The 144,179-nt window shown below is 36.8% G+C and overlaps 1 protein-coding gene and 1 long non-coding RNA gene across 7 annotated transcripts; one reads left to right on the top strand and one right to left on the bottom strand.

The window, feature by feature from the left end:
• Nucleotides 1-34,490: 34,490 nt before the first annotated feature.
• Nucleotides 34,491-54,165, top strand: LOC143661585 (uncharacterized). The gene is made up of 3 exons (XR_013164708.1): nucleotides 34,491-34,643; nucleotides 42,304-42,424; nucleotides 54,023-54,165. It is a non-coding gene; the product is annotated as an uncharacterized LOC143661585 (long non-coding RNA).
• Nucleotides 54,166-84,872: 30,707 nt separating this feature from the next.
• Nucleotides 84,873-99,147, bottom strand: ETAA1 (ETAA1 activator of ATR kinase). 6 transcript variants are annotated; one of them, XM_077134411.1, is made up of 7 exons: nucleotides 98,792-99,147; nucleotides 97,400-97,528; nucleotides 97,060-97,136; nucleotides 93,417-93,529; nucleotides 91,108-93,146; nucleotides 87,873-87,947; nucleotides 84,873-86,406 (listed from the first exon to the last, which is right to left on the bottom strand). In XM_077134411.1, exons 1-7 carry the CDS (start codon nucleotides 99,012-99,014, stop codon nucleotides 86,288-86,290), a joined length of 2,775 nt encoding a protein of 924 aa, XP_076990526.1. In that variant the 5' UTR covers nucleotides 99,015-99,147; the 3' UTR covers nucleotides 84,873-86,287. The 6 variants fall into 6 exon arrangements, with proteins under 6 accessions (XP_076990526.1, XP_076990528.1, XP_076990529.1 ...); XM_077134413.1 differs by having other exon boundaries at nucleotides 98,854-99,147; XM_077134414.1 differs by lacking the exon at nucleotides 98,792-99,147 and adding an exon at nucleotides 98,360-98,502.
• Nucleotides 99,148-144,179: the final 45,032 nt, after the last annotated feature.

Raw genomic sequence — 144,179 nt, 5'->3', positions numbered from 1 at the left:
TGATTTTCTTATGTTGAACCATCCTTGCATACCTGGGATGAATCCTACTTGGTCATGATGTATAATTCTTTTAATGTGCTGTTGGATACGATTTGCTAGAATTTTATTGAGGATTTTTGCATCTGTATTCATTAGAGAGATTGGTCTGTAGTTTTCTTTTTTTGTAATATCTTTGCCTGGTTTTGGTATGAGGGTGATGTTGGCTTCATAGAATGAATTGGGTAGTTTTCCCTCCACTTCGATTTTTTTGAAGAGTTTGAAGAGAATTGGTACTAATTCTTTCTGGAACGTTTGGTAGAATTCACATGTGAAGCCATCTGGTCCTGGACTTTTCTTTTTAGGAAGCTTTTGAATGACTAATTCAATTTCTTTACTTGTGATTGGTTTGTTGAGGTCATCTATGTCTTCTTGAGTCAAAGTTGGTTGTTCATGTCTTTCCAGGAACCCGTCCATTTCCTCTAAATTGTTGTATTTATTAGCGTAAAGTTGTTCATAGTATCCTGTTATTACCTCCTTTATTTCTGTGAGGTCAGTAGTTATGTCTCCTCTTCCATTTCTGATCTTATTTATTTGCATCCTCTCTCTTCTTCTTTTTGTCAATCTTGCTAAGGGCCCATCAATCTTATTGATTTTCTCATAGAACCAACTTCTGGCCTTATTGATATTCTCTATTGTTTTCATGTTTTCAATTTCATTTATTTCTGCTCTAATCTTTGTTATTTCTTTCCTTTTGCTTGCTTTGGGGTTAGCTTGCTGTTCTTTCTCCAGTTCTTCCAAATGGATATTTAATTCCTGAATTTTTGCCTTTTCTTCTTTTCTGATATAGGCATTTAGAGCAATAAATTTCCCTCTTAGCACTGCCTTTGCTGCGTCCCATAAGTTTTGATATGTTGTGTTTTCATTTTCATTCGCCTCGAGGTATTTGCTAATTTCCCTTGCAATTTCTTCTTTGACCCAGTCGTTGTTTAGGAGTGTGTTGTTGAGCCTCCACGTATTTGTGAATTTTCTGGCACTCTGCCTATTATTGATTTCCAACATCATTCCTTTATGGTCCGAGAAAGTGTTGTGTAAGATTTCAATCTTTTTAAATTTGTTAAGACTTGCTTTGTGACCCAGCATATGGTCTATCTTTGAGAATGATCCATGAGCACTTGAGAAAAAGGTGTATCCTGCTGTTGTGGGATGTAATGTCCTATAAATGTCTATTAAGTCTAGTTCATTTATAGTTATATTCAGATTCTCTATTTCTTTGTTGATCCTCTGTCTAGATGTTCTGTCCCTTGATGAGAGTGGTGAGTTGAAGTCTCCAACTATTATGGTATATGAGTCTATTTCCCTTTTCAATGTTTGCAGTATATTCCTCACGTATTTTGGGGCATTCTGATTCGGTGCGTAAATATTTATGATTGTTATGTCTTCTTGTTTAACTGTTCCTTTTATTAGTATATAGTGTCCTTCTTTGTCTCTTTTAACTGTTTTACATTTGAAGTCTAATTTGTTGGATATTAGTATAGCCACTCCTGCTCTTTTCTGGTTGTTATTTGCATGAAATATCTTTTCCCAACCTTTCACTTTCAACCTATGTTTATCTTTGGGTCTAAGATGTGTTTCCTGTAGACAGCATATAGAAGGATCCTGTTTTTTAATCCATTCTGCCAATCTATGTCTTTTGATTGGGGAATTCAGTCCATTGACATTTAGTGTTATTACTGTTTGGATAATATTTTCCTCTAACATTTTGCCTTTTGTATTATATATATCATATCTGATTTTCCTTCTTTCTACACTCTTTTCCATATCTCTTTCTTCTGTCTTTTTGTATCTGACTCTAGTGCTCCCTTTAGTATTTCTTGCAGAGCTGGTCTCTTGGTCACAAATTCTTTCAGTGACTTTTTGTCTGAGAATGTTTTAATTTCTCCCTCATTTTTGAAGGATAATTTTGCTGGATATAGGAGTCTTGGTTGGCAGTTTTTCTCTTTTAGTATTTTAAATATATCATCCCACTGTCTTCTAGCTTCCATGGTTTCTGCTGGGAAATCTACACAAAATCTTATTGGGTTTCCCTTGTATGTAATGGATTGTTTTTCTCTTGCTGCTTTCAAGATCTTCTCTTTCTCTTTGACCTCTGACATTCTAACTAGTAAGTGTCTTGGAGAACGCCTATTTGGGTCTAATCTCTTTGGGGTGCGCTGCACTTCTTGGATCTGTAATTTTAGGTCTTTCATAAGAGTTGGGAAATTTTCAGTGATAATTTCTTCCATTAGTTTTTCTCCTCCTTTTCCCTTCTCTTCTCCTTCTGGGACACCCACAACACGTATATTTGTGCGGTTCATATTGTCCTTGAGTTCCCTGATACCCTGTTCAAATTTTTCCATTCTTTTCCCTATAGTTTCTGTTTCTTTTTGGAATTCAGATGTTCCATCCTCCAAATCACTAATTCTATCTTCTGTCTCTTTAAATCTATCATTGTAGCTATCCATTATTTTTTCTATGTTTGCTACTTTATCCTTCACTTCCATAAGTTCTGCGATTTGTTTTTTCAGTTTTTCTATTTCTTCTTTATGTCCAGCCCATGTCCTCTTCATGTCCTCCCTCAATTTATCGATTTCATTTTTGAAGAGGTTTTCCATTTCTGTTCGTATATTCAGCATTAGTTGTCTCAGCTCTTGTGACTCATTTGAGCTATTGGTTTGTTCCTTTGACTGAGCCATATTCTCAATCTTTTGAGCGTGGACAGTTATCTTCTGCTGCTGGCGTCTGGGCATTTATTCAGATTTCTCTTGGTGTTGGACCCAGCAAGGTTGTAATATTTTTCTGTGAAATATCTGGGTTCTGTTTTTCTTATCCTGCCCAGTAGGTGGCGCTCGTGGCACCCGTTTGTCTGCGGGTCCCACCAGTAAAAGGTGCTGTGGGACCTTAAACTTTGGAAAACTCTCGCCGTCCTGGGGGTTCGCTAGCCGAAACGGCTTGAGCCGGCCCGGGGTCCGAACGCAGGGAGGGTTGCTGGTCGCCTCAGCCAGGGAAAGAGCCCGTCCGAATTTCCTAGTCGGCCCTGGGCAACAAGCGTGGCGGGAGGGCGCCAGCGGCAGCGGCCCGCCCGAGAGAGTGCACGTTCCCCGGGAGTCACGGGGTCACCGTTCTCCGCGGCCTGGGGGTTTCCGATCCAATTCTCTCAGTTGGTCCGGGGGCTGCGCGTGGTGTGGGCGCCAGCCGTCTTTGTTTCAGGGGACCGCCTCTCCAATTCTCCCAGCCGGCCCGGGAAGGGGGAAGGGAGTAACTCCGGCCGCTTGCCACCCCGCCCGGTAAGGCCCGCGCGCCTCGGCGATCTCACCCGAGCTGCTTCTCTCAGCCAGCCAGCCGTTCCAGGATGGGGTACGCTGTCTTTTTTATCTCTGTTGTGGCTTTGGGCGCTTTCTGTATCGTTTCTACTCCCCTAGTAGGTGTCCTGGAGAAGAAACTAAGATCCGCGCGTCTTACTAAGCCGCCATCTTCCAGGAAGTCTCAACTAACATTTCTTAAGCATTCTCTGGAACAGCTCTAGAAAGTTCTAGAATGGTGAGATCAGATAAGGATATGGGAGGAGAAAGTTTCTTAAGAAGACACCAAGACTTGACTTCCTGATCCCTCTAGAGGCCCCAGCCATAGACGAACTGGGTCAGGTAAAGGTACTTCTCTTTCGGAGTCATCCTTTCTTACTGAAATATAGTGAGATGAGCCCAAATCCTTAGCTGTAGGCAGAAGGAAGTGGAAAGATAGACCACTGCATAAAGCTGAGAACTGAGGGTATATCACGTGTCACTTATATACAGCAAGTATTTGGGCAAGTCATATTTTGGAGCACCGTCCCTACAGCGGGGCACTCACACCTCTCACTGAAGCAAAGAGAGTCTGGACAGTATCACCTGGAGCTCCTTTCCATCTCTAGGGCCTGAGCTTTGATGGCCACTATGGTATGGCTGCATGCTGGAGGTGTCTGTGGACAGGGTTGGTGCCTGAGTTATATAACTCACCTTGCAAACAGCCCTGTGGAGTCTGTGCCAAGTGGCTCCACCTTTAAGTTGGGGTTTAATCTCACAAACAATTTCCTTTTTATTCAATGAATCCCTAATGCACATGTGTCTCTACACAGGAATTTTTAAAGCCTTTCCCATGGGCAAGTTCTAGTCTGCCTGCCTAGCCCGGAATTAAATCAATAATTAGGCATATATAATAATCTGTATATTAATCCTTGAATCATAACATGAAAATATCCTTAAGAGCCCTTTTATTTTCCTCCACATACACCTGCTTTCACACATATCATTGCCTTTATTGGGGACGCGCTCTCTTTAGCCTCAGCTTAAAAGCCCACCCCATCTGACAAAGGCAGCACTTAAATGCAATGACCCCATAAAGCCTTCCTGGATTTACCTGGTCACAACTGGCCTCTTCCTAGGCATCGCACCTCTTGTGAGCTGCTCATCACCTTATCCTTTATGCTACTCCCTTCAGACATTTCTGGTCCTCTGCTAATATCACACACCCTTGCTTACCCATCTTTACTGGCCCTCATTCTTGTTAATGCTCTCTCTCTCTATCTCTTACCTTTTTTCTTTTTTTTTTACCTCCTCCCAAATAAATTGGAATCTAGCACCCCCCTAGTTTTGGAAACTGAAGTGAATTTTTAGGGAAACAGTTCATGTATTATTCTTAAATTGTACCCATATGCATTTCACTAAAAGCCCCTTCTGTTTTCCGCTTGTGAAAAACCACCCACTGTGCCAAAACGTGCTTGCCCAGACCGCTCTGAATCATTGAGCACCAAACTACAACCGCTTCTTGCCCCCAAACCAGGAAATCCCAGCCTCTCTCCTTGTGTACAGGTCATTTGGCAAGACTCAAAGTTGGAGTTCAACTTCCACTAAGTGGGTATTTTGAAGATGAATAATAAAGGGGATTACTGAGATAATTGATGCAGTTCCGTGGCACTGTCTAGAGAGGCCCTGAAGGAAAGCCCGAGGACGGCCACTACCTAAGATGGTAATTAACTTACAAAGAGTGAGTGATGGAAGGATCCGCCTGCGGCCTTCCTCTCCTGTGCTTAAAGGAAAGGAAGCTTGACAAGTGCTTTTGGAGGCTGGGGCAGGCATCTTTCTCTGTCCCTAGAACCTTCACATGAGACCAAGCTATACGGAGAGCGCTGGTTCTGTTCATTTACCCACTTCACGAACCGGGCAGGCAGCAGTGGAACTGGTGCCTGGTTAGTAATTTTTGTCAAAAAAGTTATCATTGTTTTAAATGAACTCTACAGAAAAGCAACTGAAGGAACATTATTTGATTCAAATTCAGGTCATTTTTAATTTGCCTAAAGCAACAGAATAGGCCTGGCGTGGAATCGCGAGGCAGAAATTGCAGGGCCCAATAGAGACACGGTTCGGTATCCACCATCATTTATTGAATACCTACTATGTGCCAGGACTGCAACATATATAATCTAATATATAATCATTCCTTGATGAAATGGGGGTTATAGCACCTGTCCCCTGAGAGTTGTTGTAAAGATGAACTGAGTTATTTCACACAATATTTGGCACTGATCTGCCCTCAGTGTAATCACTTTGCACATGTTTCAACTTCACAAAAAGTCAGGACAGTAAGAGGCTTCCAATACAGGATGTCATTTGTCTCCTCCCTCTGAAACTTTCCAAGGGCTCATGCACAGAAAATCATGGTAACACTACTGAATACATAACATGTTAAAATTTACATAATGCATTCCCATATATTATCCTCTTTAATATTCAAATCTGACTTTTGAAGTAAGAATCCGTTTCTCTGCTTTAGAGATGAATATTTGAGATTGAGAGCCCTCAAGGGACTTGTACAAGGTCACACAATTAAGATGGGTCTCAAGCCATCAATGCTGGCTGGTGGAAATGGCATCGATGGAAAAGGTAGTTTCCTTCAGGTCAGGATTTTAATGCCACTGTCAGTCTCCTGCTTCTAATTCAATATATCTCTCCTCTCACCTCACATGTTCCCTGCAATCCTCTCACTATGGTTACACATTTGTGTTTCTAAAAGGTTCTTTGAAACAAAACAGATATTTTCCCTGGGGTGGATGACAGAATAAGCTCGTGCATTTTGAAATGTTCCATATGGGTGACTATGAGCTTCCCATGGCTGCTGTGACAAAATACCACAAACTCGATGGTTTAAAACAGTAGAAATTTATTCTCTCTCAGTTCTGGAGGTCAAAGTCTGAAATCTGTTATTGCTGAGCTGATAGCAAGGTGTTGGCAGGGTCACGCTCCCTTTGGTGACTATAGGAGAGAATCCTTTCCTTGCCACTTCTAGTCTCTGGTGGCTGCTGGCATTCCTGGGCTTGTGGCTACATCACTCCAATCTCTGCCTCTATGGTCCCCTTGCCTTCTCCTCTTCTGTTGGTGAAAATTTCTCTTATAAGGACACTTGTGGTTATAGTTAGAGACTACCCAGATAATCCAGGATTATCTTCCCATCTCCAGATCCTCAACTCAATCACATCTGCAAAATCTTTGCTGTATAAGGTAAGTGAAAGTTCCAGGGAGTAGGACATCTATAGTACTTTGAAAAGCCATTATTCTGTCTTCCACAGTCTGTTCTCTGGCCCCAAAGATTCACACACATCCCACATGCAAAATACATTTACTGATCCTGGCATCCCCCAAAGTCTCAACCCATGACAGCGACAACTCATGCCCCCAAATCACTATCTAGATCAGATTATGTGTGAGACTTGGAGTGTGATCCATCTGGGGGCAAAACTCCTCTCCATCTGTAGACCTGGGAAGCTAGGAAACACGTTATCTGCTTTCCAAAAAACAATGATGGGACAGGCATAGGATGACAGCGATATCCCCATTCCAAAAGTGAGAAAGTGGAAGGAATAAAGGGGAAAAACCAAGCGAAGCATATCCCATTATCTTTCATGTTCTGAGAATCGTCCCCTAGAAGCTGCAGTTCTGCGCTTGGCCTCTGTGGCCCTAGCTCGGGCCTCAGGAACCGACCCTCTGCCCTCAGAGTGACTCTTGAAGTGGTTTTATCAGCCTGTTTCCTGCCAGTAGAATTTTGGGACACTGACAATCTTCCTTCCTTTCATCCAGTCTCTGTTCTTTCAGCCCAAGCTGAAAGTGTTTTTTTCTGATATAACATTCTCAAAAATCTTGTGGGTCTCCTGTGCACGTCACAAGATTCCCACCATTAGCCAAGAAGGCCTCTACAGATCTCTCCTGGATAATCCATCTCTATTCTTGGCCTTTGATGAGATGGTCGAGAAGATCCATGGGTCACACATCTAATCTCTTCAGCAAAACATTGGTCCACCACTCCCTTGGCCTTTTCTCCAGGGCTTGCTTTCTTAATACTGAATATCCTAATTTTAGCATCTTTTGCAATCTGGATAGGCTGAGAATTTCACATATTATCAGGTCCTGGTTCCTTTTTGCTTAACATTCTTTACTTAATTTACCTCCTTTTTCTCACACTTTACTATAAGCAGCCAGTAGAAACCAGGCTGCACCTCCTATACTTTGCTTCAAAATCTCCCCAGGTAAATGGTCAAGCTCATCACTTACAAGTCCTTCTTTCCATGCAACTGTCTGGCACAGTTCAGCTGGACTTCCTGCCACAATATAACTAATATCACCTGCCCCCCAGTTTCCACTCTCAGGTTCCTCATTTCCCTCTGGGGCCTCACCAGAGGCTGCTTTAATGTCCATGTTTCAGCCATCATTCTGTTCATGGTGACAGAAGCTTTTCCACTGGGCTCTGCGCTTCCTTCTGAGCCATCCCCGCATGTGCAATGCTGTCTACCAACAGTCTGTTTGAGGCAATCTGGGTTATTTCTGTCAAGCACTTCAAAACTCTTCCACTCTCTACCCTTCACCCCATTTCAGAGCCGCCTCCATATTTTTAAGTTATTTGTTACAGCAGCACCGACTCCCCACTACCAAAATTTGTATTAGTTTACTGTGGCAGCTGTAACAAATTACGACCAACTTTATTGCCTAAACATCAGAAATTTATTTTCTTGCAGTTCTGGAGGTCAGAATTCTGAAACCAATGTGTCCGCAGGGCTGTGTCCCTTCAGGAAGCTCTAAGAATCTGTGCCTTGCCTTTTCTAGCTTCTGGTGACCACTGGACCACTTGGATTTGGGATTGCATTGCTCCAGTCTTTGCCTCCATCTTCTCATCGCTTCCGTTCTTCTGTGTCTGTGTGTGTCTCTCTCAAATCTCCCTCGGCATCCTTCTTCTAAGAACACAGGGAATTGTATTTAGGGCTTATCCAGACTATCTTAAGATCCTTAATTTAATCATGTCTTTTGACAGATAAGGTAGCATTTACTCTCTTGCCATGCAAAGTAATACTCCTGGGTTCCAGAGATGAGAAAGTGAATCCCTCTCAGAGGGCCACCATCAGTCCAGTACATTCATAGGAGTGATGAGGGACACTTCCACACCACTACCCAAAGCCCAAGTTTTAGTCAGAGTAGAACCCACTTTCTTAGTCTTAGACTCAGTCTTAGACCCATTCTGAGACTGGACCTCCTTATTTCAAATGGCCCTGCTTAGTGTCCGGCACCTAAGGAAGAACAGTAAATATTATATAAGTGGTCCTTATTTCTTGAATGCCTCTTTTTACTCCACTCTCTTACCTCTACTTTCAAAACTCCTTTTTTGCCCATTGTTCAAGGCCCAACTGTGATTCTTAATCACAAGGCCATTGTTTATTTCCCTTGCTAAAAACAATCTCTTCTCTTTTGAATTCTGATGGCATTTTATATAATTGTTTTATGATATATATCACTTTTTACCTTGCATCATAGTAACTTATATGTACTGTGTCTCCCTTTCTAAATTCTGAGTTCTCTGAGGTTACATCCATCTCTTCTTACTGAGACCACCACAACAGCCTACTAACTGACCCCCTCCTTCATTCCAGTTCACCTCAATCAACTCTCCACGTAGCAATCAGAATGAGCTCTTTACAATAAAAATCAGGTCATAATAATATTTCCCTGCTTAAAATATTTTGATGGCTTCTTGGTATACTTAGAATAAAATCAAAACTCATCATCATTGGCCGTAAAGCCCTATAAGAGTAGCAACCTAAACCTTCCATCAACCAACCCCATCTTCAACTACTTTCTCCCCAGAATCCTGCCTCTGTGGAATTAAAAGATGCCCCATCCTGGCAGACCCTCTGGAACACAGCAGACCTCCAGGGGAAACCAATAAAAACCCCTCCTTTCTCTAGGCTCATGCAGCCTGTGCCAGCACAAACGCCTTCCTTGGCATGTAGAGCCCAGACTGGATCCAGTCCCAGCTGGCCCTCTCCATTAAGTGCTTCTCTGTAGGACACAAGCTACATTTCCAAGTGTGAATAGACTCCTTCCCATGACTTGAAAGATGAAGTATTTGCAGGTAGAAAAGCTAGGCAATATAATAAAGTGTGAGTATGTACACACTTTATAAATAAAGTATGTAAAGATATTCATCGTAACATTATTTGCAATGCTGAAAACTGATAATGACTTAAACAGCTCTCAGTAGAGAAATGATTGAATTAAGCTAAGTTCAAACTACAAAAAACTAAGCAAGTATTAAAAAGAATTAAGGAGAAGTTGCCTAGGGCTAGGGTATTGTGGAAAAGTATAGGTTTTGGGGGGGTGATGATAAAAATGTTCTAAAATCAATTATTGTGATGGTTGCTCACCTCTGTGAATGTACTAAAAACCATTGAATTGTGTTCTTTAAACAGGTGAATATGTATAGTATGTGAATTATAGCTCAATAAAGCTGCTTTTAAAAAAGAGTATAATAGAGCTATATGTACCAACAAAGAACGATGACCATGCTATTCTTTTAGAACAAAAACAAATGCTAAAGCAACTTAAACATATATTTCCATTTTTAGAAAGCAGATTATAAAACACTGCATGTAAATGCACATGTATTAATGCATATGCACGTGTGTGTGTGTGTGTGTACACAGAGAGGAAGAGTGGGTAAAAAGGCTGTGCTAGACAGTAAATTCTGGGTAATTGGATTTGTGGAGGAATTGAAATGTGATTTCACTTTTTATTCCTAATCAATTAGGGATGATATTGGCTGCAAGTACTTAAAAACCTGACAAACTAAAAGCAAAGATGGGTTAATTTTTCTCACATAACAAGAAGGCTAGAGGTAGACTGCTGTGTGCCTTGATTTCAAGGCTCAGTGATGGCAGGATGGACCTCTTCGGGATGTCCTTGGCTTTCCCTAATTCCTGGATCCTGCTATGTCACAAGGCATCAAAGTAAACAGCTTTCACAGATTCCCCTAGACTCAGACACATTTTCATTGTTGCTTTATCACCAGCATTACATCACATGGCCTCTCCTAATTGCAAGGGAAGCTGGGAAAGTATTTTCCTTTTCAGACTCAATAGTAAAAAATATTGAGGGGAAAGAAGTTTGGGGACAGATGTTAGGTCAACCAACCAGCAGAAGTTACTCCAAATGTGCTATCATTCAGGGGTATCTCTCTCTCTCATTCCCTCTCTTGTTTCCTGTTCATGTGTATGTGTATACATGTAACTTTATACAAATAGATCAGTCATATCCTACATGTTGTTTTCTAACCCTTTTTACACTTGAAAAAATCATGGAGATCTGTTAATGTTAATTGATATGGAGAACATCATTCTTTTAACTGCAGCTGTTTTTTTTTTAAACCAATTCCCAATTAGATATTCATGTTGTTTCTAATTCTTCACTATTTTAAACAATACTGCATTGAGCATCTATATCTATTCTGTTTCTATCTATCATCTATCTATTTTGACATTATAGTAAAATAGTATCTTTCTTCATTAGATGCAGTGGCATTGCTAGTTAAACTTCAAAAAATAATCAATGATGTAAGAAGTTTTTACAATTATTGTAAATAAAATCAAGATTGTTTCTGTTTCTTTCCTCTTTCTCAAAAACAGCAACAATAACAAAAAAAACATTCAAAAAGGAATATCTTAAAAGGATTCCTTCAGGGCGGGCCATGGTGTCTCAGCAGGCAGAGTTTTCGCCTGCTATGCCAGAGGCCTGGGTTCAATTCCCAGTGCCTGCCCATGCGAAAAAAAAAAAAAAAAAAAGAAGGAAAAAAGAAAAGGATTACTTCAGAGCAAGAAAAAGGTTGAGACAGTAAATTTTCAAAAGAGATACTGAAAGAAAGAAGCTCTCCTTCCTGATATCCATTTCCTGATTTTAAAAAAGCAATTGTCAGAACTGCTATGTTATTTATACAGAAAAGGAAAGATTACATTAAGGTCTCATGCAGAATGACAAAAGCCAGAGGATTCAGAATGAACACTATCCCTCTATCCCTAACTCAAGCACTTTAAAGAAAAAAAAATGATTTTAACAGAAGAACTCTGCTCCAATCAATCAAATTATGCCTTTAAAAGATATAGTGGTGCCTCAGTAGGACAGTTAAAACCATATCTAGTATTACCTCCTTCCATTGTAGGGACTCAAAACAGTTTTATGGATAGACTAAAAGAGGATAATGGGAGCGACCTCACTGAATTAATGACTGGAAGAAGACGATTCTGGCAAATCTGACACAAAGAACAATCCCGCATCTGCAAAAGCAGATAAAAGGAAGACATAAAACAACCTTGCAAATAACCTTCCCAGACATGCCTGCCTGTTCCTGCCCACAAATGTCCTGGCAGTGGGGGAGAAGTTGGAAGGGAATAGACTGACGGTAAGTAATCTGTGTATGTGTTTATACTAACTGCCACTCAGAGCAGCACAAGCCATTTCTTCTCGTTCTGGATGAGTTGTTCATACTTGAATTCGCTCTTATTCTGCACTCTGTCATCCACCAACTCATCTTCATCAGTTGCCTTTTAAAGCTACATCATTTATAAGGGGACTACCCAATTTGCCATAATTTCTCTCTTCTCCAAAATCTTCAGAGTTGTTTCCCCCATTCACCCCTACCAAACCGAGAGCTGAAAAGCACAACGTCCTGCCTGGGACCCTGTCAAGGCAGCAGCTTTAAAGTGGAAGTAGTGAAAGAGCCCTCTTATCCGACGTGATAAGACCACTTGATAATCAGTTAATCGAAAATTCGTTCAAGTGGGGAATGATTTAAAGTGATGCTATACTCAAACATTTATTTTAATGTACATTTACTTCCCATCTGTCTATGCAGGGGCGAGGCTGCTGCCTTCACTCTGGCTTGCCTTTTGAATTCCACAGCACCTTTCTTGTGTAAACCATATCCATAATGCAGTTCTACAATTTCCAGTTTGGGGTTTCTCTGAGAAAGCTTAATGATACTTGCAAAGCAATTTGCCTGCCAACAAGCTGTCCACATTTTTTACAGCTTTCTCTAATCTTTTACAGTTGTCTCACCCACCCCTGTTTCAGCAGACTATTTTTTAAAAGCTTTCACCCATATCGAGTCTTTCCAAAGGACTTAGTTTATTTTTTCATAGAAATGACCCTTTCTACGTCCATATTTTATCTGATATGCAATACTTTATTAAATGACAATTTTATTGAAAAGTACAATGACATAGACACGTTTGGAAACAAACCACAAATGCTGCTGGTTCTCCGTGAGTGTTCCATTTAACTGGTGAGGAGCCCTCTAGCATTCAACCCACAGCAGGACTTCAGGCAATGGGTTTTATGGAGCCTACAGAGAGAAATCGCTAATCTGGTAAATCTAATCTGGTAAAGCAGTTAAATGGAGGCTGGTTAAGAAAGCTTCTGCTGTAGATCAGTCAAGCATAACTGTTGGAATCTGAATCATTTCTGATAACTAGGACTTAGTTGATTGCCATAAACTCACAATGTGGCAGGGATGATATTCAAAAGTCAATCATCAACCCAGATAGCCTGGCCACTGTCCAATTAGAGCACATGCTGGCCATAAACAACATACAAGGATATAGTGTCTGTTCTGAATGAATATTGGCTCTGAACATGAATAAGTCGAAATCGTGGACCTTATTCATCTGCAAATAAGGGAGGCTGGTCAAGCAAAGCTCTACAATGCTAAAATTCTTTATTGGGCTATTTACAGCTCTAATGAATTTCCTCCCACGGGAAATTCAATTGTTGGCTTTTCCTTTGGAAAGGTACTGTCTCAGCAGTGTCATTGAGACCCAGACGCTCATGGACAATAACAAAATGACAGTAGAAAGGGAGACATGCATGGTGAATTATGCATTAAATATAAACATATAATCTATATCATGCATTTTATCTACACTATGTTATAAAACAGACTTTCTTGCACACACTCACATACACGTGCTCACGTCCCATCCTGCCTGATTCTCCCGGGGTCTACGCTCTGCACACGTTTTGTTTTGTTTTTTAACCTGGGGATGATGCTTATTTTTATGCCTTGCTTAGTTTACACAGATCGGAGCATGTTTTCCACATGCAGTTTCTTGTTTGCCAACAAGCCCAGCTGTTGGGGGGACTGAAGATCACCCAATTATAGAAACCATCTTGAACGACTTTTCATGCCTCCCTCTCCTACCCTGGGGGATCTTTTCTCACAACTGCAGTTCTAAGGGCCTCCTTTATTTACAGGAAACATTTACCCCATTATTACGGTTTGTTGTAATTTCTAACTCATGTTAAAGCAGTTTACCATAGTCCAGGTAGGGGAACACTTAGGCCAAAGCCCTGATGAGATGAGAACAGACTTGTTTCGAACTCCCTCTAAAGGGAGAGAGGACCCAACAGATTCAAACACTTGCTTGGAAGGGAAAAAAACAAAATACCTCCAGAGTACTTTACAGTGTTAGCCCAGGCCCCCGTATGCTGAGTTGCAGCCCAAGATAAATTTTATTGCAATGTTATAAACTCCTGAAAAGAGGAACTTGGAAGAGAAGTGCTGATACAAGCTGCCAGAGTCGTGCCACTTAATCCTTGTGGACTCTGTCCTGACATCAGGACAGTCTAGGGCAAAAAACAAAAAAAGTTTTGCCCATTGGAGTGATTCTTTGATTTTCTTTTAAAATATTTTTAATAAAAAGAACTGGGGGGGGGGGGGGCGGTGGGTGTCTCATCAAAGAGAAATCGGCACTCTTGCCAATAATACGTGACCAGTGCTGAGGCTCCAGGCTTAGAGCTCCAAGAGTTACTCAGCCAAAGTTAAATTCATCTTGCAAATAAAATCAACCCTTTTTTGGGGGGTGGGGGAGATGATTATTCATGTAAATGACAGCTTTATGTACTATAATTACAGTCGTTAATGAAAGCTCAATTACTTTACCACTCATTACCAGCATCAAAGAAGACCTCTCAAGAATCGGTTGTCAGCATATAGAGTCAATACAGAAATTAGACCAAAAAGGAACTGGAAAATTTTGCTTAAATAATGCCCTAGAGGTTAAAGAAACAATGAGTTGAGGTTGCAGAGTGAGAAAATTAAAAAGACACACTAGAGGTCACTGTTGCTACTTGAGCTGAAGATGTTCCCATACATATAATTCTTTTTTTCTTTTCCTTTTTTTTTTTGATACCTTGTGTGCAGATTGGAAAAATCCTAAAGAGATTAGTTACCTTCATTAAATAAATTTTTAAAAATCCTCTTTGGTATTTTTTTTCCTCTGGTTGGTATATGGACAGTTGGATATCCAAAGATGGAATATAAAAATAAATCTAATTTGGGACATTCTTTTCATGATCAGGGACATACACACCAAACACTTCAGAAATCTTGAACCTACTTTGTGAATTTTGAAAAACACCTTTTATCTATACATTCTCTTGGATCCTAAAGTATAAGTAACTGAAGAATCCTGATAGGTATGCCTCTTCTTGTTAGGAGGAAATGTTTCTATCTCTTAGCACCATGCATAAATGTGAGACTGTAAAATGTGAACAATATATTTAGCCCCATCTTTGAGGCTCTATGAAGAAAGGGTCTCTTAGGTATGGAAAATCTGTGAAAAATCTTGGAACAGGCTAGGAGAATTTTTTGTAAAATGTTCCAACTCTACATATATAAAACAGAACTTATTTTAGGAAAACAGCCAATATCCCAGGAGGGCTATTGTAAACATAATGTATCTAACAGGAAGAACTTCCTTATCTGCAGTGTCTGAAAGCACCTCCCACCAAGTCTTCAGAGGCTAACGGGGCATGACAGGTGTATGGTGTTCATGGAGTGAGAGGCACTGGTCCATTCGAGAGCCCAAGACCTGCTCCTGCGAGGACAACAGACAAGCTAAAGGTTGATTGGTCTATCCCAACAAGAATAGCATAGCCAAGGAAAAGAATCTATAACATGTATTAATGCCATTCGAGATTCTTCTCAAAGTATTGGCCTTAGACATGTCAACTTATAAGAGAAGCATGAACACAGAGGCTTCCGTTTCAACTATAGGCCTTGAAACTTTTTCAGAACGATACCTGCTTCGCCCCTGGTGTTTCCTCTTATTTGCCCATTGACCTACAGAAAGGGAAGAAAGGAGGGAGAAAGGAGGCAACCATGTTTTTGTTTTTGTTTTTTTGCTTTGTTTTCCATTGTTTTTTGTGTGGTTGGTTGGATTTCTTTTTTTGCTTTGTTCATGCAGATCAGAGTCCTATGAGTAATTAAAGTTCAAAGAGTGGGAAATAGCTTCCCAGTAACTGAGTACGTTCTGCAAGTTTCATGGACATGGGTAAAATAGATTTTGAATGTAATTTCAGTATTTTCATGCAGAATTCCATACTTTTAATAACATTCTCCAAATCTCCTGTGTTAAATTGTTGGAGGCTCCCTGCCTCACTGTGGCTCTGAAGTCAGCATCTTGGGCACACAGGAGGCGCCCCGTGGAGACTGGCTGCCCCCACCCCAGACACAGGGCGCCTCTCCACTCCATAGCCAGGGGAGCTCCAGCTACTTCTTGCTCTTTCTGAGCTGAGTTTTTCTCATCTCTCAAAAGAAGGTAATAATTTCTGCCTATCTAGGCAGGATTACACAAAACAATGCATACAAAGTGCTTGGACTCAGTTCCTGGTCCAGAGTAAGCATTCAGGAAATGTTCATTACATTCATTGTTCTACTCATAGCAGTTTATTGAACTCCTTTGTATCTATTAAGGAGGGACAAAAGCATTTATATCCACAAGCAGGTTTGAAGCAGCAACAACATAAAATAACAGTTGAATTCAACAGCTTGCTGTTTGGGGTAAGAAAAAAAAGCAGGTTTTAATTAACAGTTGTGTTTCTGTTTTCCAAACAGTTTTGTGCATACAAATTCAAACTTGGACTTTAGGGAAAACAGAACACTTTACTGTGATAACACAGAACCATCACCATAATTTTTTTTTGGTTAAGAAAATTGCAAACATTTTGTTAACCAAAAAAAAAAAAAGACATTAAATGTGTTTGGGTTTTGTGCAGTATCACTATTTTTTTTTAATGTCCTATATTCCACGGATGAGTGGAAGAACAGTTTGTTGAAGTCAGACACCCATAATAGCAGCTCCACAGTTCTTAGAAGGTTGAAAACCAATGCCCTTACTGGCTCTGGTTGCAATTATAATATGCAATACATTTGGTTTTAAATGGAAGCTTTCAAATGAAATTTGGAAGCCCGCGTCATTTCCGTTTCTCTGCTTATTACAAAAAGAAGATTTGAGGGCAGAGAATAAAGAAAATAGCCAGGGACTTTTATGTGACTTTGGGCAAATCTCTTTAGTGGTTGCTCTTGTACACACACACACACACACACACACACACACACACACACACACACGTGGTCTTAGTTTTTCCATTCTTTTGTGAAGCTGTGTCAAGCGAAAAGTGGAAATTTGGCATTTCCTTGGTTGTTTTGTATAATGGATATAATGACCAAATCGAATGAATACATGTTACCAAATTTTCTGATTAAGCAAAAATGGCTTCAGTGTAGTTTTACTTTAGCAGCAATGTTCAGGGGGAGGGAAATGAAGAATTCCTTCCTTATCCTTAGGTATTCTGTGAGAATTTGTAAAGATCTTTGAGTACTTCAGCCAACAAATGACCCAGAAATAGAAAACGTCATAGTTTTGTCTTCTCAATCTTATTATAATAGAAGCACTGAAATTGCCTTTTAGGCTAGAGTAAAACACGTTTAAAGCCCTTTTTCTCAGCCACACTCTGGAACATTGCTTCTGAGTTGTGTTTGCTTTACTAACATTCTGGGTCAGCAAAATAAGGGTTGGGCAGAAATAGAGCAAGATATCTACCACTCACAGAAAAAAAATTCTGGGATCTTTCCCCAAATGCTCCAAAATGGATTAAAAGGAAAAAAAACTTCCCTAGCCCATGATTGTTCTCTGCCTGCCGGTAGGTGACTGTTGGATATAGGGCGTCAGTGCAGGTGGGGGTGGGGGCGGCCAGGGTGTGTCCCTTCGCCAGGACCTGGAGAAGTCATGCTGGCTGCAGCTGAGGATGTAGCAAAAAGTCCCACCTGGTGTGGCAGCTGCTCTGTGAATGGCTCAGGTACCTTCTAGTATTCCTTTATTGACACCTGTGTTGCCACATTAGGGACTCAACACCACAGTTTGGCTTTAAACATAAACAGGATGTCTCAACTCTGCTCAAGAAAGAGATGCAAAAGGATGGGGAGATGGGGAGCAGGAGGGGCTTTTCCAGAGAGAGCCCCTTAACGTGGGCTCTGGACTGAGGAATGGTGAGCAGGTCCAGAGTGAAGTGAGAGCAAATTGAAGAACTGCCTCTCGTTGTCACTCTTTGCCTAGCTCGATAACTTATCATGTGCCTTTGGCTGGAGAATTTAGTGTTAAGAGACTTCCCACCAGAAGAAGATGCTTGTCAGTTAATATGGAGGCCTGGATTCCTGAGTTGGCACTGCCCCTTTCTGTTTCATGATTTCAAACAAGTCACTTCTCTCCAAACTGCAGCTCTTCTTCCATGCAACAAGAAAAATGGACTCCTGTATCCTGTTGTATCTTGGGTTGCTGTGGGAGGTATGAGGAATTGAGCTCCTGGACACATCAAGCACAATCTAGGGCACATCCTCTCAGCTAACACCCTACAGCAGAAGCTTCTCCAGTACATCTAAAGTTCAGGACACTAGTCATAAGAATCATTTGGGAGCCTATTTTTAAAGTTGCAGTTCCCTGGGCCTTACCTGGCACCCACTGAACCAGAATCTCTGGGCACAGAAACTAGGAAACTGTACATTGCCACTGGCTGACTCCACTATTTATTCCTAAATAGTAAGTTATCTATTTTAACTGCCTTGTCCTTGGATGACTAGAAACACAGAACTTCTGTGACTTCTTCTTCTTGGGTCATTATTGGGTGAGAAACGTTGCCAGTTCATCACCAGTTCTTTGTCTTAAAAGAGGCTAAGCTCTTAATTTGGTACTGACCCTCTCTCAGTGGCTTATGGCCTAAGCAGAACTGAAGCCCACTCTTATTAAAGGAAATCAGGAGATGGCAATTTACCACCACACAGGTCTGATTTTGAGAAAGCAAGGTGAAGAGTGCGTGTTTGTGTGGAGGGGTGGGGATCATGAAATGTTTAAGCAACTGAGTGAGAAACAGGGACAGCATCCCATAACTTAGCCGCATCTGCCATAGTATGCATCCAGTCCTTTCAGATAATCACACGTTTCATTAGAAGCACAGCCCTCAAGTGAAGCAGTATTATAAGGTAGGTTGTTGTCTTGTCGCTTTTGTTTCAACTATTCTTTAAGTTCTGAATAACTGCTTTGAAAGGATTATTCCTAAATAGTAAGTTATCTATTTTAACTACCTTCTCCTTGGGATGACTAGAAACACAGAACTTTCTCCTTTCTGCAACTATTAAAAATCTCTACTTAAGAGATAGACTCTATAACTATGTGTGACAAAGAGGGAAGGAAGGCACATCAAATTTTAAATCTGAATTGCTCATTTTACACTACGTACTTTTTATACCATGTGTAAAAAGCAGGATAATTAAAAAAAAAAGAATAGAAATTTAAAATAAACATATATCCCTGTTCAGGAACAAGCATATGGCACCAAAGGTCTTTGCATAAGTGCCCGCTATGTGAGGGTAAGGGGATATTTATAGTTCTGCAGATGACTTAATACTTACTGCTTTAGGAATTCATCCATCCTTGCAACTGGCTGGAGAGGCGTTTGAAAACAATAAAGCATATTTGTGTCCAAACTGGGACTGAAGTCCAGGCCCCGCGTAACAGGCCTGAGACGCGATGGCCCAGAGAGATTAACTGATGTCAAATGTAAACCACTTTTCAAAAGCATGTTATCTGGTCCACACCAGACTATCCATTTTGATAATCTCATTCCATTTTTCATTTTATTGTTGAAAGGAGAAATAGATTAATGAGAGTCCAAATCCCCCTAGAAAGAAAACCTTCCTTATAAGGCACGTCTACAGAGAGATTTGGAAAAATTACTTACTATGCCTTTGTTTTGCCAAGTAAAGTAACATTTAGACAATTTATATTTGAAAAATTCTTAACCCAGGTCAGTATGATCTACCAGATTAAATCTGGAGGGAACAAAAGAAAATGATGACAAAGAAGATGATGATAATAATAATGACACTTTTAGGTAAGTTATAAACTTCCCAGACCCTGTTTTGATTGTCTGTAAGATGAGGGTACTGGCAACCCCTAAGGTTTGTCCTGGATCCAACAAGGAAAAATTGGCCCCAAGTGTCATTTTCAAATGGTGTGTCACATGAAAGAAACGTTTGTCTAGAGAGAATTTAAATGTTTCGCCTCCTAACTATACAGGACATGTTCTCTCAAGAACATAAGAGAAAACTTACACAGGTTCTTAGAATCATGGAATGGTCCATGTTAGAATGGGAGTCTTAGATGTCATCTTGTCACATTGGTCATGACCCATCATTTTATATAGACGAGGAAACTGGAGTCTAAAAAAGGTGCTCTTCAAGATTTCCAAAAAAGTTCCTTATTTCTAGGCCCCCACATCAGTGAAGAGGGCAAATGATAGCCTCAGGTAGAAATACTAAGATTTGAAAACTCTTAAGCAACCCAAAGTTGGGACAGGAGCCCAGCTTTCTAGACTCTAGGCCAAAGGGCTGCATGGTAAAGGATAGCTGGCTCTATTTTGAAAAACTCCGTATTTGCCAACCAATCGGAGAACAATTTTGCTTGGCTGCTCAATAGGGGGCATTAGTAAAATATTGCTCTGGAACTAATGTTCCTCCCCCAATGAAGATACAGTAAACTGCGGTTCCCACCAAACTATCCAAAGTTCTTACCTTCTCCTCAAATTCCTGATGATTCTCAGAGGCCGCCACTGCAGTTGAGAATCCAAGCTTTCAGCAAGGAAAGCCTCTATTTGGTTGTAGAGAATTGCAACCTGGATCCCTCCCGTCACCCTCCCCCATGCTACCATAGTGCAGGGTTCCTGCCTGTGGAAGTGAAAACCACTGATAGAGACAGATCACCCACATCACAGGAGTTCAGAAGAAAAAAACTTTATTGCCTTCCGGGAGAAACTAGATCAGATCTAGCTTCATCATTCACCATAAATAATTTGGGCTGAGGCTCCATGGTTGAAGCGCTATTCCAAAACTACTGCCCACTTGATGAATTATGTCCTATGCATCCTATTAGCTGTGTTGTGGTTTTTTTTTTTTTTTTCTTTCTTTTTGGCATTTGGATGCTGGCATTTAAACCATCAGCTGTGTGTCCCTTCCATTCCCACAGGTTCTTCATTTGTTGCAATCTGTCAAAGAACTAGCACCATCAGGCATAGAGAACATGTCTGCAGCCTTTCATCCTTCAGAACCGGTCTTGGGGTGCATCCAGGCACACGAGAAGCTGTCTTAGCCAGGCACATACCAAGCAAGCCAGGGAAGCCCCTTCTGGGCCTGAAAGGGCGGGTGGTGAGGCTAAGAGCTGGCCTCAAAGCAAGGGCAGAGCCTCAAATAGCTTTGCCAGGGAGGGGCCCAGTGCTGTCCCAGAGTGAGGGTTTTGCCCTGCTGTTGAGTGAGTCAAGATGTTTTGCACCTAAGGCTCTCGCCACTAAGTTGCCTCCCAGCAAATGCAAAACCACGCTGTGACACAGACTCTCCGGCAGAAGGAAATTAATTAAGACCCTGCGCTGACATTCCCTTCTGAGCTCATGCCACCCTCTAGATAGGGCCACACATCACTCTGTGAGAGAGCAGACACAGCTGTGGGAACTGTCTAGACCAGCTGTGATTAAGAAGGATTCTGCTGCCTTAATGCTGAGCATGTTTTCTTATGTCAGTATTGTCTCCTAATTTTTACATGACTGAATTGTCAAAGGTTTTTTGTTTTGTTTTGTTTTGTTTTTTCCTTGCCTCTGAGTCAACATAAATCTCTCTTTTTCTGGTTCCCATTACATTCCATTGTGTGGATATAGACAGTCATTTTTTTTTTTTAAGTTGTATGTTTTCCATCTAATGCCACAGAGCAGCTATACTGTGTATGCATATGTTTAGGCAACTTTGACAAACATCCTAAAAATTAAAATGCCTTGTCAGTCACAGGCATGCAGTTCTGAAGATGTGGATGGAACTGGGCATGTGGATTCTGGATTCAGAGGGAAAGGTCCCTGGAGTTACGCTGTATACTCCACGGCCACTTTTCAAAGTGAAACCTCTCCGCCATTAAAATGACATTTTTATTTTGTAAAGACACTAAAAGCAATTAGAGGCCAGTGTTGATTGATCATTTGCCAATTTTCAATTTTTGACTCAAAGCTGCTTTGGACTTAGTATGTGTGAGCTCCCCAAACATCCACAGTCCCTTTATTTGCATTTTACATGCATTCAAAATCACGACTTTCTCCCTTTAAGAAAAGAAAAATAATTGAAGAAACATTTGCTCTCAAGTTGAAAAAACATCACACCCCAGGAGAATCTGATATGGCTGAAGGAAGGTCCCCTTGATATAATGGTTCTTAATGAAAACTGTGAGGAATTCTACTGTCTAAAAGCCTCAAGGGGTGGAAGCATGGAAGGAATGGGGTTCCCACTCAAAAATTAACAACTCAGGCCTTCAAGATATTCCCATCCTGAGAGGCGAAGCCCATTCTTTATTCTCTAGATCTCAAAGTTTGCTCCTTAATTATTTTGGATATTATTTCCTTATTAATTGTTTTGAATAGTCTCCCTTTCCCAAAACAGAAGGAAAACCCAATTTAACACACAGAAAATCCCACAATGCTGCAAAAGCATAGGGCTATAGCAATATACCAGCATTAGAGACTGAGCTTCTTGAGAATGAAAAGCTCAAAGCTCATCCTTCCTAGTCATCCTCATTATCTGTAAGCTTTGCAAGTGTGAACATCAATTAAGGGGCCTAGGTTTTAGCACTTAAAGTTTGAATCGTGGAACTTGCAGGAATGGTAAGAAATTAAATATTATCAGGTTGCATTGTCAGAGGGATCACATGAAGAGTTGTTTCAATAAGGAAGGTTTCTTCATAAGTGCTTCATTTGGCCAAGCTAGAACTTTTAATTCCCATATGACTTTATCAAATTGAGTTGTTTAGATAAATCCTCAAATAACTATCAGCCATTAAGAAATGCATTCTCAATACACATGTGTTCCCTATACCTCATACCTAAAGTCCAGGAAAGTGATTGGAGATGTGGAGGGAAATGAGATGGCCCTGCTTTCAAAGAGTCTAGGAAAGGAAGGAAATGAGATGGCCTTGCTTTCAAAGAGTCTAGGAAAGGAAGCAGAAACAAAGAAATACCGTACCGTGCAATACATATACAAGCTGCTTTTAGATCTATACAAAAATAGCCTGGACAAGGAAACAACATTTTTTCTCCTAGAGAAGTCAAGGGAAATTTAAACCTAAGCAGGACCATAAAGTATGAATAATAATATGTCAAGATTACAAGAAGAAGATGGTTTGTTCACAAAGAAAAATATTTAGGAGAGCATGGAAGAGTGACACCAGGAAGAAGGTATGGGGGCTATGCAAAGCTTCCAGCAGTTCTGTGTTACCAGAACACAGGCAAGGGAGGGGTGGGAGATAAGGTTGGCCAAGCTACCAGGGGCTAAAGCATAAAAAGCCTTTTATGAAACACTGAGGAACTTGGCTTTCATTCGGTGGGTGATCAGGACCAATGAAACAGGTGTAGGCTTTGAGAAAGACCATTGCAGTGGCATTTTGGAGTATGTGTTGTGGATTTGACAGGTAAAAGACTGGGATCAGGAAGACATTTGGTGGGGCCATTATATTGTCCAGACAAGAGATACTGTAGGCCTTAACCAGAGAAATGGAGATAAAGAGGAAAAAATCAGACATGAGAATTATTAAAAGGGAGGACATGATGAAAGAGAGAACTTGGGGAGTCCAAGAGAGAATACAGCCAAGGTTGACTTTGATCCTTAGTAAAGGACCTCAATGCAGAGTTTAAGGAAGGGTGGGCCACGCAAAAGCAGGGATTGTAGGTAGTCTTGAATTTGTTTCTAATTACTTATTACCCAACACTCAGATTCCACTGACATGCTTTACTTTATACCAGAAATATTTACATAGGGAAATGGCACAGCCCATTATGCACCTGTGCATTTGGCAGGATCCTGGAGAAAATGGGTAACTCCCCTGGGGACCCCATGTGGGCAGCCCAGGAATTATAATCAGCACAGTTCAGCCTGAACTAGCCCTGGCCAACACAACCAGGTGAAAAAGAGAAAATTCAGTAAGTCATTCAGTCGTTTAGTCTACATCATACTGCCCCCTCCCATCTCCAAACCTCTAAGAAACTCATGCATACACACAAACACACGTGGAGACACACGCAAATACACCAGAACAATTTTGCTAATATGATTAGATATTCTGACTGTGAACATCATATCCATGGAAAAAAAGATGATCTTAATACTGGGGAACCCACTCATCTTCTCAAGAACAAGGATTTGTTTCAGATTACATTCTGAAACCATGGAATAGAAATTTCTTCTGGATAATTTTCTAATCTCTTTCCTTTCTGGCACTGCTGTTGTTCCAGGGAGCTTAGACTTTTGAAATATATTTTTCCCTGAAAATAAACATAAATACACCCAACTATGTCTGAGGAATTCTGCAAAGTGCTTTACATACATACTTAATGCATGTAAATTAAATTACCTAATTTAATAGTCATGATATAATAGATGTAGATATAGGTATAGGTATAGATATAGATGTAGATGTAGATATAGATGTAGATGTAGATGTAGATGTAGATGTAGATGTAGATGTAGATGTAGATGTAGATGTAGATGTAGATGTAGATATAGATATAGATATAGATATAGATGTAGATATAGATATAGATATAGATGGATGGGTACTGGTATTATCCAAATTTTCATGTGAGGAAACTGAGCCCACAGTGGTTAAATGACTCAAGCAATGTCACACAGCTAGGTATAGACATATTTCAAACCCAAGGAGCCTAGTTGCTCATCCAAATGATCGTAATCACTTTCCATGTCTGATTTATTTGGTTTCCAAATAAAACACGTTTTGATGTCCATAAGACCAGAATTAAACCACTTCAATCATTATTGCTAATTGTCACTTTACAACAAAATTCAAATCCATAGCCACATGACTCCTGCAAACCCAGGAAAGCCTAAAATAATGGGTTGCACTTGCCCAGACTGGTGACTTTATATCAAGATCCAGCTAAACTGCATGAATTGTCAAGGCTAAAACTAGGACTCTCATATCTTGATAACACCTGCCTCTCTCTATGCTGAAATATATTATAATTAGCTGCTCTTCCTGGGAGAGACTGTAAAACTGAATGCAATTAAACAAAAAGAGAGATAGCAGATTTTACAACAACAATGAAAAGCCTTGGAAAACTGACTAGACAGATACATATTCAAAGGTGAATTTTCAGACATATGGCAAACTTCCCTTATTTTGCACATGCCTGGGACTTTTTCATTGTTCACTGGTGCTCACAAAATGGTTTTGGTTGAATGAATTAGAGCATATACAGGGAATTCATTTTTTGGCTATGGTTTAAAATGTGTTGAGAACCACATAAAGCAGATGATGCTGTTTCGTCCACAACAGTCCAGTGGAAAGATCTCTGGAGTGGCCAGTGTGAGTCTTGGATGCTAGTGGAGGAGCCCCTGCTCGCTGAAGTTTTGTAGTGTGGGGCCAGTTGCTTAGCTTTTCTTGGTTCAGCTTCTCTAGCTGTGAAGTGAGAGTGTTGGTGCCTGTCTATTTTGCTCAGGAGATTATGATGGGACCCAGAAAGGAAAACCAAACCGACGGTTTCTTAGTCAAGCTTGGCTCATGAAATGCATATAAAACAACTATTTGCAGAAACGTCTGTGAGTAGTTGCAGAAGTAATACTGGTCCCATGAGAAAAATTCCAGAGGAACACCTCATCACTTAGTACAGTGACTCATCACTTTCCTCAGCCTGTACTTAGGAACTGTCACCATCAAAAGGTAAGCCACAGAAACCCCACAGGTCAGTCATAGAACATTGAAAAAAGTAAGTGCATCGGAGAAGATCACACTTTGATTGGAGGAAAAAATAATAGATATGGCAGATATGTACTGCAAAATATGATAGCTGGGAAAAAAAAATTAAAGCTAAGCATTAGCCTCCTGCTAGAACATACGAACCTGGAGACACTCGTGGTTTTATTGAACAGTGAAAGGCTGCTTTAATTTAGCAGTGTTTATTTTGAAAGAATTGCTACACCAGCGCTCTTTTCAATATGCCACATTTGCCCGGATGTTTTTGGCTGTGCCTAGAGGCCACTCTGGGCTGACAGATGTCCAGGTGTGGAAATACATGAATAGGTTAGCCATTTGTTTGCACCGTGGATTTATTTCTTTACACTTTTTTGTCCCCCACCCCCCCGGCCCCTGCTCCCGCCTCCCACCTCATTGAAATAGTAAACATTACTGTACTCAAAGCTTGGCTAAACAGTCTTCTAGACATCAGACTGTTATAAATTGATAATTAGAAATATAACTCCTTTAAGTATATATTTTTCTCACATCCCACCTTTTAAAAGCAAAGTCAATCTAGAATCAAAATCAGAGAATTGTAACAGGTAACCTGATATTGAACATAGCAAGCAGAAAAAAAAAAAGAGAGAATTTGAAAATAATCTTCCTAGGACACACCGGATCCCTCTGCCCTACTTTTCCCGTGTTAACAAACACTTGGGCTCTGCTAGATGTCCTGAACTAGGTTACTGGCTCGCATCTGTAGCAGGCCCATCCTGGATGTCGTGCCCCTGTTAATGAAATCTGGACGTGAGCTCGTAAAAGGACCTGGTGAATGGTAGATGTCAGCCCCTGCGTGATGGGCAATCATCAATCATCCATTGTCAGTTATTTCTGTCCCAGTGAGTAAGCCTTTATTTAAAGCATAAAGTAAGAATGTTGCCAGACCACAGGAACAAGCCCTGAGCTGTTTGCAGGTGCTGCTATTCACAGCTGCCAATTAAACCCCTGACATTTCCACATTGGCCATGAGGCACAGCATATGCTTTTGACATACCCATTCTTTAAAAAAAAAAATCAGCAATCTCAGGTTATCAATACATGTGTCTTTTTCTTTTTCTTGCAACATTAGGTGTTTTAAAATAGCTTTAAAAATAGCTTATTATAGAAAGAGAAGGAGGAGAAACAGAAAAACTCTAGTGAACTAAACTATTAAGATGTGCACATAGCATTTTTTTCCTTATAACTGGGAAAATGGCCAGCATTTCAGATGTGCAAAGTGTTCTTTAATTCCTAGATCTACATGGTGACGTCTCTTTTCAGGACTCTGACTGTTCAAAATCTTCTGCCTACTTTTCTCTCGCACTTTGTCTTACATTTTGATTCTCAAATGCTATTACTTTTTTCCTGTAATCCAGTATTATTAAAACTGAATATTACAAATTTGTTCATGTACAAGGATCAATTTGATCACTCTCTTCCTTTCATCTAAGCACACGTTGGGATTCATAAGTGATTCTGGTTTATAAGTGTGCTTTACATTGGAAGATTGTCATGGAACTTGCCAGAGGCTTTTTATTTAGTTTTTGAATATAAATACATGACAGGATGTATTTCTATGCATAATTTGCATAGTGCTTTTACATACACTTATTTCCAGAGTGGAAGATAAAAGCATCCAACTCTTGAGGAATTACAGATATTGTAGGTGTGTTCACCTGTAAATAAGCATGGAAAAAAAAAAGAAAAGAAAAATATCTCCCTGTACCTTTCAGGAACATTTACCTATTTTTAATTGATTTTCTGATTTTTCTGGGTCTATGTAGCTCTCGATAAGAAATGAATTGTGGTGACAATCATGGCAATTTTAACTAAATTATTCTTTCTAATTGGTCTTTAAAGGAAGTCTTGTTCTGTGAGGTTTTCTATCGTTTTACTAAGAATGGGATCAAACTCATCTGTGACTGAGAGCATGATTCTTTGTTTCCTATAATGAGCAATAAACTTTATTACTAGACCACTACCCCCTTATTTTCCATCTCCTGTCCATCTGGCTTAGTTAACAGGGTTACTTCCATGTTCTTTGAAATCTCTGATTCCCATTGATTTCAGGGACATCTGCTGGCAAAGCAAAGTTGGCAAAATCAGGATCTCTTTCAAATAAACTTAGTTGATAACTCTAGCAGGTGACTCTTTTTTTTTTCCCACGATAATAATTGTTCGTAATTGTCTTGCCTCCTCTTTGAGAGAGGGTCAGCCAATTTCCATTTTTAAAAAAAAAGAAAGAAATTTTGGTACTGCCATCCATGTAACAAAAGTCTATCAAAAGAGCTATGTTTTAATAAAAATACACTTTTCCTCTTAAAATAATTTTGCCATAAAAGCTGCCTTATCAACATATAGAACGCTGATCTAATAAGAGCAGAAATGTTAACCTTTTATTGAGAACACATGTTTGCAATGAAGAACAGGCAATGCACTGATTTACAGCGGCCTAGAGTCCTTAGGCTATGTGAATTCTTATCACTGAACAGAGCTAAGAATGCTGGGCTGTGGCAATGGTTGGCATCATGTCTGCCTACAGGTTTTGATATGAAAGAAAGGGAAGGGCTGGCCTTGCCTCTGTATCTAACCAGTACCATTTGGGTTGATTATCTCCTGGAGCTCAGGTGCCCATGTGCCTCTGGTTGCAGTAATAATGATAGTAATGGTGATGATAAAATGACAGTGACGATAATGAAGATGATGGCAGCTACCATTATGGAATGCAGTTTGTAGAATAGTTGAAAGCACTGATTCCACAGCCAGCCTGACTAGGTTTAGTAAGGCTCTGCCACTTACTCATTGTGCGATGCTGGTCAAGTCACTGAACCCCTCCATACATACCTCAGTTCTTTCATGTGTAAAATGAGGATTGTAATAGCATCTACGTCCTAGGTCTGCCAGATGCTTAGAGCAGTGCCTGTCACATAGTAAAGGGCCCCATGAGCATTAAATAAAATAAATGAATGTTCATAGGCACATGTACATGGACTACATCATTTAATTCCAACAACTTTTGGATATGTGTGGATATATATATTTTGGATATATATTTATCACCTGCAAAATGGAAACATATATATTGCTATTGTGGAAACTGAGACTTCAGAAGGTTAAATAATTTTCCCAAGGCTTCCAGACAGCAATTAGTCAAACTGAGATTTGAACCTGGTTTTGTGTGCCTCCAAGACCCAGGCTCCTTCTGTCTGTCTCCCCAGGCTTCTTCCTATCCTATGTCATCATTTCACAAATACAAACCATGGGTCAAAAGTGAAAAGACAAAGGATGGGAAAGATAGAGACAGTATCAGAAGCATCAGGGAATGCAAGAATTCCAAGAGCGTAAGGACACCAGGAGATCTTCTAGTGACAGGGGAAGATAAACATATCCCAAGGTCAAAGGGCCAGTTAGTCACCACACATACTACTCCTCAACGAATGAATTCAACAGATATACCCTTCAACTTTCTGCACAAAGACAGCAGCCTCACATATAGCACTTCAATAAGTAAGAGGTTGCATTTTATGCAACTTTGTTTACGAAAGGGGCCCACGATAGTGTAGTAAAAGATGCAAAGAGGCGAGCATTTTCCCAGCGACTGAATTTGATTTAGTAAACTCTGGGGCTTCTTCCTCTCCTCTGTGTGGCTCTCTTATAGCACAGAAGGCTGGTCACAGACAAGGCAAGGGCTGGATGTGTCATGGCTGGGTCTCATAAGCACATTCATGGGTCCTGCAGTTGTCTGTATTGAGGTTAACTGGTATTGTTTTTGGCAATCTGAAGATTATAATATTGTGTTTTGAATGTTTCCAAAACTGAAACATACCAGGTCTTTCATTTCCTTTCTGCCTACTAAGATTATTTCAGCTCCACACATGCAAAGCTGGTGTTCTAGTTTGCTAGCTGCTGCGATATATACCAGAAATGGAATGGCTTTTTAAAAGGGGAATTTAATAAGTTGCAAGTTTACAGTTCTAAGACCAAGAAAAGTGTCCCGATTAATACAAGTCTATAGAAATGTCCAATCTAAGGCATCTGGGGGAAGATACCTTGGTTCAATAAGGCCGATGAAGTTCAGGGTTTCTCTCTCAAATGAGAAAGCACATGGCGAACATAGTCAGGGCTTCTCTCTGGGCTGGAAGAGCACGTGGCAAACATGGCATCATCTGCTAGCTTTCTCTCCTGGCTTCCTGTTTCATGAAGGTACCTGGGAGGCATTTTCCTACTTCATCTCCAAAGGTTGGCAGACTTCATCTGCTTCGTGGTGCTGCAGCATTCTCTGTTCTCTCTGAATCTTCCATTCTCCCAAGTGTTTCCTCTTTTACAGGACTCCAGTAAACCAATCAAGACCCGCCCAAATGGGTGGAGACACATCTCCCCTAATCCAGTTTAACAACCACTCTTGATTAGGTTACATCTCCAGGGAGATAATCTAATTACATACAGTACTGAATAGGGATTATTCTGCCTTTATGAAATGGGATTTTGATTAAAACATGGCTTTTCAAGGGTACATACATCCTTTCAAACCAGCACATCTGGGTATTATGCAAGAAATTAATCCTATCAATGCAAAGCAGCCACTGAAAAATTGCCAAACACCATAAACACTGGTCAAAATGGAGTCCAACCATTTGCACAGAGAATAATTGAAACTATGGAGTCACTTGGGGTAACTAAGCAACTTTTCATTATGAATTATAAAGCTTTTCAAACATAAAATGATATCTGAGAGGAGTGCATTACCTAAAAGGTTTCGATAAGCAGTGAAAGGAGCTTTAAAATATGCAGCAGGGATCAATCATCCAGCCATACAGCATTACTTATACTTTGTGGCATCACATATATCCCTTGATAAACAATGTCCCATAACCTCTGAGCATTCCCATTATTTTCGTCAGCGTCCAGACATAAGAAGTGACAAAAATGTCAGATGATATTTTATTTACTAATATAAAACAAGTTCTCCTGGAAGTAGACATTCTATGACAATGGGGTTTATGAAGCTCATTTCCCAGCACCAAAAATGACTCACATTGTCCAAAGAAGATATAAAGCCAATTGCTCATGATGAATTTTAATTGGAATGTTACTTGCCATTGGCATGGATTGCTTTCATTTGGAAGGTGACATATTCTGCTCCTATGGCTGAAGGACTGTTGAGTTGCCCTGAAAAAAACAAAAGTGGGCAGTTGAAGTGGGCTTTTGATGCCCAAAAGGCAGAGATACCTTTGAGTTATCCAGGCATCACAGATAGAGACTGACAATGGAAGTATTCTGAAGACTTTACATATCATGTTGCTGGACACTTTTTCATCAGTCACATGAGAAATCAAACCCAGGATCCTGACATGGCCGTAGGTGTTTCTGCCTTCCTCTATCCTGTAGAAAAAAAAACTTGAAGAATGAAATGAGGGAGTCAGTTAGGGAAACAACTTGATGATAGGAGAGAGTTTCCTTGGAACTAGGTATAGAGTTCTAACAAACTACAGCAATACAGGATGTAAAGCAGTAGAAAAGAAATGTTGCTCATGATTAGAGATCATCTTTCCCCTGATTGAGATGGTCCGGAATGTAGCCCGTCAACGTTGAGTAATACTTGGTAGATGGGAAAGGGAGCTAATAAAAGGAATTTCAGGAAAGGTGGAGTTAAAGTGGGTGAGGGGCATGGAGTCTGGAAAGGGGTGGCATGGACTGGATATGCAGGAACATAGTTCAGGACCTCATGAACTTTGCAGAAAAGAAAATCGCCTACCCTGCTTTATGTGATTCAGGAAGTATTTTGGTTTAAGTCAGGTTTGAACTAATGTAGTGGGCATCCATGCCTTGCTTAAGGGGATAAGCTACATTTCTTGACTAGGAGGAAAGCTCAGTTCAGCCCCGTTTCCGACTCAATCTGAAACCATCAATTTGCATCCTGGACTCTGGCCAGCCTGCTTTGTGGAGAGGGTACAAAGCAGTTGATACGTTATAGATACACAAATTTATTACTTCAATTACTCAATTCAATTTTCCAGGATAGAGAGAAGTATATGGAAATGTATCTCGAAAGGTCATTTAAAATTAGCCCAAATAACCCAGCAGAAGAAGCACTCAGAAGTGCACCTTACTTGACTTGTAAAGTCTCCCTCTCCTGCGTCTTTGCCCACATGATGTCCGCTGGCTCAGAGCAACCAACCAGAACCCGACAAAGCAACAACCCAATTGTGTTGTTCCCTCAGAGCTCATGAATTTCTTCATAGCTTGGCAGATATGGTTCTTAGTACAGAATTGGATTTTGCTCCAAAAAAGTGAAAGGGTCAGATCTATTTGCGATTACTTTTTTAAAAATTGAAGTTATTTTCATTGTAGCTCTCCCTTTTCCACTGGCCCGCCATATATGTCTTTGATTAGTTGTGTGTGTTGTATTTCTGTAAACGCATCGATTATTCTCCATTCAAATGTGATATACATTTACACACAATCCAAATATCCACATTATCTAATATCTCTCACACAAACACACAAGAGTACATGGAAACTCTTCGTGCTAAACTCCTTTCAGATTGCTTGGATGATTTGCATTACGTGTTTTCAATTTACCTAACAGCCAACCTCACTCCATTCTGCACTGGTCTAATTAATTTGACAGGACTGGAAACTTGTTCTTCCTGTTCACACTTATTATTCATCTCTTCAGAATGCCCTGGAGGGAGGATGAAGCACAATAAAGCAGTATTTACCAAATGTCTCAATGCTAAATGCCCTTTTAGGCTGACTCCACACAATGTCTGCAATGAGAAGATCTGACTTTAGGGCAGCCCAAGCAAAATGACATTTTCTAGAACATCATTCATTTCAACAAAAACAGCAGGTCTTGAAGAAGAAAAGTATGGCCTTTTTTCTCCCCGTGCAGTTTTGCAATGGCTTTGGGAACTCTAATCTATTGCTCTTGTATCTGAAATCTTGGTTAAAGACAATAACAGAGGGATCATATTTTGCGAGACAAGGTTTCAGTTATCGAGGGCAAATATGAAGATAATTTTAAAATTTTTAAGCCCTGCAAACATAACCTGAGACAGCGGATATTTCACAAAGTGGTCAGTCAAAATGCGGAAACGATAAATGCAACTGGGGGAAAGACTTTGCTGTTACGTTTTGTTTTTGTTTTTTGGTTAACTTTGAAGATTTACTCAGAGAGCAAGCTTTTGATAGGGGACAAAGATTCTTACAAGGTTGGTACAGGTGGGTAATTAAAAAAATGAGAGTGAATGTATCTGCATACATTATTTAAATACCTAAAGCATTTCTCTGCTTTAATGATGAATTACGATCAGTAAAATCTGTTGGTTGCCTTCAAGCCAACGCTAATCAGCGACAGTGGAATCATCTTAACTGAGGTGGAATGAATATCTCCAAGGATGCTTCAGCTAATTTTTATGGCCTAAATCTGAAAAGATGTTTGCACATATATCTGTATTCTTGTTCCACATGTGTGTATATGGTTATATGGACATGTGTCTGTTAAAAAATGTTTCTTTTTACAACTTTTTGTCACCCATATTGGCTCTATTCCTCATGGTATGTTGTATAAGAAAGATTGTTCCTGGAACTAATTAATCCTTCAAGAGATTGGCTGATACATTTTTAATTGTTCGTTTTACTCAAGCACCATTTGAACACAAGTCAATTTGCAATTTCATTAGAGAACAGAAAAGGCCTGGGGTCTATTCCTCTGTTGTTTTCTTTAAAAAAAAAAAAAAGGATAAAAAAGTCAGGCAAATTTTCATAAAGGATGTTAATCCTCTAATTAATGTTATGTATCAAGCAAGAATTAATGTGTCCTGCTATTTGAACACGTCTTCTTGCCAAGAAGTGTGTTTGTTATTCCTTCCCTCCAGAAAAATCTCTTTAAGAGCTTTGTGGCCAAATACCCCGGCAACTAATGACGAGCTTTGAAGCAACATTCACAGACCATTTGCTTTGATGATATTTGGAGGTTTTTCTCCCCTCATTCCAATTCTCTTGTAAGTAGAGTACACATGCCACACAGCCTTTGAAAACTAATCAATACAGTAAGATTTGTCAGGCTGCAGCTGACTAGTGTCACTTCTTTTCACTCTCTTCTTAGCTGAATTGTTATACACATTTTTAAGTTAAACCTTATGAAATGAACTGGGTAGATTATCCTTACCATATTTACAGGCGCACTGGTGCGACATGGCTCTTTCTTCCGTATTTTAACATCAAAAGCTCATAATCTGTGTAAGTTAACCTTCCATAAAACTAAAATTATATGGTCATCATACATAATCTGATGATTGATTACAGCTGTCAAAAAGTCACAGATTGTGAATGTTTACTCCGGTTGCACTGTGAAAATTATTACACACTTAAAAAAAATGTATCAAGAGAAAACAGACAGTTACATTCATAGGTTGCAGAACTGAAGCATACATGTTTTCGTTGTGACTTTTAGACCTCTTAAAATCAATGTTAAAACCCTTAGGTCTGATTTTTCATTTCAGTGTCTTTGTGTAATTTGCCTCAACCATACCTCATCTAATTTAATAAGATGCAAGCTAAGGAAGTACTTAAGTTACTTATCAAAGGTTTCAGATGACACATTATTATTGTATTCAAAAGTCAATATTTGCTAATCATATTAGTACAGGAACTGTTTCAGGCCTACAATTCTTAAATTGCAGAGATATTTAAGATTCATTAAACCTATCTCCCCTGGTCCTCTCTCAACATCACTAAGGAATGAGTAAATCAATGACATCCTAAGCAAGCTCAAGTTTGAAAGACACTAACATCTTTTAAGCCTTTGTTTACATCAGTGCCCCAGAGTTGAGACTTGCCATTTCTCCACGGTTCAAGGCATACTTGCATGTTTTGAGAGCAAAGTTCACCAATTCACTTGACGTAATTAGAGAAGAATGACCAGCCCCTGAGCATCTAACTTGGACTCTGTTTTAAGTTTCCAGGGCTGCTAAAACAAACACCATACAATGAATTGGCTTAACAACAGGAACCGATGGACTCAACGGCTTCAGAGGCTAGAAAGTTTGCTTCCTCACGGTCCTTATCTTCTGGCTGGCAGGAAGTCTTTGGGGTTCCTGAACATTTCTGTCACATGGTAATGTACAAGGTAGCGCCTTCTCCTTTCTCTATCTGTGTTGTATTGACTTCTAGTTTCTTGCTTCTCCTGGTGGCTTCTCTCTCTCTTTTGCATCGATTTCCTTTGCTTATAAGGACTTCAGCTCCTCATATAGTTTGCGCACACTTTAATAACATCTTCAGTGGTACCATTTACAAATGGGTTGATATCCACAGGACCAGGGGTTGTGGTCCTAACATGACTTTTTGTGGGAGACATGTATCAATAGACACTACTATTTTTTTAAGTTACAAGAATGCTGAAATTACATGTGGCCCGATTTGCTTTTTCTTCTTATATGACAACTTGTTGCTAAATTTGTAGCAGTCTAAGTTAAAAGGCCCCCTTTCTCCAGCCAGGCATAATAAGAATAGGTGACTGAACTCATTTGCCTGAATGGCTAGACTGTTACAGCAGGGTTCTAGTGAACTCCCGACTTCTCTTTCATGTCCTAGAGCAGAGACAGCCAACTGCTTAAAAGCCAAGTCCCCATTTCTTTTACACAGTAAGCCCATTGCACAATAACCCTTTCTAATCTAATGTTATGTACAGAGCCCAGGACTTGGTTGAGATTATTAGGTGATAAATAAAAGTTTGAAGTCTTATTAGCATGTATTGACTAAGAAAAAACTGGAAAGTGTCAGTACTTCAACTGTGACTTACAGCAGCTGCTAGTTCAGTTCCCTGAGGGAGAAAGACCAGTACATTAACCCAATATGCCACCCAGGATGTATTTACAGGTAGTTAGTAAAAACAGTAATGCTATGCAAACTGAGTATCTGGAACATGAATCAACATAGACCAACTAATTAGATTATAAGTGCATTAATTTTATTTTGAATACGTTCTCAAATACAGGCTGCAAGTAAGCATTTTGAAATGGGGCTTTTAAACTGAGAAAAGCAACAATCAGATTATTCTCTGCCGCTCTCCAATCAATTCAGAAGAGTTAGGTAAAATACTCTGATGCATATTCTATATAATCAGAATGGCACATCTATTAATATTCCAATTACTGTTGAACTATTAGCACTGGCGGAGTCTGGTGTCTTAGAGCCGCATAGCCATTTCCCAGGATCCTCACGTCATCTTTTGTATTTATTCAATTTAAAATGAGAGCATTTTCCCTTTAAAGCATTTTTATTAAACACTATTTTATGCAAGGATTTAACATCCTAATTGATTTAGGTGGACACTCAAAACGAATTACTAACTCCTTTTGTTCTTTTCTTCACTGAAAGAGGTCCGCAGCTGTGATCTTATTTATAAATTTAAATGCCAATTTTTAGCACTGTGAGTTATTATTAAAATAATAGTTATTCATGTTCATAAAAAATCTCTATTCACACTATGAAAACCAGGAATCCAATAATTTAATAAACTAGTCTAGAGTAAGAACTGACCAAAATTATCAATCTAATATTAGAATATACAGAAATAATAAAATCATACAAATGAAGGTGACTTTGGAAAAAGCACTGAGATGTTTGCACTCTTTTGAATCTTTCCTTTACCTAAAATCTGCATATTTGTACTTTAAAACTCATCATACAGAGGGATCTCTCCTGTATCTTAAATAATGTTCTGTAAGGTAAATCCTGAACCACTGGTTAACAAAGTCAAACTCATAGGTATATAAGATATACGTGTTTATATGTATATATATATATATATATATACACACACATACACACCTGTATTTATGTATGTATATATTTTCAGCCTTTTGGGAGTTTTACTTTACATTAAATTGAATTCAGTTAAATAGGTTTGTGTGATGATATAATTCTAGATCACATTATGTTGCTTAACTGCTATCAGCCATGAACACGGTCCTCAATGCTGGTGCCGTGGCAAAACGTGGGGGAAGTGGAGATAGAAGGAGGTGGTAGACTTGAGAAGAGTTTGGGGTGGTAAAGTCTGAAAGATTAATGAATTAAATCTGAGAGATAGTAAAAGGGAGGAATCAAGACTGAGCGAGATTTCTGGCTTGCACAACTAAGTAGATGGCTATGCCATTTCCCAAAGTGGAACATACTGGAGAAGATGTTTTGGTTTCGGGCGATGTTGGTATACTAAAGAGTTCTACTTGGAACATGGTGAATCTAACAGATCCAAACAGAGGTGTCCAGGGTGCATTTGGAGATTTGAATCTGAAACTCAGAAGTGAGGTTTTGACTGGTCATGCCAACTTGAGCAGTGTCAGCATTACAATGATATTTAAAGCTATGGAAATGGAAAAGTAGCCCAAGCACCAGTATATAGCAAGAAGAGGGACAGGCACCATGCAGAACTAACATTGGAAAGACAGGCAGTAATTTGTCTTTGCATAGAGGCTGAGGACTCTGAACCAGAAGACTTGACCAAATGACCCAAGATGAAATACGAAAGGCATTCCTTTCCTCATACCCTAAACTATTCCAGACTGAGATATTTGTCTGTGAGGGTTTGCTTTATTCCACTTTTAAAAAAATTAAAGTCTTAATGTAAAAAGCAAGGCAGTTGATCTGAAAGTGGGTATAATAAAAGGAAAGGCAAAAAAGATGATAGAGGGGCATGCCAAGCATATTCCTGCTTCAGAGCCTTTACAGTTGATATTCCCTCTGGCTGAGACACTCCAGCGTCAGACAACCCAATGACTCACTCTGTCATATTCTACTGGTATTTTGCCTATTTGATGAGGACTATATCCACCAGTTTATTTAAAATGGTAATACCAATCCCATCACCATCACTTTCTGCCCCCTTCCTTTGCTTTATTTTCTCCATAGAACTTATCACAGTATGATACATATTTACTTATTTATTTGTTTATTGTCTGTCTCCCCACATAAGCCCCATGAGAACAAGAATTTTATTTTGTTTTGTGGCTGGGCTCCTGGCATCCAGAAAAATACTTGACACATAGTAGGTACTCAATAAATATTTGTTCAATGAATGGATGAGGGTTGAACCAGCAAAGGAGATGAAATGGAGACACCAATGAAGTAGCAGGAAAACCTGGAGATATCTCTGAACCTAAGAGAAAAATGTGTTTTAAAATGGAGAGTGGTTAAATATATTGAACGTTGCCGAAGGGTCCGATGGGTTCGTAAAACAACAAAAGCATCAGATTTGGCATCAGGAGAGGTATTGCTGATCATAACAAGGACAGCGTATTTCAGTGTTGAGGTGGGGATAGGAATCAGAATGATTAGGATTAAGGAAACAATAGAAAGTGAGGAAGTAGAAGGAGAGTCAGTGGGTAACTAATTGGAGAAGTTTTACTGTGAAGAATAGCAGAGATAAAGGGCAGTAGCTAATGGGGAATATGAGATCCAGGTGATTTGTGCTAATTTTTGCTTTGGATTTTAAAACCAATATACTGGATATCTCCTGCCACGTAATATTGCTTAACAAGAAACTGCCAAACTTTACTTAGCAACATTTCACAGGCATTTAATGCTTCTTTCTATGTGGACTAGGTGGCTCTGCTCCACACCTGGGGAATGGCTGGAATTGACTGATCTAGACTGGCCTCAGCTGGGATGACCAGGGCAAATATATATATAAATATTCAAATATATTCCACATGTCTCTCATCCTGCAGTGGGCTAGTCTTATATTCTTATGGTGATGGTAGAAGCACAACACATAGATGGAAACATGCAAGTCCCTATGGGCCCGAGGCTCAGAACTGGTACACCATCACATTTTCCTGATGCTGTCAATTAAAGTAGTCGAGGCCAGCCCAGATGCAAAGGAGGTATTCCAGTTACTGTCACTATGAAACAAACTACCCCAAAACTTAGGGACATAAAATCATCTTTTTTTTTTTTTTTGGCATGGGCAGGCTCCGGGAATCGAACCCAGGTCTCTGGCATGGCAGGCGAGAATTCTGCCACGAAACCACCATTGCACTGCCCCAAATTGTCATTTTTTTACGCTTACAATTTCTGTGGGTCAGGAATTCAGAGAGGGCACAGTGATGCCTTGTCTCTGCTCCATGACGTCTGTGCTTCACCTGGGAAGAGTCAAAGGCAGGAGCTGGAATCATCTAGAGGTGTACTTACTCTCACGTCTGACAGTCAGTGTTGGTTGTCAGATGGGACTTCAGCAGGGACTGCTGGCTGGAACACTCACAAATGGCTTCTTCATGTGGGCTACAGCATGGTAGCCTTGGAAGAATTCAATTTCTTACATGGTGGCTCAGAGTTCTGAGGACTAGCGTGCCAGCGACCAAGACAGAAGTTATGTATGGCCTTTTATTTATCTCTATCCCCGAAGACACTCGGCATTACTTCTGAGATATTCTGTGGGTTACAAGTGAGTTCAGGATCCTGCCCAAATTTGAGGGGAAGACAATAACACTCCATGTCAGGAGGAGATGGATACAAGTATGATTGTGAGTGTTGGGGTGGGAGGGAAAGAGACCCAAGAGTTAACTTTCGAATACTTCCTTAGGAAACAGACCTAGTCATACTTAATTTGGCATCACTTGTCCCTGTATACACATTCCACCTGAGAACTGCAGACATACCATGTAGAAGTCTCTTTACCCTACAAGAAAAAAAAGAATTTTTTTAAACATAAATCTGGAGTCTCCAGGATAGGGTTCATCCAAATTGACTCCGACTGGTTGATTTTCAGGTCAAGTCAGTGAAGTCTGGTGGCAGGGCTGCTCTGAAAGCTTCTTTACACCTGTAAGCCCTAACAGGGAGAATGTAACTACAGATCTCAGCAAGGGTGGTATTAAAGGAGCAGGTTCTACATCTTTGACTGGGTGATGCCCAGGACCTTCTCCTGAGATAGAGTGGCCTTGATCTCCAGAAAATCTGTGTAGCAGTGCCCACAGACGACATCTGACTTTAGAATAACTTCGCAGGTTTATAATAGATGCACTTCTGGCCTTCGCAGTTTTTTTTTTTTTGTATACTGTATGGTGGGGTCACATTTCATTCTTCCTTTTTTCCATGTGAGTATCCCATCATGCAGCACCATTTGTTTTGTTGCTGTTATTTGGGAAGTTCATGGGCTGGGAATCAAGCCCGGGTCTCCTACATGGCAGGCGAGAATTCTACCACTGAACCACCCCCCCGCCCCCGCTTTTGCAGTTATTTGATTATAGAACTTAATTTTAGCCACAGATATTTACATGGGCTTTCTCTTATTTCCCTTATTATATTTACTTATAATTTATGCCATTTTTTCAGTAAGTCACAGTTTCAGTATACTAAACCTAAGCAACTGGGAAATAAATGAAACTTTTCAAAGTAGTTTTGCCTTTTCTTATGAATTTTCTGAACTAGGCCATTGAAAATAAGCTGACAGTAAATGCAAATTTATACTAGATGGTCTCTAAAACCATATCCATGTATAATACAACAAAGATAAACAACAAATTGTATATAATTGTATATCTACATTTGTAGATATACATCTTGCTGCAGTTTAAATGAGAAAGTTTCCATTTTTTGCATTACAAATTGGATGTAAATGAGAAAATAGATGTTAACTTGACTAAATATACTATTTGAATAAGATGAGATTCTTTTTCATGAGTTGGAAGAGGGGCATTTACATACATCTATGTAATAACTAAACTATCAATATTTATAAAGTATTTCACAGTTAAGAAAAGTTTCTCAAATGATTCTCTGAATAGGCTTCTGTACTATGTAAGGAAGGCAATATTGTTTTATTTTCATTTTACAGCTGTGGAAACTGAGGATCAGTACAATTAAATGACTTGATTTCCCACAATAACAAAGAGAAAAAGCTATAATTTGAACCTCATTTCTTTGCACCCACTGAACAAATTATGTATGTTTATATATATATGTATATATATATGTGATCACGTAGGTATATTTCATAATCACATATCTCTTTTTGTGTATATCTATAGAATTTTCTAGTAATTATTTTGATTTTATGCAAAACATATATATAACTTTATTTTTCCATCTATCTATCAAACTCCCATTTGATACCTGAAAATATGTTTGTATCCAGTACACACTTTGATAAAAATATTTAAGTATATTTAAATTATATATATGTGTGTGTGTAATTTAGCTGCCTTTAATGTTTAAAAGTTGAACATAGAGCCTTAGTATTCAAACCTGATATTTTACCCACTGTTTTTGGAGTTAATGGGATTCAGCAGTTGAAATGACATGAAAATGTACGAGGAAGAGCCGAGAAAGAGAATATAGTGTTTATATATAACCCACCCTTGACCTCAATGAAGCTTTGATACAGCGTAACACACAAGACTTTTCCATAGACTCAAGGGCAATGAATTTAAGAAAAAACAACAAACAGCCAGGAGTAAAAAAGCCAGCATGGACATGTAAGAGGAAAGTAGATGATACATATATGCAAAGCAGAGACTGCCTCAAGGATTAGTTCTTTTCAAATGATCCAGTGGAAGGAAACCGCAAAGAAAGCAAGCCAACAATACCAAACCACAAAAGTGTGGGCCCAAACCAATGTACTTCTTTTGAAAATAAAACCTTGATATATGAGGAGTAAAATAAGAAAAGGAGTTAACAGTAATTCATTAGTATCTCAAACACATAACAAAGTTAATTAGACCTTTGACTCACTATATCTCTAGGATACTAAGAGGCCATTCGTTGCAAGACAAATTAGTAACATCCTTTTTTTTTGTTGGGGGGGCCATACATTGAATGTATGTAACTCGAGGAAAGTCATCCCATCTTTTTTTTTTTTTTTTTTTTTTTTTAAAGGAAAGACAGAGAGAAGGAAGGAAGGATAGAAGGAAGGAAGGAAGGAAGAAAGGGAAACATTTTTAAACATTTTCTTGTTTTATTGTATTTTGTTTTTCCGTTTTTTGTTACATGGGCTGGGGCCGGGAATCGAACCGAGGTCCTCCGGCATAGCAGGCAAGCACTTTGCCCGCTGAGCCACCGCGGCCCGCCCAGTCATCCCATCTTGATTGCAGAAAGGTGAAAAAGTGTGCAGTGGGGGAGATAGTGCATCTTAAAATCAAGAAAACAAGGCAAATAATTAGACTTGAACTACTGTAAGAGAAAGACGCATTGGTGACTAGGATGCAAATGACAACAAGGTTTAACAGACAGACTTCTCAGTGAAGTACCATTAAACAAGGAGCTAAGAAACCTGTCGTACAAATGTGCAAACAGGCCAGCAGCCACACGCCCTCAGCAAGCAGAGCATGGGTCAGAAGCACTGCAGCCTCATGGAAGGGAAAATCCACGTTGTGCTCAATTCTGGGTGACCCAAATGAGGACATTAGAAAAAAATGAGTTGTTTACAGCAGAAAGTCATTAAATGGCTCAAAGAAATTAATATAGAGGAAAAGCTCAAGAAATTAGTTGTGCCCGTAATGGCCTCATTGAGGTACGCAAAGGTGACAGGCATTGCCAGGGTGGATTCCCTGAAAGGCTTCTGCATTGGTAACAAATAAAAAGCGGAAGCAATGAAAGTCCCCAAAAGAGACAAGCATGAGTACAATTTAGTCAATATTTCTTATCCATTCCCTGATTTAGTTAATACTGGGAAAAATAGTTCTGAGAAGTGATTAAGACAAGTGTGAACAGTCAAAATAGGGACCTGATTAAAAATTCGGAGGGAAAAGAATAAACCATCATGAACACATCTTTTCAAATTTCACTTCATGTAGATTTTTGCTGACCCTGAGCGGATACTTTACTTGAAAGAATACTTACCCCCCTGCTGTCTGGAACTGGTATGTGAATTCATCCTCTGAATTAACTTCATCTCCAGGAAACTTTTAATATTGGGTAAGTTTTTATCTTTTTTTTCTTTGCTTATTTTTGGGATTAAAATATAGTCTGAGGGGTGCACCCGGTGGTTGAGTGGTAGAATATTTACCTGCCACGTGGGAGACCCGGGTTCGGTTCCTCACCCATACACTACCCCTCCCGCCAAAGAAAAAAGATCTGTATATATATAACGAAATGACAAAACTTAAGTAGCTTGTTACAGGTGTTGTTCAGACACTGCTTTGAGCTGAAATGCATATGTCCATGCCTATCAAAAAGAAAAGATTGATAACTGCAGTAGAAAATTGGCAAATGTTAGATATAAAACAGATATTTCAACCACTAATAATCAAAATAATGCAAAATGAAGCGATGAAATTGCTTTGCCTGTAATTTTAAAAAATGTTGGTAGTTTGAAATGAACAGGACATAGGAAGAACGGGAAAATCTTTTACATTGATGAGTTTTAAAATTGGAAGAATAGTTTTAGAGGACAATTTGGCATGATATGTAAAAATTTATGTCATGTATATACAGTTTGCTTCAACAATTCCACTGTTAGGAATATATTCAAATAAAATATTTGGATAAGTACAGAAAGATTGTGTGTTTGTACCCATATAAGAATTTTATCATAATGAAATAATAAGGAACGCTTAGAAATAGTCTTCATATTTATCAATGAAGTTTAAGGTATGATAAAGCCATAAAATAGAATACTATAAAGCCTTCACAATTACAAAGTGATGAATATTTAGAATTTTTCCAGGAATGCAAAGATGGTTCATAATTAGGAAATGAGTAATAAATTTCTTATATTAGCATATGAAAGACCATGTGAACATATCTATAAATGCTGAGAAGTATATATGTTAAAATTAACTCGACCAAGAAAATGAACGTTTTAATAAATAAGAATATAGGATTGTTATTTCAAATATATATACACAAATGAATGTTTATATGTATTTTTTCATTGACCTAGCTATCAAACTTCCATTTAATATCTGAAAATATGTTTATGCCCAGTATACACTTTGATGAAAAAATATCTAAAAGAACATAGCTAATACAACTGTAGAATAATGAAGGAATAAAATAATGTTATCTTTTGTCACCACCATTCTTTCCATTGTTTGACAGGCATTCACAATAGCAATACAGATAAACATGAAAGAGATATACAAATTGAAAAGGGGGTGTATTAGCTATCTATTTCTTTGAAACAATTAATAACAATTATATTTACCCCTGGGTAAAAAATAACCAAAACTTAGTGGCTGAAAGCAGCAACATGTATTATCTCGCAGTTTCTATATGTCGGGAACGTGGACCTGGCTGAGCTGGGGCAGGAGCTCACGTGGGCTGCACTCAAGGTGTGGGCAGTGGCCGTGGTCATCTCAAAGGTCAGCTGAGAGGACTCACTTCCAAGCTCACACAGTGGTAATTGTGAGGATTCAGTTATTCTGGAATAAGTTTCCTCCTGGTTGCTTGGGCGGAGTCTGCCTCAATTCCTTGCCACATGGGCGTCTCGACTGGGCAACATGGCAGCAGGTGCTATCAAAATGATCAAATGATCAAAATGATCAAATGAAAAGAGAGCAAGAGAATTCAGGAAGGCAGATAAGACGGTGTTTTGCAAGCTAATCTCAGAAGAGCCATCACATCAGTTTAGGCTATCTCTATTTGCTAAAAAGCAAGTAACTCGGTCCAACACCGACTGGAGGGGAGGGGACTACACAAAAATATGATGACCAGTGGGGATGGTTCGGGACCATTTTTTAAGGCTACCAATCACAGAGGAAGTAAAATTTGTTGTCAGTTGCAAATATTATGATCTTTCCCCTGAAAAACAGCCTAAAAGTCAACTGAAAACTATTACACACAAAATAATTTGGAAAGATGGCTGTGTACACAATTGATATATAGAAGTCAATTGCTTTCATTATACAAATGTGATAGAAGATACGATGGACAAAAAGGCCCGCCCTAAGTAAAATAAAAATTGATAAAACACATATGAATGTGTTTGACTATAAATCATTAAGGTTTTTATGAAGAATATATTTTAAAGTTCCTGAGGGAAGCAAAAGAATTCTTGAACAAAAAGCCTACTATATTATGAAAAGAGATCGTCATTATAAAGATGGCCAATTTTTATGTTCCTAACCAAAATAAGCACTGGGATTCTTTTGGAACCAATAAGTCATTTTAAAAGTTATAACAAAAAAAAAAAGGGAGAGAGAGAGAGGAAACTTAGCAAGAATGCTCACAAAAATTCTGAATGAAAAAAGAGCAATGGAGAGGGACCATATGGCTCTACCCAGAATTAAATCATGTTATATATCTACCTATAGTAAATCATAGTATAAATCCAACAATAAAAAATATGCATAACAACACTTATATAGGCAGGTATATCAAGGCAACACAATAGAAATCCAGAAATATTCCCAAGTACCATGAGAATTTAATATTTTATGGCAGTCTATTTCACATAAGTGTTGAAAAGATGGTTTACTAAATAAATAGTATCATGACAACTGGCTATTTATTTGTAAAAAAAATTAGGCTAGATTTCTGTGTCAAGTCTTTCTCTAAATAATCATAGAAGATCAAGTATTAAGTAGGCAAAAACTGGGGGAAATGTTATAATAAACTATGGGAAAATTATATAAAATCTGTGTAAGGGAATCTTTTAAAATAAGTTAAAGCCCAAAAGCCAAAAATGATAAGACTGATAAATTTAACTACAAACAAATAAAATACCAGTAGAACAAAAGCCACTGCGAACAAATGTAATTACAAATGACAAACTAAGAAAAAAGTCTACTGTTCATATCACAGACAAATAGCTAGTTTCTTTAATTTATAAAGGAACAAATCAATAAGAAAAGAACCAACACTTTGATAAAAATATTGACAAAGTTATAGAGATATTTCACAAAAGTAGCTCTTAAAAACATCTAAACACTCTCACTTATAATAGAAATGCAAATTATAAATAAAATAATAAACACTGTTTCACCTATTGTATTGCAAATGACAACTGGATTTGTTAAAATATTTTGAGACAGATATGAGGAAAAAGCTACATTCATGCATTGCTGGTTGTAGTGTAACTTCGTCTAAATTAAATAGAAAGCAATTTGATAATATCCATCACAATTAAAAATGCACATATTCTTTGACCCAGCAATTCCTCTTTTAGGAACTTTTTGTATAGCTGTACTTGCCCATGTGCAAAATGATGTATGTGCATTGCATTATTGTTGGTAGTAGCAAAAACAAACAAATAAAGTGTAGATAATCTAAGTGTCCACCAATAGGGGACATGTTAGTAAGTTTTAGTACCTCTGTGAAATAGCCTATCAGCTAAGATTAGGTTCAACTGTGAGTAAGAAGGACTTAAAATAACAATGAACAAAGTAAGAGAGTTTATTTCTCTCTCACATGGCAACTGTATTACAAAATATCCTCAAAGACTCAGGGTCCTTCAGACTTAGGGCTCTACTATCATCTAGAGGGTAGCTTTTTTGTGAAGGTCCAAAATGACCCTCATGGCTCCAGCCATTGCATCTGTGTCAGGTAGCAAAATGGAGGAGGAACAAACAAGAAGAAGTTTTTGGAAACTAACTCCTAACTCTTCCATTTATGTCCCACTGGGCAAACCTGAGTGATGTGGCCACATCTAATTCCAAGGGAGCCTGGAAAATGCAGTTTATACTAGGTAGCCATGCATCCATTTAAAAATTGAGGAAGAATGGTTTTGAGGATAATCACCAAGCCTTGTCACTATGTAGCCCTTAAAAATAGACAGCTATCTGTATATAATGATACAGATCTCTCTTCAAGATACCTTAAGGCAAGTAAGCAAGGTACCAGATAGTGTGAGTAGTATCCTTTAGTATAGCTTTCTGACACCTGTGTAAAACAATAAATACACAATAATAAACATTGTGTATTTTGCACAGTAGGATATATATATACATAGAAAAACAGATAGAGCCATACATATATCCTCTTAAATGCATATTCTAGCTCTGTCATGATATATAGTACCTAGATGAAAGTGCTTTCCACGAGGAAGATGGTTTAGGGACAGGAGTGAGACAAACTTAGGTTTGACAATGTGTTTCCTTTCATACTTAATTTCTGTACAATTCCCATACATTATCTACTTAAAATATGCATAGAAAATAACTTTAAGAAACACAAATGAGTCCGATCTACATGCAGTGACACAGAAAGATAGCCTCAATTTAGTGGTAGGGAAAAAAAGAGAAAGCCATAGAAAAATAGATAGGATGATCTCTTTTCAGTTGGAAATAAAAATCATTCCCTCTTAGAAAAACAGCCTGCTAAGTGTAGTTGTTTCTTAGGAGTTAAAGTTGTACGAAAATACCATAAATATTCATTTCTATTATAATTTCTCTTCTTTTGTTCGTTTGTGGGGTTTTTTTTGGGGGGAAGGGGCTTGTTTTTGTTTTTACTTTGGACTTATATTACTTTCACAATCAGAGAAATGAAGACATAAAGCATTTTACATTAAGACAAAAAATAAGCAACCACGCAGAAATTGACTGTCCAGGTGACAATGACTCTAGCAGCCCCTGGTCTAGGTTTGGAATTAGAGCCTCTCCTCAGAGATGCAGCAGCACTGCATGCGCAGTGAGCACTCGGGGCAGGACCTGCCGCTCGCCTCCTTACGGAAGTCCACTCTGTTCTGGCCACCTGCTCATGGCCTCCCTGGTGCGCCTCAGGAAAACGCTGATCAACAAGACCTGGATGTATTTCCTGGTGGCTGCCAACAGCCTGCTGAGTCTTTCTGTACTGCACCCCATGGCCAAGCAGCAGATGATCAGCTTTCTGCCCAACTTGGCATCATATGGACCGAGACAGACACTGCCTGGGCCTGGAAGCTCACAGAGTTTTTCATGAATGAAGCTTCCTGAACTTCTCTTCCTAAACTTCATTTTCATCAGGACGTTAGAACACTTTGTCAGGCTAGGCCAGTGGACTTCACTCCAGTTCTCCAACTCTCCTCACTGCTCTCACTTATGACCTAAGCTTTTTCCCAACTTTCACCCCAGCTCCTATCACATACTCCAGGAACCTCACATGAAACTCTTCCCTCTTCCTACAGCCAAAAAAAAAAGCACTAACTAAAATTCACATGCATGTCAATTCTTACAAATAGACACCTTGGAAAAGTGGCCAGCCCATAATTTAAAAATTTCTCCAACATTTACATGGAAGGGTGAATGGACAGGAGTAGCCAAAACATTTGATATCATGATCTGGGACATATATTGCCAGATATTGAAACATGTTATGAACTATAATAACTAACAGGGCATGGTATTCACAAAGGATCAGAATTTAATCTAGTACATATTTTTCTTTCTTTCTTCCTTTTTTAAAGGACATCTTGGACAAGAGATTTATTTATTAGATCCCTTACTTTGTGGCACATCATCATCACTGTTCTATTCAATGTTCTCTCTTATTTTATTTAATTATTCATTTTTCCTCTTTTATCCTCATTCCCTACTTCCATTCTTCACTCCGCATGAGCAACCATACTAATGTGGGCATTGTTCTTAGGGTTCTTGAAAAATGTGCATTCTTATATAGGCATATATTTTATGTAAATAGTATTGTTTTACCTCATCCTATTTATTTTTTCATTCAGTACCATGATTTTAAAATTCAACCATGATGCTGTGTGTACATCTAATTAGCCGTTTCCACCTCCCAATTCTTCCTAGTGAATCTGCTTGTTTACACCCCTTATGGGGATCACATTAGTCCTGTGTGACAGCACATGGCAGGCTAGTCATTGCTCGCCCCCTTCAGGTGAGCTGACCCGTGTGCTAGTTCTGGCCAATGAATGGTGTTGAGAGTGACCTGTGTCACTTCTGGGTCAGAGTCCTTAATTGCCCATTTAGGACCCCCCAAAATGAGTTTTTTCCCTCTGGTACAATGTTGGGAAAGGATATTGACAGAAAGCTCTGCTGACATGGCCCTAAAGGGAGGCCTCTGCCAAAGTGTGGTGGACACATTGCAGGAACACGAAATGAACTTGCATTGCTTCAAACCACTGGGATTTGGGGGTTCTTTGTCCCACACCATGACTGAGTCTCTCCTGACAAATACTGTATGAGGATACATCTGCAGTATATGTCAAGGAGCAGACTCGGTCTATGTATGTAATTTGATAAGGTACTGATGAATTGCTCTCTGGAATGGCAACCCCAGTCTACGTGCCTTGTATCCCCCAGCTTTGCTAACATTTGGCATTTTAAAAGAGTTTCTGTTTGCAAGTTTAATTGTATAAATGGTATCCCTTTTTTTTCTTTAGTTGCATTTCTCTGATAATAATGATTTTAATCATCTTATTATGCTCATTAGCTCATAATTTTTGGTTCATATCCTTTGCCCATTTTTTCTATCCCAGTTGTGATTTTCTTGTTGATTTGCAGGACTTGTATTTTATAGACAACCATTCCTTGTCAGATTTAGAAATCACAAGTATCCCCTCCCATTCTGCCATTTGTCTATCAACTTTCTCCATAGTCAACTTAATAGAAATCCTTAATTCTGATGTATCAAATGCATCAATTTTGGGCCTTGTTTTTTGAGCTTTTGAAGTTTTTTTTTTAAGAATTCATTTCCCTCCGTTTGGTGACAAATAATTTTTTATATACTTTAAGAGTTAAAATGCTAAAATTTAAATGATTGCGTGATATGACTGCTGGTGGTTTTGTTTTTCCTTTTGATATTTTTCAAGCACTTTTCATTGGAAACACATAGGCCAGATACTGGCAAAATATTTATCTTATTTTAATTCTTACAACACTGTTTTGAGGAATATACATTAGAAACCCTATTTTACAGAGAAAGTAGTGGGTCTCGGAGAGGCCATGTAAAATTTTCAATTTTTTATGTAGCTAATAATTGACAAGACTTGAATTCCAGTTGGGGGCTTGACTTCAGAATTCAGTCTCTGAGACACATTCAAATGGGCTTTCCTAGCCATCCCCTGCTCAACAGTTTCACATACTGTAGCCTTTTCATTCTCCTCCTGATTTCTGTGTGACATGCTCTGCCAAATCAATGTGTCTGAATTTGTCAATATGACTAAAGTGCTGGAGAATGTCTCTTCTCTCCTTCTTGAGAGAATTCCTTCTCATTCTTCCTTGAAGTCCACCTCAGCTATCACTTCAGCTAAGAACCCTTTCTTACCAGTCCCTTCCATCCACCAGACCAAGTTAGCACTTTTTGCACAGTTCCATCATAAAACTTCATACTGTGCTGTCTTGCTTCTATATCTACTGGGTTCACAATGAACTTCAATCATCCTTTTGGGGAGGATACCAAAATTGACGTACTAGAATTTGTTTCCCCAACCTCTAGTATAAAACACCTATAAAAAGTATATCTTCGTTGCCTAAAGTAAATGAATTTAGCTTACAAAAATTATGGGCACACAATTCAAAACTCTTTGATGTCACTGTTCAGAGACTTCCAATAGTATGAGTTCAAGGTTCAATTAATTGGCATCTGTTCATTGAGTCTGTGCATATAAAACAGCATGTAAGGCCTACTTTTGCAAAGTCTTTTTAGTTGGAATGTCATCATTTATTACATGAATTTTTGTGGTGAATATTTTGATAATTTTCCTTTTATTCATTCCATGAGCATTTATTGAGCTCCCCTGTGCTGGGGATAAGCCAATGAACAAGAAAGGTGAGGTTTCTAGTCTCTGCACTTCTGGAGCTCAGGGGAGGGGACAGACGATGAATGCCTAAACATCACAAGTATAATTGATTGTGTGCGTGCTTCTGGAGAAATACAAGGTGCTCTGGGAGCAAATAACAAAGAGATCTACCCTAGTGTGGGGAGTTGGGGGAGTGGGTGGCAAAGGAGTCCTGACATCTGGACTGAGACCTGAGAGGTGAGTGAGCCTTAGTTAGCCAGAGTTGGGGCAAGAGCATACCAGGCAGCAGGGACACTCTGGGTGTTAGACTGGGAAGTTGTCCACTGACCCAGCACTGTTGTCTACTTGAACAGACAAATGACAGAAAATGACTAGAGCACTGTATTAGTTTGTAAACTTGCCAGAATGCAATATACCAGAAATGGAGTAGCTTTTTAAAGGGAATTTAATGAGTTACAAGTTTACAATTCTAGTGAAATGAAAGTGTCCAAATTAAGGCATCAGCAAAAGGTTACCTTCATTCAGGAAAGGCTGATGTTTTCCGGAACATCAGCTAGGAAAACATATGGCTGACATCTGCTGGTTCTTGTTCCTGGTTTGTTGCTTCCAGCCTCTGATGCCAGAGTTCCCTCTCTAAGTGTCTGTGGGCCTTCACTCAGCTCCTCTGGGATACAACTCTGGGTTTGGGCTTGCTTAGGGTCTCACGGGAAGGCACATGCGGATGCCTGCTGAGCTCTGATTGTGTGTAGGCATCTTCTTTATGTGGTGCCCCAAACATCCGTGTCTTTGAAGTAACTGTATCTGCTCTGTCAGCTCTGAGCCCTCTCCAAATGTTTTTTTATTTTAAGGGACTCCCACAAAGTAATCAAGATCTACCTGGAATGGGTGGAATCACATCTCCACCTAATCAAAAGGTCACACCTATAAGGGTGTGCCGCACCTCTTTGGAGATAATCGAATCAAAAATTTCTACCCTACAATACTGAATCTGGATTAAAAGAAACAGTGACATCCCACAAGACTGGATCAGGATTAAAACATGGCTTTTCTGGGGTACATAATAGCTTCAAACTGGCACAAACTCCCACTGGACTTCATGAAAATTTCATAGGTTCTTCTCAGCACATCCTATTTTAGTGATTGGCACCCTGAAGTCAATCTCTTAGGACAGATGACTGTAAAACATTCCCATGCTATACGTGATGGTTTCACACTGTATGTACATTGGAAGAGATCATGTTCTTACAGCTAATTCATTTCTGTGGGTGTAGACCTAGTGTGGGTGGGAACCTTTGTTAGGTTATTTCAGTTGAGGCCTGCCCCAAATGGGTCTTAATCCTCTTTTGGAGTCCTTCCTAAGGGATAAAATTCAGAGTGATACAGAGAAGCTGAGAGAGACGGACACACAGAAGACAGAGAAGCTGGGAGAAAAGCAGCCAGAAATTGAAAGCGACGAAACCCAGGAGAGCAGGACCAGCAGACGCCGGCCATGTTCTTTGCCATGTGAGAGAGGAGTCCCAGATTTGCAAGTAGCCAGTCTTTCAAGAGAAAGCAGTGCCTACTGATGCTGTGATATGGACATGTTCATGGCCTCAGAACTGTAAACTTGTAAGTTAATAAATCCCCATTATAAAAGCCAACCCATTACTGGTATATTGCATTTTGTCAGCTTGAGCAAACTGAAAACTATAACACTATAATTATAATTATAGTATTATTTAATTAAAATATTTTCTTAAAACTTGCATTATTACATATTTAAAATATTTGATTAAAATCTAAATCAGAGAAATCAGACTTCTCTAATGTTCTTCAAATGAACAAACTGACACATATATTCACTTGCTCACATTCATACATTCTCACACACATTCACAGGCAGTGACGCATACTTTCACTCACACACATGCCCCCTCATATGCACACTCACACATATTCACATAAATGAATACTCAGTAATAAGCCCTCATACACACATTCACATAAACACACACACAACACTCATATTCTAGGGGACAAGTGTATGCACAGGACCTTCACTTCTAGAAGCACAGATCACTTATTTATCCAATACTGACAAATGCTTATGGATAACCTTTAAGTGTCAAGCATTAGAGAGACCAAGAGATCACAAAGAACAAGTCATCTCTATCCTCATGTTGCTGACATACCACTGGGGGATACAATAAATAAGACAACAAATAAATTAATTAATTACAGATTGTGATGAAAACCATGAAGTAAGTAAGCCAGATGACGAGAAGACTCATTTCTGGGAAAGGCCACAATGGAGAGGAGAGACAGAGAATGCTTCTCTAGAAGAAAACATGTGAGCTGAGGCCTGAACGATAATAATGAGCCACCCATTCAAAGAAAGGGAGAAGGAACAATGTAGACCAAGAGAGAAGAGTAAGCCCTGGAGAAAGGGCTTGATGGAGCCAAGAAAGCAAAAAATATGTGGTCATCATGGCCGAAGTTTAGTGAACAGGAAGAAAGTGCAATAAGAGGAAGCCAGGAAGGGAGACAGGAGTCAGTTAAGCCCGGCCCTTAATTTATACCATGCAGTTGAGTTTCATTGTATTCAAAGAACGAAATGAAGTAATGAACAGTTTACAAGTGTCTCCGCTTGTCAGGATGTTTCATTTTATAAGACCACTGTGGTTACAGTTGGGGAAACAGACTGGAGGACCAAGGGTGGAAGCAGGGGACCTGTTAGGAGGCTGGCAGACTCCAGGAGAGAGTCAGTGGCAGTCGGGGGACTAGGGATGGCAGTGGAGTGGTGAGAAAAGCGTGGATTCAAGATGTATTTTGCAAGTAAGAAAGATGGGACTTTGTCACAGATTTGATGAGGGCTAAGAATGCCTCCCTGGACTCAGCACCAAGGGACTAAGAAAACCTCGACCCAAAGGGAGAAGAGAGAAATGAGACAAAATAAAGTGTCAATGGCTGAGAGATTCCAAACAGAGTCGAGAGGTTATCCTGGAGATTATTCATATGCATTAAGTAGATATCACCTTGTTGTTCAAGATGTAGCGGAGAGGCTGAAGGGAATTGCCTGAAAATGTAGAGCTGTGTTCCAGTAGCCATGTTTCTTGAGGATGATTGAATAATGATATAGCTTTCACAGTGTGACTGTGTGATTGTGAAAACCTTGTGTCTGATGCTCCTTTTATCTACTTTATGGACAGATGAGTGAAACATGGATTAAAAATAAATAAATAATAGGGGGAACAAATGTTACAATAAATTTAGTAGATTGAAATGCTAGTGATCAATGAAAGGGAGAGGTAAGGGGTATGGTATACATGAATTTTCTGTTTTCTTTTTCTGAATTGATGCAAATGTTCTAAGAAATGATCATGATGATGAATATACAACTATGTGATGATATCGTGAATTACTGATTATATATGTAGAATGGAAAAAAAAAAAAAAAAAAGAAGGCCTCCCTGGTATTCTGTTTGGGCATCTGAGAAGATTGTGGCAGTTAGCATTCATTGAATCACTTGTCCCTGTCATACTGGATCACAGTTATCCAGGGTTTACTATGTGCCCTGTACGTGCTTTATTTGCACTATTTCGGCTATTCCTTACAAGATCCCTATGAAGTAGGTCCTATTATTTTCTCAGTTTTTAGAGATGAGGAAAGTAAGTCTCAGCAAAGTTAAGTAACTTTCCCAAACTCCAATGACTTGCAAGTAAATGGTGGAATCAGAATTTAAATGCAAGTTCTCCAAAGCCAGAGCCACCTCGATTAAAAATTAAACAGTCATACTTCAGGCACCTATTGTTCAGCATTTGAATTACCAACATCCCAGTTAGTTACTAGCTTCTCTTTTACGCTCAACTTGAGTCAGATGATCATTACACTGCCAATTTGTATCCTTTTCCAGGACTTGGAAGAAGAAGAAAATTACTGACAATTCATTTTTCTATTTGTGCTGGGAAAAAAAGGTTGTGCTGGCGGATTGAGACTGCAAGTGGTAATGAAGTTTGGAGATTATGTTTGGATTTTACATATCTCTGTCTCCAATTAATATAAATAAGAGATTTAATCATAAATAAATGATGTCTTTATCAAAATGAATGATTCCAGAGATGAGTGATTTCAGTAGTTTTTTTTTCATTTCTAATTAGAGCTGTGAACAGACTGTTGGCATGAATCAGATAATATTATCAAACACAATAAGATTTTACTCCTACTTAATTGAATTGTTCTTTTTCTGACAGGTGGAGGGTTTTTCTCCCTCTCCATTATGCAATGCACACACCCAAGAATCATGACCCTCCCTAATATCTGCATCTGTGACTTCAATTCTTATAAGGCCAGCCCCAACACCCTTTCTGTCCCTGACCTTTCTTGGAGCTCTGTGCTGCATTTTTTCCACTTGGCTCCAGGCAGAGCCGAGATGGCAGTAAAGAATTCACTTCAGGGAGGCAGAAGAGCAGAGTGGTGAGAGATCACAGTGATGACAAAAGGACAATTATTAGACACAAAGAGAGCAAGTCAGATCCAGTGTCCTACCTAAGACAATTAAGGAAAAAATTGCCTGCACTATTGAGACAGGCCCTGTGAGCTTGGAGATAAATCAACATTCAAGTCAGAACAATGAACTGTCACTGTCTGTGGAGAGAGTTTACACTTCTTGTGCTCACTTTAATATTTGTAATTACCCACACATTATATAGGGACCTTAAATTTCTAGTCTAACTCTAAAATTATAAGTCCCATACGTTGTATATAAAAGGACGAAAAATAATCTAATCAGAGACAGTCCAAGAAAGGCCAGTGGAAGCCACAGGGGGATGCCTGGCCAGAGGATTTAACAGGACAAAAGGGAGAAAGAAGTTCCGATTCATTACACACTGTTCAAAATTGGAGGCAAAACACAGGACAGATTAGAGCCTAAAGGAAAGAACGAATGCATTGTGTCCTCTACGTTCAACTCACACAACTCTCACTCCTTATAACAGGATGTCTCTGGAGTATAAAGCGGGCAGCAGGAATATAAAGCAAGAATATAGTGAGAATGTTAAAAGGTGTTGAGAGAAAGTAGGGGAGAAAGCCACTGATTCTGCTGTAGGGGCCGGACGCGGGACCCCACACCCTACTTCATTGGGAGAACAAGTCCCGCAACCACCCACGTGGCCCGACAGACCTGCCCTCCTACTCCGTCCTAATAACTAAATCTCGCGAGAATCTGCCGAAACTCCGTTGTTACCAGATCTCGCGAGACTGTTAAACTTCATAAGCCTTCCCGTGGGCACGCCTCCCACTGGCTCTCTCCTTTCCTCGGTGGGCTGTGTGAGGGGTGCTGACGTTCCTCTCCCAGGGCCACCAGTGGGGAGGGTCTTCCTCCTGCCTGGAAGCCCCTAATTAAACTCAGGGGCAGCCTCTGTCGAGCGTGTTCTTTGGTCTTGGATCTGCGTTGGGCTGGGGTTGTGAATCCATGCTGACGATGCATGCATCATGTTAGGGGCCCAGCAGTCTCATTCTCCCTCCGCAGAAAGGCAGGTGATGACCGCAGTGTCCGAGGGCAGAACGACGAGGACGCCACGCGATTCCTGTTCCTGCGCGATCTTACTCGTCCTGTTTAAATAAGACTGAGGACTGTGTTCTAAACTGACCAGCATCCCTGGAGACGGTGGGGATGGGGTTGGGAGAGTAGTTTAAAATCTGGTTGGGTAATTCCTCTAGAAGTGTATTTTTGAGTAGCCAAAAAAAAAAAAAAAAAAAAAAAAAGCCGCCTTTGAGGGGCTGTTTGTGTTGTGGAAGGGCAGGCCTCAGGACATGAGATAGGGGAATAGAGTTCTGAATTCTCTGCACAACAGAATGGGGAAGAAATTTAATTTCCAGGAACAGGAATGAAAGAAGAGCTGAGGAAGTCCAGAGATGAAAGGAGAAAGAGAAGAAAAGTTTACATTCCAGGGAAAATCACAAAATGAGAAATTTCTAATAGCACAAATAACCAAGGGATTTTTAAACATCTTATATTCAAATCTTACGTGTTTGTGCCCAGTGTATTACCAAATCAATAGGAAGTCTCTGATAACTGCCTTGTTTAGGTTATGTTTTGGACAATTTAAAAAGGGGCTTCTCATCCATGTTGGGTCAACATAAGAAAGAGAAGGGAGCTGCCGCAGGCGGTCAGAAATAAATGAAATCGGAAGTCAGCAGAAGCCAAAAATCCCAACTAGAAGTGACTACAACAAATATATCCCAAAGAATCCTCAGAAACACTGGTGCACATTGGATTTTCTACCACAGTGAAATGGAGACTCAAACTATTTAAATTTTGATGTTTAAAACCCTTAAGATTAGAAGACCAGAGCTCACATTTGAATTATATTGTGTATGTCAAAAAATGCCTTATAATAGTTTAAAATGAAAATAAATGAAATGAAATAGGATAATGAATAAGAAAAAATGATTACACGTCTACCAAATGAAAATTATGTAGTCAATAAAATATCAAAGACTCTAAAATAAAATGGTGAAAGACTATGTTTTTTTAAGATGGAAAAAGATATTGTATACCCAGTATAATTCTGTGTTACCTACATTTATCTTAGAAATGTAAAAATGACCTGATTTTAGGAAATGTATTAAAATAATCCCACCAATTAATAGATCAAAGGAGTGGAAAAATGTGTTCATCTCCATAGATACTAAAAATATAACACAAATTCTTGATTTTAAAAACTCTAATTAACATAATAATAGATAGAAGCTTCCTTAACATGATTTTCTATCTGAAGCCCAAAGCTAAGATTGTGCTTATAGTTTGAAAACTAGATGCATTGTTATTAAAGTCAGGAACTATTTAACATTGTTTGAGTAGTACTAGCCAATGCAATAGGCTAGAAAAATAGCAAAATATTATAAATAACGTAGGTGTATGTCAATAGAGAAATGATTACTTATGGAACCTACACACAGTGGAGTACCAAAAGGCATCTGCAGATAAGGAACAATCTCCATATTGTTAAGAAATAAAAAACAAGGCCTAGAACATAAAGCACTGTATATAGTGCACTTCCATTTGTGTAGGGAGAAAAGGAAGTTTGTATATATACAGACTTTCTAAAGGAGATGTGAAACAGATAAAAAGGAAAAGGAAGACCAGGAATCTGGGGGTCTAGCATGGGAGGGAGATTCTTCATTTAGACCCTTTTATAGTATCCAAATTACTATTTGTATATATTATATTTCAATTAAAGGAAATGAAGAATTAAAAAAATTCTCCATGGATTAAAAAAAAAAAGAAACAAAATGTCCAACAATAGGAATTTGATTTTAAACCAAGGTGAATGTACGAGAAAGGCTTTTATGCAGTAATTTAAAAATATATGTATAAAGTTAAAATAAGATGAGAAACGTATGCTGTAATGCTCAATAAATATTTATTGATTGAGTAAATTAATGAATCCTAAGTGCAGGGACAGGATACAAAATTGTGGAGGCATTTTCCTAATTCTATATAGTAAGTCTGTGGGCTTTTTTTTAATGAAAAAAAAAACATTTTAATTTTAGAAGGAAGATGCTCTTTTTGCTCTTCTGAAGTAATTTGTAAAATAGCAAATAACTCACTCCTCAAAAGTGACTCATGCAGACCCTGCAGTGTGGGCACAATTTCCTTAATGTTCACCCTAGCCACCACTGTTGATTTTGAGCTTTACATGCAAAATAAACAGCAAGCCCAAAGTAAAACAGTGATAAAATTGAGCTTAATCTGATTTATTCTAAAAGCAGAGACCTGCCTAAGGCAAAGTTCCTTAGCAAAACATTTAAACAGCTAAAAGAAGGTTGGGAGCTTGTACTTAAACCAGGTGAGTTTTCATTCATAAAATTCTTTGCTGCTCCTATTACAACATCAGGAGAAAATTAAAAACTGCTGCCATTGGACTTTCAATTTAGTATCTATAGGCTTTGTAGGAAATAAGTGGCTGTATGAAAAATGTGTACGCTACCCTGTTAATGTTTGTTAATATGATGTTTTAGTAGCTATATTTTAAATTGGTTTGGAACAATATTGGAAATCAAGTCTTAGCAAAGAAAGAGATTTTGTTGTCTCCTTAACACGTATTTAGATGCATTTAGATTAAAGACCAGCCCATTGGTCTATGATGTATAAATTTGATGTTAATTTCAGCACTTGTGATGGATGAATTTCACACATACTGAATCTCTGTTCTATTCAAACCCTTTGTTCCAAGGAGGTCAGTCCACTTAAATGTTTTAACAAAAGCTCTCTTTATATGAAACAGTGCTCTAATTTTTTTCTCTAGCTTATTGATAAACAATAAAGTATTTTTGCCTTCTGCATTTGAATTATTATGTTTTGAATAAGTTTTCAAAAACTTGAGAAAGTAAACAAAGGCCCAGCGGCTCTTAATTGCCTTTCATATCAAGCATTTAGTCAATCTTTCAATATCCTCACTAATCTGCCCCACAGTACTCCCCTGCACCCCTACTTCCTAGCCAACATATCTGTGTCACCAGTCAGAATAACATGACACACATTGCAGTCCCACTTCAATCCTTTGCTCACTGTTCTTGCAATGCCTTACCTCAGGATTGTCCCAGTTCAGGGTCCTTCGTGATGTTGCAGTAAGGCCATCAGCGGAGGCCGCAGACATCTCAAGACTTGACTGGGTTGAAGAATGCACTTCCACGCTCGCTCACAAGGCTGTTGAGAGGCCTTAGTCCCTCACTGGCTGTTGAATGAAGCCTCCATTCCTTAACACATGGGCCTTGCCCTAATCTGCTTCCATGTCTTCACAATGTGGGGACTGGCTTCCCATGAGATATTCATCAGAGGGGGGTGAGGTAGGGAAAAAGAGAGATGAAAGTCACGAGGATGTGAATACTGTGGTGGGAACCATTGGGAACCATCTTAGAGGTTAGCCACCAAAGCTGTCACAGCTAGAAACTCCAGATGACTCCCAATGTCTCCTAGAATCTTCTTTAAATCACTGTTCATCCCTGATTTCTTTTGTCTTTGGACACCTGTAAGAAGTATTTTCTATCACTTTTAGTTCTTAATAATGCAGGGTTTTAAAAAAGTGTTTAATTTGTTTCATTTTAAATAATCTGCCCCAGTAAGTTCTGTCAGTGCAGTAACAGTGTGGTAGATTGACTTGTGTACTCCAATTTGGACCCACAGTCTGGTGGGTGTGGACCCACTGTAATAAGATCTTGTCAAGATGCTTTTTCAGTCAAGGTGTAGCCCTGGTGGACAAAGTTGGGCTTTAATCCAGATTACTGGGTGCTTTATAAGAAGAATAAAAATGGAAAGAGAAGCCATGGGGAGCAGCCAAAAGCTGGAAGTCAACAGAACCCAGAAGAGAGAAGATGCCACTATGTGCACTGCCATGTGAGGGACTCGTCAAGGACCAAGGACTGTGGTCAACTAACCACAGAAAGCTGCAGTCTTTGGGAAAAAAGCATTGCCTTGCTGATACCTTAATTTTTTAGGTTTCTCCTAGCCTCAAAATCATCAGTCAATACATTGCCGTTGTTTAAGACAACCCATCACATAGTATTTGTTTTAGCAGCCTGGAAATGAAAACACTAGACTTGGTTTATTTCATAATTTCTGTCTCATATTTGGTAATATTGGGTTTATTGAATATTTGAAATGAGTCTGTTTGAGTGCAGCATACTTCAGCAGTTCTCAGCATGGATGCCCATTAAAACCACTTGGGGGAGCTTTTAAAAAATACTAATGCCCAGGTCATATCCCCAGATGGACGCTGGTATTTATTTAAATGTTTCCCAGGTGCTTTCAGAGGGCAGCCAATGGCCTAAAATACTTCTTGCTTGGATCAGAAAATTAAGAGGAACCTATTTTGAATAAATGATTTCTTATTATCCTAGAAGTCTGCTAGATAATAAATTTGCTATTTTTGATAAAGTTCTTTTAATTTCAAGAATGAGAATCCAAAGTCCCATTAACAAGTGTAGCTTTATTCACATGTAGTTTCCTTCAGCAGTCTGTCAGAAATAGAAATATACATAGTTACTTTTCCAAAACGTGTAGTTGTCATATCATCTAATTTAAAAACTAAGTCACCAAACATTGTTGGTAAACAGTTTCCCAAGAAGCATGGCAATGAACTGAACTGGCTACAACTGGGGTTATAAATTTATTTCCAATAGACAAAATTTATAGTTTGAAGTTTGCTTTCAGTGCATCTGTTTAAGATGTGTCAGGAAAGAAAGTTTTGATTTCACTTGATGTCCTTAAATCTCTCCTCTCTTTGACATTATCCATGAGGTTTAAAAATTCACCAGTTCTGCTTCCAAAAGCTCAGGTTATTTTTTTCCCCCTGCTAACCACAAGCCATGATCCTGAAAAGGATGGAATTAAAAAGGCCCCTTCTAATACAAAAGACTTTTTCAAAGACCTGCTTTCTATGGCTTGAGACATCACAAAGAAAGGAGATTATATACTGCCTGGTAAGAAAAATCAGCTGTTTTCAATTGCTTATTCAATAGTGTTAGTCTTAGTTCTTTTGCTACTCTAATTCTGATCCACTCATTTGAAGAAATAAGCGGTGAGCTCACTTACCTCTTAAGAATCCAATGCTTCTGGGGCAGAAGAGGTTCTCTCTAAAATGTTAACTAATTCAAGTCAGAGGCTAAAGTTGAGGACAATGATTCTCAAATGCAGTACACATCCTTCATATTTTTTCGTCAAGTAATATCTTGGACCTACATTATTAGATCTAATCAGCATCTTACAATACAAAACGTGTACCCATAGGCACTGAAAGAGATCCAGATAGAATGAAGCTTTTCCCAACATGTTGGCACCATGGTACCCAGGGGGTGCTTTTCCAGGTTCATCATAAATAGAGCAGACTAACGATGAAATGTTGCATGATTGTTACAGGTCCACCAAGGAAAGGTGAAATTGAAGAAATTGAAGACACAAAGGAATTCTGCTTATCATTGGTGTTTCTGATTAATAGGTGAAATAATGACGAATTTTACAGGGCTTATAGCAGTGTTTAATGGTAGACCAAAACAGTACTGACCCAGAACATTTTTCCCAACTACCATATAAATGAAAAGTCTAGAAGATCTCCCCCAGGTGGAAAAAGCTTTAAAGTCAAATTTCTGCCCATGGCTAAAAATAGACAAGAATCCTAACCTTACTCCTAACTTCATCTCAAACTCCATCTCAATTTCTTCTCATATTAGACCTGGTTCTCTTGATTGTAAGTTACAAAAAGCTTAATTTTTAAAAAGAAACTGTATGTTCCTCTAAAATCATCAATTTAACAATTTCATTCTTATGTTTCCCACTACATTTTTTTAAATAAAATGCAATAAGTGGTTTAAATCATTTCCCAAACATTGCTGCATAAGATGGGGTAGTGCAGTAAAAATAAAACTTTTAGCCTGAAAGCAAAACCAGAAAGCAAGTGCTCTAATTGTTCAGTCAACAGATGAATAAAAATTTAAGTGGGACAATCGAGTGCTAGGATGACTAATGTGTAGTGTATGAAAGTATAGGTTTTAATGTGTACCCTGCAGAGAGGTATTTCCCCAAATAGTTGAATTATATTTTGTTGCAATTAAACATGGCTGCTATGTTGCCTAAATTCCTTCCTTATATTTTAGGTCTAAACATTTGGTTAAGAAAACTAAATGCAAACCATATTGACTTAAATATCACTATTTATATCTCACGAAGTCCGAGATATAATTGAGAGTTTCTTAAACAAGCAAACAGAAACCCAAATGGAGTTGTGATTGAAACTATATTTTCTGGAAATATCTTTAATGTAAATTGGAACAAACCAATCGAGAATACTGCTACTGTGTTGAAGATAATATGGCAAAAGTAGTACTAAACCAATGCTGCAAAAAAACAAGTTGTAGCATTCCCTTAAGAGTGGGAATTAAGCAGAGATGTAGGCAGAAGGAACAGTAGAAAGAACAATGTAGTTTCGGATCTCAGAAAGAGTCAGCAAAGTACACTTTTCAAAAATAAGGGCCGTTTTCTGAAGTGCAAAATCCAAATGCCTGGGTTGCAACAGTGGAAATAGAATGCATATGGCTGGAGGCAGGAACTTCGCTTGAACTCATTTACTTCTGAGTCAAAAGGATGAGACTAAACAAAGAATCACACAGATTAGCTATGTTTGTAGGAGGAAAACTTTCTTGTGGAAAGTGAGAACAGAGATTTAGCATCATAAATAAACCTCTGCAGTGCTTATCCTCATTGACCCAGGAAAATTAAAGACTGGACAAACTCATATACACAATTCTAGGTCCTCAGAATAATTCCAGCTAACATAGAATATACCCCTGAATCCTCTCATACAAAAAACTCCTAAAAATAAATATTCCTGGAAAAAGTCATCTGCTTCAAAGATGGGTAAAGAAAAAAAGGAAGCATCACGAAGAGCCACACAAATATGCTACAAAGAAAAGAATGAAACAAACAAGAGAAACATTATGCAAACAAGAAATATGAGGCACACAAATGTTCTAATGTAGCGGATAAACTGGGTCCAAAGTTTTCACCTCAAATTTAAAAAGCTCAATCAAAAACATCCCTTTTGGGCCACGGTGACTCAGCAGGCAAGAATGCTTGCCTGCCATGCCCGAGGACCCGGGTTCGATTCCCGTGCCTGCCCATGTTAAAAAAAAAAAAAAAAAATATATATATATATATATATATATATATATATATATATATATCCCTTTTGAAGCAAGAGGATGAAAAAGATATTTAAGACCTTAGAGAAGAGATGGTAAGATAATAGAGATAAAATGTAAGACCAATTATAAAGTGAAAGAAAAAAATTACGAAAATTAAGACAGACGCGCAATGGAGAAAGACTGCAGAAACACAATAAAATACATAGAAAACAGAACAAAAATATAAAACTTCCTAATTATCAGAAGAAATGTATACTCATACACATATGGGGAAAAGCTGCATTTGGAAAATTTTTAACAGCTATAAAAGCATAAAACAAAACATGGAATATGATAGAACTAAGACCTGCTACATTTCTCATAACAATACACTTAAATGAGTTAACTCATCCACTAAGAGAAAGTGAAATCTAACTGTATACTGTATAAAATAAAAGAACATCTGAAAAAAATGGTTCAGAAGGGAAAATAAAAGGATAGGCAAAGGCATATGGGGCAAATGCAAAATAAATGGAAAGCTAAGTTCAGCCTTTTAATATCAGACAAGATTGAATTCAGGCTCCAAATCACTAAATGAGACAAAATTATTTTTTAAACTAGATGGTAGCATTCAAAATGAAAATATAATAGTTATGAATATCTGTATATCAAATAATATAGGTACAATATTCAAAAGAAAAAAAATGACTGAAAACAAGTTCCACTGCTTTTATAGGATGTAGGAAGTCACAAGAAAAAGTTTTTCCATCCTAAAAATGAGATAAACCAGATAATCTGAAACATCATAATTTTCTTGAACTTTTCAGACAATATTGTTTTTTTAACTGAATTTTCAAAAGTGACAAGTTCCTCAAAGGAAAAGAGGCAGGACACGCAGGCTACTTTACCTTTGGCGGAGCATGAGAAGAAGAGGTTGCTCCATAGAAACAGGAAAGAAAAAAATCTTGCTAATTTTACTCTGTTTGTGTCATTTGTTCTTTGTGTGGTTGTTCTAGTTTTCTCTCTCTCTACATGTGTGTTCGTTTGGGTTAATTGAGTATTTAATAATGTTAATCTAACTATACTATTGATTTCTTAGTTTTGCTTTTTTAAAAAATTTTTAGTTGTTCCTCTAGGTTTTACAATATATCCTTAATGTATCGCATTTTACCTAAATAATTTTGAATCACTTGTGTATCATGTAAGAAATGTACAACAGCATATTTCCATTTCTGCCTTTATCCTTTGTATAATTGTTGTATTATATTTCTAAATTCCACAATACATTGCTACAAAATTGCTTCAGATGGTCAATAATCTTTTAATGAAGTTTAACAAACATGACCCAAGAACACATAGAAAATCTGAACAAATTATCCACAGAAAAAACAAAATCATCAAATAGCTACCCCTTCAAAAAGGACCAGTCTGGGATGGCTTAAAAAATGAATTCTACCAAATAAAGATTAGATAGTCCCATGTTATTTAAATTATTCTAGATCATCATAAAAGAAGTAAACTTTTGAAATCCTTTTTTATGGAGTGTTAATATCATCAATAGCAATGTATAAAATAGATTTTACACACACACACAAGAAAATTCATGAATAGTTTTACTGAAAATGTCCTAAGCAAACTATGAGCAAACAGAATCCTTCTGCACATTACAATAAGAAAACTGTGCTTGGATCATTCCTAGTACTACAAGGATGGTTCATGTTTAGGTAATCTAGTAATAGAAATATAAAATTGGGAACAAAAACAAAAGAAAAACTCACATGGTCATTTCATTAGGTAGGCAACAAGTTCACCTGTGAATGTCTCATAGATGAAAACCAGTCATATAATTAAGTCAAGAGTCAACAGAAAGAACTATGCAAGCATATAGACTCTAGGAAGTGTTTGGTTCATTGGGGGCCATTAAAGAAAGAGTATCCAATATCAGTATTTGCAGGAAGTATAATTTGCAAGAAACTAATTTAAAAGACATTTAAAAAAATTTCAGCAAGTGACTTGATACAAAATTAATATACAAGCCTAAAAACCTTACTATATACAATCTATAATTAGAGGATAAAATGAAAGAAAAATTATATAAAATAATATAAAATGTAAAGGAATAAACATAAAAATATCTGCAAGAACCAAATGAAGAAAAATTTTAAATAGTCTGAGGGGCACAAAAACAAAGTAAGAAGAAAGATACATGGTCTTGAGATGAATGACCCAATATAATTAAAATATCAATTCTCCCCAAATCAATCTAGAAAATTAAAATGATGGTCAGGTTCATGTGTCAACTTGGCCAGGTAGCAGTGCCTGGTTGTCTGGTCAGGCAAGTGCTGGCCTGTCTATTGCTATGAGGACATTTCATGGACTTAAATCATGACCACGTTGGTTGCATCCACAGTGATTGCATCTGTAATCAGCTAAGGGGAGTGTCTTCTGCAATGAATGATGCTTAATTCAATCACCAGAAGGCTTTTAAGGAGGATTCAGAAGAGACAATCACTCTTCCTGCTTCAGCCAGCCTCTCCTGTGAGTTCATTGAGGACCTTCCTTGGAGCTGCCAGCTCATGGCCTCTTACATCCCCATGGTTGCATAAGACACTTTCATAAATCTTATATTTACAGATATCTCCTGCTGCTTCTGTTTCTCTAGAGAACCCTAGCTAATACAAAAATTAATGTGATCCCAATTAAAATATGGTCAATATATTTTTAACTATAAAAATTAATTGTGAGGGAAGGCTAGCTCTACTAGCTATTAAAATATAAGATAATTCCATCATAATTAAAACCTATTGGGAATGGCGTAAGAACAAGGAACAGTGAAACAAATTAAAAAGTTCACAATTAGACTCAAATGTATATGTAAATTTATTATAAGATAAAGAAGGCATCTCAAATCAGTGGGGAAAAATAATTATTCAATAATAATTATTCAATAATTATTTTGGGACAATTTAACTAGCCATCTGGAACCTCCCAACTGCCTCTGGGCCTTTGTATCTCTCATTTCCTCTACACAAGTCTCTCCCTTACCTATTACAGATCCTTGCTCAAATGCCACCTCAGTGAAGCATTCTCTGACCACATTATTTAAAATTCAATCTTTTGCCTCTAATGTGGCATTCCCTATACCCTTTCCTGCCTTATTTTTTCTTGACAACATTTACCACCTGACATACAGTATATTTTACTTATTTGTTTATTCATCCCATTAAAAATGTGGATGCAACAAAGGCAGTTATTTTTATCTTTTATGATCACTGTTTTCTCTCCAGCACCTAAATCAGTGTCTGGAATATAGTAGGTGCTTAATAAAAAAATTTAATGGATGAATGGATGTGTATAGATGGAAAAACTATGGATTCATTCTTCACAACTAATACTAGAAAATCCAAATAGTTATTTTTAATGCAAAAATATGAAACCACTAAAATTACTAGAAAAATTACTTTTTAATCTTGGGATGAGAAAGACCAATAGCAAAATGGACAAAGGACATAAAAAGACTTCCCAGAAAGGAAATAATAACATTAACTGACATTTATTTACCAATTACTCTGTTATTACTAATGTTCTAAGCTCTTTACAATATTACTTCATCAAGATCCCCACAGTATTGATATAATATACAGGTCTTTACCATCCTCATATTACAGATAAATGTCTTGAAGAGTTTAAGTAACCTTATTCAAGTTTCTTACCTATGTAGTGGAGGAACTGGAATTTGAACCCAGGTAGTGTGATTCCACAGTCTATATACTTACAACCATCCTGTATGCTCAGCCTCATTCACATTAAGAACAATTAACTTTTAAGCTACCTGTGTCACTATTTTTCACCTAACAAAATAGCAAAGACCTATGTGTTTGATACTAGTATGTAAATTGGTATAATCTTGATAAAAGGCAATTTGGCAATATCAAAATTACAAACGTATATACACTTTGACACAGCAATTCCAATTCTAGAAAATTATCCCATAGATATATGTACAAAATAACATATGTCCATGTTTGTTCATTTCAGGAGTGTTTCCCAAGAATAAAATTGGAAACAGCCTAGATGTCTATCAAAAGGCAACTAGTTAAATAAATAATTATAAATCCATATGGTAGAAAACTTTAAAGCTGTAAAATAAGAAGTGGAATGTTCTTTATTGATATAAAATGGTATCCAAGATAAATTACTTGGAAAAAAAGCAAAGTTTAGAATAGTATGTTTAGAGGGTCCCCTTTGTGTAGAAAGGGAGGATAGAATTCAAATTTTTTTGTATATTCATAAAATATTTCTGGAAGGATTTAACAAGAAGCTGATAATGTTGTTTCCCTCTATAGAAAAAAAAATGGGTGAGGGTGGGCACAGTGGCTCAGCAGGCAGAGTTCTCACCTGCTGTGCCTGACACCCAGGTTCAATTTCCCATGCCTGCCCATGTGAAAAAAAAACTATATTCAGAAAAAAAGGTGGGTGCCTATGGGCAAGTTTTGGGTGGAAGAATATGTAACGTATACCCTTTTGAATATCTTAAATTTGTACCACATAAATATGTTACCTATTTTAAAAATAAATTAAAAATGTAAAAATTAATGAAATTCAGAATAAGGTAAATAATTTAAATGGAACCAAAATATTAATTCAAACCTCAAGATATCATACATTTAAGTATTTTCCCTAACAAGGCTTGGAACATTAAAAAAACAAAACAAAAACAAAAACAACTTTTGCTTTGAAAATATATTATAATAAAATGCAAAATGTATGAACAAATAGATATTACTGAGCTTGAAAGTCATTCCTTATCTCTCTAGAGTAACTCATGCTTTCTATTTCATTTCTAATTAGTTAACAGTTCTAATACAAGAGTTTAATATATGATGGTGTATAATTATTTGGAAAAATATTTTTGATAAGAGCAAATTTTGTTTTTGGTCATATTCCCTCTTTAAAATGGGTACTAAAAGAAGAAAAGTAGGACAGTAATTAGCTTGTCCTCTTTTTTTTTTACATTTCATAGATTATTTTAACATTATTGAAATTGTGAAATATATATACAAAAATGCAATAAATTTCAAAGTACATCTTAAAGTATTTATAGAACAAACTTCAAAGTTTGGTATGGGTTACAGTTCCACATTTTCAGGTTTTTCCATCTAGCTACTCTAAGACACTGGAGACTAAAAAGAAATATCAATATGATGATTCAGTCTCAGTACTCATTTATTAAATCCTAACTTCTCTGTTATAGCTCCTCCTTCTCCTTTGATCCTTCTCTCAATCTTTAGGAATATTTGAGCTATGCCCATTCTAAATTTTTTCATGTTGAAAAAGGGTGTCAACAATATGGGATAGGGGATGGAGCTGGTTGATGTTCTTGGAGAGACTGGCACCTCTGGCTTCAGGAATTATCTGGCCTAGGAACCGCCTGAAGGTTTTAAGTTTCTAAAAAGTAAACTTAGTGCATGCAACTTTTGTAGGTTTTCAGATAGATCTCTGGGTGTTCTCTAGGATTAAGAGGAATGTTGTTGGTTGGGGTTTGGCAAACTGTGGCAATTAGCAATGAAGCATAAGAGTAGCCTCCAGGATAGCCTCTCAACTCTATTTGAACTCTCTTAGCCATGATACCTTATTTTATTACATTCTTTTCCCCCTTTTGGTCAGGAAGACATTGTCAATCCCATGGTGCTTGGGAATCATGTCCCACATTGTCAAGGTGACTCACATCCCTGGATTTCATTGCAGAGTTGGGCTTAGAGAGAGAGAGAGAGAGGGGCCACATCTGAGCAACAAAAGAGGTTCTCTAGAAATAAGTCTTAGGCATAATTATAGGTAGGCTTAGCTTCTCCACTACAGAAATAAATTTCATAAGAGGAAGCCTCGAGATCTAGGGCTTGGCCTATTAACTCTGGAGTCCTTAGTGTTTAAAAGAGTATCAGGCGTTTCCCAGGTTGGAAAGTTCAATAATTCGGTATTTTTTCTCCAGTCCCTGCATGGACTTTGTCCATACTTTTTAATAATCTGCCTAACATACTCTGGGATGTATCTGGCTATTACATTAAGCTATACTGAATTACAAGCCCGCGCTCTCATCTGTGCTCCGTGTGTTTGGGTTGTTTAAATGAACTATCCAGACAGGTTGAGTTCAATTGTGCACTACAGAAAATTTAGGTATTGAAGTTTGCCCCCTTTAACCAAATGTTACATATGTTGCAAACCCAAGATTTCTGTGGACATGCTTCCAAAGTGATTTTCTCAATTTTTTTTGCAAAGTAGCATTGTGACTCATGCATGTAAAGTTCCAGACACAGTACAAAGGCAGAAGCTTGATCAAGAGCCCAGCATCAGATAAATAAAATGTACCAATGAATAACCAAGGTTGAAGTGTCAAGAGAAATGCATATGTTCTATAAGTACACCTTTACTGGGAAGTTTCTGGGCACATTTAAATATTTTCTGTCTGTCATATGGCACCATTTGGATGACTATTTGTTGTTATCTTAGCTAAGTTCATCAATGTCAAAGCTTTTCCCCAGACACCTAGAACTGTTCTATGTTTTTATCTCATGATTTGTTTAACTTATTTGGATATCTCTGAAGTGGAATATATCCAGCTTGGAACCAAAAACATGAGTTATATGAGATCACAATAATACGCTTCTAAGGTAATCCACCCCTTTCATCAGCAGTGTTTTATATTCTTTCAAATATAAAGAGTATATCCAACAAATGTGTTTGTGACATTATATAGTTGCCTGTTATTGAAAAGAAGTGTGTTCCTTTTTCCCATTTAAGAAACAAAGGACAGAAAACCTAGAATAATGATACACAACTTTGTTGGATCAGGGCCAATTAGAGTAAATTAAATAGGTTACTCTTTTGTCTGACCCCTATTTCTTTCTTTTGCAAAGTGTCCCTCTTGCATGTCACATTATTATGGTGGGGCTGCCAATAAATAGGCTAATTCTCTGCTTCAGAGATGACACGTGACCAGAGATAAACAGAATTCTTGTTCAGTGATGAAGATGGGAACTAAGAGAAGTTACTTCTAGGAAGTTGAGTAGAATCAGGTAAACATAAGAAGTTTGGGAGCCACCTTTTTCACTACTGGAGAAAGCCTGGCAAAGATGAAGATAACAGGGAGGAAAACAGAAGTCAGAAAGATATAGGAAACTAACCGCACGACATGGTTTAAACACTTGGATAAAGCTATGCCTGAAGCATGAGCTATAATAAAATAATTAAATTAATATGTAAAATGTATAATTTCATTAAACTGTTTTCAACTATATGGGAGAAAATCTGCAGGATGCAGTTTTACATCTGAACTTTCGAGCACCACACATCAGTCACCCTGTATCTTTTTTTTTGTATGCCATACTCATTAGAATTAGATTTATGCACTGCATGAAAGCCTATGGTTTTGTTTTGTCAGTATTACCACCATTATACAGTGGTATTTGTGCATTTTTTGAATTTTTGCTATATTTTGTCCATATTTCACAAAATAATGAAAAGCAGAATAATGAATATGCTAATATTAGTGGGTATAGATACTTTTTAAATTCAGAAACAAAACCTGGTGTTAAGTTCAGTGTTCCATTTTTAGGTCTTCAATCTTCACATATATTTCCTACATACCGTATGAGAAAAAAAAAGGAACTAATTGAGGGCTGTGTTGGGATTATGACTTTAACCTAAGAAAGATTTGATAAATCAATTATAAAAATTAGACTACACAGACCAATTCTATTAACACCAAAAGGTTTTTTGTTCACTACTTTTTAAAAATGAAGTCTAATTTGATGACAGATTGGAGTAATTGAGAGCTCCAAGAAGCCTCCACTGCAAGATAAATCAAAATTTATACATCGAAATGGACTGAATGTGTGTAAAAGAGGGAATTACATTTACATATAAGTAAAACAGTTGACATCAAAAGTTGTAACATTAGGCTAGAATTGAAAATGATACGTTAAGCAAATATCAATAAGTTAAGCAACAATGAAACATGACAAGCTATTATTTGATTTAAAATGTATTTTAAATAGTTAGCAATATCACCTCTCTTTAGCTGGGTGAAAGACTGGAAATGTTAGGGATTGGTGATGTTAAATTTTAAAAATATATGGATTAATTAAAATGACATAAGTACTTTATTCAATAAAAGTTATCTACTGGTAAAAGTAATAATCCTATACATAAAGCTTATCGGTCATTGATACCCAAAATCATGGCATGAATAGTATGATTATTTCTAATATTTCTAAAACAAACAAATATATTATGGTGTCTTTTTGTGGGAATATTTACCCAGAACTTAAATTAGAAAGTGATTATTTTAACAAAAATGATCTTTACAAAAGAATAAACCACACAATTCCTATAAATTGCAGCCTTCCATTATAGACTTGAAATATTGTTTGCTATAAATTAACATATACTATTTCCAAGAATCATTTAACAAGCAATAAAATTAAAGTCTCCTAGTGAAAATTTTGGAATTGAGTTGAAGTATTGTGACTATTAACTACATTATTATCAAATAAATAACCCATAGCATATATATATATATATATGTATATATAAATGGCTCAAATGAACACTTCCTTGGGAATCACAGAACCTTGAGGGGAGTTTAGATACCTAATTTAATCTCCTCATTTTCATAGATGAGTAAAGAGATATCCAGAGAAAATCATTTAGGCAATTGATGGCAAAACTAGGGGAAAAAATCCTGATTCTAGCTACTTTATAAGATAAAATATATACTTCCATATCTGAATATTTTGTGTTATTTTGGAACTTGTGAAAAATGACATGCTTATGTGCAGATTGAAAGTTTCTCATGAGTAGCTTCTACATTTTATCTCTCAATTCAAAATAACTAAAGCTAGCAGTTCCTGCTGTAGTATGATGAGAACACCCCTAACAAACAGACCATCCCATAGATAACAATTAAAAACTGGAAAAATTTAAAATTCAGTTACTTGAAGACTCTAGAGAATTGACAAAGCAAGAAGATTTTTTGAAGAGAGCTAAAATGTGGTGGCAGTGACCTACAATGACCTTTCTCTATTTGAGGTTTTGCCTCAAGGGCAATCACAATTGTGGCACAGTGCAAAGTAACTAACATGCTGATAAGAAGTCAGCCATCTTTCTGTTCAGAGGAACTACAGGAAGTTGCTGCTATGTTTGAGAGGGGAATATGAGAATGGAGAGGGCCAGATAAGGCTAACCTCAAATTCTGGGTATCAACTCTGTCCAAATCGCTGGTTGAACCTTGAACCATGCACGTGCTGAGCTGAAGGAACAGTGTGAATTGAGATATGAGCTTCTATTCACCACAAGTAAGGCAGAGTTTGCAATTTGAATCTAACCAAGTTAACTGTATGCTAAAATAAAAACATTGACACTCCTTAGAGAAACATTACCAAATCCAGAGTCTTTACACATAATCATCACAATGTCCAGGACACAATCCTAATCATTCTTCATATGAAGAGCAAAGGAATATGACCTATTCTCAAGGGAAAAGATAATCAATAGAGGCCAACTCTAAGATAAGCCAGATGTTGGAATTATCAGACAAGGTCTTTGAAGCAACTATTAAAAATATGCTCGATAATATAAATGAAAATATGCTTGCAATAAATAAAATGCTAAGAAATATAAACAGAACATATACATTAGGCATTAGCGAAATGCAAATCAAAGCACAATAAGATACCATTTCACACCCAAATGAATGGCTACTATTAAAAACAAAAGGAAAATAACAAATATTGGAGAGGATGTGGATAAGTAAAACTTGTTTATTGTTGGTGGGAATGTAAAATGGTGCAGCTGCTATGGAAAACCGTTTGGTGTTTCATCAGAGTTCAACGTAGAATCAAATGACCCAACAATTCTGCTTTTCAGTATATACTGAACATAATTTAAAGCAGGGACTCAAATAGACATTTTTACACTGATGTTCATAGCGGCATTATTCACAGTTGCCAAAAGATGGAAGCAACCCAATTATTCATTGGCAGATGAGTGGATAAACATATAGAATGAAATATTATTCAGCCACTTAGTCAAATACATGACAGAATAGATGAACCTTGAAGAAGCCATGTAATATGAAATAAACCAGACACAAAAGGATTATATTGTATAATCTCACTTATATGAAATAATTAAAACATGCAAATTTATGAAACCAGAAACTAGAATAAAGGTTATCAGGGGCCAGGCGAGAGTAGGAAATAGGAAGATAATACCTATTTGGTCCAGAGTTTCTGTTTTGGGTGACAGACAAATATTGTATGAAATTACTTATATGAAATACCTAAAAGTAAATTTCATAGAGACAGATGGTAGATTATAGGTTTCATGACATATAGATTATAAGGGGCCAGGGATGGGGGGAAGAGGAAGTTACTGCATAATGTTGCAGAGTTTCTTTCTGAGTGGTTAAAAATTTAGGGTAAATATTGGTGATGGTAGCACAATTTTGGGAATGCAATTAACACTATTGTACACCTGAAAGTGGTTGAAATGGAAATTTTGAGTTGTATATGTTAATATAATAAAAATCAAAACATATATTGAAAACGATACGTATTTTCAATCTACTCTTAAAATATCCTTTTATGTATCTTTGCAATACCTCTTCCCCACTCTTAAGTTTTTTTTTTTAGATCTATTTATATTCCTGAATGCAATCCTAACCTATTGCCTCTAATTGTTTCAATGTATACTGTTTGGCAATGGCTCTCAAAATGTAGTCTACTTCTTGTCTAGAGGTATGAATGAAGTTGATTTGGATAGGACTAAGGTAAATCAAAATAGTGAGTAAAGGATGATATGGCCCATATTTTCGAACTTTAACCTCTGTGTGAGACCAAAGGGAGAGATACCTATTTGGTGAAAATTTATATTTTAAGTAGAACATTATCTAATGTAATTTGTATAGTCAGTTTACTTGAATATCATAATTACATGTAATCTTGAATAGGGTGTGGAATCTTGTTGGTTTGTACAGGGTAGTGTGATACCCTGATATATCCCAGAGTAATTTTGGCAGAAAATAAAAAAGTATTTGTGAAGTCCCCTTGGGGGACTGGGAGGAAAGGAGGAAATATTAAACTTCCCCATCTGGGGAATAACTGATATTTTCACAAGTAGTGGGGACAACCAATTCAGTAGTCTGAGCCCTCAATCTTGGGGGTTGCCCCTACGAAGCTTATTCCTGAAAAGGATAGACTAAGCCTGCTGATAATTATCCTTAAGAGTCATCCATGGAGAGCCTCTTTTGTTGCTCAGATGTCATCTCTTTCTCTAGGCCAATTTGGCGGGTGAACTCACTGCCCTCCCTACTGCATGGGACATGATCCCCACGGGTGTAAATCTTCCTGGCAATGTGGGACCTGACTCCCAGGGATAAGCCAGGGCCTGGCATCATGAGAATGAGAAAGCCTTCTTGACCAGAAGGGGGAAGAGAGAAATGAGGCAAAATAAAGTCTCAGTGAATGAAAGATTTCAAACAGAGTTGAAAATTTGTCCTGCAGCTTATTCTTACTGCATTATAAATGCAGATGCTCCTTTTATCCAGGGTATATACACATGAGTAAAAAAAAAAAAGGATCATAAATAATAGAGGGAGATAAGGGTAAAAATTGGGTTGATTGAAATACTGGGTAAAGGGTATGAGTTGTATGAGTTCTTTTCTTGTCCTTTTATTTCTTTTTCTGTAGTGATGCAAATGTTCTAAAAATGATCGCTGTGGTGAATATACAGCTATGTGATGATATATAGATATCCCTTTTTAGTTTATGGCATATTGAAGTGACTAGAGGGAAGTACCTGAAACTGTTGAACTGTGTTCCAGTAGCCCTGGTTCTTGAAGAAGACTGTCTAACTATATAGCTTTTACAATGTGACTGTGTGATTGTGAGGACCTTGTGTCTGATGCTCCTTTTATCCAGGTTATATACACATGAGTAAAAAAAAAAAAGGATCATAAATAATAGAGGGAGATAAGGGTAAAAATTGGGTTGATTGAAATACTGTGGGTCAGTAAGAGGGAGGGGTAAAGGGTATGAGTTGTATGAGTTCTTTTCTTGTCCTTTTATTTCTTTTTCTGTAGTGATGCAAATGTTCTAAAAATGATCGTTGTGTTGAATATACAGCTATGTGATGATATTGTGAGCCACTGATTGTATAATATGGTTGGACTGTACATGTGTGGATATTTCTCAATAAAAATATTTTAGAAAAGGAGGAGAAGTTATAAATATGATTTACAAATGAGTATGACTGCTGAATCACTATATATATATTTCTTCAAGCCTCCAGTGTTTTGGAGCAGCTAGAAGGAAAAATCTGAAATAGTGGAATGGTAACCCATAACAAATTCTGAAATTTGCTTTGTAACTGCTTGTTGAAGCTTACTTTGAAAAATATTGCTTTCTCTTTCTTTTCTTTGTATATATGTTATATTTCACAATAAAAGACATTTAAAACTATTTTTTAAAGAGTGTAGTCTACTTAAACCCTAGGGTCCCCAAGAGACCCTTTCAAGAGGTTAGTAAGGTCAAACTGTTTACATAATAATACTAAAACACTGTCTTTTTCACCATGTTGACATTTGCACAAGTAATTCAAAAGCAAAGGTGGAAAACTACTAGCACTGTAACACAAATCAACAAAGTAGAGCTGACTTGTACTAGCATTCATTGTATTAGTGAAAGCTAAGTTCATGTATCAACTTGATAGGTTATGATGTCCAGTTGTTTGATTAAGCAAGCAGTAAGAGAAATTTTATCCAGTCAGTTGAATCTCAGGGAGACCTGATGAATTCAGCAGTCAGAAATCCCCAATCTCCATGGTTACATGAGACAATTCTATAATAAATCTCATACTATATACATACCACATATATCCTATTGGTTCTGTTTTTCTGGAGAACCTTGACTAATACAGTATCCTTCACTGTCCTACCCTTGAAGTTAAAAAACAAAAAGCATTTCACTTAATGCCTTTTGATGAAGCCATATATATCTTCTTAATAGTCTGGAAGAACAAATGGGAAGTATAACCATAAAGCCCTTCTGCTACATATCGAAGTACAATGGTCGTCTCAAGGAAAAGCATTTGTGAGTTTAATTAGCTGCTTTTTTTTATCAACAACATTTTTACTTGAAAGATTGGCTGGCAAAAAATGATTATTCTGTATTAGATATTTGGCAGACATTTTCTCAAAAAATTAAAAAGTTAGTCTATCAATTCAAGGAAAACATTGTTTTTATCAATGAAAAAAGGAAGATTTCAAGCAAAAATTAAAACTCATATCAGCCATCATGGTTATTAGAACTTCTGAACACTTGACTTTTCTTAAGATTGTTAGTGATAGCACAGAAAGGTGATAATATATTGGCATGTGCCAACATTTGGAAAAACTGCATTATTCAGTGAACCAATATATTCCAAATGACTGTGTGATATTTTACACTGGGTAAAAGATCTATTCAAAGAACAGTACAGGCCAACTGATTTTTATATAGCAGTGTACAAAACCTTTATTGATTTGGTTTCTGATTCTACATTGCAACTAACTTTATTCTTAAACAATTTTGAGGTATAATTTGCATACAATACTGCACATCTTTAACATGTACAATTTTTAAAGTTTTGAAATATGTATAAAGCCATGAAAATATTACCACAAATTATTGAACATATTATCACCAGAAGTTCTCTAACGTGAGGTCCATCCCACCCATTCTTCCTTATTCCCCTCATATGCAAGCAACCACTGATATGCTTTCTGCTACAATAATTTGAATTTTCTATTTTCATATAACTCATGCAGCATACTCTTTCCTGGTGTTCCCTCAATGAGCACAATTATTTTGAGATTCATCCATGATGTTGCATGTATGAATAACAGTTCATTTCTTTTAATATTTGAGCAATATTCATAGTATGGCTATAACACAATTTGCTTCTCCACACATGCTGATGGGCATTTGGGTGGCTTTCACTTTTGGGTTACTACAAATAAAGTTGCCCAAAGCATTCATGTGCAAATCTTTGCATGGACGTTGTATTTTCCTTTTGTTAGATGGGAGGGTTGTAAATAACTAGAATAGAATGTCTGGGTCAGATGTGAAGTATATGTTTAGCTTTTTAGGAATTTTCTAAATTTCTAAACTTAATCGTTTTCTACTTTTTCCATATGTTCATTGTTCTCTACTTCCTCTTTTCCTCCCTTCTTTAGGATTAATCAATTGTATTTTATCTTCTGAGTTTGCATACCATATATAACTGTTTTGTTATTTTAGTGGTTTCTGGAGGTTTATAGTGTACATCTTTAATTTAATCGCTGTCTACCTTCAAGTAATATTATACCACTTAATGTACAATATAAGAACTTAACTATAGTACACAGGCAGTTCACACCTTGCATGGTAGTGCAGAACCACAAAAATGACTGTGCAAACCAAAACCATGCAAATCAACCTTAACAATGAATGGGAGAATCTGTAATTGTTTCATGACTTTTAAAAAAGTTTTATCCACAAATTAAAACTATCCATTGTAAATGTATAAGGGATATTTGAAAAATCGAAAAACTATTTCTTTAGTACACTATAACTTAAAACAGCAGAAACATAGAGGATTAAAGGTGGCATTTTAGTGTGGTTTTTTGTTCACTTGTTTCTTGTGAAACAATTATCAAGACTAGTTTGAACAGTGCTGGCCTTCTTTTCATCATATAGCTTATGATACAAGATAAGTATGTTTTCTACGGCTTGGTAAATCATAGTATCTTTTTAAAATTTGGATCAGTTTTCAACATTTTAAGCTTCGTTCTTTAATGTCATGAAATAGCCCTAAAACTTCCTTTAAACTTTTTTTTTTTTTTTTGCCAACATCATTTCCTCTGGGACATCTTCATTATTTTAATCATCACTCTCCTCATTTATGTTGATAAGTCTGCCTTCACTAAGCACCTCACTAAGCATCTACACTCGAGAGGCTATAGTGCCAACATTCCCATGAACAGCCATTTCCAGTATTAATCCATTTATGTTGGATTTGAATCTCACTTCCAACATTTTTACTTTTGGTTTTTGCTGCAATGCCAATTTGCTTTCAATTATCTATTTCTGTAAAATATGTAGCTTTATTACTGTGAGAAAAGGAGACAACACAATGACAAGTTTTTATTTGTGTATATAAACTGAATTACTTGGGTAAAATCACAAATCACTAACTGACTTTGGAAGAAGTGACACGATTGGTCACCAATCATGATGTATCTCTGTTATGTAGTCATTTGTGAACTGAAAAGTTAGCAATTATAGTTTGTATATTATGCAATTATTTATAGGCAATATACTATGGTAGCAGAAATTTGAGTCCTGTTATTGGGGGACTGTTATTATTTAATGAAACCTTGTTGGTAACCGAATCTCATGCATGTTGGAAATGTGCAAAATGACTACCTCCACTTTCATTATTTTTCCTTTTGGCCTTTATGCTATCATCACACATTTAGCTTTCACATACATTATAAAATCCATAATATTATTTTTGATTAAGCGATTATCTTTTAAAGAGATTTAAACAATAATTTAAAAAAATTTGTATACATACTCATGTATTTACCATTTCTAGTGCTCATCATTCCTTTTGCAGATCCGTATTTCCATCTAGTATCATTTTCTAACAGGCTGAAAGGCTTCAATATTTCTTGTAGTGGAGGTGATGGATTTTTCCAGCTTTTCTATGTCTAAAAAAACCTTTACTTCACTTTTGCTTTTGAAATATATTTTTGCCGTATACATAGCTCTAGGCTGACAGTTTTTACTTTCAGTCCTTTACAGATGTTTTTCCCCTGTATTCTTACTTCGCATTGTTTGACAAGAAACCTGATGTCATCTTCATTTCTTTACACGTCTTTTTTTCTTTTTTGGGGTGCATGGACTGAACCCGGGTCTCCCACATGAAATGTGAACATTCTACCACTGAACCACCCGTGCACCCTGCACATACCTTTTTCAGGAGGCTGTTTTGAAATTTCTCTTTATCACAGGTTATGATGTGGCTTGGAATAATTTTTTCATGCTTCATGTATGTAGGGTTAATTGACCTGCTTCGTTGTGGATCATTTCCATTGCTGTCTTCAAGTTCACTAATCTTGTTTCTGCAATTATCTAACTTGTCACTAATCCCGTCAACTGTAATTTGTCTACCTTGGGATTGTAGTTTTCTCCTCTGCAAGTTTGTCTCTTTCTTTTTTATGTCCTCCATGTTGCTACTTAACTATTTAAATACATAAATAGTTATAGCTGTTTTAATTGTCCTTTTTCTGCTATTTCTAACATCTGTGTCGATTCTAGGTTTGTTCTGGTTATTGATTTTTCTCCTAATGGCTTGTGTTGGTTGCTTCTTCGCATGTCTGATAATCTTTAATTGTATGTCAGACTGTGAATTTTACCTCATTATATATTGGGTACTTTTTCCTCTTGTTTTGCATTTTGTTCTGGAATGCAGTTATGTTACTTGGGAACAGTTTGATCTTTTGGATCCTTTTATGCTTTATTGGGCAAGGCCTGAGCAGTGTTCAGTTTAGGGTTAATTATTCCCATTGAGGCAAGAGCTACCCAGTATCCTGTGACTAGCTGGAACATATGAGCACCAGATATTCTCTCTTCTAATCTTTTCAAATGGCTCTTTCTCCAAACTTTAGGGAGTTTCCTCACATAAATGCACCAACTAGAACTGAGCTGAGTACTTGAGAGGCACCCTTTGTAGATCTCTGGAGTTGTGTGCCCTCAACTCTCTGGTACTCCATCCTGTGAAGTCTGTCTTGGTCTCCCCAGATTCTCTTAGCTCCATCTCCTCAACTCAGGGAGTCTGCTGGACTCTGCCTCAGTTCCCCTTCCATGCGTCATGACCTGAAAACTCTCTCAAAGCAGTAAGCTGGGGCAATTGTAGAATTTACTTGTTTCCTATGCAGGATCAATTTATTATTTGCCTGATGTCTAGTTTCTTGAAATCCATTCCTTTCATGTAGTTTGTCTGTTTGGGTTTTTTTGTTCTGTTTTTTTTTAATTTGGATATTTCAGTTGGGAGGGTAAATCTAGTTTTGATATTATATCTTGTCTAGAAGAAGTCATAAATAACTTTTAAGAAACCACAATTATCTGAAGACTATTTACAATATTTCTTCTGTTCTTAATTACATATCTGCATGAACTGTGCTTTCCTTATATACTTCAACCATTAAAACATATTGCAACAAGTTAAATGTAAAGCATTTATTTCTTTCATTGCTCGCACTTTGAGTGTAAGGTCTAGAAAACTACCTCCCTATCACAAGATCTTTAAGATAGTTTCTTACATTTCCTTCTAAATGTTTTATGGTTTTAGCTCTAATGTTTAGGTCCTTGATCCATTTTGAGTTAATTTATACTTATATATATCAGGGTCCTCTTTCATTCTTTTGGGTATGGATATCCAGTTCTCCAAGCAGCATGTTAAAGAGGCTACTCTGTCCCAGTTGAGTCAACTTGACTGCCTTATCAAAGATCAATTGTCTGTAGATGAGAGGGTCAACCTCTGAACACTCAATTCCATTCCATTGGTCAGTACATCTATCTTTATGCCAGTACCATGCTGTTTTGACCACTGTAGCTTTGTAATACAATTTAAAGTCAGTAAGTGCAAGACCTCCCACTTCATTTTTCTTATTCGAGATATTTTTAGCTATTCAGGGCATCCTGTCCTTCCAAATAAATTTGATTATTGGCATTTCTATTTCTGCAAAGTAAGTTGTTGGGATTTTAATTGGTATTGCATTGAATTTATAAATCAATTTGAGTAGAACTGACATCTTAATTATATTTAATCTTCCAATCCATGAATATGGTATGTCCTTCCATTTATTAATGTCTTCCTTAATTTCTTTTAGCAAAGTTTTCTGTGTATAGGTCTTTTATGTCCTCGGTTAAATTGATTCCTAAACACTTGATTCTTTTGATTGCTATCATAAATAGCCTTTAATTTCCCTTCAGATTGCTCATTACAGGTTGTTCTAGTTTGCTAGCTGCTGGAATGCAATATACCAGAGACAGAATGGCTTTTTAAAGGGGGAATTTAAGAAGTTGCTAGTTTACAGTTCTAAATCTGAGCAAATGCCCCAATTAAAACAAATGTATAGAAATGTCCAATCTAAGACATCCAGGGAAAGATACCTTGGTTCAAGAAGGCCAATGACATTCAGCACTTCTCTCTCAGCTGGAAGGGCACATGGTGACCATGGCAGCATCTGCTGGCTTTCTCTCCAGGCCTCTTGTTTCATGAAGCTCCCCGGGAGGCATTTTCCTTCTTCATCTCCAAAAGTCACTGGCTGGTGGACTCTGATTCTCATGGCTATGTCATTCTGAAGCTTTCTCCAAAATGCTTCCTCTTTTAAAGGATTCCAGTAAACGAATCAAGATCCATGTAGAATGGGTGGAGACACATCTCCATCCAATCAAGTTTAATACCCACTATTGATTGAGTTGCATCTCCGTGGAGATAACCTAATCAAGTTCCCAACCTATAGTATTGAATAGGGATTAGAAGAAACTGTTGCTCCCACAAGATTGATTAGGATTAAAACGTGGCTTCTCTAGGGTACATACATCCTTTCAGACCAACATACATGTGTATAGAAATACTACTGATTTTTGCTTGTATCCCACCACTTGACTGTATTATTATCTCTATTAGCATTACTATAGGATTTCTACATATAGGATCATGTCATCTGCAAATGGTGTAAGTTTTAGTTCTTCCTTTCCAATCTGGGTGCCTTTTCTTTTTCTTGCCTAATTTCTCTAGCTAAAACTTCCAGCAGAATGTTGGATGAAAATTCAGCACTGTGACAGTGGCCATCCATATCTTTTTCTTCATTTTAGTGGTAAAGCTTTCAGTCTTTCCACATTAAGTATGATGTTAGCTGTAGGAACATATTGAAGAAGTTTCCTTCTATTCCTATCCTTTGAAGTGTTACTCTTATGCAAGATTTAGCCAGATATTGCAAACTACCACAGTAGGCTAACTTCCAATACTTTCATATTCCTGAAAACCTTAGGGAGTATCTGGGGCTCTAAGTCTGTAAAAATTTTTCTTAGTAAGCTTATTTTTTCAGAAACTTAAGGTCTTTAGATTGATCCTATGTCAGATAAGCCCTGAATCCCAGAGACACCAGTCTCTCCAAGAACATCAACCAGTTTCATCCCTTTACTTTATAAGGTCAACACCACTTTCCAGCATGAAGAAACTAGAATGGTCATTGCCCAGATATCCCTGAAGAATGACAGATCAAATGACAGAGAGGAGGTGTAACTGAGAAATTAGAATTTAACAAATAACTGCAACTACTGATTCATTATATAGATATTTCCTTTCAGTGTCATATTTTAGACTAGCCAGAAGGAAATAGTTGATATTGTTGAACTGTAATTCAGTAGCCTTGATCTTTTATAGCAACTATATAAACTATACAGTAAAAAAAAAACACAAAAAACAAAAAAACATAAAATTCAGTTGCCCAGGTTTGTGTGGATCTACTTCTGGATGTTTGCTCTGTTCCACTGATCTATATATCTATTTCTGACAATACTACCCTCTTTTACCTCTATTTTTCTAAGTCTTAAAATTGGGTGGAGTGCAATAGTGGGCAATAAGACGGAGTGGTAAACAGTATGGTATGTTTGGTGTCTTTTTTTTTCCTTTTTCTGGACTAATGCAAATATTCTAAAAATGGTCATGATGATGGATACGCATATATGTTGTTACTGTGAACCACTGATTATATACTTTGGATGGATTGTATGGTGTGAGTTTACCTCAATAAAATTATACACAAAAAGACATATACGAACTTTGCTATCTTCTCTAAAGTTAAATATCAGAGATTTGCTGAAAACATAAACAATGCTTTTTTCACTGAATTTTGTTTTAGAAAATATATTTCCTATAGGAAGTATGCTAGTCATTAATATGTAATGTTTACTATGATTTTTAGGTGAAAGTAATTTTAAATGATACAAATATATCATTTCTAATATGGTGGATATCACTAGGTACAACACACATAAGTAGAAGTTTTTTGGGTTCTCAACTTTTAAGAGTGTAAAAAAGGCCCCAAGACTAAAATGTTTTGACTACCACTGCTCTATACAGTGTGCATTTAGCCACACAGCTTAATTTTACTACCTGGATATGACTTTTACTAGCAGCTTGCAGTATGCCATTACACCTTGGATAAGAAAATCACATTTTCCCCAATAATTTAAAACTGAACACCTAGAAAAACAATGAGATACAATGAAGCCATTTTAACCTAGATACTCATTATATATATTTATCTATTCTTCTAATAGTTGAATGACAAAAAGGGCACACCTATGTGAGTTATCATCAACACATGCACACCCATCAGCATACACATAAAGTAGAGCAGTCATCTGTAACAGAAATCAGAATTTAAAAAAATAATTATCCTAGCTATAAAATTAAGGGGCCTATAGAATTTCCATGAGAACTTTTTTTTGCACATGTGCCTGAAATGCTAGAATTCTTTCTTGTACATATGGAAGATTCAAGAGCACTGGTTCTTAGGAATAGTTTCTATGGATGACAGCTAACTCAATGGTAAAGAGCACAGTACTTGGAGTTAGACTGCTTGGGCTCAAATACCAGCTTTAACCTCTTTCTGTGATCTTGAGGTCACTTGATCTGCATGCTTCAGTTTCTTCATCTGTGAAATAGAGGTAAATTTATATAGCTATTTGGGGAAGAAAATGAGTTAATAAAAAGCGCTTAAAATAATGATGGGAAACAAAACATTTAGCGATTGTTATTTTTCAACCCTGCTTACTACAAGCCAGTAGACTTTAAAAATACACATAAGGGAAGGCACCAGAACACAAGTTGTTTCGTTTTTTAGTTCCTCAGGTGGCTCCAGAACACAAGTTGTTTCGTTTTTTAGTTCCTCAGGTGGCTCTTGCACACTGGCAAGAACTGAAAAGCATGATCAGGTATTAGGTACTTACCACTGACATTAATCAGTGTTAGGTTCAATTCAATTTGTTCCTGTAAACATTTTTCAATCATGAAGCTCAGGAAAGCAAAGTTTGTAAGAAATAAGGCAGTGTTTCCCAAGGTGTGGTACATGTCTGCATACCACTGACTGTGTTTCTAAGACATAATCCAAGTTCTCGGATCAGAGTTGCTTATCCTCAGGAGGAAAAGAAAGGTAGACTCGACTCTACACAACAGGCTCTTTCCTGAATAGTGTTATTGGCATCAAGTTTTCTGAGGCCAGCCAGAGATGCAGTAAATGCAGCCAAGTGTGAACTGGAACAGAGTTACCAGATCTACTAGTTGCCCCTTAGCACTGTGGTGACAAGATTCCTTAAAAACTGGAAAGAACTAACCCAGAAAAACTACACAGACAACCATAAGCATGCTCAATTGGCCACTCAACCTCTAGTGTTTCCAACAATGGCTAAAGGAAGAACAGAAGAATCAGAAGATAGAAAATAAGAATGGAATGAACAGCAGGAATAACCCTAGGACTCCAATCATGGTCAGGTTTAGATGTGCTAGGTCACTACATCAGCCACCATCCAAAAGTGCTATAAAATTTCCTTTTAAAGATAAAGGGGGGTCACTCTTACTAAGTAAGTAGCAATATAGACTGTATGAAAACATGCCAAAATATTGAGACTCCAAATGGCAAGATTTGGAAATACTACTGTAAGACATACACAACTCAACAACAAATAAGTCATTATAGAACTGCCCCATGAAAGTTACAAGAATAAGTACGACTGTGATCAGAGTAAAAAAATTAATTCTAGTGAGGATGCTCAGGTAAGAGCTCAAAGAAACTCAAGACTTATCAGGCTGAGTCTTAATGACTGGACAGAGTGGGCGAGAGGAAGCAAGTGGTAGGCAGGGAAGAACTTAAAGAAAACAGAGATTTCCAAAGCAGTCAGGGCAGAGCAAAGCCACTTTAGAAAAAGATAAAAGATTGTCAATTTTTAATTTTCTTACAAAATTTACCTTATTTATTTAGGTTCTTATTACATATACTTAAATAATGAAGGTTATTCAGAATCTCTTACTCCACTGTGCATATGAAAATACAATTTACAAAATGATGTATACCTATAACGCAATAATTTAAAATACATTTAGTCAGTTTGATATCACCACAGCTCTAAGACACATGAATAGTGATGAACACCAGGACAAAATAGGTGTTACCTAGTTAGAACTTTGCTCAGGTCTGTTGTAGTCACTTGGGAGCAATAAAACTTTTTTATTGCCTCATGCCCTCTGGTTAGACATCTTTTTCTGGCTCAGTAAGTTCCAAATAGGCAAAGGGGTAAAAAAAAGTAATAGAGAAAAAAAATAGTAAAGTCAGTAAATAAATCAAGGAGAAAATTGCATAGGTACAGAAAAATTGAAAACAGAAAGATTTTCATTTTTATATCTAGGAATAATTAATTCTCTAATACAGAATAAGAATGAGCATTATTATTAAACAGTTCTTAATGTTTTTTTAAAAGTTTATACTATAAAATAATTAATGTTTCCTCAAACAAGTTATTTTATACACTAACATTCTGAAGCAAATGGTACAACTGTCTAGGTATCCAAAGAAATCATTCTAATCCCAAGTCTTAACCTGCCTTGTGACTTTTAAGAATAATAGTACTCATTTTTCTTATCTATACAATAAAGGTGGATCAGATGATTTCTGAAGTTTCTGCCAACTCCACATTAATGATGATGCTATATTACTTATATAACCAATCCAACCCACTTTCTTTTTTCTAAACTATACTTCTTAAATAAGTGTTGTCCTGCAAAGTTTTTAAATGAATCATGTTTCAGAAATAACAAAATTCAACCCATTTCAGACTAGGAATTGAAAATAATAATTTCCTTACAAATATATTATAGTCCTTTATTTCCTACCAATCATGGTCCTAGGAATATGGAAATATTAAAATTCAAAAATGCTTAAAAACCTGAAGCAACAGTTATTGAAAAAAAATTATAAAAAGTAGTCCCTATTCTTAGTATGAGTTTTGTATTATGCAAACTTAGTATGATAAACAGTACCTATTTTCTGATGATCCTCTGCAGTCAAAATACTTAAAATTTTTACTTTCCTCTCTATAATTCTATTACATAATTGCTAACTTTCCTGAATTTCCAAAACGTATATGTAATTACTTTCATATACACTTACAAAGAAAAGTTCTATTTACCATTGCAATCCTGATTTATTAAATAATAAAGTAGAAGTCCATGCTTTATAAGTCAGCATTAAATTTCTCACAGAGAAATCAAGAAAAAAAATTCCTATCATGGATAGTTATCAACAGTCTTTGTGAAGTCTTCCAACCATTAGTTCATCAAAGAAATTAGGTTAAGTGGGAGCCGCATTTACAGATGATGCTTGTGCTTTGGCCATTCTTCGAACCAGTGCTTCTTGCCTCTTTCTTTGAATTTCTTCAGGGGAATATCTTCTATTTTTTTCTTCTTCCTCTAAGATTTAAACAATAACCATAAAATGTATATATAAATACATCAGTTTTAAGGACTACAAAGTTATTCTGATTATGATCTTTATTTTTTATTTTATTCTGATTTGCCACACTGGTTAGCTATGAAATCATACTACCATACAAAATGTAAGATTCCAAATCAGTATACACAAGATCTAAACTCTGGGCCAAAAAGAAGATCAATCAAAAGATTGATCAGGCCAACTGATCAATCCAACTGTTTATTCTACCTACCTACCAAATAATTCTTATGGACAATAGCATCTAATTTATTTAACCAGCAGATTAATATATTTTAAAAATAAGCAATGTGTGATTTTAAATATTATACAGACCATAAAAGAAAGGCAGTCAAGTTATAATGAATTAAATTGGCTATTACTATTTCAAACAGTGTATCTTTACTATAAGATAAGCTATATAGAACAACAAGGTTCTCATTTCAGCCACTGAGAAAAAACATTCTGGAGTGAAATTGACCATGTCAATAGACTTAAGTTTGGCCACCTGTGACACTGTTCATTATGATATCTTTATTGGGAAAACGTATTTTACAAAAACACTAGAAAATTATTCAACAAAGTAGAATACAGGAATAAAATCTTTGAGTATCTTTTTAATATATAAAATGTGAAGGTAATATATTCTTAAGAAGAATATTTTAGTGTTTACTTTCAGATTAACACTATAAAACAAAAAATGTTTTAAATTAAGTACATGAAAATAAGAAAGCTCTACTTTAATAAATACATGCAATTCTACCTTTGTCAAAAAAGTTCTAAAAAAACTGAGTTCAATTCCATGGTTAGGCCACTAAAGTAAAAATAAAGATCATCTATATAATGCTGATACGAACCATACTTTAAAATTAGCAAACTTATTTCCTTGTTTAAATATTTTAAATTTAAGATCATTACCTTAACATATTTAAATCAACTTTTATTGCCAAAACTGTTTGTTGTAAAATCTGCTTTTCAGAGAAATAAGAATCCATAGCATCAGCAGAAATATTATATATACTAGTACACATAATATTACCTTGATAAAGTTTTGTTATTAGAACATTTAATTATATAAAAATTGTTATTACAACATTTCTGTTGTTAATTAAGGGAAACATTTTTCCAAAATATATCATCTGTTGTCCTTCCCTTTCTTGATATAATCAGAAATGGGACTGGGTGTTTAGGGTTAGAGATACATATTTTGAATAAACTCTCTTGATTTTTATTATCTATTTTTTTACATGGGCAGGATACTGGGAATCAAACCCAGGTCTCTGGCATGGCAGGTGAGAACTCTACCAGTGAGCCACCATGGCCCACCCAATGTTTATGTCTTTTACATCCTAAGCTAATTAAGATGGCTAATAGCTAAAGACTGTAGCTATTTTTATTTACAGAAAGATAAAATACTTTATAGTTTATAATTAGTTTAACTATTTACCTAATATTACTCTCCAAGTTGAGAAATACAAGAAATTCAGAATACATGCACTCCCAACTAACTGACCATAAAAGTCTGGAAGGAAAAGCAGATTAATAGCAGAAAAGAATATAACTTCATTCATAATGGCTTGGTGATATTCTAGAAAATAATTTCAAATGATTATTTTAATAAAGTCACACCATGAAAATTTGATTTAGAAAGAGTCATATATTTTTCCCTTCAGCCCTTCCTTAAACTCCATCTACAATAAAAATACAGAGGAAAGTCTCAAACTACTGCAAGGTACAAAGCAAAAATGGCTCTTCATATTTTTTAAAGAAGGTCTAAAAAGTAAAAGTTAGCTTTTCTTGGGCCAGGTGGTCTCTTAGAGCAACTGTTCAACTCAGCTACTGCAGCACAAAAACAGCCATTGATAATAAATAAACAAATATTGTGGTTATATTCAAATAAAACTTTATGCATAATCAAATTTGAATTTAATATAATTTATGCACAATCAAATTTGAGTTTCATATAATTTTCAAATTTCAAATGTCATGAACCAGTAGACTTCTTTGATTTTCCCAACCATTAAAAATGAAAAGCATTTTAATGTAAAACATTGCTGTTAGTACAAAAACAAGCTGCAGGATGGATTTGGACTGGTCAATTTGCCAAACTCAGCTTAGACCAACAAGGTAGTTATGTGGGTTTTATTTCAAATATATTCCCTGGAGACAGCATGCTGTATACCAAAATAAAAGGAAGCAGAAACAATAGAAAACATCAATAGATAACAGTAATTAAGTCCTATAAATAAGCTTAAAGAAAAAAATCAGTAAGAAAAACTGAATGGTAGATTTCCCATCCAAAAAAAATCCAGATATGATAATATTCAGCAGTTTTGGGAAAATGCAAATATTCCAGAGAAAGTTAAGTGTAAATGGAATTGAAACTATACATAAAGAAATACATACTGGGAACACAGTTCAATTAAATGCAACATACTCACTTTAATATATATTTAAATATTTAAATTATTACAGATTGACAACAATTGAAAAGTTTCAAAATATATAGTTTGGGATATAATATTCATCTATGGTGTTCATAAGAATGTAAACTGTCACAACTTTTGTGGAAGGCATTTTGGTGATATCCATCAAAATTCAAAGCATTCTCTGACATCAATTTTTTTAGGATTAATACATAGTATCATGCAAACATTGGATTTCTATGTAGGATATTCACTGGAGTACTGTTTGTGTTTGTAAAAATCTGTAAACAACCTAAACTTCCATCAAGAGGGAAACAAAATAAATTATGGTACATTAAAAGGGCTGAAGAAAATCTATATGTAGTAACATGAAAAAACAGCGATACTATACTAAGTGAAAGCAAAAGCAAGTTACTAAATAGTGGTGTACAGCATTTAATTCTATCTATTTAAATAAACTGATACATACATGCATTTGTATTATAACATGCATATTTATGTATGTGTATGAAATATGTTTGTGTATATATGTGTGTGTGACCATTCCACAGACATACACACACTTTCATATGCATAGAAAATGTTAAATGATGTTTACCAATTGTTAACAGTGGCTTCCCCTGGGGAATGGGTGAGGGAAGGGAGAAATAAAGAACTTCACTTTTTACTTCAAATTATTCTATACTGCTTTCTTTTTTTTTTAAACAACTAGTATATAACTGCAATAAGCTTAAAAGGAGAGTTACTTAAACAGGAAAGTAGGAGCAGTAATGGCAAAAAAAGCATCACCAAGAATCTAAACAAAAACAATCATCTACTGTTAAAAGAAACTGAAAACTCTCTCACTATATTAGCATTGATCTACATATTAAATAAGAATCCTATCCATAACCTCGAATGAGGGAAATTAAGAAAATCTATAATTAGAAGCCAGCATATAACACAAGTTAGCACAAGGTATTGAAGAAACTCAGAGAAAGTGAATCTAAATCATTCTGGGTGGCTAGAAATACATTGGATTGGAAAGAAAAAACGGAAATTGGGCAGGCAGATCTGGTGTATGCAGTGGGAGTACTATATTTCTGGTGAAGGAAACAGTATCTGCCAGATGCTGTGGTGAGCCTAGGGATTCAATGATAAAACAGACAGTATTCAAAAAATATTTCATTGTAATCTGTGTAAATGAAGGAAAAATAGCAAGATGGTAGAAATATCAGAGAGAAGATCTACTCATAGGAGGTCAAGTAAGGCTTCTGTGAAAGGGTAAAACTTAAACTGAGACCTAAGGATTACAAAGTGCCAATCAAACAAAGGGGTCAACTGTTTTAGTCAAAGGAAATAGCATGGTCAAAGTTCCTGAACTAGGAAAGAGCCTATTTTGTCTGAAGAATTGGAAGACAGCTAGTGTTGCTGAAGCTTAGTAGGTAAGGGAAAAAAAGATGGAAATAATGGTGGGGGCAGGCAGGTCAAGGAGAGATAATCCAGGCCCTTGTAGGTCATGGTGTAAAGTGTGGATTTTATTTGAAACGATGAGCAGCCATTCAAAATTGTTTTCAGCATAGGAATGTCATTTTTGCCTATCTGTTTTTAAAAGGTCATTCTGCTGTGTGACAGTAGAATTGAAGAGGACAGATAAAAGACTGCAGTGGTCTAAACAAATGTTGGCTTGGATAAAGGTGGTAGCAGTAGAGAGAAAAATGTAGTTTTGAGACATTTTTTTGTAGGTAGAAGCAATGGGAATTTGATAGAATGAACAACTGGAGATGGTAAGAGGAGAGGGAAGAATCGGTTGGTGGATTATACCAGGTTAAGTAAATCACAATACAAACTGTCATAAATAAACCTAAGTTTTATATCAGATATTATACTAGCAATGGTGTTTAATTAGAATGCTCTAGATTTTAAAAGTTCTGCTAAAAGTAGGAATAAGATTACTCATTTCAAAAAAATATTTAGTAAATATACATAACCTTACATATTTAACAGCAATACATATATCTAAAAGTGTTATTTTCCAGGAAATAACTCATAAATCATTTAACAAATACTTATTCATAGTCTACTATGTCAGTCACTGTATTAACTGAAGAGTACATGGCCCACTCTTTGCATACTACAATATACTATTTGTAAGAATCACTAAGAATTCTAGTTAAACATCATGGAATGGTTTTTATCTTACACTTTAATAAAATTCAAGTAACAACTCATTTACTGTTTTCCAAGATGATACTTTCCAAACTATTTCATACGTACCTTTTGAAGGCTGTTTCAAATACTCAGAAAGGTTCGTCAAAGACTGTTGTTGAACAGCCTCCCTGAGTACTGGGTTCACAGATGGAGTTTTATTTTCCCTTAAAGTCTGTGTTTTGGTATCAGATACACTTTCTGTTATACAATTTTGATTAAACTGAGAAAGAGTCTGTGAATTTTTCATTTTTGTGAATGTATACTTTGAAAATTTAATTTTGCTATGATTGCTCTGAGTTTCATCTGTCTTCCTAGGAGGTAGATGTCGAGTAGCCATTTTTTCCTTATAATTGGTAATTTCTGTACCCCTATGACCCGAACTCACATTCAAACTTGAACTTCCTGCAAGAACAGACTTGGAATTATTTACTTTTATTGGAACATCGGTGTTATTCCAGGAGACATGCTGCTCATTGATTTGACAATTTGAGTTTTTAGAGTACATAGTCAAATTCGTCGTAGCATCTAACATACTTGGGGAATTTCTATAAATTTCCCTTTTCTCCTTCATTGATTTATCTATTTGTGAGCTATCTGTCAAGGAAGATGTTTGCAGTATAGTGCTTTTCAGATGCAAATGTTTTGATTGCAACAACTGGTTTCCTTGTTTAGATGTAGTAAACATATTTTTAGCACCATGTTTGGAACAATTATTGATCTCAAATTTATCTTCTGATGTCTTGCCATCCTCCCTAATGTCTTGTTGCTGAGTTAGTCTTTCAACATCATCACACGCTTGGTATAACAAATCATCATCTACATCATCTGTTTCCCAGGTATTCTCTAATTGGCAACATGCTTTAATAATTTCATTGGAAAATGATGGATCATTCCAATCATCAAAGAAAGGACCTAACTTTGATACATTAGTCTGATTCAGGTTACTAACAGTGGTTTCACCGCTTGAAGTTGCAGAACCAAAAGAATCTCTATTAGCAGATGCCTTAGAAGAGTGATTTAAAATGGGCTTATGTTTTTGTTCATTAGCAGATCCTGGATTTGAAGCAAACATATTTTCAGAAGCATTTATATTTGGAGTAAACTTAGCATGGATATTATCCTTTACATGTGTTAAAGTAGGTACAACTGCACCATCTTCAATTCTGTCTTGAATAACAATTTTATCAAAAGAGTTCTCAAATTTTGTTTTATTTCCAATGGATGGGAATTTGTTTGGCTTATCATTTGGATTTGGTGAAAACCTGTCTTTTCCAGCATCTATTAATTCTCTGTTATGTGTCTTTGAAGGAAGATCTTTTAAAATTTTTGTATTACACAGCCTGGCATCTAAACTTGTATTTGTTCTTGACTTACTTCTATCATTTTTACTGTTGAAAGTACAAATACCTTTGTGAACAGCACCTTGAATTGTTTTAGGAACAGGGAGTTCAGCTATTTCGACATTTTGCATAACAAAAGGTTCACTGTCTAATAGTCTTTCCCAGTCATCCTCAAAATCACTGGTAGTAAATGGATCAATGTGCTTACTAAAAGCATTTAGCTCCTTAGTACAAGAAGTCATACATGATTTTGCCATTATGGGTGTACCTACTTCAAAAGAAAGTGACCCTAGCATTTTATTTTGCAGTTTTTCGGTGATCTGAGTTTCTTTAGTAATGATTTTCTCCTCTTTCAAACTGGTTTTCTTTCCAAAGGCAGTATTACTGGTGTTGAAAAAAGCATCTGATGCATCTTGGCTTAAGTATCCACTACATTTTTGAGTGGAACCATCAAAAATGGCATTAAAGGCTGCTTCAACGTTTTGGTCAAATGACTTCTGACTGCTCTGCTGATCATTTGCCACAGATATTTTGGTGTTTTCCCTCATTGGCTTCTTTATTATAGCACTATCAATTTGGGGAATTATATCACATAATGACTGCATCTGCATATCATCGTTATGTAAGGTCTCTGTTTCTGAAATCGTTTGGATAAAATCATGATTTCTGTTGTTTTGCTCTTGAATCACATCCAGCTCTTCCATATTTTTATCAAATTGCTTAGCCAACTTCATCAGTTCTTCTTCTTGACTTTGTGTTTTTAACCTATGAGACAAACATTTAAAAAATTATAATTGAGAAATGTTCTAAGAACCATTATAATCAATTGTTATTCAATTGTTACATACTTATATGTCAACACTTAAAAATTTTAAACTTATAATACAAATACTTTAACTACAATACTTTACATGTCAAAACTAAGGAAAATAATTGATTAATCATTTTAAAGTATTAAAAAATCAGAACAGAATGTTATTAAAAATATATTTACACTTCACTGAATCTCGGAAAAGCAGAAAAGTTTGAACTCACTTTGTGCAACCAAATTTTGCTTTTGATTTTCCTTTTGCTACACTGGGAGTACAAGGAATAGCAGATGCACCAATCCACATGCCCAGCATAGAATTTGTTGCTGGTTTTTCATCCTTTGGCAGGGGAACAAAAGAGGTGAGAAGGAAGGAAGGAAGGAAGGGAGGGAGTGAAGGAGGGAGGGAGGGAAGGAGGGAGGTGAAGAAGGAATGGAGGGAAGAAGGAAACATTATCTATTTTGAACTTTTTTTCTTAGAGCAATAAAATCTGTTGAGGTAACCAACTCAAAATGAAAATGCTTGGAGATGACAACAAGTTGTGACTTACTTCTATCATTTTTACTGTTGAAAGTACAAATACCTTTGTGAACAGCACCTTGAATTGTTTTAGGAACAGGGAGTTCCTAAAACAGTGATCCATGTATGTTTTGGGGAACAAAAATATTCAAATTTAAGAATTCCTTATTTTCAAAACTTTTTAAAGTTTTAGGCATTAAATTACTTACCCAATGCATATTTAATAGTAAAAGCACGTTTTAATCAAAAGAAAACTGACTGGCAAATTGTCATTTATAAAAGTATTATAAAAAATAAACAAATTTTATGGCAAAATTATTCAGAATTGAGAATAAAGGAAGATACATATGGAATACTTTCCATATCACCTGACTCTACAAATTTTTTCTGCTCCCACTATAATATCTATCTAAATTTGAACAACCATTTTGATCTGACTTGAAAACACTTACTATGTGGAATTAAGATCAGGACTGTGTTAGGAATAAGAGCAAGTCAGAACTGATGCTAAGAATGAGGTAGTTATAAGAGCAAAAAAAGTAAAGAAAGCAGAAAAAGAAGTTCAACCACGATAAAACCTAATAAAAAGCCATTTTAGTACTGGCTATTTAGAGATGAGCTTTACATATTACGTATGAACCAAACCAACAAATCAAATAGGTTACTCATTTTCTACTCTCTCGCTCTCTATATATATTATTTTGCATAGGCAGGCACTGAGAATCAAACTGGGGTCTCTGCCATGGCAGGCGAGAATTCTACCACTGAGCCACTGTAGCACCGCCCTCTTTCATAACATCTAGAGTGAACATAAATAATTAACACACAAGTAAAAGTCTTATCACTAGATAATAGGCTATTGAAGGTAAGGATTTGTCTTATGGTGTCTCAGCATCTAACATAATTTGGGACTTAAAGATGGCAGTTCATGTTTATTACTAAAAGGAAATAGACAAAAAGAACCCTATTATCTCAGTACTTTAAAATCCTCAAACAAGCAGTGTTCTTAGATGGCCGCTTGTACCTAATTCATTTTAGTGCTGCAAAATACTCAAGAAAAATAATAATTTCAAATTCAGATTAAATATATATTTTCACCTTTTTGCTCCAACACAGTCTTGTATTTAAGGAAAAGAACATCATTAATGATTAAATTATGGACTTGTATCCATTTACTAAGTAATTTTAGATTCATCCAATTTTTAATGAATTAAATTGTAGCAGCTTGATATATATATAGTCTTATATGTATGTGTGTACTATTATTAAGTGCAATAGTTTTAAACTTATTTATTAAAGTTTAAATAATTTACTGATACACTATACTCTAGGTGTTGTATAATGCATCTAAGCACATTACTTCATTTAATCCTAAAGAGTATACTATATACAGTTGTATATGATGGAAAAATGCACATATTTGATCAAACAATACTCCTGAAGAAAGTGAAGTAATTGTCAATTAAATGGAAGCGTGGATTAAAAAAGATATGCCAACTCTGAAAACATTAAGAGGAAATCAAATGATTTGATGAGGATAGTTTACCTGAAAAATAAATGTTAATATTTGTCATTCTGAGATTGTCATAAGCTTTTAAACAAAACTTGGTACTGCCAAAAATTTATGTCTTAAAGTGCTCAGTTGAAATTTGTTTGTAAAAGGCTAACATTTAAAACCAACTTATTTCACTGTATGTTTTCTTTTATACAAGCTACCAGTTGCATACTCGGCATTTTTTTATGAGGTTCTAATTTCCAGCCCATTTTGGTAAAGGGTCCAATAATTTACTCAACTACCTTTCTATCATTATTTAGACTGGCCAGTCCAAACACGTTTTTTTCATGTGAAACCCACAACCGATGAAGATCTACTGTTAACTTATAAGGTGAGTAGTAGTATGGCATAAATGCTATTTAACTAATGAACCATATGTAAAATGAAATCTTATGACATGGCAAACAGAATGCCAAGCTAGTAGTAACAGAGTTGTTTTGAGTATGCTAGTTGTAATTTAAAACATTTTATAGCCATGAAGAAAAACTTCATTTCCTGTCTCTACCACCTGGATGATGGTGATTTCTGGAAACTACTGTTTGGGCCAGTGCCATTAATTGTTTTATGGTCAACATGTAATAATTAAACAAGGGGACATTAAGGAAAAAATGCCATGCTTCTTCAGAGAAGACACTAAGCAAAAAATGGACGCAAGCCTGATTTCAATATTCTTAAAATAAGAAAGAGAGTGAAGAAAGAAAGTAAAGAAGCTCAGGACAGTTTCACATTATTGGGCTCTTGCTTCCTGATAATGGTGATAGGACTAATACGATAAATAGAGTTACTGGATTTCTTAATGTCAAATTGTGAAATAAAATTATATTTCTGTTTTACTCAAACAGTAAAAAGCTGAAATGAAGGAAAGGAAAAAGCAACTTTTATACATGGTCCTATTAGAGCAAATAATAGCAAGTTTACTATGACCTAACATTTATAGTGCTCTACAGTTTACAATGAATTTAACATACATTATCTAACATAATTCTCATAATGAGACCAGGACGAGTAATAACTCTAGTGCATGGCTGAGTGACTGAAGTTCTGAGAGCTGAAGTGACTTGCCCAGGCCATTCAACATAGGAGCAGATTCAGAACGAGCTCCTCATCTCCCCAGTACTCTTTCCACTCCTATAAACGTTTCTTGATGCTATGAGTCAATGAGCATGATTCACTGAATGAGAAGAGGCATTCTTTAGATAGTAAGCAAATATGGATCACAAAAAAGTTCTCAGAAGTTTCAATTTTTTTTTTTTTTTTTTAAAGACAGAGAGAAGGAAGGAAGGATAGAAGGAAGGAAGAGAGGAAGAAAGGGAAACATCTTTTAAACATTTTCTTGTTTTATTGTATTTTGTTTCTCCGTTTTCGTTACATGGGCTGGGGCCGGGAATCGAACCGAGGTCCTCCGGCATAGCAGGCAAGCACTTTGCCCGCTGAGCCACCGCGGCCCGCCCTCAGAAGTTTCAATTTTTATTAGTTGCCTTATTCTGTCATTTCAGTAACTTGAAAAGTGATGCCATATATTGTTAAACACAAAACTCTAGTTGAAATCATCACTATAAAAATTAAACCAAGACATATGATTGGGAAACTTTATTACCAATATTATATTATGTTCATCTTTTCAAAATGTGTATTTCAGAATTAGACAAGGTAAAAGTAATCTTTGCTCCAGTATATTTGGAAGAGTATTGTAAAAGAAAAAATGTTATTACTTTTCATTTTTATGAACTGTACAAGGATTTAGTGGTACATTTTTCACTGTTTTAAAATAAACTGTAAAACTAGTGATATTTACCTGAGGAGCAATACGATTAACAATATGTGAGATCTCATCACTATCTGAGGTGTATATCTGTTTTTTACTTCCTTTACCTAAAGAAACAAAGACATTTCTATAAATTATAAACAACAACTTTTAGTTTAAAAATAGCTGCCACTTCTTCAGAAATGATTTTAATTAGCATAGCTTAGATCACTACACACTCTGACATCACATGCATATCATAATGCAGAAGTAGCAGAAAATTCTCAAAAAACATCTGAACTGAAATTCCTTATGTTCTTACCTTACTGAAATTCCACAGTTAAATCCTAATTATCAAATATTTACCCACAGAAAAACATTAACAAATTACCTAACAGTTTCGTCATTGGAGAATTTTGATCCCAAAAGATATCATTCTGTCCATCAGGATCATTAGGAGAACCGAAGGCACAAGAAAATAAATCCATTTTCAGCACTCTCTTTGGTGTTTCATATCTTTCTATATAAAATATCATTAAAATAACAGTTGTTTCAATTAAAAGCATTATTTTACAATATACAAATATCAAATAACAGATTTGTTATTTTTATAACAATAAAACCGATAATTAGGTTGCTTTTTATAGCCCAATATAAAATTTTCTCGAGATGATTAACTAGGATTGGTACCTTTATTTCACATTAAAAAATCTGTATAACATACACAAATTTGACATTTTGATTTGATAATAATATATCAATTTTTCAGATAATCTAGTCACTCTTTGAATTTAAGCTACTATATAACCTAGTCACTCCATTCACTATCACTGGAAATTGGAGGCTTTGGGCAGTCACCTATAATTCATTATGACATTTCAAAATTTAGAAGTTTCTCAATGGAAATTTCAGTAAAAGTCTATGGTTTAGCTTCTTTCACCAATTCTATCCAGTTCACGCTAATTCTTTAAAAAAGCACTAGCAGGGTAATGGGTCGGTGGCTCAGTGGCAGAGTTCTCGCCTGCCAAGCCAGAGACCTGGGTTCGATTCCCGGTGCCTACCCACGCAAAAAAAACAAACAAAAAAAGCATTAGTGATACACTTCCTGAGAAGCTTTCTTTCTACTGTCAACTGAATTTCTAACAGTTATTTTTTATCTTTCCGGAACTGCTTTAAAGGAGCCCAAGTAAATAAAGACACGTAAGGTTACAAAAGTCATATTTTAGGAACACACTAGGAAAGGGATTTTGCATGAGTTCAATTTCTACCAAGGTTTCTTGCAAATCTTCTGAAAAAATGGGGCACTAAAAGTTGATCAGAATGAAATGCTACAGGGCCCTTAGTTTCCTACTTCGAAAGCTGCCATACATCGGAATTACCGATTTATTAATAAACAAGAGTGGTTATCACCACGGTTTTGAAAACTGGGACTAAGCCGAAGGCAAAGGGCCTATCCGGTATTTTTCCTCACTGCTGAGGACAATACGTTGCCTGGAAACCAGCCGCCCTCCGCCCCCCCCCCCCCCCTCCAGCCGGCAAGCCCCACAACTCCTCCCAGCGCACGGCGACCGGCGGGTATCAGACCTCCCCCGGCAGTGCTCCAGCTCGGGCCTACCGCCGCGGGGAAGCAGTGTGGAGCTAGGTCAGGACTCCCGAGGGAGGACGCCCAGAAGAGCCAACACTGTAGGCTCCACCCCGCCCGTGCCCCAGGTCTCCCTGTTGCCAGCGGGGCTGTGGGGCTGCAGCGCCGAAGCCCAGCAAGGCCGCGCTACCAACGTCTCACCCTCGGGGTTACTTTTACTGCAGGTGGCGGCTGCTGGAGGCTGCGCTCGCTGCCGCACTGACCGGGAAGGCCCCTCCGCAGCCCCGCAGAGTCCCGCCTGGCGGGCCGACCGCAGCCGCCTCCTCTCGGGCTCGGCCACCGAGCTGCCCTCTTCAGCCGACGCCGTTCGGCGAGGCATGTCCTTCGGGCCAGGGCTGTCTCCATGTTTCCTTCGTCGACTCATCGCCTATGACCCACCCTCCACGAGCCTCTTTTCCTTTAGCATTTTGCAAAGGCAGAAGGGCAACAGCACTAAGAGCGGGACCCCAAGCCCGGGACCGCCGCCATTTTGGCCGATGGGACCCGTGTAAGAGGTGGCCGCTGATTGGCGGCGCCGGAGATGGGGGTGGAGCGGCCTGGGTCCTGGCGGCGCGCGCTCCCGAAGCCGGGACCGCGCCTGGTCTGGAGGCGGCTCTGCTCAACTCTTGAGATTCACGGAATGAGAAAGTGTTGGGGAGTCTGGGTAGTTTAATTGAGGGTAGGAGCGTGGTGAAGTGGGAAGAAAACTGAATTCACAACCATCTTTTTATTGCATTTACCATTAGAAGGGCGTATTACTCAGATGCAGATTATTATCTTAGTGTTTGTCAAGAAAAAAAGTTATAAGGAGTGGGAAGGAAGAAATAAAGTTGTAATTTTTTGTAGGTGGTATGATTGTACGTAGAGAACTCCAAAAAATGTAGGAATAACATTGTATTAATAAATTAATTTAACAGAGTTGCTGGAACAAAGTATTCAAAATTGTGTTTCAAAAACCACACAGTTGAATTTTTAAAGAAATGTGATTGACACCAGCATACAAAATATCAAATAACTAGGAATAAATTTAATCAATGATTGGAATATCTCTATCGAGAGAACAATACAATGCTTTTTGAAAAAAATGGAAAGATTTAAATAATTGAAGGATTATACCATGTATTCTAGTTTGCTAGTTCCTGGAATGTAATATACCAGATATGGAATAGCTGTTTAGAAGGGAAATTTATTAAGTTGCAAGTTTACAGTTCTAAAGCTATGAAAACATCTAAATTAAAATAAGTCTATAAAAATGTCCAAATTAAGGCACCAATAAGAGGTTAACTCAAGAAAGGTTGATGAAGTTCAGGGTTTCTCTCTCACCTGGAAAGGCACATGGCAAATATGGTGAAGTCTGCTAGCTTTCTCTCCAGGCTTCTTGTTTCATGAAGCTCACCCAGGGGTGTTTTCCTTCCTCATCTCCAAAGGTCTCTGGCTACATGGTTTCTCTTGGTTCTCATAGTTCTCTCCCTCTTTCCAAAGAGTTTCCTCTTTTAAAGGATTCCAGTAAACTAATCAAGACCCACCTAGAATGGCTGGAGTCACATCTCCAGCCAATCAAAGTTAATACCCACAACTGGGTGTGCCACATTCTATGGGGATAATCTAATCAAAAGATCCCAATCTACATTATTGGAAAGGGATTGCTCCCACAAGAACGAGGAGGATTAAAAGATGGCTTTTCTAGGATATATAATCCTTTCAAACCAGCACATCATGTTCACGGATTGAAAGAGTCCATATTGTCACAATTCTCAGATTGATCTATAGGTTTAATGAAAATCCATTCAAAATTCTAATAGTTTTTGTTGTTATTTTTAAAAAAATTTTTGTAGAGCATGGAAAGTTTATTCTAAAATTTATATGAAAATACAAAGGGCCACAAATATCAAAACAGTCTTGATAATCTTTTGAAGAATAATGAAGTGGGATAATACCTTAATACCAGGTATTAAGTCTTACTATAAATTTAGGATAATTAAGTTAGTGTGATAATGGTGAAAGAATAGACATATATATGAAAGGAAAAAAATAGATTGTCCAGAAACAGACTTCCACATAAATATACACTTGGTTTATGCCAAAGATGACCCTCCTTACTGGGAGAAAGGGCTATTTGAAAATAAATAGTGCCTGCTCAGTTAGATATTCAAATGGCAAAAAAAAAAAAAAAAAAAAAAAAAAGAAGCTTGACCCCTCAAACCACATCTGCCTGTCAAGCTCAAAAAGATTATAGATTTAATTATAAAAGAGAAAAATAATGAGCATTCTAAAAGATTATGTAAATTGCCTTCATGGAGAAGAATGAGTTTTAAATAGAACCAAAAGGACACTAACCATAATGAAATATTTTATAAATTTGAAAACAGTAAAATTGAAAACTTGAGAATTTCTGTCCATTCAAAGACAACATTAAAGAAAGTGAAAGTCCAGCCACAGATCAGGAGAACATATTTAGGAGACATGTGGTAAAGGGCTTATATGTAAAATATATAAAAGGCTGATGTAAATCACTAAGAAATTAACTGAACACCGATAATCAGGAAAACGCATATTAAAACCACAACGAGATACTACTGCATTCCCACCAGAATAGCTAAAATTGAAAAGACTGACAATGCACAAGGAAATAAACCAACAGGGACTGTTTGCATCTTACTAGTGAGAGTAAGAAATTGGTATGAGCACTTTGTAAAACATTTTGTGTATTATTGACCTTTGGATCTTGCAGTCCCACTTTTAGGAATATAGTCAATGGAAATGGATAGATTTGGTGCATGAGGAGACTTTGTGCAAAAATGCTTTTAACCATAAAATTCAAAATTATCTCAACCTGGAAGTGAATAAAATTTCCTTTAATAGTAGAATGGGATGCAAATGTTCTAAAAAACGATCATGGTGATAAATACACAACTATGTGATAATATTGTGAGCCATTGATTGTACATCATGTATGGAATGTATGTGGGAAGATGTGTCAATAAAAGTATTTTTTAAAAAAAGAGTAGAATGGGTGTGTTAGTTTGCTTGCTGCTGGATTGCTGTATACCAGAATTGGAATGGTTTTACAAAGGGAAATTTAATAAGTTAAAATTTTACAGCTCTCAGGAAGTGAAAGTGTCCAAATTAAAGCATCAACAAGAGGTTACCTTCACATCAAGAAAGGTTGATGGCTCAGGAACACCTCTGTCAGCTGGGTAGTCATGTGGCTGGCATGTGCTAGTCCCTTGCTCCTGGGCTCCATTGCTTTCAGTCTCTGTCCATGTGGCGGTTCCTCACTTTACTTCTCTGGGGCTGGCTTTCATCTCTTGGCTTCCCTTGGCTCTGTCCAGGTTCTGGCTTACTTAATATCTCATGATGATGTCTGCTGGGCTCCAAGCATCTCCAAACATCTGTGTCTCTGTTTTCCACATGTCTGCATCTGTATCAGCTCTGCTGTGAAGTTTCTGTTGGTTCTGAAGTTTCTGTCGTTTCTCTAAGCTCTGTCATTTCTGGCTCTCTCCAAAATGTTTCCTCTTTTAAAGTATCCCTGTAATCTAATCAACACCCACCTGGAATGAGTGGAGTCCTGCCTCCATCTAATCAAAGTTAATACCCACAGTCAGGTGTGCCACATCTCCCAGGAGATAATCTAATCAAAATGTTCCCATCTACAGTGTTGAATCAGGATTAAACGAAACAGCTGCTCCTACAAGATTGATCAGGATTAAAATATGGCTTTTCCAGGGTACATAATAGATTCAAACCAGCACAATGGATAAGTATATTCAAATATATTCACACAATGAAATGCTAAGTAACAATGAAAATGAAGCACTACAACTTCACACAAAAACGTGGATAAATTTCAAAAACATATAGTTGATCTAAAGTGGCCAGACTCTTCCCCCTTTCAAAATATTGTTTAGTTACATTTACGTAAATTACAACAGGCAAAATTAAACTATAGTGTTTAGGGATGTAAGCCTACATGGAAAAATTATAAAGAAAAATCAAGGAAGTGATCGCCATAAAAGTCAGGATAATGATTGCTTCTGGGAGGTCAGAAAGGACAGTGATTAGAAGAGAAAGAGTGGTTAGCTTTGTTCTAGTTGTTGATTACAGGTTCAACAACAATTACAGTTGTTGATTATTAGTGTTCATTTTCTAATAATTCATTGAGCTGAACATTTTGCTTGTACTTTTCTGTAAATGTGTTAGATTTATTAATACAAATGTTTTAAAATTTTAACGTTAAGTAGAATGTTTTGTTTCCATCAAGGGACTGATACATTTTTCCTATTTTTGTAATTTACTCTACTTTCCCTGACAGGAATCCTAGATCTAAATCTGTGGCTCAGCTCTAGCAATTATGCAACCCATCATGACCAAATAATTCCATTGTTTCTCTTCAGTCCTTGACTATCTACTGTTATTTTCCCTTGTCATAGTTGTTTTTACCTACATATTTTTAAAACATGATTTAGTTCTTTGTGTTTATCAGTGGATATGACTGCCTGGTATATATGTAAGGTTTTTATTGCATAAAATTCAAATTTTTTACTTGAACCCAATTGTCTAAATTGGTGAGAAAACTGTTATTCTCCTGGGAATCTTTCTTACTTCTGAACTGGCCAAGAATCCCAGAAGCAAGAAAAATGTCCTGCTAAAATACTTTAAAATGTCCACTACAATACTTTATTAAATAGATGGCATCATAGCTGTCTAAAATACTTAACTTACCCTGAGAAATACCCAACTCACATTTGAAAAATGGTTTAGAAAGGAGTTTGAAGACTTTACTGATGCCTGTAGGAATAATAACTGTGCGCTAATCCTTTAAAGCATATTAATGCCCTAAATAAAATAACGGTGACTAATTTCCCATAACTGTCCGATTTCTACAGTGCCCGGGTAACTGTTGTTAAAGGTAACAACTAGAGCACAAAGAACAGCCATGTGTTGTTACTTTTCAGCACACCCAGGATGGTTGTAATCTATAATCATTATGTGGTGGGGAACTCTCATAAGTTTTAGCTTGAAAGTTACTTACTTCACACAATCTGTTATAGTTCTAAAAGTGTTTCAAATGAAATGTTCTTTCTGAATGTAATCCCCCAAATTAGTACAGTACAATTAAGTGCTTAATTAAATGTTTTTGATATAAGACAAAGATAAAAGATTTGTAGTCATTTGAATACAATATGATTCAACCCCCCTAATATTTGCATTTCTAGTGTTTTTAATAATATAAACTTATAAGCACGGTCTAAAAAAACTGCGAACTTTTGATGAACCAAAGCTAAACTCTTACTCATTTCATTTTCAGAAATCATCCATATGCTTGATTGTGATTATTAAGCAAAAATATATGACATTCAGAGTCTATTACTAAGGGATTTCTGCATGAAGCTGGTTACAGCCCAGCACTGATTCTGTTGCCTCTTATTTTTCCTTTCTCCAGTCTAAGTAACCTTAGTTCCTTATATGTTTTCTCATCTTACCTAATTTTCTTAGGTATTAACTTATTTATCATGAGTTTTAAGCCTCTCAATGAGGTAGCTAAGCTCAGAAATGGTCCTAGAAAGTCCTTTACTGTAAATTAAAGGCTTGAAAATTATACCGATCTATAAATGTTAAAGGAAAAGAATGCCAGTGGCATTTTACCGTCCCTGGGAAATTGGAAGGGAGCTCTACCATAGAAGGGGCTCCTATTTAACTGAGTCATCCTTGGGAGTACAGTTTATGGATAAGGGTATAAGGACAGAAGCAAAGCAGGTTGCCTGATTCTGGAGCAGCACACATTTTTTGCACATCATCTTCCCTGCAGGTACTGCTTAGCAGTAGCACTAATTTAATCCAATCCACTGACCATTTCAGGCAACACCCCCCACCCCCACCTGGTCTATATTCCCAAGAATAATGGCTGGGGGAATCATAGAAGTTATTTGAAAAGACATTTTTTTCTCTGCTGCTTTAAGTGAAACCTCAGGGAAAAGAAAATCTGAGCATCCCCAAATTCATGCTTAGTAGCTTTCTTTTCCCTGACCATAATGGAATCTAATCCTTATCCATGTGCTTTGATTTTATGAATACCTGAAAGGTGACCTAATTTTAAAGCTTTTCCTTGACTCTCCTTAAATTAACAAGATCCAGTTTACTCACTATGTTTCTATAATTTTTATTTAAAACATAGCTAAATGCACCCTAGACTATTACCTATGTCTTTATTTTGCAGTAAAAATAAAAATTTCTTCAACTTTTTACAAATTTTGATTGTGTTTAGGTTAACCTAGCCAAATCCAGCATAGGGATGCTTGGAGTGTCCGGATGTGACCTTCACATTGAATACACTGGTCAGAGATGAAAATGGCTTTTGATTGCTTTAAAATGTATTAAAGTTTTAAATATCATTTAAATCAATTTGAATGCAAAAGAATAGATAGGAAAGCAATTTGTTAAATTGTCAAAACCAGTATCACAAAACATATTACTCAATTCAATTCGCTTCCTAGCCTAAGAAAATTTACATTTCAACAAGGCTTTTCCCGTCTTTCAGATTACTGAAAAAAATTATTGGATTTCACATTAATGTAAAGGACTCTTTAGGCTTTGTTCTAGTATCAATAATCAGGTTAACAGTGTTGGAGAAAACTGGGCTGTGTGGGTTGTCATCTCATTGGCAAGAAAAATAAGGAAAACACAGGTGCATTTATTCTGTTGGTGAACTGTTTTTCTGAATCTGTAACTGATTTCTTAGTGCAATAGGCAGGCTCCCTTATCTGTTCCTTTTCACATTTCCACACCCTCCCAGGTCTCTAAGCCATCACTCTTCAGAGTGCTGGGAGTGGAAGAGCCCCGTCTATTAGCATCTGCTGGGAGCTGGTTGGCAGTGGAGAACCTCTGGCAGTCCCAGAATCTGCATGGTTACAAGGTCCCCAGGCCATTCACAGGCACAGGAAACTTCCTAAGGTGATCCTCTCTAAGGGGATACTCTACAGGGACTTTCCCTAATAATTTTGGTTTACAATGGTTAATGCCTCTTTTCTCTGAACTTCTACCTTATTTCAGTCTGTTCTATATAATTGAGCATTTGACTATATAATCTCAGGTTTCTCTTATTAGGGGTATGCAAATAACATTTCCCTGTCAGTATTGAACTTTGAGGGCTGGCAATATTTCTGTAAAAAGCCAGATGGGGTAAATATTTTAGGCTTTGCCAGTTACATGCTGTTTCTGTTGCACATACTTCTTTGAATTTTTTTTTGAGAATCCTTAAAATATGTAGAAACGACCTTAGGTCAATGGCCGTACAAAAACAGATGCTGAGCTACATTTGGATCATGGTCAATCATTTGCTGACCCCCACTCTAGATGGCAGGGCCTGCGTTGTATGCTGGGCCCTTGGTATAGTGCTGTCACTGAGATTTGCAGTCATGGTTTATTGTTCAATTGCTTGTAAAAAGTCATTCCATAATCCTGTTTACCTTAGATTCCAAAGCATTTTGAGATAAAGTTTAGGAAAGGTTATGAAATTTTTTCCTACTATTAATAAAAATAAATATTCACACATGTGCCAGTTTGAAGGTATTCTGTACCCCAGAAAAGCCATGTTTTTAATCCTCATTCAGTATTGCTGGATGGGACCCTTTTATTGTTTCCATGGAGATGTGTCTCCAACCATTCAAGGTGGGGTTGCTTACTGGAGCCCTTTAAGAGGGAACCATTTTGGAGAGAGCCACCAGAATCAACAGAGTCAACAGAACAGACAGAGCCCCAGGGAAGTCATTGAAGAATCCTGGAGAGAAAGCTAGCAGACATCACCATGTGCCTTTCTAGCTGAGAAAGAAGCCCGGAACGTCATTGGCCTTCTTGAACCAACCTTGGTTCATCTTTCCCTGGATGCCTTAGATTGGGTATTTTTATAGCTTTGCTTTAATTTGGACATTTTCTTGGCCTCAGAACTGTTAACTTGCAACTTAATAAATTTCCTTTTTTAAAAAGCCATTCTGTTTCTGATATATTTCATCCCAGCAGCTTACTGAATAAAACAACATACTTTAGAAAGATACTGTTAGAGTAGAAGATTTCAAAAACCTTATATATATAGTTTTTCTTTTCTTGTGAATGTCAATAAATAAAACTAAAACGTGAGTCTCTACTTGGCCAAAGATCTATAACACAATCATAATACTTATGTTTTCATTAAGACCATCTTCATAAAGAAATGCTGATATTTATTCCAGCCTAATATGAATACACCAATAGCAGAAAGCCTTAAGGTAAAATACCATAGTCGTTTAAAAATTTTTATGGCAATATCCTTTTTGTGACTTAGCCATGGTATTACTAAGGGCTTGTAAGTATGCAACTTAATATCATTATGAGCCACCCCTTGTTCTTACGGTATATATCCATCAGGATTAGTTCCCTGATTGCATTAATGCTCAAAGAATTAAAAACAATACTAGCAAGAGAAAATGAAGACTCTTATAGGAAAAACAGCAACATAAGACATATATTATACACACACACACACATATATACAAACACACGCATGAGTGTTCTGACCTGACTGTGTTACTGCTCCAGGCTATATTGGAAAGAGAAATGGCTTTTCTGTTTAGTTGATAGTTTGAGGATTTTGTTTTTTGACCCTTATGAGAAACCAGTAATAACCTTATTTTAAGGCCAGAAAAAATGTGGTTTTCCTATTAGAAAAGACAAAAACAAAAAACAAAAAACATTACTGTTATATATCCTGTAGCTTGTTTCTTTCATTCATATAAAAAAAAACTAGCCTTTTTTGAAGATCTGTATTTAATGATGGCTACACATAAGATAGTGTAAAGTTGTAATAAATTTGCTATTAATATGATAAACATTTTTCTTAAAACATTGTTCATCTATAGAGAAAGAGATGATAAAATATTCAAGATTTAAAAGCAAATGATTTGTGTTTATATCTTTTTAAGCTTAAGTTTTAACTGATGTTCATAAGCAAGAAAAGGGTTCTTAATTTATACATGCTTTAAGCATGAATAATCTATAAATAATAAATTAAATTACATATTTTTGTTTCTCCACAATATTTTTTCAATGCTAATGCTGAAGATTTTCCTAATTTTAGTTTATTTCTGTGTCTGTTTCCCTCTTTTGACTTTTTTCCTTTTTTTTTTTGTATGCGGTATGGTGGTGGTCACATTTCATTCTCTTTCCATGTGCCTATCCTGTTGTTGCAGCATGATTTGTTGAATTTTTTGAGGGGTGGTAGGGAGAGAGGGCCGGGAATCAAACCCCGGTCTCCTGCATGACAGGCAAGAATTCTACCACTAAACTACCATTGCACCCCCTGACTTATTTTGAATTATCTTAGAACACCATGTACTGGCTTGTGAAGTCCACTGTAAACTGAGTATAGTTGACCCCATATCCTGAGGAGTACTAGATAAACTTGATAATTTTGAAGGGCTAACCCTTTTGTGGACATCCACTGGGAGTGAAATCATACACATTTCAGTTTTGCTATGAAAATAGTAGCTCTGAAATGCATTCAGGACTATTCAAATTAAGCCTCTGCAGGAGGTCCGGTTTGAGACAATCATTTATTTATGATGACGATGTTTAGGCATAGAATTCAGGGAAGGTAATTGCAGAGGTCAGAAGGCATAACCCAACATTCTAGTTTCTGGAATTAGGTTTGCAAGGCTTTCTTCCATTTTTCTGCTTTATGCAGACACATGAATGTGTAGGATGCTTTACTCTTGATCTAGTAAGCCAGAGAAGAGCAGAAAAGATGCTGCATTTACGTGCCAATAGCTTGGGCCCACTGGAATCATGGCAGAGCCACAGATTGCCCCAAGTCCTGTCTGTACACAGCACAGGGCCTTCTATGTGTAGAGGGAACATATAACTTAATGCTTATTGTTATTATTTTTTTGCATGGGCAAGCACCCAGAATTGAACTTGGGTCTCCAGCATGGCAGGCAATAATTCTGCAACTTTGCACCACCCGAGGGAACATATAATTTAACATCCCAACTGGACAACTTTGGAGAGTAAACGGGGATGCTATTAACAATTTCACTGGACAACTGGTAAATACTAGACTACCAGGTTATTATATTAAGGAGGACTTTTGAAGAATGGATGAGGAAGCACCCAACGTTTTTTGAATAGATTTTCAAAGATACTGGGTCTCCAAACTTGAGAAGGAGGTAATATAGGAAAGCATTGGAGATGCATAGCTGGTTCAAATCTTAGTTTATCACTTGCTATTTGTATTGTAATGGACAAGTTTTCTAATTGCTTTGTGCATCACTTTTCTTGTTAGAGATGGGAATAATAATACCTCACTGGTTTTAAAAATTAGAGAAATGCAGTATGTATAGCATTAAGCATGGTTCCAGAGATAGACTCAGTAAAGAACAGTCATTGTTCTTAGCTATTTGTAACCACTTCACCAGAACCTGGTCCTGTGTATAAGAATAGTGGTACACCACAATTGGGGTAGAAAGGAACCCTTCTAGCTTTTTTCTCCATACTTGGATTATAACAAGATGTCCCCAACCCTATGCCCTATGAATATTCAGCAAGCCCTTCCCTAGGACTTCCATCATGAACACTCTTGCATATGTTTAGGCTGAATCATGAAGGCCAGGGTTGAAGCCTCTGGAGGGGCGTACTGCCTCAACACGCTGCAAGATTTGTTATCTTCTCAGAGGAACATGTTAGCAGGATGGAAGATGTCTAAGTTACTTGTGGATGAACATACTCCAAAATTCTCTTTCTAACTATATGAATATTGTTGAAATAAACTCCTCTGGGGAACACAGAGGAGCTAGGGTCAGTGGTTTGCTAGAGCCAGCTCCTATTGGCTCATGAGAATATTTCAGGAATTTTACAAGCCATTACTAAAAACCAACTTATATAAACTTCAAATAAATAAATTATTTTAAAAACAAAGTTAAATGCTAAAAACTCACCACTTCCTAATTATTTTACTACCGGGGTCTCTAGCTTCTGGCCACCTCTCTCAGCTGGGAAGGCACATGGCGAGATCTGCTAGCTTTCTCTCCTGGCTTCTTGTTTCATGAAACTTCTCTGTGCGGGGGCATTTTCCTTCTTCATCTCCAAAAGTCTCTGGCTGTATGGGCTCTGTTGGCGCTAAAGTTTTTTCCAAAATGGTTCCCTCTTAAAGGACTCCAGTAAGCAACCCCACCTTGAATGGGTGAAGACATATTTCCATGGAAACCATCTAATCAAAAGTTACTACTCATAATTGGGTGGGTCACATCTCCATGGAAACAATTCAAAAGATCCCATCCAGCAATATTGAATGAAGATTAAAGAACATGCCTTTTCTGGGGTCCACAACAGTTTCAAACTAACACACGTGAGAAGGCATATGGCTGACGTCTGGTGGTCCTTGTTCGCAATTTCATTGCTTCCAGCTTCTGATGCCAGTGGTTTCCTCTTTAAGCCTCTGTGGGCTTTCACTTAGTCCGTCTGGGACACACCTCTGGGTTCTGACTTTCTTGGCATCAAGAGTGAGTGTGTATTTCTCTATGTCTGTCTGTTCTTTTTTTGTAGATTCAATCATGTCCTCTACAAAGTCATGTTCAAGCCCTAACCCCCAATTTTGTGGATGTGAATTCATTTGTAAATAAGGTCTTTGAAGATAGTATTAGTTAAGGAAAGGCCAAATGAATCAGGCTGGGCCTCAATACAGTATGACTAGAGTCCTGATAAGCAGAAGGAACTTGGACCAGTCAATAAGAGACAGTTGGCCATGCGACAGGCAGAGATTGCATTATGGATTGCCAGCAAGCCATCACCAGAATGCTGCAGACTTCTGAGAAAGCATAGGTTGTCAACTCCCTGATTTTGGAGTTCTAGTCTCCAAAACTATGAAACATATTCCTGTTGTTTAAGTCAAACAATTTGTGATACTTTGTTATAACATCCCTGCCTTGACAAAATAAAACACACACACACACATGTAGACACACATACATATACAAACATATATATATGTGTGTGTATGTGTGTGTATATATATATATATTTCTTTCTTTCTTTTTTTTTTTTTTAGTGGAGGGATTGGTTGTTAAATATCTACAACATACCATTCATTGGATGGATCTTACTTACGGAGCTAGTCTTGTCTCATATCAAAATTGCACCTGAAATTCTATGAAGCCAACATTACCCTCATACCAAAACCAGGCAAAGATATTACAAGAAAAGAAAGCTACAGGCCGATCTCTCTAATGAATATAGATGCAAAAATCCTCAATAAAATTCTAGCAAATCGTATCCAACAACACATTAAAAGAATTATTCATCATGACCAAGTAGGATTCATCCCAGGTATGCAAGGATGATTCAACATAAGAAAATCAATTAATGTAATACACCATATCAACAAATCAAAGCAGAAAAATCACATGATCATCTCAATTGATGCAGAGAAGGCATTTGACAAGATTCAACATCCTTTCCTGTTGAAAACACTTCAAAAGATAGGAATACAAGGGAACTTCCTTAAAATGATAGAGGGAATATATGAAAAACCCACAGCTAATATCATCCTCTATGGGGAAAAATTGAAAACTTTCCCCCTAAGATCAGGAACAAGACAAGGATGTCCACTATCACCACTATTATTCAACATTGTGTTGGAGGTTCTAGCCAGAGCAATTAGACAAGAAAAAGAAATACAAGGCATCAAAATTGGAAAGGAAGAAGTAAAACTATCACTGTTTGCAGACGATATGATACTATACATAGAAAACCCGGAAAAATCCACAGCAAAACTACGAGAGCTAATAAATGAGTACAGCAAAGTAGCAGGTTACAAGATCAACATTCAAAAATCTGTAGCATTTCTATACACTAGCAATGAACAAGCGGAGGGGGAAATCAAGAAACGAATCCCATTTACAATTGCAACTAAAAGAATAAAATACCTAGGAATAAATTTAACTAAAGAGACAAAAAACCTATATAAAGAAAACTACAAAAAACTACTAAAAGAAATCACAGAAGACCTAAATAGATGGAAGGGCATACCGTGTTCATGGATTGGAAGACTAAATATAGTTAAGATGTCAATCCTACCTAAATTGATTTACAGATTCAATGCAATACCAATCAAAATCCCAACAACTTATTTTTCAGAAATAGAAAAATCAATAAGCAAATTTATCTGGAAGGGCAGGGTGCCCCGAATTGCTAAAAACATCTTGAGGAAAAAAAACGAAGCTGGAGGTCTTGCACTGCCTGACTTTAAGGCATATTATGAAGCCACAGTGGTCAAAACAGCATGGTATTGGCATAAAGATAGATATATCAACCAATGGAATCAAATAGAGTGCTCAGATATAGACCCTTTCATCTATGGACATTTGATGTTTGATAAGGCAGTCAAGCCAACTCACCTGGGACAGAACAGTCTCTTCAATAAATGGTGCCTAGAGAACTGGATATCCATATGCAAATAGCATATCTCACACCCTACACAAAAGTTAACTCAAAATGGATCAAAGATCTAAGCATTAGGTCTAAGACCATAAAACAGTTAGAGGAAAATGTAGGGAGATATCTTATGAATCTTACAATTGGAGGCGGTTTTATGGACCTTACACCTAAAGCAAGAGCACTGAAGAAGGAAATAAATAAATGGGAACTCCTCAAAATTAAACACTTTTGTGCATCAAAGAACTTCATCAAGAAAGTAGAAAGACAGCCTACACAATGGGAATCAATATTTGGAAACGACATATCAGATAAAGGTCTAGTATCCAGAATTTATAATGAGATTGTTCAACTCAACAACAAAAAGACAGCCAACCCAATTACAAAATGGGAAAAAGACTTGAATAGACACCGCTCAGAGGAGGAAATACAAATGGCCAAAAGGCACATGAAGAGATACTCAATGTCCCTGGCCATTAGAGAAATGCAAATCAAAACCACAATGAGATATCATCTCACACCCACCAGAATGGCCATTATCAACAAAACAGAAAATGACAAGTGCTGGAGAGGATGCGGTGGAAGAGGCACACTTATCCACTGTTGGTGGGAATGTCAAATGGTGCAACCACTGTGGAAGGCAGTTTGGCGGTTCCTCAAAAAGCTGAATATAGAATTGCCATACGACCCAGCAATACCATTGCTGGGAATCTACTCAAAGGAATTAAGGGCAAAAACTCAAACGGACATTTGCACAGCAATGTTTATAGCAGCGTTATTTACAATTGCAAAGAGATGGAAACAGCCAAAATGTCCATCAACAGACGAGTGGCTAAACAAACTGTGGTATATACATACGATGGAATATTATGCAGCTTTAAGGCAGGATAAACTTATGAAGCATGTAATAACATGGATGGACCTAGAGAACATTATGCTGAGTGAGTCTAGCCAAAAACTAAAAGACAAATACTGTATGGTCCCAATGATGTGAATCGACACTCGAGAATAAACTTGGAATATGTCATTGGTAACAGAGTTCAGCAGGAGTTAGAAACAGGGTAAGATAATGGGCAATTGGAGCTGATGGGATACAGACTGTGCAATAGGACTAGATACAAAAACTCAAAAATGGACAGCACAATACTACCTAATTGTAATGTAATTATGTTAAAACACTGAATGAAGCTGCATCTGAGCTATAGTTTTTTTTTTCTTATATATTTTTGTACTTTTTATTTTTATTTTTATTTTCTCTCTATATTATCATTTTATTTCTTTTTCTGTTGTCTTGCTATTTCTTTCTCTAAATTGATGCATATGTACTAAGAAATGATGACCATACACCTATGTGATGATATTAAGAATTACTGATTGCATATGTAGAATGGAATGATTTCTAAATGTTGTGTTAGTTAATTTTTTTTAATTAATAAAAAAAAAGGCAAAAAAAAAATTGCACCTGAGGGCAATTGTCAAGCATGGAAGATTCTTGGTTTGGTCATTTATGCACTGTAACTCCATGAAAAGGCCAAATCATAAGGGATTAAAGCCCAAGAGATGAAGCTTGAAAATGGGAAGAAAAGAGAGTTTGGGGGTATACACTTTATAGGCAGAAATAAAATGAGATTAATGATGGGGGTAGTTTCTGAATTAGCTCAGTAAAAATGGCCTATTTTATGTGAGACCACACTATTCATTATTCATGGTACATTCTTAAAGGTACTGTGAGATGCCAGACAGTTTAGGAGCCTGTAAGGTTAGGATCATTGGTGAGGTTGAACATGAAATTTGATTTGAGTAAGCTTCCAGCTCAAGAAATGGAGGAGAAGCTGTAGCTATTTCAGTGAGTATATATTAGTATAGTGGAGTGAAGTAGTTAGGTTGAGTTATGTACATAGGTATATATGTTCTTAATCTGCATCCTGTGGGTGTGAATCCCTTGTAAATAGGACATTTTGAATATACTATTTTTAGTTAAAATGTGAAGAACTGAAACTGAACACAGTGAGCCTTAATCCTGACAGACTTTATGAAGAGAGCCCAGAAGCTGCAGAAGAAGGAAGGGAAGGGACCTAGTGATGTGATAGTAGATGGAAATAAGCCAAGGGACCCCAAAGATTTCTGGTGGCCAGCAACATAAAAAGCATAGCCTTGCCTATGCATCAATTTTAGGCTTCTAGCTTAGTAAAATTAAAATTATTAGCTTTGTTGAGCCAATAAGTTTCTGTTTGTTTAAGCCAAAACTTGTTTGTAGTGTTCGTGAAGTCAGCCCAGGCAAACTAAGATAAATGATTATCAAAAGCATTGCAAAACTTGCTTATCGCATCCCCCATATTTATGTAAATTTTCTTGGAATCTATTCTCAGCAATTAAACTTTTATGTTTATTATTTGCATCTGTGGGATATAATATTTTATGCCTGCTTTTTCTGATTTTAAAAGCAATGCATCCTTATGGTAGAAAATTTAGAAATCATAGAAAAATAAACAAAAAACAAGAATTAGTCAAATTCTGTAATCTAGAGAGAAATACAATTAATACTGGAATATTTCCTTTTGGATGTGGCTGTGTGTGTGTCTATACTTAGCAATTTAAGCATAGTATATATAGCATGTGTGACTTGCTTTATATTTGACAATTCATTTGTTATGACAATTTTTGCTTGTAATTAACACTTTTTATTTATTTATATTAGCTGTTCCTATTAGAAGGATGTCAATCCTTTGTTATGTTTTCTAAAAATCATCATAAATATGTTATTTGCTTTTTAAATTTGATTGCGTTTTGTGTGTTCTTGCTTTAAAATTTATACTAAAACTTAAGATAACTAAATATATTGAGTATTTTATTTGTTACTACTCTTCATTCCTTTTATGCTTATAATATCTTGCCACAACTCAAGGACTTTAAAAAGCTGCACAAATTTTCTTCTACATTTTGTGTCCATTGGGGATTCATTTTTGTGCATGGTATAGAAAGAAGATCTGATTTTTTTTTTCTTTTCCTGAAAGGCTGGCCAATTTCTCAGCACCATATATGCATAATTTTAAATTAGACTTGCATTTAGCTTTTAGAAAGATCTTAAGGACAATGGCTGAAACCAGAGGTTCCCAGACCTTTGAATGAACACCAGAATCTCCTACAAGTCTTGTTAAAACACATATTACTGGGTCCAGTCCCCAGAGTATCTGATTTTGTGGGTCTGAGTGGGGCCTGAAAATTCGCTAGGTGATAGACCACACCGAGAATTACTGGCTTAAACACAGAAGGGATTGATAAAAAATACTAGTCAATAAGGGACTGATGGATGAGTAACAAAAAGTTACTCTAGACTTTTAGAGTTTTTAGCAGCTGCAGGAGCCTAGGTTCCCAAAGTACTGTATGACCTCAGTACCAAGAACATGCTCCTGGAATTTTTCTGCTCCACTATCCTTGGAGTGTGGCTTTATGTCTCGTGTTTTCATGATGGCTCCTGTAGCTCTAAGATCCTGTTAGGAGGAAGGAAATGGATGATTGATTATCCCTTTAAAGATTTTCTTCTCTACGCTTTACTTAGGAACTTTCTTCTTATTGGGTTTTGACCAGAACCATGTCATGTGATCACCTTTACCTGTAAGAGAGACTGGGAAATGTAGTTGGTATTTGAAAATTGTTTTTTAATTAGGTACATTGCTACCTTGAACAAAGCAGGCTATATGGCTGGCATTCATATTCATGTGTATTTATGTATGTGCAATTTCAGGGACATATACTTATGTACTTAGTATGCATGCACTTAGCACCTTTGTCAAAAACCAATTTGCCATATATATAGTGTGTATCTATTTCTGGACTTTAAATTTCTGTTCAACTGACCCATTTGTCTATATTTTTGCCAGTTACACACTATTTTGATTACTTTGTAATATAATTTGAAGTCAGGAAGCGTGAATCCTCTAACCCTGATCAGTTTGAAGAAAAATAAATGTGTTATGACAGCAATAAAAGCTAATACAATGGGCAAGAGATTGCTGACATTTTTTTTCAAAAGAAGATTACACTTAGACTAATACGTTCATGAAATTATGTTCAAAATCATTAGTGATTAAGGAAATGTAAATTTAATTGAGATATCTCTATATACCCACTACAATGGATTTAAATGGAAAGACTGAAAATATCAAGTGCAGGTGAGGATGTAGAGTATCTGTAACTCATATTGCCTGTGGAATGAAAAATGAGAAAGCTCACTTTGAAAAATAGGTGAGCAATTTCTTTAAAAGTTCAGCATAAAATCAATATACAACTGAGCGATTCCATTCCTAGCTGTCTATGAAGTGAAATGAAAACCTAAGTCTATGCAAAGACTTGTTCACATATGGTCATACTAGCATTATTCATAATAGCCAAAAAGTGGAAGCAATCCAAATATTTATCACATGATGAATGCATTAACAAAGGGTTATATCTGGAAAATAAAATGTTACTCATCAATAAAAAGATGAGTAACAAACCACAGATATATGCTATAACATAGATGAGTCTCAAAATCTTTTAGTAAGTGAAAGAAGCCAGGCCCAAAAGACTACCTATTGCATGGTTCCATTTATATGAAGTTTCCCAAAAAGACAAATTTATAGGTACAGAAAACAGATGAGTGGTTGCCTCGGGCTAAGAGTGGGGCAGGGGATTGACTGCAGACAGGCTACAAAGGAGCTTTTTCTGGGGGTGGGGGTGATGAAAATATTCCAAATATTATCAAACTCATTGGGGATTGGATGCATAGCTATGAGTTTACTAAAAATCATTGAATTGTACACTTACAATGAGTAAATTTTTGGGAGTGCAAATTTTACAGTAAAATGATGACAACAATTAACTCTGAGAATAATATAAATAAAAAAGGAAATATAATCACAGTACGTGCTCAGCTGTGAGTAAAATTGTCATAGACATAAAAACTGAATATTGGTTTAGTGTAAAAAATTAATGCGAATACGTTGGAATCACAAATGAAAGGGGAAAGCAGAGGGGATGAGAGAATAAAAGAGTTAAATACTCAATCACTGTAGTAGTGAAGAATTAAACAATGTTCAGAATTGACATATCTAAAGTAGCCAAGTACCTATATAACATTTAAAATAATAGGGAGTTAGAAAATGCCAAAAGAAACAGATAAAAGAGTCAGTGTTGTTTCTATGAAACCCCTAAGTAGGGAGTAGGCAAAAATGGTTAAGAAACTGATACTATTTTTGTTATAAGCCTTTAGTACAATTAAACTTTTGAAACTATTAATGAAAAGAAAAGATAATTTAAAACAAACACAAAAGTTTTGTTACTTTTTCCTGTCCTATTTTCTATTTCTTTCATCTTTTCCCTCTTCTTTCTTGGAGAATTCCTAACTTGCATTTCAAATGTTTCTATTGAATATTTTAAAAATTGTATGCATTCACATTTTAATTTCCATGTTCTGTCTTTTAATCTCCAAATTTCCTTGTTACAGAATATTGCCAACTACTTTTATCTAAATTTATTAATGAGTTTTTTGCCCTGAGTTTTCTTTTTCCTGCGGAGTCTTTGCCCCTGGTTTCCTCAGCTGTCTGGCAATGCTGGTAGTCCTTTTGTTTGAACAGGGGCAGTCTAAGAAAAATCTCCAGGATAAACTGTCGACCTTCTGCCTGGTGGTGAGGGAGAATTTGTCCAGCTTCACAAAGTGATAGAGGGGACCTGGGCTTCTAACTGCAGTGAACTACCTTTCCTTATGCTAGCACCCTTTTTCCAGCAGCGCTCTATCCTTCGGGTAACCCAAGCCTTTGGGGAACCCATGGATGGACACTTCAGGCTTTCCTCATGGTGAGATTAGGATTCCTTTTTCTCTGGTCTACTAAATTAGGTACCCCTCTTCCATTTGCTTTACATTTTCCAAAACCTTGTTAAGGTTGTATCCTATCCGATTCTGTCCGTATTTGGGATTTACATCTTTAAAAGCAAAAATCCCTTTATTGTCATTTTAGTGGAAGAGAGCAAAATTAGCATCTCTTATTTTTATCTAGACATGACAGACATTTTGGTTAAAATGTTTAAATGTTGCATAAACAAAGAAGCAATTTTTCAGTTTTAAAGAAAAATGTGTAAATGATACCTGAAGTGTAAATTTTTAGTTTAGACCTGAGTGTTCCAACTCCTGGGGAAAGACCATGAGGTTGAGGAAAGGTAATTATTAGTTTGCTAATGCTGCTGATGCAGTATAACAGAAATGGGTTGGCTTCATAAAGGGGATTTATTAAGTTATAATTTTACAGCTCTAAGGACTTAAAAATGTCCATGAAAAGATACCTTGACTCTGAAGAAAGACCGATGACTATCACATGAGAAGGCACGTGGCTGATGTCTGCTGGTCCTTGTTTCCAGTTCTGTGGCTTCCAGCTTCTGATTCCAGTGGCTTCCTATCTAAGTGTCTGTGGGTCCCACTTAACTTTCTGGGGCAAAACTCTGGGTTTTGTCACTCAGCTTAGCATTCCCTTGGGGTAGGTAATTTCTTCTCTTCAGGTTCTGGCTATTTCTGTGAGTCCTTGCTTAAAATCAGGCCACTTCAGTCTCATTCTCCAAATGTCCATGTCTGAGCTTTCTCCAAAATGTTTCCCATTTTAAAGGACTCCAGTATGCTAATTAAGATCCACCTTAAATAGGCAGGGTCACACCTCCACAGAAATAATTAATCAAAAGCACACACCCACAATTGAGTGTGTCACATCTCCATGGAATCTACCTAATTAAAGATTCTACCCTAAACTATAGGTCTGCCCCAACAAGATTGGATCAGGATTCTAATAATATGTTTTTTCTGGGCATGTGGAGAGGGATGAGGTAGGTGTTAGGCAATAAACACGTATATGTGTGTGTATATATATATATATATATATTACATATATAATGTATCATAGACACATATATTTATCATATATCATAGACTTGTTTCAGAATCAGTCTAAGGAAATTGTGTACTCATTTTTTGAGAATTTACTTTGTGTCCTACATGATATGCATATAAAATCCTCTGATTCTCCAATTCTCCCTTTCTTTTTTGCATTTTCTTGTTTTCTTCTTTTTTATTAGAAAAGTTGTGGGTTTACAGAACAATCATGTATAAAATAAAGGATTCCCATATACCACCCTATTATTAAAACCTTTCATAAGTGTGGAACATTTGTTACAATTGTTGAAAGCACATTTTTATAATTCTACTATTAACTGTAGTCCATGATTGACATGTGCTTTTTTTCTAAGATGAATGTTTTTAGCATTTTATTACTTAAAAATTTAAACATCCACAAATATAAAGAGAGCAACATAATTGACCTGTATATTCTCCAGCTTCAACAATTAACATTCTGCTGTTTTTTTCTTGTTTTGCATGTGAAAAATAACACATATATATATAACCAATAAATTTCAAAGCACCTCGTAACAATTAGTTGTAGAACAGATTTTAGAGTTTGGTATGGGTTATGATTCCACTATTTTAGGTTTTTATTTCTAGCTGCCCTAAGATACTGGAATAAAAAAAATGTCAATATAATAATTCAGCAATCATATTCATTTGTTAAATGCTACTTTCTCCACTGTCACCTTTGATCTTTCTCCCACTCTTTAGGGGGTTTGGGGCTATGCTCATTCTAGCTTTTTCATGTTGGAAAGGGCTGTCATAATATAGAATAGGGGATGGAACTAGTTGGTATTCTGGAGAGGCTGGTCCCTCTGCATTTGAGGACTTATCTGGTCCAGTGACCCATCTGGAGGTTGTAGGTTTCTGGAAAGTAATTCTAGTGCATGGAACCTTTATAGAATCTTATATAACACCCTAAGTTATATAGGTTTAGGCTTGACAGGAATGGTATTGTTAAAGGTTAAGGTTTGGTAAGCTATGATAGGTAGCAATGTCTAACTGAAGCTTGTGTAAGAGTGGCCTCCAGAATAGCCTCTTGACTCTATTTGAACTCTCTCAACCACTGATACCGTTATTTGTTACACCTCTTTTCCCCCTTCTGGTCAGGATGACATTGTCAATCACACAGTACCAGGGCCAGGTTCATCCCTGGGAGTCCTCTCTCACGCTGCCAGGGAGACTTTCACCCCTGGATGTCATGTCCCACACAGGGGGAAAGGCAGCGATTTCACTTGCTGCATTGGGCTGAGAGAGAGGCCACATCTCAGCAACAGAAGAGGTCCTCTGGAGGTAACTCTTAGGCATACCTATAGGTAGGTTAAGCTTCTACCTACATAAGCTTCACAAGAGTAAGCTCAAGATCAAGGGCTTGACCTACTGATTTGGGTGTCCCTAATGTTTAACACAGTATGAGGGTTTCCCTGGTGGTGAAGTTTAATTTTTTCTCTCGTCCCTCAAGATACCTTGCCATCGATTTCTCCCTTTAAGTGACAGTAGTCAAACACTTAATTTTAAATATACATGCATTTATCAGCTTAATAATGTTCATAGTTTACCATTTGGAAAATCCAGGAAACCCTTGGCTTTGATAGGCTTCTTATTTATGACTTCCAGAGCAGAGTATGAAGAATTCAGGAATGCATTTCTTAATTTCCCCCAAATGAAAAGTACCTACTTTGGTCTTCAGCCAGGGGTTTTATCAGATTGTATCTTTTTATGTAATGTTTAAAGTTGTTTGCATATTTGTTATAAAATGACTCTAAAGGAGAGAATATTTGAATTGTCCTTCTCTACTCCAGGTTACCCAGGATATTCTCAAATAGTTCTTTTCAATAATTTTTTAAATGCTCAATATTATACACACATTTAATTGAATTTCTTACACTATTGTATAATTATGACTTGGCAGCTAAATAGAAGCTCAGTTAAATCATTTAAAATTGTTATTGTTAGTTCTAAAGTACATGTACTTACAAAATTTTATATATTAAAAATAAAAAAATAGAAGGTTAGAGTCTTCCTTAGTTGGGGTGGTTAAGTTTTGTCTGCTGAGCATCTTACTTGCTAAAATAATAATTGATCAGTATCAAAGCAATGATTTTACATTCTGACAGACCACTTTAGTTGTTAAAACAGCCATGAGATAAGTCTCCTTAGTCATAATATTGGGACCAACAAATCTTGTCTCAAAGTGCCATCTTTTGATTCCTGGTACTCTTGTGTTCTGTGGGGAATGGTGTCCAAATGCAAATGGGAAAACAGCAGCTATTGGAAGTGATGCAGGAGTAGACTGATCCTAGGTTAGAAGATAATTCCTTTGGAGAAGAGAGGTGGATTTCTGGTAAATTGCATGCAACACTTTTGAGTTAGGTGTGGTCAGTGATATGTATCAAAGCCTTTTCTGCCTTCCAGGTGCCTGTTCTAAATGTTCTGATTTACAGATTAGAATTTTCAGGAACACATTTCTTAATTAACTATTATTGATGTAAATGAAGAAAATTCCCCTGAAATCTAGGATATGTCTTTTGCCTTCCATTATCCTAGTTTAGTTTTTGCCTTTTTATGAATTGTCATAAGCATGCTTATTAGAAGTCTGGAGAAGGTGAGCTAGATACTGCTAGCTGTGCTGGTTTGAAAGGAATTGTGTACCCTAGAAAAACCATGTTTTAATCCTAATCAATCTTGTGGGAGCAACAGTTTCTTTTAATCTCTACTCAGTACTACAGGTTGGAAACTTGATTAGGTTATCTACAGGGAGATGTGACTCAATCAGTTGTGGGTATTGTACTTGATTGGACGGAGATGTGTCTTCACCCATTCCACTTGGGTCTTGATGGGTTTACTGGGACCCTATAAAAGAGCAGACATTTTGGAGAGAGCACCTTTTCTGAGAAGGAGGAGAGAGCCACAGAGCCAGGACAGAATGACAAGAGGACCACAGAAGGCACCAGCCAGTGACCTTTGGAGATGAAGAAGGAGAGAGGCCTGGAGAGGAAGCTAAAAGATTTTGCCATGTTCACCGTGTGCCTTTCCAGTGGAGAGAGAAACCCTGAACTTCATGGGCCTTTCTTGAGTGAAGGTAACCTCTTATTGGTGCCTTAATTTGGATATTTTTATAGACTTGCTTTAATTGGAACATTTTCTCAGCTTTAAAACAGTAAACTAGCAACTTATTAAATTCCCCTTTTTAAAAGCCATTCCATTTCTGGTGTATTGCATTCTGGCAGCTAGAAAACTAGAACACCTAGTCTTGCTGCAATAAAGAAGTCCTTAAATATTTTACAAATCTTTCTCATGAGAGTGATGGTTAAGGTCATGTGTCAACTTGACTAGTTTATGGCATCTATTTGTTTGATCGAGAAGTACTATCCTGATTGTTACTATGAGGATATTTCGTGGACTTAAATCATCAGTGAATTGTTTGCATCTATGGCTGATTACATCCATTATCAAAAGAGGAGATTATCTTCAACAATGAGAGAAATCTCATCCAATCAGTTGAAGGCATTAAAAGGAGAAATGATTTCAGCAGTCAGAAGACAGAATTTCCATCTGTACTTCAGCCAACCAGCTTCTCCTCGGTAATTTGTTGAAAACCTTCATTAGTGTTCCCAGATTACAGCCTGCCCTGTGGAATTTGTTCTTGTCAATCCACACAATCCCATGAGTCAATTTCTATAAAAGATCTCATAATATTTACATAATATATATATATACATGTATATGTGTATCCTGTCAGTTCTGTTTCCCATAGAAATTGCACTAATACAATGGGTAAGACCAGAATTTAAATGGGAACTTGCAGTGTATTTATACAGACACAAGATGCAAATCTCACCATCTTTGTTTTATTTCTATTCTCACATTCTTCTACTTTCAATTGATAATTCATCATGGCATGAAAAATAAGGTTGTATGATCTCCAAAGCAAGGCCTTATGCTGTGCTCTATTTCTTTTAGGGAGGCTGAGGTGGTTCAGAGGGGAGGGGACTGGATTTGAATTTGGACAACATGAATTTAAGTCCTGGTCTCTAGCTATGTGAAACTTGGGTTAATTGTTTAACTTCACTGAGCCTCAATTTCTTTACCTGTAAAATGAGATTAGTAATACCTGCCTCATGGGATTTTTGTGAGACCTAAAAATGATACTATTTGGGAAAGTGCAGTATCAGCTATATAATGGTGAATAAAGACAAATGTTCCCTTATGGTATTTATTATCAATAATAAGATAATCAATGTCACCAACAAATGTAGAATTGTAACTGTAATATGTACTATGAAGGAGATGCTCTTGGTATGTTTTCCCACACCCCACTCCATCTTCTGGGAAATCTTATTGCCCCTGCCTTCAGTACAGTCAGTCCTTGCTTTGTAGTTTTGCTAGACATGAACTTCAGTTACCATAGTTGTGGTAATTAGATTCAGTTGTCAACTTGGCCAGGTGAAGGCACCTAGTTCTGTTGCTGTGGACATGAACCAATGGTACGTGAACCTCATCTGCTGCTGATTACATCTGCAGTCTGTTAGGAGGCGTGCCTGCTGCAATGAATGACATTTGACTTAATTGGCTGGTGCTTAAAATGAGAGAGCACAATGTAGCACAGCCCTCGCAGCTCAGCATACCTCATCTCAGCCCTTGCAGCTCAGCCCAGGCCTTTGGAGATGCAGAAAGAAATCACCCTGGGGAAAGTTGTTGGAACCCAGAGGACTGGAGAGAAGACCAGCAGAGACCATCCTGTGCCTTCCCATGTAAGAAAGAACCTCAGTTGAAAGTTAGCTGCATTTCCTCTGAAGAACTAACAAAATAAATCCCCTTTTATTAAAAGGCAGTCTGTCTCTGGTGTGTTGCATTCCGGCAGCTAGCAAACTACAGCAATAGTTAAGTAATATTAGTTTCCCAACAGCATGGTTAAAATTTCAGTTACCAAGATATTTTTTTAAGTGTGAATTACTGAACCAAGTATAGCTTTCACTACCAGTTCTCTGGTTTGCAAAATCACTGTGTATGTGACAGATACACATCATCATTCATGACCAATCATGTCACATACCTCAAATTCTGTCAGTGACTGGTCATTGCACAGCTCTTACTCTGTTTATATATAGATGGCAACATGTGTAATTGTGTTGTCTCCTCTTCTTCCTGTGATAAACCCATGTGACATTTTACAAAAATGGATTGTTCAAATAATGAATTGGTGAATAAAGATAAAAGTGCAGCAAAGAAATGAAAAGTGATTATGCTGGAAATGAAAGTCAATTTGAACATAAGTGGAGTTGGAGAAGACACGTGTCCATGTGTTTTAGTTTGCTAGGCTGCTCAAGCAAATACAATGAAATGGGTTGGCTTAAACAATGGTAATTTATTAGTTTATGCTTTTGAGGCTAAATGAAATTCCAAATCAACTCATCAACAAGCGTTTCTCCCTAAGATTGTATCATTCTCAGGCTGGCTGCTGGAAATCCTTGGCTTCTCCATCACATGGTAGCATCTTGCCTCCTGGTCTGTTCCTTCACTTCTGGGTTCTATTCATGTAGCTTCTTGCTCCCTGTTGTTTTTTCTCTATGAATTTCATTCCACTTTAAAGGACTTCAGTAATAGTATAAGACCCATCTTGGTTGTGTTCGACCATAACTTTCTAACTAAAGTAAGCTCATCAAGAGGTCCTATTTACAATGGGTTCACACCCAGAAGAATAGATAAAAGAACATGTTCTTCTGGTGTACATACAGTTTCAAACCACCACACCATGGGAATGTTGGTCACTCAAGAGATTCTAGATTTATAGTAAAGGAATTTAGCAAAGGTAAACTTAACCAGCATAAGTGAAGAAAATAGTTGTGACAAAAAAGGCTGAACATTCCATGAAAAGTGGCACCAGAAAAAAAAATCACGTTAAAGGAATTCTCACAGGTATTTCATGACACTGAAAGGGCAAAGGATAAAATGTTGAAAACAAACCCAAACATAGAAAAGAGTATGACAGTTTACCGAAGTATGGAAAAGATTCTTGCTCAATTTTGCAAGTAACGTAACAAGAAGGTAAGCACTATTCAAATGCCATGAAAGTTTTTTTACAAAGGAAAAAAACCCTTTCATTCTTAATGGTTCTGAAGCTTTAAATCACAGTGTCCTAAATAAATGATGATTTTGCTATTTTTTCATTTCACTATATATTTATAATGGACACTAAGAGGGTTTTTAGTGTTTTAACAAAAAATTTTAAAGGTCATAGAACAACTGTAATTTTGCTCCTTGATTATTAAGATCACTCTGCATGCTTTCAGTTTTGCAAAATTAGTTTTACAGTCCTAAAGTACATGTAAATCAAGGACTTCTTAGATAAAAGAAAAATTCAAACCTTTCTTACCAGCACCACTGCTACCACTTTGGCCTGAGACAAGCCATCCCTAGTCTGGATTATTCCTTTAGTCTTTTAATTGTTCTTTCTGCTTTCAGTTGTGTTCTCCTACACAGTACTCTCCATCCAGAATCCTGAGTGTTCCTAAAAAACATACGGCAGATCAAGTCATGTATCTGCTAATGACTTCTCATCTCACTCAGAGTAAAAGCCGCCATCTTTACTTTTTAAAAACCCCATATGGTCCAAGTCTCAGGTATTTCTCGGGCCTCTTCTTCTATTATTCTCTCTTCTTCCTCTCTTCTCTAACCTCAGAGGCCAGCTGCTCTTTCTCAATCCTACTAGGTATGCTTCTGTCTCAGGGCCTTTGCACATGCTGGTCCCTTTATAGAATGCTTTTCCTCAGATATTCATGAATTATTCTTAATTTCCTTCAGATCTTTATCCAAAGTCATCTTCTCCATGAGTCTTTCTCAGTCTCCCTATCTAAAATATCAGCCTCTCCCTGAATCTTTCTCATCCCTCTTTCCTTCATTTTTCCTCTTTAACAATTATCACTAACACTTTATATTTTATTTTGCTTTTTAAAAAATCTTGTTTAATATTTGTAATTGTCTCAGTTTTCCAGGCTACTGTGACAATTACCATATAATGGAATGGCCTAACAATGGTAATTAATTGGCTAATGGTTCCAGGTAATAGAAGCTTCCTTCCTGCTGGGGTTGGTAATATTCTGGCTGGGTAGCAATCCTTGGGTTCTTTGGTTTTCCTGTCACATGGCAACACCATCGCCTTTCTCTTTGTACCCTTAGGACTTCTGGTTTCTGACTCCTCTCTGTGCCTTTCTCATTTATAGGGCCTCTAGTAATGGGATTAAAACCTATCCTGATTCAGTTGGCCACACAACTAAAAATAACATCTTTAAAATGTCCTATATACATACAATGGACTCACATTCTCAAGAAATAGGATTAAGGTTGAGAACATGTGGGGTACATAATTCATTATACCACAGCAAATAATGAACAGCCCCAAGAATACAGAGATTTTCTTTTGGGAGTTGCTTTTAACCATACTTCCTGTGCTTACTGCAGGGCCTGACACGTAGTTAGTGGTCTCTAAATCTGCTAAATGAACACTAAATGCACCGAGAATCTATGTTTTTGATGCTTTTCAGAAATGGCTATTTTTGGATCAAAATGATTTCTGATTTTCAAAATTATTTCTGATAGTCATGCATGAGTCTCTTTACAAATTTGGTACCATAATTTCCATCAATTCTACTCTCTCGTCACTGTCTTCACAGCTCAGTCCACCAAATGGTGTAGGCTCTAGATCAAAATGTATCAAATGTTATGCACTGAGAGTATACTTAATAATATAAAACGGTAATAAGTTTTCAATGTATGAAAAAATATCTGTTTTGGTAGGGTGCAGAATATTCATATAGTAGATATTCAGTGATTACTTGATGAAAAACAAACAGAAAAGCCATCATCTACTCTTGCTCCAGCACTGTCACCTTCAATGATTACTTTTATAGCTCTTCTTTTTTGACAGAGAAGAGATATTTAATCTCTAAGAATTTATACCTTGAAATTTTATACTTTTAATTTACTGTCTTTTAACACTATAATTTCAAATCTCTAATTTACAGAAAAGTCACAAAAATAGTACAAAGAATTCCCATATACCCTTCATCAGATTTCTGAAATGTTAATATTTTAATGTTTGCATTATCATCCTTTCTACATATGTACACACATACACATACACACATACATATATTTATACATTTTTTTTTCTGAACCATTTGATAGGAAGCCACAGACATAATGCTTCTTGAGCACTAAATATTTCAGAGTGTATATTTTTTCTTCTTTTTTTATATTACAGAAGTGAGAGATTCACAAAAAGTCATACAAAAATACAGCATTCCTACATACCACTGAATTATTAACACCTTTCATTAGTGTGGCATATTTATTTCAATTGAGGAAAAAACATTTTACCATCAACTATAGTCCATGGTTTATATTCAGGTTCACTGTTTGTTAGGTACAGTCCTGTGGATTTTTTTTAACAAATTATTCTAGTAACATATATTTATGAAAATTTCCCTTTTTAACCACATTCAAATGTATAATTCAGTGCTATTATTTATGTTCTCAATGTTTTGCTACAATCATCACCATGCATTCCCCAAATTTTCCATTACACCTGTTCTGGTTTACTAGCTGCCAGAATGCAACACACCAGAGACGGATTGGCTTTTAATAAAAGGGGATTTATTTTGTTAGTTCTTCAGAGGAAAGGCAGCTAACTTTCAACTGAGGTTCTTTCTTACATGGGAAGGCACAGAGTAATCTCTGCTGGCCTTCTCTCCAGGCCTCTGGGTTCCAACAACTTTCCCCAGGGTGATTTCTTTCTGCACCTCCAAAGGCCTGGGCTGAGCTGTGAGTGCTGAGATGCGCTATGCTGAGCTGCTTGGGCTGGGCTGTGTTGTGCTCTCTCATTTAAGCACCAGTTAAGTCAAATGTCATCCATTACAGCAGGCACACCTCCTAACCGACTGCAGATGTAATCAGCAACAGATGAGGTTCATGTACCATTGGTTCATGTCCACAACAACAGAACTAGGTACCTTTACCTGGCCAAGTTGACAACTGAATCTAACTATCACAACCCCAAATAGAAACTCTGTACAATTTTTTTTTTATTAACGGAAAAAAAAAGAAATTAACACAACATTTAGAAATCATACCATTCTACATATGCACTCAGTAATTCTTAACATCATCACATAGATGCATGATCATCGTTTCTTAGTACATTTGCATCGGTTTAGAGGAACTAGCAACACAACAGAAAAAGATATAGAATGCTAATATAGAGAAAAGAAATAAAAGTAGTAATAATAGTAAAAACAACAACAACAACAACAACAAAAAAAAAAACCAAAAAAACCCTATAGCTCAGATGCAGCTTCATTCAGTGTTTTAACATGATTACTTTACAATTAGGTATTATTGTGCTGTCCATTTTTGAGTTTTTGTATCTAGTCCTGTTGCACAGTCTGTATCCCTTCAGCTTCAATTACCCATTATCTTACCCTGTTTCTAACTCCTGCTGGACTCTGTTACCAATGACATATTTCAAGTTTATTCTCAAATGTCTGTTCACATCAGTGGGACCATACAGTATTTGTCCTTTAGTTTTTGGCTGGACTCACTCAGCATAATATTCTCTAGGTCCATCCATGTTATTACATGCTTCATAAGTTTATCTTGTCTTAAAGCTGCATAATATTCCATCGTATGCATATACCACAGTTTGTTTAGCCATTCTTCTGTTGATGGACATTTTGGCTGTTTCCATCTCTTTGCAATTGTAAATAACGCTGCTATAAACATTGGTGTGCAAATGTCCGTTTGTGTCTTTGCCCTTAAGTCCTTTGAGTAGATACCTAGCAATGGTATTGCTGGGTCGTATGGCAATTCTATATTCAGCTTTTTGAGGAACCGCCAAACTGCCTTCCACAGTGGTTGCACCATTTGACATTCCCACCAACAGCGGATAATTGTGCCTCTTTCTCCGCATCCTCTCCAGCACTTGTCATTTTCTGTTTTGTTGATAATGGCCATTCTGGTGGGTGTGAGATGATATCTCATTGTGGTTTTGATTTGCATTTCTCTAATGGCCAGGGACATTGAGCATCTCTTCATGTGCCTCTTGGCCACTTGTATTTCCTCTTCTGGTAGGTGTCTGTTCAAGTCTTTTTCCCATTTTGTAATTGGGTTGGCTGTCTTTTTGTTGTTGAGTTGAACAATCTCTTTATAAATTCTGGATACTAGACCTTTATTTGATATGTTATTTCCAAATATTATCTCCCATTGTGTAGGCTGTCTTTCTACTTTCTTGATGAAGTTCTTTGATGCACAAAAGTGTTTAATTTTGAGGAGCCCCCATTTATTTCTTTCTTTCTTCAGTGCTCTTGCTTTAGGTTTAAGGTCCATAAAACCGCCTCCAGTTGTAAGATTCATAAGATATCTCCCTACATTTTCCTCTAACTGTTTTATGGTCTTAGACCTAATGTTTAGATCTTTGATCCATTTTGAGTTAACTTTTGTACAAGGTGTGAGATACAGGTCTTCTTTCATTCTTTTGCATATGGATATCCAGTTCTCTAGGCACCATTTATTGAAGAGACTGTTCTGTCCCAGGTGAGTTGGCTTGACTGCCTTATCAAAGATCAAATGTCCATAGATGAGAGGGTCTATATCTGAGCACTCTATTTGATTCCATTGGTCGATATATCTATCTTTATGCCAATACCATGCTGTTTTGACCACTGTGGCTTCATAATACGTCTTAAAGTCCAGCATCGCGAGACCTCCAGCTTCGTTTTTTTCCTCAAGATGTTTTTAGCAATTCGGGGGCACCCTGCCCTTCCAGATAAATTTGCTTATTGGTTTTCAATTTCTGAAAAATAAGTTTTTGGGATTTTGATTGGTATTGCATTGAATCTGTAGATCAGTTTAGGTAGGATTGACATCTTAATTATATTTAGTCTTCCAATCCATGAACACGGTATGCCCTTCCACCTATTTAGGTCTTCTGTGATTTCTTTTAGCAGTTTTTTGTAGTTTTCTTTATATAGGTTTTTTGTCTCTTTGGTTAAATTTATTCCTAGGTATTTTATTCTTTTAGTTGCAATTTTAAATGGGATTCGTTTCTTGATTTCCCCCTCAGCTTGTTCATTACTAGTGTATAGAAAAGCTACAGATTTTTGAATGTTGATCTTGTAGCCTGCTACTTTGCTGTACTCATTTATTAGCTCTAGTAATTTTGTTGTGGATTTTTCTGGGTTTTTGACGTATAGTATCATATCGTCTGCAAACAGTGATAGTTTTACTTCTTCCTTTCCAATTTTGATGCCTTGTATTTCTCTTTCTTGTCTAATTGCTTTGGCTAGAACTTCCAACACAATGTTGAATAATAGTGGTGATAGTGGACATCCTTGTCTTGTTCTTGATCTTAGGGGGAAAGTTTTCAATTTTTCCCCATTGAGGATGATATTCGCTGTGGGTTTTTCATATATTCCCTCTATCATTTTAAGGAAGTTCCCTTGTATTCCTATCTTTTGAAGTGTTTTCAACAGGAAAGGATGTTGAATCTTGTCAAATGCCTTCTCTGCATCAACTCTGTACAATTTAATAATTAATTCTCCATTCCTTACTCCCACCCTGACCTTTGGTAACCTTAGTTTATGACTCTAGGAATTTCCTTATTTTAATCATATCATATCCCTGAAATCATACAATATTTGTCCTTTCGTGCCTGGCTTATTTCATTCAATGTTATCAAGGTTCATTCATTTTGCTGCATGTAATAGAACTTCATTCCTTGTTACAGCTGAACATTGTGTTTATTCATTCATCCCTTGATAGACACTTGATTTGCTTCTATCTTTTTGCAATTGTAAATAATGCCACTATGAACACAGGTGTGGAAACATCTGTTTGAGTCTCTGCTTTCATTTATTTTGAGTGTATACTAGAAGTAGGATTGCCAGGTCATATAGTAATTAAAGACTTATCTGAGAAACTGCCAAACTCTTTTCCACTCTAGCTATATGATTTTGCATTTCCATCAACAATGGATGAGTGTTCCTATTTCTCCACATGCTCTCCAACACTTGTTACTTTGTTTTTTAATAGTAATCATTCTAGAGGGTGTGAAATAGTGTCTATTTTTGGTTTTGATTTGCATTTTCCTAACGGCTAATGATGGTGAGCCTCTTTTTGTGCACTTATTTGTCATTTGTGTATCTTCTTTGAAACAACGTCTATCCAAGCATTTCCCCATTTTTAATTGAGTTGCTGTTTTTTTGTTGTTGAGTTTGTATATTCTAGATATTAAATCCTTATTGGATATGTGGTTCCCAAATATTTTCTCCCATTTTGTAAATTATCTTTTTACTTTCACGATAAGGTCCTTTGATGCAAAAAGTCTTTAATTTTGTGGAGGTCCTTTTTATCCATTTTTTCTTTGGTTGCTTGTGCCTTGGGTATAAAGTCTAAGAAACGATCGCCTAACATACTTCCTTATGTTTTCTTCTCAGAATTTTAAAGTTCTGCTTCTTATATTTAGGTCTTTGATCCATTTTGAGTTGATTTTTATATATAGGGTGAGGTAGGGGTCCATGTTCATTCTTTTGCATATGCACATTCAGTTTTCTCAGCACCGTTTGTTGAAGTAATTATTCTTTCTCAATTGGATGGACTTGGAACCCTTCTCAAAAATCAGTTGGCTGTAGTGTAAGAGTTGATTTCTGAGTATTCAATTGGATTCCATTGGTCTATATGTCTGTCTTCGTCCCAGTACCATGTTATTTTATTACTGTAGCTTTGTAATAAGTTTTAAGATCAGGAAAGTGTGGATCCTCTGACGTTGTTCTTCTTTTTCAAGATGGCTGAAGCTATTTGGGTCACTTATCCTTCCATATAAATTTAATAATTGGCTTTTTCATTTCTGTAAAGAGGCCAATGGAATTTTATTGTGATTGTTGAATTCTGCATATTGCTTTGGGTAGAATTGACATTTTAACAATATTCAATCTTCTAATCAATAGACAGGGAATGTCTTTTCATTTATTTAGGCCTTCTTTTAGCAATGTTTTTTAGCTTAGCAATGTTTTAGCAGTGTTTTGTATTTTCCTGTGTATGTGGCCTTTAAATCCTTGATTACGTTTACTCCTAGATATATAATTCTTTTAGATGCTTTTGCAAATGGATTTTTTTCTTGATTTCTTATTCAGTTTGTTCATTACTAATCTATAAAACACTTCTGATTTTTGCATGTTGATTTTGTACTCCACCACTTTGCTGAATTCATTTATAGCTCTAGTAGTTTTTATTTTTCCCCCCAGACTTTCTGTGTATAGAATCATGCCATTTGCAAATAAGGAAAATTTTACTTCTTCCTTTCCAATTTGGATGCCTTTTATATTGTTTTCTTGCCTAATTGGTCCTGCTAGGACTTCCAGTAAAATATTGAATAACAGTGGTGACAGTGGGCATCCTTGTCTTATTCCCTTCCTTTGGATGGGCCATCATTTCCTTTGTTTCTTTGTTTGTATTGTAACACTGTACATTTTAATATTTGAAAGTGTTACCTCTGGGATTTAGATCCTGACCTGTCTGTTTCTTCAGTTTGCATCCAGTTAGTGATATGCCAGAGCTTTTCTTGAGTGCCAAGAGCTAACAAGACCATACAAACCAACGCATAAAACACTTTTCATAGTCTTTAAAAATTGAAACTATAATTTAATCTGCTTTCAAAGGGAGCATTATGTTACCATTGCCTTTTGTTCTTATTTTACAAAATTTACTGCAAAAAAAAGTCAAAATGCCATTTATCGCATCCTGACAATACTTACATCTATCTATTTCTTCCTTGTGGATTTAAAACAGAAGATAAAATTATTTTGATCCCAGCAATAACACATTTGTCTCACTTTTTAATGTTACTATTTTCAGTCTGGTAAAAACAGAGAAAACCCTTGCGATTCAAGGTTTCTGATACATGATTTTGAGTATGCACAGAGCCGTTTCTTCCCACAAATTACCATGTGCCATTAGTGCTGTGATCTCCTTGTTCTGCCACACTCAAGCATTTTATCACATCGTTTTTACGGTATAGAGAATATGTGATGGATTCTTTTCTTTGCCGACTATTTTGGTTTGCTCCTCCCATCTTCCTGGATGTTAATAGAGTTTCCATAGGTTTTTTGGTAGGCAGATCTCAGTTGTTCAATGTGCTGACCACACTCTAAAATCAATGTTGCTGGTGAATTACATATTATTTTGTTTACTTTGCCTTCCCTTCTTTCTTCTGTTAGGGGCTGGTGGACTCTGCTTCTCATGGCTGTGTCATTCTCTGCTCTCTCAGAATCTCTCACATTCTCCAAAATGTTTCCTCTTTTATAGGATTCCAGTAAAATAATCAAAACCCACCCGAATGCATGGAGACACGTCTCCACCTAATCCAGTTTAACAACCACTCTTGATTGAGTCATATCTCCAGGGAGGTGATCTAATTACAGTTGTAAACATACAGTACTGAATAGGAATTAGAAGAAACGGCTGCCTTTACAAAATGGGATTAAGATTAAAACATGGCTTTTCTAGGATACATACATCCTTTCAAACAGGCACAATATGCCACTTAGATCTATGTAATAGATCAGTCCCATTCTAAATAAATACAATTTAACACACAAATCTAGCACAATGCAAACTATTGGTGGGTGTGCAAGCATTTTGATAATGGTTCCACAGGAAAAAAAAACCCCTGTTTTTATTGTATTGCATGCCCCCAAGCTATTTATTAATTATTGTAGTTTGTTGTGGATTCTGGCTCCCCAGGTAACCCCCAATCTGACCTCAGCCTTCAACACCAATTTTTGGAGCAAAAGATTTCCACTGCCTACCCTGGCCCCACCTGGCCACTCCTTATCTTACATTTTTGTTTCTCAGTTTCATTTCTATCCTTTCCTCTGTAGTGTTCTCTAACCTTGAAATTGCTTTTCTTTTGCAAACTAGATTTTTCTTTTTGCCCAATTGTCCCTTTACATTCTCTTTTTTCTATGAAGTACTAGTAACGTACTGTAGAAGTTTTTTGCAGAGATTAAATGTCTGTACAACTGAATTAAAATGAAAGGGCAAAGAAAAATGAAATATTGAGGGACAGAGTTTCTCCAGCTGCAGGATTTTCTTTACTTTGCCTAGTTGCTTAGTATGTGCAGGGCTTAACCCTTTATTAGTGGGATGAGTAAGAAAGTATCGTGTGACCTATGTCAGTTGAGTCTAGGACTGTGTTAAGCTAAGCATCTCCCAGTTCCCCCAATTTGAGACAACCTGCAAACTCAGCCCTTGTAGGACTAGGAACAACTCTGTCCTGTAGTTCCTCTTGGACCCCTGGGGTCAGCTACTTGCCCTAAACCTCTCTTTTGGATAACTTTAGCTCTATTCTAAATGCCATTCTCTCTTGTCATCTATTTTTTTCCAATCCTCTCTCCTTATAACTGTTCAACATGTTCTTATTGCCCTTTTTCCCCCAACACTGTCCATTCTGCCCAATGAAGGCCTAATGTCATATGTAAATAAACACCACCTTCATATTCAACTCTTCATAGATCTCCATCAGCTTCATTTTTCTTTTCTTGTATGCTGTATGGTGGGGTCACATTTCATTCTTTTTCCACATGAGGATCCCATTATTGCAGCACCATTTAATTAATTTTTTTTTTTTTGCTTGTTTGGTTTTTTGATTGTTTGTTTCTTTGTTTGGGGAGACGTGCACGGGCTGAGAATCGAACCCAGGTCTCCCACATGGCAGGCGAGAATTCTACACTGAATTACCCTGTACCCACCTCCTTCAGCTACATTTTAAACTAAAATCAGCATCACTCTCAAATGTGCTGCTCCTTCCATGGGCACTTCCAATGTAATGAGGGGAGAACATGGAGGAAAGTGTTAGCAATCTCTTATCGGCTTTTTATCTTTATTTTATTGAAGGAAATTGTCCTCTTTTAAGGCTTCTCCTCTTCATACACTAACCATCTGTGTCATGTCATCATCACTAACTGAAGCCCTGGTCAAATGCCCGGGTCCATCAACAACGTTGGCACCTGGTTCACTTGTTCCCTTCACTGCAAGTCCCACATCCACTCTTGATGACTCTCATGTCTGCTTTTGAGAACCTTTCAACTTTCAGGAGATATGACCACGGTAGGTCACAATTGACTGATATTTTCTTTGAAGCAATGAGACAAAAATTTCTCATTGAATACTAAATTCTCATAGTATACTGAAAATGGTAGATTATTTATTTATCTGCGTATAAATATTACCAGCTTAGGGGAGAATGAAATCTGCTCCCCTTTGAATTGAGCAGAGGTCATATGCCTTTCTCTGGCCAGTGAAATACAAATGGACCAATTATATGCTACTTCCATTCAAAAGCTTTAAGAGCCCATGGGTGGCTCATCACATTTTCTGTGCCTCTGCAATTGTGGAAACATATGCTGAGATGGATGTCAATGTGCAATAACCTATTGTTTTAAGCTGTTGATATTTTTGTCCCTTCAGCACTACTTAGCATGTGTCTCATGGGTCACATAAAGAAACAAAGATTAACCAAAAAATTTTTTTCATCTGTAATGTCTTTTATTTTCTATCCAAGAAATGTGTGTGTATATGTGCATGTGCTTTCTAATTTTTGAACATCCAAGCACTTTAGACCTCTCCAAGATGAAGGAGCATAAAAAGAGAGAAATTTCCTTTTGGGGTTGTTTATCTATTACCTGCTTCATATAGAATCTTACAGAAGCAGAGATAATTGGTGATGAAGTCATCCAGTTTTATCTTTCTTTTTCTATTTCAAGGACTGAGACAGTTTCCTGTAAAAAAAATATAGAAAATTTCTTCTGCTTCCTTCCCTACTCTAATATGTGTTCATCAGTTTTGGGATAGAAGACTCAGAGCTTCCTAGTACTACAGTCTGAAAACTAAACTATTAGTGTCAAATATTGGGAACAATCGTAATATGCAGATTAATCTTCTATCTTCCTAAGAAAATGAAGAACTGAGAACTGCCATAGAGCCACTCTCCAAAAATCTCACTGGCCTGTAAATATCAAGACATAAGAGTCTTCCTGAATATAAGATAACATTTTGAATATAACGTTGATTTTGACCACTTCTTTAGTCTCCGTATCTTCTTTTCCTCTTTGCAGACCTAGAAGGAAAAAAACTTACATTTTTTTTCCTGTTTGGCTAAACCTCTTGGAGATTTTATCCTTTTTACTTATGGTAGCAGTTACTCTCTCTTGGAGGTATGTTGGAGCCAGCTCCCATGGACTCCTGGGAGCAAATTGTATATGCATTTTTGGCTTCAGGGGCTTCATGTTGATTGCTTGAAATCAGCTATGGTGGCTGATTTACAGAGGGAATGAAGCATATTGGCTTAAGATATTAAAATTTTTATCCCTATTAGATAACCCTATGAATAATTATCCAGTATATGAGCCTAAACCTCCTTAACCTCTTCAACCCCAGGCATCTTCACTGCGTTTCATTTCTGCCACCCACTCCCAAGGCCATATTCTCCTTAACATCATTTTGGACTGATTCATCTCTGAAGTATTATTCCCCAATAGCCTACTCAGTTCAGACTCCAATCTTTTCAGCTCACTGCTCTCTTAATCTTAGTGTACCTGCCTTTCAAAGCTCCAATCTATTCTTTTACTTCCTTAGATATATAAACCCTTTTCTTTCTATACTTCTTTTCCAACCAATCTAATTCCCACATTCCAACACATCAATTATTTTTCTTTTCCCTTAGTCCCTTTACTCATACCTGGGTCAATCTATCCCTTTGACTTGTCTGCTCCAGGGTGCTGAACATAGCTGGTAAAGTTCATGTAACCATGGAGAAGTGACACAACATATTTGTATCTTCTAACTCAGGGGATTGGCAAATGTTTTTCTATAAATGGCCATAGAATAAATACTTAGGCTTTGTGGGCCACACATCATGTTCTCCTATGTTTTTGTTGTTTGCACTCTCTCTCTCTTTCTCTCACTTGCTCGTGTGCTCATTCTCTCTCTCTCTTTGAAGTCTTTACACATATATAAAACTCCTAGTTCAGAGGTTTACAAAAACAGACCCAAGGCTGGAATTGCCCCATGGTCTGCAATTTACCAACTCCTGCTCTAACCTCAATTTGGCCTATAGCAATATTTGGCAGTTCTTGTGGAGAATCTCCACCAGCTCTGTCTGCCCACAGCATTTCTTAACCTTTATTATTGAAAACTCCAAACATAACCTCCCTTCTGTTTCAGCTTCCTAGCAGACCATACCTTACCTTCCATGATCTGATCTCTACTAGGTAGACCCTCTTTTCTCACTACTTCCTCATATGTTATGGCTTCTGCATACCAAACTAGTCTAGTCCCTACAGACCATTATAAAACCCCCAAGTTTAAAAATACAAATGCAGTGACATGTAACTGAAAATATAAATGGTGTCAAAAATCCCTAGTGAGGATTATGCACGAGATGCAATCATGGGCCCTCTTACTAGCCAGGAAATGCCCTCAAGCCCTCTGGCATTTTCGTTGCAGCTATACCTCAGCATCAGAAAGGCTGCTGCACATTCCCTTCTTAGTTATTTGGAATCACCCACATTGTGAAAACTGAGTTCCTGAGTGCCAGGGAACTTCTGTATTAACAGTTCTAGGAAAGATCTTCAGGCTTTCTCTCACTTCAAACTTTGCACATGAGATTCTCTCCACCTAAAAGATTATTTCTCCACCCTCCCATCCTCCCCCTTTAACTGGTTAGGCCTTACTAACCAGTGGATCAAAATTTACAAATATTAAAACATTTTGATGTGTATCCCTGAACTATTTGTTAGAAATTTATAATAATTTAGACCCCCACTAGCAATGTTTAAAAGTGTCCTTTCATTAAATGGAGAACATATTTTTTAATGTGTTCAAAATAATTTTAGTTTAATTGCTTGAGAAGATTCTTTAAAAATACATAATTGCATACATGCACAAATGCAATATTTTGTTCTATGAATATTTGATACGTTACAATTAAGAACTAATAACCTTCATGATTCTTTATCCTGGTTTATACCGTGGAATTATTTCAGCACTTTGGGAAAAACCTTTCTGGGCTTGTAAACATTTTTCACTAGTCATGAGTGGCACCTGAAACTGTAGGTATTTAGGACTGCTTCTTGGAAAGTGTTCATCCAAGTGCAAATGAGTCTGTCTTTGAAGAGATTTTAGCAGGCATTTGACAGTTTGGATGACTGGCACATTGTCATCTTCATAACACACCTAAAAACAGGGTGCAAAAATCACAAGCAGTTTGGGTGTAGTTAAAGGTCTTAAAACCTTGTCCAACTTAGTTAATCTTTTTAATCATAGCAGCAGAAATATGCCAACTTTAATTAAAATTGAAGCCTTAAAATAAGCATGATTATCTTATCTGCAAACATTTTTATTTTAATATTCCATATTTGTGCTAAGATATGTCTTTGTAAGACTGTTTTGTAATATGGGATTGACAGCTGATGGAACTGGAAACCAGCTTGGGGAATGGTAGTTGGCATACCAACTGGCATTTTCTTTTTCTGGACATTATGATTTCTTTCTCTAGGGTTATGGAACTCAGGGAATTTTTATTGATGAGGAACAAAATCCACTTTTTGTGACATTGTATGATGATGATAAACATTATAAGGGACAGTGAAGGGACCCAGAGAGATCAGTAGTGGCTAGCATCACATAAAACACTCTTTTCTGGACGTGCCAGGGTTTAACAGAAGGGACTTGGGATCATGATGTGTGTGTATGTGTGTTTGAGTTTTGGATTAATGCTCATAATTCAGTGAAATGCAAAAGGAAGAAAAAGGGCTTGAAAATGTATAAGGATCAATCATTTTCCAATCTGATTTTCAGAAATATTTATCATGTTGCAAAATATTCACTACGTCTTTTCATTCCTGGCCCAATAAGTCAATGATGTTTTTCAGGTACCCATTTTTTTTTCCTTTTTCTTTTCTTTTTTTTTCCCCAGAGAAAGAATCTAGGAATCTCGCTCAGCTAAAGGACAGGTTGTGCAAGGGCATGACACAAGCAAAGTAAAACAGGGGTCAGTGGTGGAAGGATACTCAGGAGAGTTTGCCTCGCTACCTTGAGAATCAAGACTAGAGAGTGATAACATGATGTAAGCAGGGAGATTGGAGAGAGGAGTCTGGGTTTAATTAATAATTAAATTAGATGGTACTGAAAATTAGTACCTTGAGGAATACACGTATCATAAAGCCATAGAAATGAAGAACTGTAAAAAAAAAAGCATGATTCATTTTTAATTCCTTCCTTTTCCAGACAAAGAAATTGAAATCAGAGACTTAGGCCAAAATCTCACAATGAGATGGGGTTAACACTGCAGCTATAGGAAGATATTTGAATTTCACTTCTGTAATCTTGCTTTGATGATTCAGAAAATATGTCCAATTGAAAATTTTAATTCTTTGACATCTTGACCAAATGTGACTCATGTTTTTTTAAAAAATAACATGCTAGAATTTACACACTGAAATGAGTTCATCTTTAACAGGATCACTTTAAGAAATTATACATTGATTCCAAGACTGATTTATGATCTCGTAGTCTTAGGCAAATTACTTAATCTTTCATTTTCTCATCTGTAAGATGAAGACATATTGACCTTGCAAGGTTGTCATCAGTTATAGAGACACTGTGTATAAAGCACAGGAGCTACTCAATAAATAGCAGTTACTGATGAAAAGCCCCAGCTAAAATTTGATAAATACTATTATTTAGTAATTCACATTAAATATCTCATTTGATCATTTAGACTATTTTTATGGAGATTAGTATTTTTTAAATGTACGTCATCATTGCTCAAAGTATGCTATGGTTCTTCTTTTAGAATGATTGCATTTGAGTGATGAGAAGAGCTGGCTTTCTGGGTGAGAACCGGCTGCTTCATGCAGGAAGTATCTCTCTCTTCATGGCACTTCATGTTGTTTTTTGAGGAGGTATCTTAGTTTCCTCTTGCTCCTGTAACAGATTACCATAACCTCAGTGTCTTAAAACAGCATAAATGTATGATCTGAGGCTAGAAGTCCAACATGGGTCTCACTGGGCTACAGTCAAGTTATTGGTAGGGCACCAATTCCTTCAGGAGGCTCTACTGAGGATCCATTTCCTTGCCTTTTCCAGCTTTCTAGAGGCCCCCTGCGTTCCTTGACTCATGAACCCTTTCTCCATCTTCAAAGCCAGCAACATTAGGCCAAATCTGTTCATGTTCCCTCTTCCGCTTACCTCTTCCACTTATAAAAACTTTTGAGATTACATTGGAGTCACCCGGATAATCTAGGATAATCTCCTAATTTTAAAGTCAACTGATTAGCAAACCTAATTCCATCTGCAATCTTAATTCCCTCTTGGCACATCACCTAATATATCCCTAGGTTCTGGGGATTAGGAAGTGGCCATCCTTGGGGAGGCCATTATTTTAGCTATCACAGGGGGTCATAAAAGGAAGAAGCTGTTAGTTGGGAGCTGAATAATGTCATGTTGCTATATCAGTGTTCTCTACAAGGAAGAATCTCATAGGCTTGCAATATACTTGCTTCATCAACAGTGCTGTCTTACAAAGGTGAGATTTCTTTTTCAGCAAAACTGTTTGCTAATAGAATGCATATGCAGAAAGTTTTTAACATACATTAGTATTACAATTCTTAATATATCTCAACAACTTGCCCTTGAGGAGATGTGAAAGACATCCTTGTGGAGCTGTGGTGGGTCAGGGAGAACTGAGTGTCAACCTTGCCTTCACAGTATGTATAGCAGGCAGATGAACCTGGGATTGAATCTCACTCCCTTTAATAGGCCAAGTGACCTTGGACATGTTATTTAAATTTCTTAAGTTTCATATTTAATGGTGTAAGTTTGGAATTAAAAAAAAAGTCCACTGTTTCTGTAGCTATACCCTTTTTTTGCCTACTTTTAATATTATTTATTTATTTGCCTTTTCCTTTTTATATTCTTCATTTTGGCTAGTTGTCTAATTAGCATTTGCTTTTGTTGTTCCTTTTTAATTTCCATTGTTTTTACACATTTCACCAATTTTTCACTTTTATGCTTATTAGTTCATTCCTTATTCTTTGTTTTTATTCCTGTTGATCTCTTCTTAATTTCTTGAGTTGGACACTTGAATTATTGATTTTTACCCTTTTTCTTAAAAAGTGTATGTATTTAAGAACATAAATTTTCTCTTTAGTATTGCTTTCTGTGTATCCCACAAGTTTTGATATGTAGAATGTTCACTGTTTCACATTTATAAATATTTTGAAACTACCATTGTGAGAATGAGAACCTATGAATTACTTGAATGTGTCTTTATTATTTCCAAACATATGAGGTTATCTTTTTGCTTTTGACTTCTAATCTTATTGTATGTGTTCAGAGATTGAGGTTTGAATGATATTCTTTGATATTTGTTGAGATTTCCTTTATGTCATGGTAGATGGTCAATTTTTGTAAATCTTCCATGTAGACTTGAGAAAAATGTATATTCTTTAATGGTGGGTGCAGTTTTATATGCAAAATTGCTGCACAATATAGATTTTGCCCTTGAGCTATCAGTTGCTAAGAAAAGAGTGCTAAAATTACTCATAATGATTTGTGGAACTATCAATTTATTATTACAATTCAATCAATTCTTGCTTTAAATATCTTGAGACTATGTTGTTAGAGACATAAAGCTTTTATATCTTCTTGGTAAATTGTTGTTCTTTTAATATATAATCATCTTCTTTATTTCAAAGCATTTTTTTTTGGGCCCTAATATAGTGACAAAGCATTCCTCTTTTTTTTTTCCCCAAGGGCTAGGTAATTTTATATCTCAACTTGGCCAGGCAAAGTTTGGTTAGGGATCTAGCTGTTTGGTTAAATGGTATCTGGATGTTGTTGTGAAGATATTTTGCAGATGTGATTATATGATTAGCATCTATAATCAATTAACTTTAAGAAAAAATTACCCTTGATAATGTGGGTGAGCCTCACCCAATCAGTTGAAGGCCTTAAAAATAAATAACTAGGGTTTCCAGAAGAAGAATAAATTTTACCTCAAGGCTATGCCTTCTTCTTCTCTCTGATTTTCCAGTCTGATGGTCTTCCCTCTAAATTTCAGACTCAATACTTTAAGTCTTACCAGAATTTCCAACCTGCCCGGCTGCCCTACAAATCTTAAATTTGCTATCCGTAAAATTGTATAAGCCAATTCTTTAAAATAAATCTCTTTACATGTCATATAAGCATAAATGTTAATTGATTCTATTTCTCTGGAGAACCCTGAAAAATGCACAATGCATATATATTTATTGCCTTTGCCTTCAAACTTTCTGTGTCTTTGTGTTTTGAGTATCCCTCTTTCAAACAGCCAATAGCTGAATTTTGTTTGTTTATCCAATCTTAAAATTTGTAACCAATTTCTTTTCATCCACCCTGAAAGTCTTTTAACTGGAGAATTTTGTCCTTTTATATTTGCTTTTATTAATGACATTTTGGGATTTATTTCTACAATATTATATTCTACTTTCCCTGCATTCTATTTTAGTAGCTAAGTTAGAGTTCAAATGTGGACTTACGTACATAGATATGATTGTGGAAATCATGAGAGTGAGTTCACTGCCAAGAAAGAGAGTAAAATTAGACTAGATAAATAGGGAGACAACTTAGGGGAAGGTTTAATAAGTCAATAAAAAGAACCACCAAAGAAGATCAATTTATGACCAAAAAGACAGAAAAGAGGATCCGTGAAGTTCGTTGTTGTAGAGTCTAGGGTGGAAAAGTTTCAAGAAAGAGTGGGTGGTCAGGAATATCAGATGTTACAGACTGTTGGGGATTGAATCATGACCCAAAGGAGTTCTAACCCTTAGTTCTATGGTGTGCATCCATTTATAAATAGAATCTTTGAAAATAGTGCTTGTTAAGGTGTGCTCAAACTGAATGAACATGGGCCTTAATTCACTATGGATGAAGTCCTTATAAGTAAAGGAAACTGAAAGCTAGGAGAGGAAGCCATAGGGAGAAGCCAGAAGTTGCAAGTTAATGGAACCTAGAAGAGAAAGAAGATGTTACCATGTTCGTTGCCATGTGACAGAAAAACCAAGGAACCCCAAAGCTTGCCAGCCAGCCAGAAGATGCCAACTCAGGAGGAAGCAAGTCTTCTAGCCTTTGGAAGCATGGGCCAGTTAATTCCTGTTGTTAAGCCCACTGTATGTATTTGTTTTAGCATAGAAGAAGCTACAACAGGGACTCAATTTGGTGCTGATAAGATGGCTGCAGACTTTTAAGAGACGTGCTTTAATAGAGTAATAGAAATAGTTTTGTGGGGAAAAAAAGAAAGGATATAGAATGCAATCTCTGAGTGGAAGATTTATGAGGATAGGTGAAGACTTCAACATGGGACAATATGCTTGTCAAGATGTAGAAGCAATGGTGTAATAGTGCAGAGGTAACTGATGAATCAGAGTCTCCAATTTAATAAAAATTTCTACATTTTCTTGTGTGGCAGTTTTCTTTTCAAGAATCCACTTAGAGACTACACAGATTACATGCCTAATTGTGAGTTGGAAGAAATGTAATATAAATGACGAGGGTGTCTCCATAGGCAACACTGATGAATCCATTAATTTGGGTGTCGTTGATCAAGCTCTGTGAAGTTAATCCTGCGATGTGGGTTAGATCAGAGCACACATTAATAAACGTACTTGACCTATAAAATGAATGATCAACATGTCCCATAGGGCCGTGAAACCGGTGAGCTCTCTCAAGAATCATCACTATCACTAAGCCATTTTAAAGGCCTGGTTTTAGATTTTCATTAAGAGAAATATCTCTGAATACCTTTCCTAATGAAAACCAAGTGCCTAATTTCTGCTAAAACAGACTCAGGGCAATTATTAAAGTTTTTGCTCTTAAAGTGGAAATAAAGTAATTTTACTTTACCTTCTTTCTCCCCTTTCTTTCAGGAAGTAAACGAGACTGTCAATTCAGGTAGCAAATATTTATTGAACAACTCTGAGAGTGTGACATTCATCCTGAATGATACTTGCTTATCAAATAACTTGTGAGGGGCTATTTATATTTTATTTAGGAAAAGAATAGGTAGCTAGGATG

This window comes from Tamandua tetradactyla, chromosome 17, assembly GCF_023851605.1.
Source record: "Tamandua tetradactyla isolate mTamTet1 chromosome 17, mTamTet1.pri, whole genome shotgun sequence".
Classification (NCBI taxonomy): domain Eukaryota; kingdom Metazoa; phylum Chordata; class Mammalia; order Pilosa; family Myrmecophagidae; genus Tamandua; species Tamandua tetradactyla.
The sequence above is the reverse complement of the archived record's forward strand: the minus strand, read 5'-3'. Positions and strand labels throughout refer to the sequence as shown.

Bases quoted from the DNA above. Each gene is read 5' to 3' on its own strand.
- ETAA1 (XM_077134411.1), bottom strand. From the start codon at position 99,014: ATGAGTCGACGAAGGAAACATGGAGACAGCCCTGGCCCGAAGGACATG. The intron at 97,137-97,399 runs GTAATTTGTTAA...TTGTTTCTTTAG, and splicing joins TCCAATGACGAAACTGTTAG to GTAAAGGAAGTAAAAAACAG. The intron at 86,407-87,872 runs GTAAATAGTTAA...TTTAAATCTTAG, and splicing joins AACTTGGAGAGTAATATTAG to AGGAAGAAGAAAAAAATAGA.